This window comes from Camelus ferus, chromosome 19 (assembly GCF_009834535.1).
Source record: "Camelus ferus isolate YT-003-E chromosome 19, BCGSAC_Cfer_1.0, whole genome shotgun sequence".
NCBI classification, from domain to species: Eukaryota; Metazoa; Chordata; class Mammalia; order Artiodactyla; family Camelidae; genus Camelus; species Camelus ferus.
Window position 1 is genome coordinate 8359681 of NC_045714.1, and position 113232 is coordinate 8472912.

At 44.4% G+C, this 113232-nt stretch overlaps 1 protein-coding gene across 6 annotated transcripts; it reads right to left on the reverse strand.

The window, feature by feature from the left end:
• Positions 1–1927: 1927 nt before the first annotated feature.
• On the reverse strand, positions 1928–106175 carry BCAS1 (breast carcinoma amplified sequence 1). Of its 6 annotated transcripts, XM_032461404.1 has the most exons (14): positions 106155–106175; positions 87296–87442; positions 74944–75022; positions 62521–63077; positions 61868–61909; positions 44597–44743; positions 43374–43418; positions 40876–41010; positions 34261–34437; positions 26715–26756; positions 19094–19264; positions 11276–11341; positions 5850–6098; positions 1928–2943 (listed from the first exon to the last, which is right to left on the reverse strand). In XM_032461404.1, exons 1-14 carry the CDS (start codon positions 106158–106160, stop codon positions 2869–2871), a joined length of 1938 nt encoding a protein of 645 aa, XP_032317295.1. In that variant the 5' UTR covers positions 106161–106175; the 3' UTR covers positions 1928–2868. The 6 variants fall into 6 exon arrangements, with proteins under 6 accessions (XP_032317295.1, XP_032317296.1, XP_032317297.1 ...); XM_032461405.1 differs by lacking the exons at positions 61868–61909; positions 106155–106175 and adding an exon at positions 77275–77351 and having other exon boundaries at positions 87296–87426; XM_032461406.1 differs by lacking the exons at positions 40876–41010; positions 61868–61909; positions 106155–106175 and adding an exon at positions 77275–77351 and having other exon boundaries at positions 87296–87433.
• Positions 106176–113232: the final 7057 nt, after the last annotated feature.

A 113232-nucleotide genomic window follows, 5' to 3' on the forward strand; every position in this document is an offset into this window, starting at 1 on the left:
CTGGGCCCACTTTGGGGGAGGAGCATTTGTTCTTTTCACACTAGCTTGGCAGAAGGCATGGATGTTAGTATTTACTGTAAACGCATCAGGAAGCAGCGCTCCACCCAAAAACAAACCAACCTCACAAAATCCAAAAACACAGTTTTAACTCACTTCTTAAGCCACAGCTGGCTTTAGAATCCTCCTAATAAGCCATTTTTGAGTTTTTTTCTGGCTAAAATGTTCTTGTCTTAAAAAAACAATTTTTTTTTTTTAAAGGTTGCTCTCTTTTGGCCAAGAGGATAGGAAACCAGTTACAGAAACTGTTCGCATGCTTTGCAGCAAGATTCTCAGCAGAGAACTTCTTTTGAAAAATTAAAAAAAAAAATTTTCCGGGGCGGTAGGGGATGAGAGGGCTCCTCCTGTGTCAGTGACTCAGTCCTGCCCTGGGGACATTTCTCATCGGGGCCAAAAGCCCCTGTGTCCAGTGAGGTGAAACTTGCAAATCACACTGTCACCTTTCTCACTAGACTGGTATGCCTGGGAGCTCGAAGGCCGTACCAGGCAACCCCCCTGGTGCTTAGAGACAAAGTAACCAGCTGCCTGGTTTCCTTGAATCATCCCATGTTCTATGATGGTACTGGTGGAGGGAAAGTCACCCCCAGCCAAGGGCTTCCCCAAAGGGTTTTTTTTTTCCCGTTTTGAGCCCAATTAAGCACTCAGACATGAAGAAGCATGCGGTCGTTCTCAACTGGGTGAGTCATGGACACTGAGGAATCTCCAGGTTTGGACAGGAGGTCTGAAGATGCTAACCCAGCTGCCAGGAAAAGGTCTCTCGTCTCTATTTGGAACTCAGCATTCAGCCAGTGCAAGCTGGGAGCCATGAGACTCAGGAGCAAAGGGCCCCCGAAGTCTGTTTTATAGAGATACCTTTTTTGTCCCCAACACATTTTCCAAGTGCCTTTTTGCCCAAGCCCTGGTTTTATTTGCCTAAGGGACAGACTTGTCAGGAGAGGAAGGTCGATGTTAGTTCTAATCACTGGGATGGACTGTACGTGTGATGGATTTGCACGAGCCAGTGTGTGCGTGCGGGTCTGTGTCAGCTACACGCATCTATTTGTATGTGTATGAATGTGAATGTGTGCGTGCATTGATCTAGTCCTGTATGTAAGTCAGCCTGTGTTTGTAAGTATGAACGTATGCACGTGTGGCTATAAATCCAAGTCTGGATGTGTATGTGTGTATCTGTGGTGGACACTGCCGATGCCCTCAACTTCTAGCTGTTAAGGAAGCCCAGCTTCTCAGCTCAATGGGAGCAGCTTGCCTGTCCCAGCCCCTCCCAGGGTGGCCCACGACTCACCAACAAGGGTACAAAGGCTGGCCCCCTTGCCCATACATAGAACCAACTTTATGGTGCAGTTCATGCTCTAGGGCCCCCTAGGGAGATCACGATGGAAACTTGACTCCAGTTGAGACCAATCCCTGCCCTGTCCGTCTCTTCCTCCCTCTACCCGGGAGCCCGCCTTCAGAAGATCATGTGCATCTGAATCCCTGTCTCAGGCTCTGCCCTAGGCAGCACAGCCTAAGGCAGTATTTATATCTATGTGCACGTGTGCATATATGCAAATATCCATGTGCACACATTTGTATGTGCATGTTCTACAAGGAAATCTAGGAGGATCTGGGAAAGAAGACAAGATGGTGGGAGATCACTGATTTTACACTGTGGATGATGAAGGCATCTCAGACAGAATACGAGAGACCTGCTTTAAAAGTTGAAAATTAAAAGATCCTTTAGATGTAAATGTATTTTTTTTTATTAAACCAAAAAAGAAAGATACAGTATACATGATATCAGTCAATCAGATGGCTACTCTGAATTACATTTTAATCGACTCATGGTCCTATTTACTCCTCTGTACAAGTATTAAAACAAAAAACTCAGGTATTTGAATAATCTTCTGTAAATTTTTATTATTAACTGGGGTTACGGGGAGGGTTTTATCAGAGCACATCATGAGAACATTAGGAAATTACAGACAGACTTGAGATAAGTGTCAGACAGAACAGATGAAGCAAGCCCCTCCGCCATCTGAGAAACATTAATAATGTAAGATTGCAGAGACCAAATCTTTGTTAGGGATACAGGATGCAGGATTAAAAATGGAGACCTCGGCGCCCCCTAGTGTTGCAAAGTAAACTGGCCACTTCATTTGTTTTGTTTTGTTTTTTTGAAGTTGTAATCATCGCCCTTGTCACTGAGCCTCAAAAAAGCAACTGTTTTCCCAAATCATTTCAAGTCCTCCCCAGTCACCCTCTTCCCTCCCGTCAGTAACGTTCAAGGACCCTATCTGAAAAACAGCTCTTACTCATTCCTTTCTCGTTCCCCACACATTCCATTCCAGGAAATTGGCAACCTCCCAACACAGAGCCCACGTCCTCCCTCCTTTAAACATGAACTTAAACAAACGGGGTTTTCGTCTCTCCTCTTGAAGCTCTGAGGATGAGCACGGATTTACTACAAAGCTTAATTCCTTCCAGAAGGCATTTTCCTTCTGCAACTTACTTGTCACTGTCATTTTTCATAACTTTACCAGAATGCCTTCCTCCGCCCTCTTCCCCAAACCCTGCTTGGCAACCGCCAACTCTTCTGACCCGGCTATAGTTAACCTGCTAAACCATCTTTACAGTTATGTACCAAGAAAAGACTGGACCAGAGACGTAAATTATACACCTTAATATACAACAGCTCAGGCTTAATTTGTAGGCAGAATTTCATTGGATGGCTGTCAGAAGAAAAACTATGTACATGGAATGGGGCCAGGGAGGAGGTGGAGTAGGGAGAAGGCATCTTGGTGGCAGAACTTGGTGGGAACCGTGGTGATTTGTTTACTTGGATTTGCCAACTGGTCCGATGGAGACGGGGTCTGTTTGCACTTGAGCATCCGACATCCGCTTTGGGCCCTGGAGAAAAATATGAAAGAAGGTGCATTGTAGTGAAGATCTGTAATAGCAGCAGCAACAATGGCCATTTATTTAGCGTTCACTCTGTGCTAAATCAATACACCTTATTCACAGTGGCGGATGGGAGAGTGGTCTCCAATGAGATGCCTGAGTTCAGTGCCCAGTTCCACGACGTCCTAGCTTTGTGAAATCTTGGACAGAAGACTGAACTCTTTGCGCTCCAGTTTCTCCATTTAGAATAGGGGGTGATAGCATTTGTCTCAGAGGGTTGTTCCACGCTGAAGTGAGTTCTCACTGGTAATGCCCTTAGGATGGCGCCTGGGGTGTAGAAGACCTTCCCAGGTAGAGCCCACATCAGTCACCCTCTCTAGTCACTTTCTAACCACATTGCCCTGTTTAACTTTCTTACAGAACGTATCTTTCTCAGAAATGACCTCATTGTCTCTGCTGTTTGTCTAACATCTGTCTGCACGAAAGCCCCGTGGATTCTGTCTGTTGCATCCTCCGTGCCTCACGAGGGCCTGGAACGTCGTAGACGCTCTTTCGCATCGACTGAATGCGGCTGAATACACTCCATGAGCCAAGTGCCATCTCTGCTGTTGTTATTATTAGTGTTATTTCTCTTTCTGTGAAGTAATTTACATACAGTAAAGTCAGCCCTTTCTGTGTGCAGCTCTGTGAGCTTCGACTAACACAAATAGTCATGTAACTACCACCAAAATCAAGATACCGAGCAGTTTAATCACCTCCAAAATCCCCCTTGTGCCGCTCTGTAGTCAACACCTCCCCCCTCCCCCGGGCCCTGGAAACTGCTGACCTGCTCTCCATCCCTAGAATTAGTTCTGCCTTTTCCAGGATGTCAGCTCAATGGAATCAAAGAGCACAGCAACTCTGAGTCTAGCTTCTTTCACGTAGCAGGATGGAGCTGAGAGTCACCCATGTCGCATGTGTCAGGGGTACTATCATTGTGGGCCCTGACTCACAGTACAGTTTATATAGTAGAGTATAACATGGGACAGTATAGCATAGCAAAAATAGTCTTCAGAGGTTATAAACAAGGGTCCAACGCTCCCTTGCTTACCACCCTTTCACAGCTTCCCAATTTACGGAGGATTTCGTCAGCATTCTTTGCTCAGCCTGCACAGCCTGCATGAGCTGCCCCCTCCAGCATCACTCCCTTTATTACCCACCTGGCTCACCACCTCCCAGCGACTGGGGCTTCCTTTCTCGTCCTCAAACACGCTAAGCTCATCCCCACCCCAGGGCCCTGGCACATGCTGTTCTCCCCTGGAATAAAGAGCGCCCCTCTCTTCCTGCTTGGAACCAATCATCATTGCTGTCTCATTTCAAATTATTAGCTCCTTAGAAACAGAGGATCCATCAATTCCAAGGAGCACACATACCCCCTCCCCGTACCCAGCATGACTCTATCACATTGCCATGTTTCTCCCCCTTCCACGACTTCCCACACTTAACATTTCTGTTTTCTAATTTATCAGCTTTCTAGTTCCACCCTTCCCCACTAGAACATGAGCTTCAAATTGAGGTTTTGCACACATCCTCAAGGGCACAAAGACTAGATAGAAATAGATGACACTCATCACAAAACTTTAAACTTTGGGCCTGAGATTCAGCATTTCTATAGTTCTTTATTCTTTTTTCATTATTTATTTTAATGGAGGTAGTAGGGATTGAACTCAGGACCTCCTGCATGCTAAGCATGTGCTCTCCTGCTGAGCTACAAACCCCCCCCCCATTCCAGATTCTGCATTTCTAATGCTCCCTAGGGATGCTTCTGGAGACCAAACCTGGACCAGGGGAACCAGAGCTTCACCTACCTCTATCTATTAGAGGTCACCAATGCCTACGGATAGTCAGAGAAGGAAAGACTTACAAATGAGCAAATAGGTTTAGGACACTTTCCTTCATGTAACTATCTCACCTTTGTTGCAACATGAAGGTTAACCCCAGTGCACTGGCCCCACAGCTGAAGTCAGTATTACCTCCCTGCCTGGCCCTCCTGGCTCCACCCACACTCACACGGGGGCTCGCAATGACTCCACTTGTCTTTCCTCCTAGTTCACGCTTGAACATCTTGCTTATTATTTGGGTAATGAGTCTTCAGACTCTCCTGGCCAGAATTTCCATTATCCCAGACATAATGAAATGTGTACTAGTGTCATATTTTGCTCCATCTATTCGCCCATCAACAAACACTGCTTGGGTGTCGACTGTGATCTAGCCACCACGCTGAGGAGGACAGCACGTCTGCCCGGGACACGTAGGGTCACTGGCCTCCCACAGCTACCAGTCTCGGAGAGGAGACAGAACAGACACAAGTAAAGAACCCAAAGCTGAACTCATTATTTAATGTCTGGCATCCACTCACCCTTCTGGGCTTTTGGAAGAAAGGAGCTAAGTTTTAGCCTCGTCCCTATACCCAACACCCAGGGCCAGGCTCAGAACAGTTACCCGGGTGTAAACTCCTCAAGGTTCCCTTTGGCCACAGACAAACATCGCTGTTTCTCATCATTACCTGTTCCATGGCCTGGAACACACCTGCCTTCAGACCGCCCCTCGCCGCCCCCCTGGACAGGTTAATCTGAGGCCCTACCATATAGGCAACCTCCTCTGAGAAGCCCTCCCCACACTCCCCTCAAACCCAACGCCAGGCCGTCCTCCCACCCAGGCTCGCTCCCCGGCCGGCCTCTCCCTTCCCGCGCGCGCAGCCCCTCAGCCCCGCACCTGCCACGGAACAGCGACGCCCGCCCGCGGCCGCCTGGCCCCCCGCCCCGCGCCGGGCGCCCGGCAGGTGCTCGCCGAGTATCCGTCTGGCAAACGCCCCCCCACACCCGCCCCCACCCCGGCCCCAGAGCCCAGGGAGAAGACGCGAACCGCCCACCCACCAGGCCTTTGAAGAAGCCCCCGAGGGACTGCCGCCGCTTCTCCGGTCTCTTCTGGGACTTGTCCCCGTTCTGCAGCGAGTTGGCCTCCGCCGCGGCCGGCTCGGCACTCGGGGCCGGCTCTCTGGCTTCCTGCTTGCTGGGCTCGGCAGCCGCCTTCTTGTCCTTGGAGGAGCCGTCTTTGCCCTTCTGGGCCGCGGCCGCCGGTTCCGGCTCGGGCGGCGCGGCGGCCTTCTCCGGGGACTCGGATGTCTACGGCGAGTTCAAACAGAGCGCATGTTTAGTGACTGCAAGACGGTGCTCACTAGCAGCTGAATAAATACGTTAGAACAGAGAAGTTCAGAGGTTGGATGGTGTCTACGTTTTCATGAGCCGTGCGTGAGACGGTAAAAAATAAGGAGAATGTGTAAAATACTTTTTACTGTCGGAGGTCACGGTAGGGGACACATTTATCTGAAAATTCATTCATTCATTCATGCTTTCCCAGGAGGCATTGTTTAAGACTTCTTGAACTAGAACCTGGATTTTCCTTGGAGAGCCACCCTTCATTCATTCCCTGTAGTTTCACGCCTGGACAAAGGCATGTGACTCAGGCCTGGCCAATCAGAGCACGACATGTGACTGGGCTGCTGTGATTGGCTTAGGCTGGCCAAACTCACATAAAACTGAGTGAATCTCAGAGCTTTGCTAAAACCACCAAGAGAGAGGTCTGTTCCCTTCCCTTTGGACTTGAAGCTATGAAGATGGAATCCTAGGGCTTGCAGAACCACCACCATTTCCAGGAAAAATCTGCTTGAAAAAGAAGCCATGTGACACAGAGGAAAGCAGAGCTGAGAGATGGAGAGAAGAAGAGAAAGAGCCCATGGAGGGATGGCATGATATATGATCCTGGATCCTGGATCTAGCTGTTCCTGAAGCCCTTTTTCACATGCGTCAGCTTTGAGAGGATTTCTCCCACTGGCAGCCACATGTGACTCTTCTTGGGGATGCCTATTCTTGTCTTCATGATTATGCCCATCTTAATTTCTGGTGTGAAAGTGTCCTTTCATTTCATAAAACAGTGGTAAAAGAAGATAATTGTTTGATTTTTAGTTTTGAACATACATCTTTTCATGCTAAAGTGAAATGTTTGCAATCCTACTTGGATCCTAGGATTTGGACGAATGGGGGCTATAGAATCCAAAATTCTAGAAACTACCAGGTATATTGCAGACAACCAAAAACCTGTTAGGAAGTAAGAGCCTTCTTCCCCATAATTTACATGAATCGAAATGGCTATGGGGGCCAGGCAGATAAAATAAAAACACGAAACAGGTTAGGGGTAAGAATGTGGTGACCTTATTTCCCCAGTTGTGCAAGCAACATAAGGCCAAAGAAATACTCCTCTAGTGTGAAAAACAGTTCAAGCAATGCTGGGTTTGATGCTGGGGAGACAATTTGGAGTAGGGGGGGATTATGGTGAATTGAATGTCACATGCCTTGTTTAAAGGGGCAGCAGTGGCTCAGACCCACCAAAATATCAGAGGTAGGACTACAGCCCCTGTTCTGTCAGATCCTCTATTTTTTTTCCCCAATGGACACTTGCATTTGAATTACTTTAAATTCAAAATATGTCGATTTTAAAATACTGACATCAAAAGTTTGCAAGCCCTGTTCACAGCAAACCACCACAGCACAAGTACCCCTGTGGGCTACATTTGGCCCAGTGGATATATATTTATATTTTATGATTCATAAAAGTTACATATTATCCCCAGGTCACAAAGTTCTATGACAAAGTGGCAGTTCTGAGTGAGAGGGCAGCAAGCAGAGAACTGTCCTTTCACATCAGTGGATCAAACACATCCCTTAGAAATGAGTGAGAAGATAGTGAAAACCCCCCCCAGTCCTGAAGGCCTCCCCAGGCTGCAGCTCCCAGGAGGGCAGAGTTCCTTGGAGAATGAAGCATCAGACATCCAGTGCACCCCCAAGAAGTGGTCACATCCTGAATATTTCCATCCGATCCCGACTGTCAAAGTTGTAGCAAGTGCTAAGACACAGATGCCAAGTACGGCAGACAGATACTCGTCTTAGAAGGATACAGAAACTCCCACCACGCTGCTCTGCAGGAAGGCCGGAAACCAGCAGCCCCTGTTCAAACACCCTGGTAACTTTTTGTTGTGTGGAAGATTTTAAGACACAGTGAGCAGCTAAGAGCTTAGTGTCTGGAGTCAAAGAAACAGTGTGTGGTTCTGGTTTCATTTCAGCCTTGCTGTGTGACCTGGAATAAATTGAGCTCTCAGCTTCCTGTTCTGTATGGGAGGAACAACAACAACAACAAATCATACCTCACGGCGTTGTGAGGATTAAATTAGCAATAATGGAAAGCCCACTGGACATGGTGTCGGATGCCAACATTTAGGGACCAACTACTTCGGTCTGTCTAGGAGTGAGGGGGTTCCAGGATATGGAACTTATAGTTTTAAAACCAGGCAAAGTCCAGGGAAAACTGAGATGAGCTGGTTGTCCTGGCTTACCACTACCGGCGGTGACTGAGAGACCGTGGGTCCAAGTGCCGGGCACAGGTGAAGCTCTCAAGAAATATCCTGGGGCATCGAGTCCCCCTGCCCCTCTCTAACCTCGTCTCCCACCCGTTTCCCTTCTGCTCTTTCTGTTCCAGCCACATGGCCCTTTTCTTCCTTGAACAAGCTTGTTCTCAAATCAGAGCCTCCTATTTGCTGCACTTCTGCTTCAGGACTGCTTCTTCCCTCTCAAGTCTCGGATCCCAGGCCCCTCCTTGGAGATGCAGTCCCTGATTGGATGGTCTAAAGAAGCCTGGGTCCCTTCTTGGGGAACACTGATGAATTTTCTTTGTATTTACAGTCATCTCGGGGATTCCCCTGCTCACTTGAAAACGTTCTGTCTGACTCTCTCTGATGGAAGGAAGCATAAGAGCCCCAAACCCCTGTCTCTTCCACTGCTGTATCCTTCGCGCCTAGCCCGACATATAGTAAGTCTCCATCAAAATGGGTTGAATGAATGGCCTGCAACTCGTCTTCCAAATGTCGCCAAAATATTTCCCTAGACATTTCTCTTAGGTGCAAAGTGGGAAGTCCCCACAAACCAATGGTGCTCATTGGACATTGATTTCTTTTGAGGGGAGATTTCAATGGATCATGTCCATTTACCACATTGTCACTCCATCCCTATTAGGCTTAAGTTTTCTTTTTAAGGCTTAGAGGCTAACTTCTGAAAACCATACATGGCTGGCTCCTTATCTTCAGAGTAAGCCAAGAGTCTAAACTGTGTATGAAATGCAGATGACTTAGAACCTGTGCTTGATCCTGCCTCAAAATTTACGACAAAAATTATTCCCATGTGAATCACTGGAGTGTATCCTCTCCTAGAACCCAATGATGCTGGCAGGAAGCTGGACAAGGTCATGGGAACAACCCATTTGATTCAGACACTAGAAGCCAATCAGGCTGGGAATTCCTTGGGCTTTTTTTTCATAGAAACATTGACTAAGGCTCTTATAACTCTGACAGGGCAAATCTAAAACGAGATGAGACTGTCTGCTCCCACCCCTCAAAATTAAACTAAGCCTTGTCATCTCCCAGTGGTACACACCAATCTTCTCATGACTGGATCCAAGGCCCTGGAAAACAGAATTCTCAAAACATCCCTTGATGAGTGTAGATAGAATGACATTTCCAGCTCATTCAGATTTCCACTGACTTCATTCAGATCTTGAATCACCAAAATGATTGGTAAAACTGTTTCACTGTCAGATTCCAGACAAAATGTACAAACACATTTAAGTGTCTCATGGTAAATGAAGTAAGTTTATCATGTTTCCAAGGGAGTTACCTTTGGGATTATTTGTTCCAAAATGGCCTATAATATGGGTTTGGGGGCCAGGTATAGCAGTCAGTTAAAAGAGAAAAATGAAAATAATTTGAATGCAATTAAAAGCAATATATTCCATGTTGAAGTACATAGGATAGACCAATTATTATGGAAACAGAAATATAAATTATTTAGTCATTGCTGGTATGTGTGTGTGTGAGATAAACAACATTACAGGGTGGTAAATCCTTAGCAGCAGCATAATAATAATAGTCATAAAACAACAGCAACAGGTCTGGCTTTATATGTCAAAGCCCTAACCCCCAGTGAAGGTACGTGGAGTAAGAAAGTAATTGAGGTTAATTGAGGTCATGTGGATGGAGCCCCGATCTAATAGGATTAGTGTCTTTGTAAGAAGAGACACCAAAGAGCTTGCTCATTCTCCTTTCTATGGTATTTTGTTATGGCAGCTCATGGTGACTAACACAGCAACTAACAATTATTTATTGAGCCTTTTGTACCAGAAATGTTCTAAGTGCTTTACATGTAGAGATTCACCTAAATATGACAGCTCTATGAGGCAGGACTTCTCCTGGCTCCATTATACAGATGAGGAAACTGAGGCACGGAGAGACTGGTAATTTGCCTTTGGTCACCCAGCTGAAAAACAGCTGTGCCAGGATTCAAACCCAGGTAGTTTGAGTCTGCAACCCAGTCTCTTAACCACCTCTCTGTACTGCCAAAATTAGTAGAAGAATATTTGATGACATTTTTGCAGAGGTATATTTTCAAGCTAAGAAAGAGTACTAGCTGAGATGTCGCCTTCCTGGGCTTGTCTGGAGTGGTTCACTTCCGACCCTTCCCTACTTGGACAGCACACTGTGTTGTGTGCTACTTATGTGTAACAAACCAAGTGGTACATAAATTGAAAAAAAAAAAAAAGAAAGAGTGCAGATTATAAAATAGAGTGTTGAACATGAGATGATCCCATTGGGGAAAAAGGAATACATATAGTTATAAAAACATCATAGCTGTTTCCTTAGGATAGAGAAAGTAACAGAAATGAACCATATGAGATCCCATGTCTTTCACTCACCAATTCCAGAAATGGCTCCTACTCTGTACCAGGCACCATGCAAGGTGCTAGAAAAATAGAAGAGGCCCCTTCCTTGCTCCACACATGCTCCAGATATGGGCAGGAAGCGGGAGGGGAGACAGGTAACTAATGGGCAAATGATTTATTTCAATGAGTAATAAGTACCATGAAGTAGAACAGGATGCAGTGATGCTGAGTGGAAAGGGAAGGGCTCTTTGAGGAGGTGATATTTGGGCCAAGCCTTGAAGGCTGGGAAGGAACTGTCACATGGAGAAGAAGGGAGAGCATGTGTGAAAGCTTTGCAGTAAGAAACAGCCGAGGAACTCTAGTTCGTTCATGCGTGTGTCTGCAGAGCCCAAGATGGTGCCTGATATACAGTAGGTGCTCAGCTTAGAGATGGCAAATGAGTTGGCCGTGATTGAGGACTGCATTGGAAATGAGGATGGATAGAATCAAGAGCATGCCAACTAAACCCACCACCAAACCGAGTTTCCAGAACACTTACTTGGTAGCTGGAGTCTTTCCCATTTATTTCTTCCGAGTGGGTGGTCCCTCCATCCCCTTTCACTGACTAAAACAGCAAACAGACAATGGCCTCTCAGCTACCAGAAGCACAGCAACGTGGCGAACGCAACAGAAGTTCTGCAATGGATGACCTCAGTCATTCATTGTTGAGAGTCGAGGGCAAGGCAAATGGGAGACTGACTAGAAACATATTACTCATGAGACATACACTCTCCATGCGGTCTGTAACCAGAGTCTGATTAAATTCAAGTGTTGGCCTCTAAAAATAACAACAGTAAAAGTCTTAAATCCTGGAATTAAGTAATTCTGGGATAAATAAATGATGATGAAAATACTAATGTTGGAACCAGAAGGTGGTTGAACATATTGAATGAATGAATAAATAAACAATTAAGCCATTGGAAGTGTTATCTACTGGTAACACTTAAGTGGTGAGTGCTTTGTTGTCGTGTTACCCACCACCCACCCTCACCTCCTGTAGAGAGACGGGTTATGTTGAACATTCTATTTTCCAACCTTTAGCGGCCCCTGTGGCCAGTGGCATCAGTGACAGGGCTGAATGGGGTTGAACTCACAGCTTTGGCTCCTTCAACCAACAGTCAAAGCTAATGGTTCTAAAAGTGTGTACCGGGACCAGCAGCTTAGGCATCACTTGGGAACTTGACAGTAATACAAACTCTTGAGAACTACACCAGATCTCTGGAGTCAAAAACTCTCAGGGGTGGGGCCCAGCAATCTGTGTTTTAACCAGCCCTCCAGGTGATTCTGAGGCACGCTTCAGACAAATGCCGACCAATATTGGGGTCTGTAGGTTCAGCTGCGGATTTAGTAATGCTTCTCTATGCTTGATGCTTGATAAGAGACCTAAGAAATTTGGCGATTAATCGTTCAGTTCTTATCAACAGTTCAGACTGTGTTCTAATTCCTGCATATTTTCTCAGTGCTTATGGTCTCCTGCTCCTGGCTATGGAGGGAAGGGATTGTAGGAAGTGAGCGTTAAGCTCTGTGGGGCAAAGAGGAAGACTTCAGATTCCACGGTTATTTTCTTGGCTATTCTGCTTGTAGACAGCAAGAATCCATAACACTTGCACTAAGAACAGTTAAAAACATCAAAGGCACTCAAAACTTTTTTGGCTGATTAATATCACATGCCCCCGCAATCTTAAATTAGCAGAGGTAATGAAAATTATTATTTATGAAGACTAAGTTTTAGTGGAGTGCTTACCAAGTGCCCAGAAGTGTACAAAATGAGATAACAACATGTGTTAGTCCATCTATTTATCATGCCAGAATCTTGAGATAGAGGAACAATTTTATTTCTCTTATTTCACAGGCAAGAAAATGGAAGCTCTGAGAAACTAGCACGAGTCATGAAACTAGCAGGTTAGGGAGCCATGATTTGTCACTATGGCAACGAGTCCGTATTCTGCACTCTTAACCACCCCCTGATAGTACCCCTAGAAGGTAGGAGGTACCAGTCAGCGAATAGATATTTACTGAGCACCTACTACGAAGCTGCCTAATTAGGAAAAATGATCAGGGCTTGGATAAGATGAAGGTTGAAAATCTCAAATATGGATGTTTGTGGGACATGCCTGTCATCAGGGCACAAATGTGCTCATCTTTACTGCTTGTTCTCCAGTTCAGAAGTCCTGACTAGGACTGTCAGTGCTTTAACACAGTATGAGAATTCCTAAGTCCCCCGTACCCCTAGAGCAACCTTTGCAGAGCTAGCCATAGGTTAGAACCTCAATACGTACTTCTCCACTGGTCAGGACTGGAAGAAGTCTTTCCTCAGCCCGAACTCCTGGTGTCCAGAAGTTCCACACACTTTTCTTAGCAGATATCATTGCCATGGCCTTCACCAAGCTGTTCAACCCAAAGGCAAATGTGGATCTGTAGGTACGACTGTGCTCAGACGGAAAGTGGTTTTTGCCTTCCTCTGGGTCTTCTGTCCTGTTGTACAAGGCTCATTTTGCTTGAGAACATTTAGAAAAATAAATGGACTCTCTTGGTGATTCTCTCTCTCGCCACAGTCAGGTCTCTTAGCTCTTACCCAAAAGTTTTGTCATCTCAGGGTTTCACTGGGCTTCCAGAAACTCAGGCTGTGTTGTAATCGTCCCTCCTACTCAGACACACTCCGGTAAAGTGTCCTTTAGGTCCTGTCCTTGTGAGCTGGCTATTAGGGAATGTCGAATAGCGAAAAACAGCCAGCCAACCAACCAGACGAAACGGCTTTTCAGGCAAACCGAATGCTTTTCAGGTGGCATGTTACTCCCCCTAAGGGAGAGAGGTTTTTAATTTCCCTTTAATTGTTTCAATTTGGTATCATGAGGTAAGTCTGCCAGACTGAGGTTTAAATTGACCTTCTTCTTTCCTCCTTTCCCTGCTAGGAGGAGGTGAATCTGGATTGAGTCAGAAGGCTCTCTCAACAGCAGTGGACCTAGGCTACCCTCCTAAAAGCAGACCCTCCTGATGCCGGACATCACTGCAAAGAGGTTCCAACTCTTAAAAAAATAAATAAATAAAGGAGAATGCCTCAACCCTCTCCATGATTTTTCTCTGTTGTTCATTTTGAGGCATATAAAGCTACATTTATACAAAGGTGACTGCTGAGTTTAGTCTAAGGGTCTTATTAAGCCCACCTGAGGTGTCTTCAGCAGCTGTTATTGACAATTCCTTCCTTCCTCCCTTCTTTCCTTGTTCCTTCTCTCCTTTGTTTTCTTTCTTTTAAAAAAAATGTTTTCTTCTTTGTTTTCTATCCCTCCTCTTTCCTCTTTGCAGAGCCCTCCTTCAGGGACAAATTAAGATAGTTCATGTTGGGCTTTGTATTCGAAGGACCATAAGCACAGAAGCTTATTTTTTCCAGCTGTCAAAAATAACAGAGTTGCTGTTGAAAGAGACTAAAATTCTTTCAGAGACTATTTAGTCCTTTAAAGAACAGTTTGAAGACTATTAAGTAATTTCAGAGATTTCCCAGTGTGATACTGAGCAACTTTCCTTACAGAGTTTATTTTCATTCATGAGAATCAAAGACGAAGCATCTTAGGGCGTCCAGCCTGCAGGGCTGAGATGGGATCTTAGTTGTGAATCCAAGCCTTGCATATTAATGAAGTCACTTCTAAATTTCTTTCATTGTGTCAGGCATTCCTATAGCTTGATACTCTGAAGGGTGTTTGAACCACCTCCCATATGTATCACGTAGATAACTCAAAATTCTGGTGGAAGTGTTTGTTTGGTGGCCAGTTCACCTTTCTTTGAAAGAAATGCAAATGTATTTTGATAGAGATTTAATCCAACTGAAGTCAAGATTTAAAAGAAGAATTGGGATGACATTTTAGTTTACTCTGAAGACCTCAGCACGATTATTTACCAGATTAGCCTTATTACAACAAATCCAAGGAACTGGACCTGCTAGAAATTCCCAGGATAAACAAAGGCTTTGGGTCCAACCTTCGTGCTTTTCCAAGATACTCGCTTGAAATGGAATCGGATGATTCAGACAAAATTACACAGCCTACGTAAATCTCATTTTAGTGACAGGCATATTCAGAAAACTCGCGCCCAAGCGCTATGTGAGTCATGCGTTAATTCTTCTTTCTTTTGCCTTGCTGTAATTTCAGGTAAGTGCAATTTTAGGTAAGCCCAATACATAAAAATGATGCTTCCACGGAAAAGGTTAATAAGAGAATCACAAACACGGAGCTATGGTTGTTCTCTGTTTACTCTCAAAGAACACAGCTGGCAATAATGTGCAGAAAGCGGTAATAACATATGAGTTCAAGGGTGAGCTTCAGCACCACTGAAAACCTGAGTCAGAATTCTGGCTCTGCCCTTTACCGGCTCTGTGACCTCGGGCGGGTCACTGAGACACTCCGAGTCTTCCTGAGCTCATCTGCACAGTGGGGCAGTAAGAGTGTTCGTTTCACAGGGTTTTTATCTTCATAAATGAGTTACTGCCGGCCATGTGCTTAGCACAGGGCTGGCTGCATCATTTGCATGCAATAAACAAATGGGAGCCATTATTATTATTATTATTACTATCAATAGCTGAGACATGTGCCAAATGACTACCGAATCCCCTTTTGGGGTGGGAAGGAATACAAGTCGCTGGTGAAGACAGGAATTGCCCAAACAAATGCTACTTTCAGAAACCTCTCCTCAAAGAACAACTCAGTATTCATATTTAGTACTCAGGGAAGAATCTGAGATCAAAAACTTTGGCTAGAAGACTCTTGGTTTTTGTTTTATAATGAACCTTACAACCCACCTTCTTTTTTCCTCTAGACAGTGCATTTCTGCAGATTTTCTTAGACTTATAGATTGAATGTAATCAACAAAAACCCTCTGATTTCACAGCTCTCTCATTTGGGTTTTAAATTTGCCCAACATGAAAGCTCACCGTCTTTCTTACCTAAACCGGAGAAGGTTATTTCAACAAAGACTTTCTTACAAAACTATGGTCTAAAGAAAGAGACAGGAGGAGGATTCAGTGAAACAATGTGTGTGACAATAGTTTGGAGGAGGAAAGCACTTTTCAAGTGTAAGGTGTTATTAACACTGACAATTTATAAATCTTCATCTCTGCTTTTCCATCTACCACCTTTCTGGTTTCATCTGCCTACCTGGTTTGCGGAAACATGAATACAGTTCTCTACCCACTCACTTTGTAAAAATATACTAGTGCTTCAACTATCCAATTTCTTGACATACAGTTGAATTAATACATATAAGAATCTTTTTCTATTTAGGGCATGACAGATGTCTTCGTTATTCCTTGTGATTATTCCGAAAGTCTGCAGGAGCACACGGAATTTTTGTGAAGTGCTGTACCTACATGTGTCCCGTGTGATGTTAAGATTTATAGGACCCGACTTCCTTTTCCCTGAAATATAATTATTTGAAAAATGATATTCATTCTATTTTGAATTCTTACGAAAGGTTAACTTTTGGAAAGAGAAAGCTCTCTTTAGAAATGAACTGGGCAATGTATTTATTAAAAAAAACCAAAAAAACCCACTCAACCAAGAGGTCCTTTGCCCTGGGAGAGTCAAATATGTTATCTGAAAGAAATTTAAGGGAGGGGAAGGCTAAAAAGTAAGAAATCAATGATCAGATGAATGGAAACACTGATGACAAAAACAGGGGTGACTCATTTGCAACTAAGTTTTCTCTTCAATTAAATCAATTACTTTAAAAAACTATATTTTGCCAAAAATATCTAAAATTATTTTAAAACTTTCACTTACTCAATTATAATGCTCAGGCACATACTCAAAGAAAATTTTTTTTAATCCCATAGTGATGGGGCAGATGCCGTCTCTATTTTCAAGCACTTAGAGCAGTTTTTTTTTTTTTTAACCTCTGCATAAATCCAAAGACTAATAAATTAGTTTGGAAGCCATGAAATGTTACCTGAAAGTATTTCCTGGAAATAACTGCTGAAGCTGACTTCCAGGAGTCTACAGGATGGGGATAGTAACACATGTGCACAAAATCAGTGTACAAGGATGTTCATGCAGGTTAGTGAGGCAGCTGGGGTCACGTGTGGAAGACACATGGTGTGCGCTCACTGAATGTGGCAGAGGCTTAAAAATAAATCCCTGTTTTCCTAATTAGGCTTTGTTCTCCATGAGGACAGGGCTCACATCTATTTATGCTCCCTGTAGTATTTCTAGTGCCTGGAATATTGTGGGTGCTTAATAATTAATTATTGATTGAATAAGTGAATAAATGAAATGTGAAAAGTTGGAAACAAACCAAATGTCCATCAACAGAGCAATGGTTAATCAGAATGTGATCAATCCAGACAATGTGATTCAGTGAAGTTGTTACAAAGAGTGAGGTGGCACTACATCAGGGGCTGCAAACTCAAATACCCACAGGGATAGGACCAGTAATGTAAATGAGGGAGGTGGGTTCAGTGTGATACCGGGGAGTGGCGGGGATTGTGGTGAACTGGAAAACCCACGTGCTTCGTGCATTTGAATTAATCACAATGGTAATATAATATTCTAATGAAAACAAAACAGAATGTCAGACAAGAATAATTAGGATTATCTGGAATTTTAGGGGAAACCCCAACAAGCATGGAAGCCTGGGGGTTTAAACCTGAAAAGGAAGCAATAATATTCAAGCTCCCAGGCCTAACCCTTTTAATGGGCAACTAGAAAATAAGACCAATGGACATTTGGGGAAAATGTGTCCTTTTTTTAATCCCTATAGCTGTCCCAGGGAAAATCAATTCCAAAGGACTCTTGTTTCCAATTTGTTCCCCCTAAGAGTTCAGACTCACACAGTTTCTCCTGCTAGAAAATATCCCCCAGTTGCATACAATGGGTAACTCTGGAGGATGAACTGAAGCATGGAACCTCATTCGAATTTCAGGATTTGTTTTGAATGTATGCAGAGGGTGGTTTGGAGGTCTTTCACGCTTTACTTGGAGTCTCTTATATTTCCCCCTTTTTTAAATGAAGAAGTCTCATGTTGAGTACTTGGAAGAGAAAGTCATTCTGTTTGCTTTTTTTTTTTTTTGTATCCCTCAACTCCATCCAGAAATGAGAAAGCTGGATCATCCTCAATGTTATGATGAGCTATTTGGGGATCCCATTTGTAATTCAGATGGGTTGCCAGAAACAGGCCAAATGTTCTTTTCTTTCCCGACGTTGTGTAAAAATGGATTTTTCAAAAATCTCAAACCTTGATGCCCACGTTCAGGGCCAAACTGCAGAGTAAATGGCCAGGAATACAGACGGGGCTCCAGCCATACGGGTCGCCCACCACTTCTTACTCCAACAAGAATCCGACAGCAAAGGAAAAGGATTCCTGGCAACAATTTCTAAGAGAGTGATTTCTAACACGCCTTCTCTCCCACTGGCAAGGTTTTGTTCTGTTTTGTTTTGTGGACTAGAAAGAATTCCTTAACAGGTTGAGCTTGTGAAATGAGAGAGTTGCTTTCTCAAAGGATTATATTCCCAAATATTCCTGAAAATAAAGGCCCATGATGATGAAATTCTTGTTTTTCGTTAAGAGAGAATTAAACCAATGATCTTTTACTTGGGTTTTTGGTTTTTTGTCTTCCAACCAATCTGGGTCTTATTGCATAATATTATTTAAGTTCCTGGATGTTTAGATATTCAATGCATGTGACTCTTCATAGACACGGAAAGATGTCTGCCCACTTTCTATTCAGAAGATTAAACGCATGACAAATCCACCAACAAAATTATACATACTCACTATTAGAGAATTACATTGTCATTTCCTTCCTGGAATTATCTATAAACCAGCTTTGCCCAAATTTCTGCCACTCATATGTTCATAATCTTTCCAACATCAATATATAACTTGAACTATTTATCACTTAATCCTTTAAAAATGCCTTATGTTCTTTATGTAAATAAACATTTTCAAAGGAAACTGCATATCATTACACAACGAGAAAAGCAGTCTCATTTGCCATAAATGGAAGAAAACTTAAAAAAAAATAATTACAACTGAAAGTAAACAATGATATTAACTTCCTGGTGGATGCTGTTGTCTGCTGGAGCTCAGGACCCAAAGCCAGCTCCTTCTTTGTTAAAGAGGTGGTCAGTGGAGGTGAGAGAGGTTAAGGAATATGAGCCTCTGTGATCGAATCACAGGGAAGAAAGGAGATTTTCTCACTGCCCAACTCCTACTCCGTTCCTATTCCATTGACACCACCTAGAAGCACGTCTCGCCACCTGTGACGTGGGTACTGTGGTCTCGGAGGCTCAGTTCGTATTTCAGTTTCCCTGCCCCGGAGGCAAGGGCTTACCATTTGTCTGAGAAACGCCATCAGGGAGGGTCTCTGCGGTTTGCGTTCTTCTCTCTTGGGTGTCACTTCCGCGGGTTCAGGTGCGCTATCTCCCTCCTCGCTGAGATCCACTGTGTGTAAGGCTGCGTCTACCTCCTCGGACTTTACCTCTACTGCTGATTCACACACCACCTGGATTATTTTGCCAGGTAACAAGACAGTGAAAAGAAAAAAAAAAACACCCCCAAAACATGCTTTATAAAGTCAGGTCCTGGTTGCCCCTTGTTACACAGCAGCTACAGGCTGGAGTCTTATGGCCATTTCTCCGCGGGCACAGTCTTTGAAGAGAAACACTCACATCATATCACGTGCTCTCCGAATACGCTGGCATGGACGTGGCAGCATGCCTGCCCGACGAAGGTACAAGGCTTAGACCTTAGGTCAGGGCGGCCCTTCAGAGCATCCTCAGCACCACTTCCAATCTAAGAGACCCACCTGTTTGGTCTGCCATTCAGGTGAACACACCTGGCCTGTGTAAAAACCGGGAGCAATCATTTCCTTGAGGGTCCAACCTTAGAGATGGGGGCCGTGACGCCGTCCAGTCCTCACCCTGGCTCCCCTGGGGATGCTGGAGAAACTGTGCTCTTTGCAGAAAGGATAGTGTGAAAGCAATGGGCTCGACTTCCTCGTGAACTCATGTCCCACCTCTCCCCAGCCCAGTCACTTGCTCTTGTTCCTTAACTGAAGTTCCTGCTTTCAGAAACAAGATAAACTTGGCAAGAAAACTATTGCTAAGTTCCTTAAGGCCCCCAGCGAGATCCTGAGTGAGCTCAGCGCCCTGACTGTCCGAAGGGATGGGCCAGCACTGGTGAGGGGTGGTTAGACGGGAGGTCCGCTTCACCTGCGCTCTGATTCCAAATTTTGTTCATTTGCGTCACCTCCCTCCCTGTGTGCTGTGCCCAGTCACGTCTGAGACAGCTTTTGTATCTGCGTTGGTCCCTGAAACACGACAGAGTTAACTGGCTTGGAGAGAGTTTCATAATTTTCTTTTTGTTTCCTCAGGCAAGGTTGGCGAACTACTACCAAATTCATCCCAGAGCCTGTTTCAGGATGGCGCCCGAGCTAAGAATAGATTCTACATTTTTACAGGGTTGTAAAATTGTTTTAAAAGATGAAAAATAGGCAACAGAGACTATATGTAGCCGGCAAAGTCTGAAACATTTACTACCCAGGCCCTTTACACGAACGTTTGCCGTCCCTGCCTCAGAGGGACGTGCTCTAGAGCCAAAGGCATCTTGGCATTTGTTTTGGCCGATGCCAGACCCACAGCTTCCTTGGAATCTCATTCTGTGGGGGAAGGGAACTTAGTCATTTCCAAAAACACAGAGTGATTGTAGAGAAATCATTTCCCTTTCCTTCATGCAGAATATACTATTGGTTTGCACATAATCCAGTTGATCTGAATTGAGAAGGACCCTTCATCTTGACCCCATCAGCTCAAGCAGGAAGATGGCCATCAACACATCAGCAGACAGGAACATCCTGAAACACGGCAATTAAATCATAGCATCCTCTCCCCACCTTCCATTTCTTAAGATATTGACACAACTTCCAGCATTTCCCCTTTGTCATCAAAGGTCTAGGTTGGGGAGTTATAAATTCAAAAGTAACCAGGATACAAAGCAAAGGGAGTGATACCAGCGAGGTCTGACCAGGTGTAACACAAGGCGGAGTGGTGGGGACTATGGCAAACAAAAGTCAAATTGCCCCCATCTAAAGACGTTCAAAGAACAAAGGCACCGGACTGGCCAAACAAAACACGCTTGTGAGGAGGCTTCTGCTGCCGGGCTGCCCATCTCTGACCCAGGCGTGCCTTTAGGAAACCAGGCAGAGACTGGCACCAAATAAGAAACTGGACTGGTGGTCCAACGTGGTCATGGGCTTCCCCATCTAGGCCCGATTTAATGCAACTGCATTTCTGAAAAATAAGCTTCAGCCACGAGAGTCCTGGAGTGAGTCTGAAACGTAGGCAGCCTGGCACAGGGGTTGCGAGTTCACTTTCTAGTGCCAGCCTGCCTGGGCCTAAATCTTAACTCTGCCCCTGAAAGGGGCTCTAAGCCAACGTCTCTACTCAACAGCTCTGTTCCCTCGTTTCCTCATTTTTCAAAGGGGAGAGTACACACATCAGAAAGTTGTTCTGAGAATTAAATCAGGCAATGCGTGTACAGTTCTTAGAACAGTGCCTGACACTTAACAGGCACTCAGTTAATACCAGTGGTTCTTACGCTAATTGAGAGCCATTTACACCATGGCCATGAATTATCTGGAATCACCCACCATGCACATGTCCACTATTTGGAGATGTTATTAATAAATATCTCTTACTATGTCAGATGCTGTGCAAGGCATTTTTAATAATTACTTCAGTAAATAGTTACTACTTACTCAAGACAGTTCAGAGTAAATAACATTATCCCTATCCGACAGATGAAGAATCTGAATGATTGAATGACTTGAAGCAAAGTCACACCACAGGTAAGAGCCATTTCAATGAGAGTGGAGTTGTTTACCAGTAACTGAATATCTAATCATGACTTAACAAGTAACAATAAGGAATAACAAGTTCGAAAGTAGGAAGTTATGGGCTTGGCTCAGTGGCTCCACAATATTTCCAAGAAGCTGGGCTCTTTCTATCCTTTGGCTCTGCCATCCTTGTCAGGCTGGATTTTCATCCTTTTATTTGCTATCTCATGGATCTAGAGTAGCTGCCACAGCTCCAGGCATCACATCTTTAACCCAATGTCCTAAGAAGGAAGGAAGGTCACAGCAAAGTACCTGCTCCAACTGAACTTCTGTATTTTGATTCTCTACCTCAGGGTACATTTCATCGGCCAAACGTAGGTCACATCCTTACCCCTAGACTAATTATTGGTGAAAAAAAAGGGATTATTGGTTTAGACAAATCACAGTCAAATACTTCAGGGCTGTGGTAGTTGCCAACCTTACATAAGATCAGGGGGAAAAGGGTGGAGGAATGGGAAATGGCCTTTAGTTAAGTAATGAACAGAGTCTGACTCACTGACTCTGTGTTCAGAATTATTCTGTCTTTGAAGCAGCAAGTTCTTTTTTTGTGTGTGCAAGGTCCTGAAGGGACAATTACTCATATGATAAAACGACTGTATGGTAATAACTCCGTAAATCAACTTTATTTGAGCACCAATGGTTTTATTGCTGGGCCTTTTCAAACGTCAGGAGGTGTCAACTTCTAAATTCTAGCCCAGCGTTCATTCTTCAAAACACAACTATTTTTGTAGGCCAAAAAAATAAAAAATAAAAAATGGAGGGGGGGGGGGAACTTCTAGAGACTCTCATTAGCTTTGAAGTCAGGCCAAGAAGTTGGCTTTCAGCAGCCAATGGAAAAAATCCACCGACATCCAGTGTGGAAATCTAGAAAGATTTGAGCTAAGTGAGGATCTGATTTGCATATACAGACATGAGAATTTGATTTTTATTTGGATAGTTTTCTGATTTCCTTCCAGGCCAGAGCTTTGGAAAAAGTTGTTCCTTATTCAGAATATGTGACTGCATCTGCACATTTTAATTTTGGGTATGAGGGGCATAATGAAAATCCAATTTCAGCGCTGTATTTTGGAACTAAATCTCCTTTGCTTGATGTCAGTAGGAGATATTGTATGTTGCATAAAGATGGCTAGGATGATTAACACAGACAATACACATTTCAGCAAAAGGTGTCACTTTTTTGCCTCTAATATGATACCATACTTATTCTTGAAATTTGGTTTATACAGTTCTTACTAGAACTGTGAGTTTTTCAAACAGATTTATAGCAAAATAGATTTCCTCCACTTCAACGACATCCATGACATGATCATATTGATATTAAAATTTTTTATTTTAGAATCTTTTTAAGATTCTTTTTGATTTGATTTATAACATGATTACTTGATTGCAAAGACAGCGTAGAGATTTTATATTCCTACCCAGTGACTCATCCACATTCTTCCTCATTCACAGCCCCCTAGTATTGCTTTGGGGGAAAAAAAATCTTCCCTAACTTTAAGACTACGTGATTTGGATGAAGTTGGTTGAGCGGATGTAAGCCAATCACCATGGTCTCGCTCTTTGGCCAAATGAGTTCAGGGATGGGAGTATGTGGCAGAAAGTACTATTTTCCCAATTATTCACTCTGTGTGTCTTCCTCTGGAGAATGGAGCATGAGTGGATGTGATGTAACCCTCGACTGAGTGGCTGTTTTTGAAGCCATTCCCTGGCCCACCCACGGTACTGTTTTCTCTGTGTCACTCCAGCTGCACATCCTTGTTGAAGGGGCTGCTTTTTCCATCTAGATCTTAGCAAGAAGAGGCCATGAGGATTACCCACAAGCCAACTTACAGCTTATATGCAGCATGAGTCAGGGGGGACAAAGAATCTTTGCTGTTGGAAACCGCTGGAATGTGGGGCTTGGTTGTTACTGCAGCGCAACCTGGTGAATGCTGACTAATGGAGCACGTGAAAACACTTAAGTCAATGAAAAAGAACAAATTCCAGGACACGTAGGGCTGCTGCTGGACCAGTCTTGCCTTTACTCGGCCCTGGGTTACGTGAAGTTGGGAAGCTGAGAGTGTAGCCAGGCCAGGAAGTCTGAGCCAAGGGAGAGCCCTGAATACAGATTCATCCGAAACCAATTCTACTTCCCGTTGATGAGCACCAGAAATTCCATTTTTTTAAAAATCCAGGTTGACTTGGGTTTTCTTTCACTTGCAACTGAGAAGTTTCTCACTAACAGAGAGAAACAGCAGAGACACCTGTTTTCTTTGATCTTATAGGTGGCACGGAAGGAAAGCTGTTTCCCCCCATTAGTTAGAACACTAACTAAATTAACCAGTGGACCAAACGTTTTCAGATTACAACAAAAGGACTCAATATTTCCTGTGGTCAGGATAGAGAGATTTTATTTCTGGTAGGACCAGAAGCTCACTCTAGGAAACGTGCCTAAACTTCCATGGGCTTACCTTATTTTTCTTTCCCTGAAAAATTTTGAAAAACGTTGAAATCCCTCTATCCTTTGCTCTGCACTGGCTGACAGACTGGTTTTAGAGACTTGTGGTAGGGAAATTTAACATCACACTTTAGCCAGAAGCAGTTGCACGTGAAAGGACTCTTGTAATATGATTAATGACTCTGAATGGTCCTGTCCTGAAGGTCTAGAGTACTGTCCATTGTTTTGACAAATGCCATCTCTCTTATCTGGGAAAAAGAAAATTAAACTAATTGTTTTCCCCACACCTTCACTCCACGTGGTCGCTGAGTGAGGTGTGTAACTTCCTGAGGAGATACAGTCACCGATCACAAGGAGGCACACACCTCCTGTCACAACTCCTGTGCACGGACATCACCGCAGGGGCGGCAAACCTCTCCTGCAAAGGGCTCTGCAGCTACTCAGCTCTGCCCCTGTAGCCGCAGAGCAGCCACCGACCGCGTACAAAGGAAGGGGAGTGTCTGTGTTATGATAAAACTGTATTCATAAACACTGAAATTTGAATTTTGCATAATTTTCACAAATCACAAAATTTTTTCTTTTGATTTTTTTTTTCAATGATTCAAAATAAAAGAACCATTCTTAGCTCATGGGCCATGCAAACACGGGTGATGGGCTGGATTTGGCCCGTGAGCCATAGTTTACCAACCCCTGCATAACTGAATTCTTCCTGCGTTTCAGGCGCTGAAGTACGCACGTTATGGGCATCATTCAAGGAATTCTCACAAGGATCCTAAGGGGTAGGTAATATTATTATGGCCATTTAAGAGATGAGTAAACTGAGGTCCAAGAGGGAGCACAGCCTGGGGGTCATGGGGCCAAGATCACAGCTTTTGAGCCTCGTTCTTTCCAACTCATAGTCAGTTAGGAGCCGAAACGTTGAAACTTAAAAACAGAAATGTTATTTGGAGGGCTAGGCAATGTAAAGCAATTTCTTAAATGCTTCTGTATTTTCTTGACAAAATATTTTGCTTTCACTTGCATCTCATCCAATTTTGTGTTATCTTTTGGTAGCAATCATTTAACTCTGACTCATGTTATATTTCTGTTTCAAATTTTATACTAGAAAATGACATGTTTTCTGTTTGCCTGCTAGAGATCACCTCTGCATTTTTGCACACGAGCTGCAAGAGACATGGGGTCCCTCAGAGAGACAACTACACAAAAAACTTCTGAAAAGAAGTTGTTCTTCAAAAAACTCGGAACCTCAAAACTGACAGATGCTTCAGATTTAACCTGAGGCTCTGACATTTAAAATTCCTGGGAAAAAGACTCATGGAGTCCCTCCTTGGTGGGTTGCTGAAATAGAGACTTAGACTCTCTAGAAAATAGCCAGTAAGTTTATGAGAATTTTCTGGAATTACAAGAGACCAGAGCTTTGTGAGCTACTAAGTTTGGCTCAAAAAAGAGAGAGAGAGAAGAAAAAAAGAAAGAGAGAGAGAAGGAAGGAAAGGAAGAAAGGAGAGAGGGAGAAAGAGAGGAAGGGAGGGAAGGAAGGAAAGAAGAAAGTAGGAAGAGAGGAAGGAGGGAAGGAGGAAGGAGGGAGGGAGGAAGGGAGAGGAGGAAAGAGAAACAACAGTAACAACAAAGCAGATTTCAAAGCTCCTTCTCCCACCGAGAATGACCACACAGCCATTCTAATTTTTATGCCACATCACAGACAATGTTTCTGGAACATATTTGGGTTTTCCATTTCTGCTCAGTTCCAGCAATTAAATACAAGTGGAAACACAAGCGCTACCCATGGCAAGCGAACAAGAGGCACCTAGGAAGAGCCAACATATTTTGCTTTGGCAAAATGGTAACCATCAGTTTCTATCTTAAGGAGCCATGGACTTCCTCATCCCGCTTATAACATTTTCCAAAGACCGTGCTTCGTTCAGAGCAGGAAGCGGCTGTTGTGGGTCTGAAACTCACGAGGCCAATTGATTCATCTCCCCAGAAGATGTTCTGGAATGACACATTTTGGTGGTCTCATAGGGAACCATCTCCTTCAGACGTGAGCGCACTGTCTTGAAAGTTTTGACCATCACTCTTGGGAATTAAAGGCCAAAAAGAGTGAGGTTCAACCTAGGTCTGTCAGCTGTCGACCCACACAGTCGGCTCTCTGGCCCGAGACCAGCAGTCTCCCAGCATCTACTGCAGCAACATGCTCCCATGCCTGATGCGCCCACCTGTCCTGGGTACCACCCACAGTTAGTGGAGAATCTGGGTTGCCATGGAAAGAAAGGCAAAAGAGCGATCAAAGTGGAATAGAGCAGAGGGCGCAGCATGATTGTCCCTTAAGGACGTGAAGGTGATTTTACGTCTAGTAGACTCCTTCAGCCCTTAAACGGTAACAAATGTTAAAAATTTGCGCGCTCTGGTTTTGCATTTAGTTTGCGTCGACTCAACGAGCCTTACAAATACCCATCCAAAGTTACCCCGCGATGGTCCCTAATCACGCAAAAGGGTGGAAGAGTCTGTAGGGGACGGATCACTCTTGGAGCATGCAGGGACCCAGGACCCCAGAGCTGGCACGCCCCAGGCCCATCATGCCAGAGATGAGGATGGACTCATTCCGTCATTTAGCGCGTAACTTACGTTCTCCTCTGCACCTGTGGGGACTGAATCCTCTTTAACTGACTAAAGGGAAGATAAAAAAAAAAAAAAAAAGTAAGAGTCAGGATGTTACCAAAACCAGGGCTAACAGCTTTCTGGTGCAATTCTTGGATATTGCTTTTGTATACTTTGTTCCAAGAAGAATTTGAAGGAGGTTTACACAAATATAAGAGCGTAGCAAGATAATACAAATTATGTATTTTCAAAAGCAATAAAGGAAAAATAAACATACAGATGCAGCCAGGAGACCAGTGGAGTGAGGAGAGCGGCTGCTACAGAAAACACAAACCACAGTCTTGGCTGTGGGCGAGGAACATGTTGTGTGGTAGCTGATGAAGAGAGGAAAGGATGTCAGTCACTCGATATAGTCACAGTTAGGTAAAGACACGTGAGCTGCTCAGGAAAATTCTGGTAATAAATTCAGGGAAACTCATCCCCTGGTCCTCATAGAGCAAGCAGGCACAGATGTAAGAATCAGGGACCTCAGCCTTATCCTGACAGGAGGAAGGTGGCCAGCATCCAAAGCTGCTTCTTACATCAGCCTTCAGTGTGGGCCAGTGTCATCACGCCCAAGTGCAATTTGGTTAAAATACTTCCACGGAGGGCCAGAGGGCTGGGCTCCAGCACATCCAGCTTCAAACACTGTTGTTCCCTGAAGTCATTCTGGCATCTACCATCCGGCCCTCAAAGAGAAGAGGAGTTACCCAAATTCTGTCAAAAGCCAAGGTCACAATCATGATACCAGTTAGCCAAGCTCCAACTTGGGAGGTCATCTTTGCATATTTCCTGCAGTTGTTCTGAAACTTTTCGGGGTGGGCGGCGTTTACAGGCCACTTTGAGACTCCCCTGACAGAGCTGGACTCTCTTCCCAGAAAAGTAAACATAAGATATTTTGCAAATAATTCCAGGGTGTTCATAGACCCTTGCATTTCTTCTCTTGGATTCCAGGATAAGGACTCATCTCCATCGGTTTTGTTCCATGTCCTGCCTTGATTTTTACCTTTAAAACGTGCAGTGAGGTGGGGAGGAGGGAACTCACAGTTACAAATGTATCTTCTCCATTTGGCAGTCTTGTTTCCTTCAGTGTCTGGCACGTGGAAGAGACAATCTGCTCAGAATCCAAGTCCAGAGCACCCTGGACTGGGCGGTCAGGTTCAAAGTCACTGTTTTAGCTGTGCAATCTTGGGCAAGTCAATTGTACCTCTCTGTGCCTCAGTTCACTGACTCAAAAGTGGGCTATTCGACTGTCTACCAAACATAGGGTTGTTCTACAGAATAAAGATAATAAAGCATGTGATGGGAAAGTCACGGCTGAAGCAGAGCTGAGACGCACCTCCGTCTGGTGGCTGGGGTCGGGCCACACATCTCCTCCTGGTATGTACAGGAAGACCTCAGTTTCCAGGGGAGTTGAGTTAGAGACTCTGGAAGGTGTGTGTATGCTGGGGAGGAACAACTTGAACCATGTTTGTAAAGAGGGTTTAGTTGTACGTAGTCTTTTCTAGAAGTCAAGGTATATGGATGGAGCAGAAATAAAGATTTTAAGAAATGGACAACAGAAAGAATTCACCGATGGAAGGAGGACTCCAGGTGGACCGGCTACCTGCAGGGTCAGTTCTGGGTAGGATGCTGTGAGAGCAACTCAGGCCCGATCAGCTCCCCTGGAGTTGGCAGAAGGGGGCCATGTGGATGCTGAGAGGGCGTCTGGTTAAGTGGTGTCCCTCTGTGCCCCACGCAGCTGCCCCTCTGTGCCCCACGCAGCTGCCCCCGGAGCTGGGCATAACACAGGCTGCTTTCTCCTCCCTGCTTTGTAAGTGGCAGGTGGGCTCTGGCGGGCTTGTGAGGACATCAGTGATGTGTCGGGCCAGGTGGCAGGGATCTTCTCCTTGGTGGCTCTGGTGGCAGTGGTGTGGTCTGGCAGTGATCACCCACAGGGACATGTGGGGGCCTGGACTAATTCGTGACCATTTTTCTTAGCTTCCTAGAACTTTGAGTGGGATGAACATTGGTGCGGATTTTTGTTCATCAGTCTATGAAAACCGCTGATGTTAGTTTTGTATATGTAAAGCACTCAGCACAGGGGGGCCCGCACAGAGCATGTGTTCAATTAATGGTAGCAGTTTCTGTGAATGCTGGGGAGCAGCGCCTTAAGCTATGCCTATGAGGCCTGTTTATGACTTTTCTTGACTCATTCCACGTTGCTCTCGTAATTTCCTTACGTCTGGCCCAGACAGAGTTTGCCCCTGGATCCGTTATGAGCAGCATTTTTAACATTGCTCTTCGGTTATGTTCGGTTCCGGAAGCAGAATGGGCACAGGAGGACGCGGATCTCAGTTCCATCCTGATGAGCCGCTCCCTAGAGGACAGCAGCACACTGACCTCTGTAAAACAAAAATTCTGGGGCATCCTAGCTTCAGTCCATTGTGCCAGCGTTTTGAGATCTTGATCGTTTATATTGGGGATCACATTAACGAGCGAACCCAGCTTGCAACCTTGATAAGGCTGCCTCGCAGGTCACTGACCAAACAGACTCTGAATGAGGAGGCCCGAGGCCAGATTCCAGAGAGCTGCGCAAAGACGGCTCCTTGCATGTGGCTTTGACCCTTTACTATTCTTTGTTGGCCTGCGTCTCCCCATCCCGTGAATGTGCACTCGATGCACTTCCGCAGAACTGAAAAAAAGCAGCAGGACTAACAAAGGTGATAATGGAAACCACCTGGACTCCAGGGCTGTATGCTAAGCAGTGGGTTAGTTTTTAACAATAGTGCTCCGTGTCTTCAAAACGGAAGCAGTTCTCCCCTCATTTCTAGGCCTCTGCTCCAACATCTATTAACTTCTCTTTTTTTTTTTTTTAATGGAGGTACCAGGGATGGAAGCCAGGACTTGTGCATGCTAAGCATGCGCTCTAGCACTGAGCTAGACCCACTCCTGCTAAACATTCTCTCTTACTCTAAAACCATAGATTTCGAAGACTGAAGTGTGTCTCTATTCTCCTTCCAAGCTGACTGTGTCCTGGATCACACAGTACAGCATCCTGCGTCTCACATTTAATGTGTATTTGTAACTGGCTTGGCTTCCATGTTCAACACACAATGACAGACGAAGTGGCCTCGGACAACTGCTTCCTTTTCTCCTCATCCTTTCCGCACAGAAGAACGCCTACGAGCTGAGGAACCAGCCACCCCAGATTCCAATTCCTCATTGCCCCTGCCGAGGGGTACGCGGTGATGGCTAACCTCTGGAGAGGAGAGAGGGCTGCCTCTTCCATGTCGGGAATGGGGTCCTGAAGGGAATTTCAAAGACGGGAAGGAAAATCGGACGGTGCTGCTGACAGAGCAGCTCACTTCAAAGTGAATGAGAGAGAATGATTCTCAAGTGCAAGGTCGACGTCTGCAGACCCAAAGGCATTTCTGAGGTTCTCAGGCCCTGCAGTCAGAGGAACGTGATGCGGCGCGGCGGCCGGTCAGGAGAAACACAGAGCGTGGGATTCTCATTCAGATCTCAAACCCAGAAACACTTTGATCTGTCTCGGTGAACTGTACATCTGGCTGTTATCTGGTGAGTCTAAAAACTGTCCGGTCTCATTAACAACAGCAACAAAGACCCAGTTTGAAACCTAAAGGATCTTGTTTGGACATTTACATTGCTGAGAATAAAGCCGCGCAGTTATCATATAAACGTCACTGACAAGAGCGCCTCTCCAGTCAATTCTTAAAGGAATGCTGCTTTAACATGCTGTCACCTGGGAGCACTTAAGCCAGCAGGCACCCTGCTGCTAGCAGGTCTCCTGGAAGCACCATTTGGATCATGTGACCGCTGTTCCGCGTTCACTGATTGCACGGTGGACCTAAGACCTTTTCTATCAAGCCCAGATATTTCAGCCCACCTTCCAGGTGCCTCCATAATCGTCCAGCCATACGCCAGACTTTCTTAACCGAGATCCCTGTGGATTCAGGGATCAAACACAGGATTCGGGTTTTGAAACAAATAACCCAGCTGAGTCAGAGGAATTTTTCATTTATTTTCCTACTCAGTTCTTCCTGGCTTCAGGGCTCGCATTATTTTTCTACTTCATCATTTGTCTCCCCCAAAGGAAAGCAGGAAAAGCACCATTTTAAAGATGCTCCAAACGTTATCATTTACTAATTGTGTGCACGCACATACGTGTACACATGCACATGTGCATGCATTCGTATGTATCTTGTTCCTCCAAATGGATTTCAGTCTTTTGATGTAGCAAGTAAGTCTTATACTTGTTTTGTACCATGGGTGCTGTTGGTACCAGAAGTCACACATGGATATTTAGATCATAACCAGCCATGTCATACTTGAAGAAATGATGTTAACACCGTTCATTGAGCACTTACTATGTCTCAGACGCTTTCTATGTAAATTATTGGATTCTCATAACAACACTGTGAGATAAACATGGTCCCTACTTTACAGATAAGAAGATAAAGGCTCTAAGTGGTCAAATAATGTGTCTGAAGTTACAAAGCCCCATCTTTCTGATTCTGGCTATTAATGCAAACTTGCCACACACACGATTTTTTTTCAGATCATCTATTCTAATCGTTTCGCTCAACAAATGAGGAGAAAGAAACCCACAGTAAGTTACTTTTGTAAGGTCACACAGCAAATGGTATCTCAATTAACCCAGAAAAACAAACGGCATAGTTTGCCCGAGTAACTGGATTTAAACTCTTTTTTGTCAAGCACAACAGAATTCAAAATTAATTTTCTCAAAGGTTATTTCTGTTATTTTTTGTTTACAATAAGAACCACTTCAGCCATCAAGACGAAGTCAAAATACCGTACAATTTCATATTGACAGCCTTTTAGGGGAAACATTAATTTCTGATGTTCATAATTGCAGACTTACAAACGTCAAAATTTGCTTGTTGAAAAGTTTCTCAATTAAAAGAGAAGAAAGAGAGCTTAGGGTCAGTTAGCGGAAATGTCAGAATTTTCAAGGGTTTCTCTTTGTTTCTCAAAATTTTTATAAGGATGGTGTTATAAGCAAAGCTTATTCTAATTTAAAGAAAAGAGCACAAAGACTGTCATTTTGTCTCCTACTGGGAGTAAGTGCCTCCAGGAGAATGTAAGTTATAAGAAGGCAGCAGTCCGTTCACTGACATTTCCTCAAAGCCTAGCACTTGGGGGACACACGCACCCCTTAGTACGAAGGAAGCGACTTACAATATTGCTAAATGAGTGACTCTCCCCATGTCACTTCTTTACAGAGCTTTTTCTTCTGATTGGGTGGAAGAAGGAAAGACAAGCTTTATAGGTGATGTGGTTTTCAGTTTCTCTTAACTTCATTATTTTTATGATCATCGAAAGAAATAAAGGCAGAGAATGGTGAAAAAAAAAAAAACAAAACAAAACTGAGAGACCGGAATAAACGAACTTCTGTCATCAGAGAGAGGAATGCCATGTGGTCCTGACTTTCCTTTTCAATGGGAATAGCTGGAATTTCAAAGAAACCAATATATCCTTTATCGACCATGAGATAAGATAAAATATTTGAGGTTTAGAAGCTTAAAAGCTTCCCCCAAGTGGATGGCACAGAAAGATGAAGTGGACGGGTTAATGCCTCAACCATCCTGGGCACACAGCAAATAAACGACGTTGGAGGAGAGATTTGCCCACGGGCCGCTGTTGTGGGAGCCCCAGTGTCCGGGGCTTCCCAGCATTACTTAATTTAACCCTCACTTCATTTCCATGACATAGGTACGATTATTATTTGCATCTCACAGATGAGGAAACTGAGGCTCATCCAGGTGGACTGGGACTCAAAGTGGGACCTGTCTGACTCCAGACTCTTAACCCTTATATCAGTGTTCCTCAAACTTCCGTCGTTTGCTGACCTCCTGTATCATTTTTGGTGCACTGTACGCACTACTGGCATCCATTACTGTGTTGACGCTGAGGCCAAGCTGCTCCCAGGAAATGACTGAGCACAGAGGGTGCTAGACGGTTCTTTGTGCCCCATGCAGAACCCTCGCAGTGGGCAAGCCGTGCTCTGCGATTCCCCACCGGCTCAGCATCACCCTCAGTCTGAGGTTTTTCAGACCCTCTCTTCTTTCCCTCTCTCCCTTCACAGGTGTCAGGCCCTCAGTGTGGTCTGCAGCCTCTCTCCCCCTGCTCCTGCCCCCTCTTTACCCTCCACAGTCGGTTTCCTCCAATAAATCTCCTGCACATCACTTCTGTCTTAGCTCCTGCCTTCTGAGAACACCAACTGACCATTATTTACTTACTGTCAGTACCATTAATTATATAACACTTTCCTTTTAACTGGATTCCTTTTTAAACTAAAGACATGCGGTCTCTCTCACCGTGAGCAAAATACATATATTAAATCTTGAGTTCTTTGTGCCAGTTCTATTTTTCCCAATACACTTACATCTGTATATGATTATTTAAGTAAAAATATTTGAATGTGAGTCACTTAAGTCATCTCCTTTGCCACCAGTACATGCATGTAACTTACTTAGAAACTGTTCCCTTCATTACATTGCCAATAAAATATTTTTTTGAAAAAACAAAAGGGTGGGGAAGGAGGATTAGAACAGAATGCCAAATGACATCATCCAAAGTTTTCATGAAGTTTTGGAGTTTGTGTTCTGGGCAGAACCTACAAGGAAGATTTCTGGACAATACAAAACAAACAGGAAAAAGTTTTAGCAACCCAGCTGGATTCTGGACATGAGAATAAACTAACACCACGGTGGCATGGATTTTATCACCTTCCTCACATTGTGTGCCAAGTGGCACGGATGCTTTGTCGAACTGGCTAAATTAGATTTTTTCCTTTCTATGGATTACACCCCTGCCACCCCCAACTCCATCCTTGACTTCTCGCTCATCTTTTGACTACATTTAAAATGGCTCTGAACGTGTGTGGCAGCTGGGGTTTGTTCAGCAAGGATGATCAAGGAATAGCTCTCAGAATTACTCAGCCCCGCACACCCCGTTTCCTTGCTTGGCAACTTAATTCTACAGGAGGAAAAAAATCAGGCAGTGGTTTGAGTTTTCCTATCACACAGCACACTGTGTGCTTGCCCTGATGGTGACCTGGCTGACACCTTGGTTTTCCAAAAGGAGAGAGAGACCTAGTGATTATCTCTGGCCAGGGGAGGAGAGAGAGAACCCAGAGTTGTTTCATCTCGCCAGGAGGAGAGAGCTCAGAAAAAACCAAGAGGAAACCAGAGTAATCCACCATTTTAGAAAGAAAACGAAATCACAAAATACCACGACCCCTCTGTGATGAACCAGAGTAATTCCAAGAACGAAAAATTTACTTGTTCCATTTCCTTTTCTTTCCCACGAAACACATGTTTATCACAAGACAGGCATTTCATTTTTTTCCCAGGAGTGAGTTTAAAGTCTTCAACTCAGCGGCAAGCTGAGTCATTCTGGAGGAGAAGAAGCTCCACGCGCTGCTGAGTACACTGGTTGGTCCAACAGAAACCATTTCTCAAGTCATCCTAATCCCAAGGACTCTCCAAATCTTGAAGATAGGACTTACCTTTTTCCAGAACAGTTTGCCCAGAGGCAGAGAGGTGGGCCCGCCCTTCTCCTTGGCTCCTTCCTTTGCTGCTTCAGTGGATGTAGAATTCTTGGCTGCCCCTTGGGGCTCCTGGGGCGTAACATGGGCTTGGTCTGACTTGATGTCGGCTGGAGTGGTGGGTGACTTTTCGGCATCCTAGAGGAGTTTAAAATTATTTTCAATGATCTCAGGCTGTCAAAAGCAAAAGGTCTCTTTTATACACATGGGCTGGGGTCATGCCTGTTAACTGTCTTCTTCACAATTGTCTGTCTTTTCCAAATATTCCACATGGACGTGGATTTGTGTTAAAATCTTGGAAAAAGTCAAGTTATTTTCCTTTTACAAGAAATACATAATTAGAACCATGACGTATTATGTTTATGGAAGTAACGCGTTAGGAATCAAGGTGATTGTAAGAGGCACTTGCTGTTAGAAGGTTAGTTGGTGTTGAGCCCATCAGTTGGCAAATGGTTTTGATCATGTTCACGGCAGAAAAAAACATTCTGAGCACACACTTCCCATACTTGCGTATTTATTCATATGATAAAGATGCACTGTTTTACTCATCCAAATTTGAAATTAAAGACGGGTGACAATAAATATACTTTAAAAGAGAGGTGTCTAAGATTTCCTCCCAAGCTCCACTTTAGAGATCCCTGACCCAGTCTGCAGCGTTTGTGTAAGGAACTCACTGAAGAAGTCTGAGTTTGAAGACCACCCGCAACCCCTGTTTCTGCACTTTTAGATGCAACGCCCACGTCTAAAGTAGATGCGACTGAGTGGATTGTAATGGACAGAAAACTGCAAATGCTCTTCATTCTGTCCTTTCTCTTTCTCTCTCCCACCTTCTCTCTCCCGGCCCCAATCTCCCCTTCCCCTCTGAGCAGACATGCTGAGGTCCAATTCTGGGACACGGGACCTTCTCAGCTCCCAAGTCATGGGACAAAGGAAGAGTTCAGAGAATTGCAGCCTCTATTTATCTCGACAGGAGGGAACACTGCATTAAAAATTTTAACGCTGGGCTCATCTGACCTAACTCCTTCATCTTCAGCATCTTCGTTTGAATGATTCCTGCTCCGGGGACTTGGGACACAAACCCTTAAATTCCCAGGGGTGTCAGATCTTTGACTACATTTTCTGATTAAAAAGAAAAAAAAGATCTGGCAGCACAAACAGGGTGTGGAAAAACAGTACTCTTGACCTTGGAAAGAGTCTTAGCGACCACCTAGTCCAATGCCCACGTTTTCACAGATGGGGCGATGGAGGCCCACGACCTGATCTGCCCGACACGGATATGGGGCACAGTCTGGCCTCGGATCTGACCTCTGGCTCCTCCCTGGCGCTCTTTCCACACAGCACAATGCCTCTCCAAAGGGTGTTCACCAATGATGTGAATTTTGCTGTCTGATGCAAGACGCAGTATCTTCCACACTGACTTTTTTGATACCAAGAGGGAGTCATTAATTGAGCAGATTCTATGTTTGAATCTGGAGACAAAGGGCCGATGTCTAGAAATTACTTTTGTGACAGGTGATCCTGGAATAATCCCAGTTACATTTAAAAATGGATAAAATCACATAATGCTGGGGTTTAAAATAAACTCTACCTTGTAGCAACAGTGAAATCAAAATGGCTGAGCTCATACGGTCCTGCATTTATGCATGTCCCAAATGCTCTCGGACACCTGGTGCTGTCTGAGCTCTGAACGGCAATTACACGAGCGAGGGCTGGTGGCAAGGAAGTGCCCTCCACCAACTAGCTTGCTCACTTTTTCAGAAAATACGAGGAACGTATTATTATTTATTCACATACTCATAAAAAATGCATGGAGTGTCTTCTAAGACCTGGGATGTGTACTAGGTGCTGGGGTTATGTGTCCTCATGGAGAGCAAGACACTAAACAAATAATTCCACAAATGAATGTAAAATTTCAACTATGATAAGTGCCATGGTGGGGGAGGGGAGGATTCGGTGCTTTAAAAAACAAACAAACAAACAAAAAAGGCTGAACCAGAGAATCAGATCCGTCATGACAATTAGGGAAGGCTTGACCGAGAAAGGGGGTGCCTGTGCCAATGATCTAAAGGGTGAGCAGAGGTGAACTGGAGACGGAAGGAAGCACACCCCATGCACAGGGAACAGGATGCTCTCAGAGCCCTCGGCGAGCATCAGAGGGACGTGAAGGAAGTAGAAACGGCAGGAGTAGCCTGAGCTGGTCCCCAGCGTCAGCTCCCCTGCTGCTTTCCTGGGAGAATCCCCAGGTGCGAGACCAACGACCTGGGGGTGGAGCTGACCTCACTTCCACCTCTCAGAAAGGGTCCTTGTTGGCTTCAGTAAATCATGGATCCAGCTAACGTCACTGCAGCAGGCGCTCCATCGCTTCCTGACCCCACGCTGCTCTGATTTAAATTCTGTTGCTTTGCTTTCTGCACTTTAGATGCTGTGTTATCCGTCCAGCTCACGGCTGCCGCTTCCTCGGTGCTCAGTTTACTCAGCCAGAGCCACAGGGGGCTACAAAAAAACAAAGGCTGGCTCTGGAGTTCTAGAACCCTTCCAGGACAGGTCCAGTTTACTCACTCCATCACACACCTCTGGTTTGGCTGGTGTCACTGCTTCCTCTGGTTCCCCTCGGCCTCCTCTCTCTCTCAGCCCCCTGAAGCTGGGACCATGGTCCCAGGGGGACTAGGCACAGAGATTTCCGACTTTTAACTGTGACTGAATAATAACAATAAAAGGGACCCGTGCCAGGCAATGTTCCAGGCAACTGAACGTTCTAACAACAGTCCTATGAGGAAGGAACTAATTGTTACGTCCATTTTATAGTTAGGAACATCTTGATCCCAGGTGGTTAAATAACTTGCTTGTGATCACAGTCATAAGGGGCAGAGTTGACCTCTGAAGCCAGGCAGTCCAGGTGCCCAAGCTGAACCCTCAACAGCTACTCTCTCTCTACTGCCTCTAACACACCAAGGTACCCCACTCCATGGGCTGTACTCCCCATCGGGGATGGACCGTCTACACCACGCATGCTCAGCCAGGGCAATATTAGCTCCAAGCAGGGGGAGAGTTGGAGGTGATGTTGCCTTGCTCTTGGGTGATGTGTTTTAGAAAAGTTTTAGATATTAATATACTCTCGGACCCTACTAAGGGCCATGGCACATAAACAGATAAACAGTATACATGTTGTACTAAAATTCCATGGGGGGAAGGGCAATTAGGGATAAAAAAGCTTCCTGGTGGAGAGATGAGAATGAGAAAAAGACTGAGAAACACATCTATACTGCTCAGTTTCTCTGGGAAATGGCCAATTCTCTGCCCTGGGAAGATACCCTGAGATCCTTGAAAAACATCACAAGGGCAGGACTCTATCAGACGTATAATAATATCACTCTAATATATCTGTGTAATTGTTTGTTGACTATGCTTCTCCCTGGCCAGGCTGTGGGCTCTGTGAAGGTTCAGGGCTGTGACGCCTTGATCACCGTTACTTCCCTACCTCCCATCGGATTCAGTGTCTGGCATTGAGTAAATAACAAATTAACTGCATGCGAGGGACCACAGAGAGGTGCCCACACAGCATCCTGCCACGCCGTGTTCCCGCCCGCCACCCGCTCCTTACTGGTGGAGTCATAGACCACCGTGAGTCATCTCTCCCCCCGCCCACTCATCTCCTCACTTTCCAAAGAAGTGCTCCGAATGGCGTTCTGCCAGCATCAGCTGAATTACTCCTCTTTGCCTGCGTTCGGGAGGAGACTACAGAAATTCTCTCCGTGTTTTTTGGAAACAATCCCCTGAGTGGGGTGGCCAGACCGAGCAAATAACAGGGAGAAAATACGGTGTCCTGTTAAATCTGAATTTCAGATCGACAAAGAATCATTTTTTTTTTTTTTGCATAAGTAGGTCTCATATATTGTCTGGGACATACTTATAGTTATACTAAAAAAAATTTGCTGTTTATTGGAAATTTGAATTTAAGTGGGTACCTCTATTTTATCAGGCAACCCTACCCATGAGATTCTAATGTATTAGATTAGGGGACTACATATCAGATAACCCTTACATTCTTCCACAATAAGTTCTCATCTTGTGTTTATGTCTGGGTGTGGGAGAGGAGAGGGAGGTGTTAGTAAGATACAAATGTTATACCAAGAACCAAAAAAACAATGAATGTGCGGCAGAAGCTTATGAATCACATGAGGCAGCTGCTAAGATTTTAGCTGCCTCACAAGAGAGGGCAGGCACTGAGCAAGCCTGAGTGGGGAGAGGCACATTTCCGGGCATGGAAGACATTCTAAAACAACGTCCTGCCTTGTGTGCACGTGGTCAGGTCCACTGTTTGGAGGACGGGTGAAAAAGTGTTACTCTGAGGCATCGCATGTGATTAAGCCAAGAACCAAAAAAAAAAGATTCAAATTCAGCAAAGAAATGCTGCTGATTGCCTTATGATTTATAACAATAAACATTTCATTTATTAATTCCAGACTCCTCCACTCTTTTAAACTAAGAAAATTCTTTTTATAGGGGGGAAAGTTGACATATAAAGAAATGAACCTTGGAGTTAACCAGAATTGATAACCATTGTGGTTGGTTTTTTGGGGTTTTGGGGGTTTTTTTGGGGGGGGTTTGAGCAAAACTAGAAGATAATGCTTGGATGTCAGTCTCTTCTGTCCCAGGTTACACTGAAATCAAGGTGGATGTCTCACACCTCCCATAACAAGGTTCATCGATAGAATCTGTCTGGTCAGTTTTAATGGCCCTATTTTCCTATCTTTTTTGGGTGACAGAACAATCAGTCCAGGAAAAGAAAAACACTGTCCCAGGCATGAAGGTAAAAGCCAATGAGATCTACCAAACTGATGTATAAATGAGAATTAAGAACATCTGAGAATTGTCCTCTTAACTTTGATGTTAGGGGAAAAAAAAAAGACTTGAATATACATCAAGGCAAAACCTCAGGTCTGTTTTACAGAAATCCCAGAAGGGGTTGCTACTTCTATGTCTTCTATGCCCAGTAGTTCCAGAACCTTCCCCTACCCCAAAATGCAACTCAGTGGGAGGATGTGAGGCCAAGGATTTGGAGAAGCCCCAGGAATACTGAACTTGGGTGGTCCACTTGTGGGAGGGGCAGAGATTCTGGAGACGTGACACTTTGCAGTGCATGCAATGAATATCATCATGAGACACACATCTGCAAGGTGGGGGGAACCTGCACACGTCTTGGGCATTCAAGGCCCCCTGCTCACAGAAACCCCATATGGAATTCAGCTAGGTTCCTTTGTACCAGATCTGTGACACGTGTCATTAGCAGTTACCAAACTGTCTCCCACGTACAGTGGTGCCACTTTCTAATGTTCCCTCCCCCACTGCAACGTCTCCCATCCACCTCCTCCTCTCTTTACAGACCAGAATAACTCTGTATGGAAACTGAAGGGTGGCTTCATAACACAGTTTGTTTATCAAATGCAGATTCAGCCACGAGAGCTTTCTATGGAGCGTTTATTTGCATACACAATCCTGGGACTATCACAGCCAGCTGGGGAAGTTCTTTTTAATAAGTTCATTCAACTTAGCGGAGAATGGTGGATATTTCAGGCACATTCAGAAGCATGCTAGCCCATTTCTGGGATCCGTTTAATGGATGGTTTTAGACAAACACTGGCATTTTCTTAGACATTAGAATAGTGAAATCTCCCAAACCGACTTCTCTGCTGCCTTTACTTTCCAAGAACATGGGAGACCTTGCTCTGCCTTCCCTCATTGTTTGATTCTGTCTGGGATTCCGTCTGGGTTCAGCATAAGTTTAGTTAACACAGGGAAGAGGCGGAACAGACCACAGAAAGGCAAAATTGTTATGCTGCGGTTAGCAGAGTATTTCCCAAAGTGTAGAAAGCATACCATTGCTGGTATCAGAGATGGCTTCAGGCTGTGCTGAGATAGCATATTAAATAATATTAAAATCAGGAAAATACTTTTCCCTTTTCAATTCTCATCATTCTAGGGCCATTCGGCGGAGAATCTGAGTCGGGTACTGGTGTATCTGTAACGCGTCTCTACCTCTGGCTAATTGCCCTTTAATAAGGCTGGAAAAGGGCAACGGACTCAGAGCTTTAAAATGAACGAGGTAGCTAGAATATAATCTCTTTTTAAAATTATCCTTATAATGGGAGCTTCCTCTTACGAAAAATGTTGCTGGTTTTCCAAGGGTGATGTAACATGAAGTTTCTTTTAAAGATACCTTCAAATAGAAAGTGAGTCGACTTCAATATAAAAGTACCCAGTCAGTAACCGTACACCTGTCAGAAATGATGCAGGTGGTATGCAAGCTTTCGACATTTGGGAGACACTGGGTTAGAAGGATAACCCCCGAACCCTGGTCCACACTGGGAAAATAGTCTGAGATGTTTATAACTGAGAACTGAAAGAAAAATCACTGAAACTTGATTCACATCATATTTAATTCCCCTCTAATGACGCCCACCACCCAAGGCTCCGTCTTCACTGAAGGGGAGCTGGGTGGAGGCAGGAAGGCACATGTGTCCAGTGGTGAAGACCAGGGTTCTTTTTTTCCCCCTCCTAGTTTGACAAGATACAGACCTTATGCCTAAAGAATTTCCTAAAGGCGAGCCCTAGCCGGGGGCTATGCAGGTGCTTTTTCTTGGCGCCTTTAGCCTGGCTCTCCGCCGTCTTCTGCCCAGCTTGTCCGTCACAGACACTTTCTGCTTTGGATGCCTTTCGGGCAACAGCAGTCACAGCTTAGAACTTTTGTTTTTAAACAAAATCCATTTCTCGGTTGTTTTTAAGTGCAGTAATCCACTTCGACAGTTAGCTGCAGGTATGTTACCCCTGTCTCCCCATCACGAGACATCATGGGGATGTGCATCTTTTTCAAACTTTCAAAGATGATTTATTACAGAGCATATTCACCATCTATTTCAGGTACACATTGACTTTCGACACAGCAACCTATTTAAATGACCCAGATTAATGCCACTCCATGTGCTAAAGACAATGAAAGATATTTAAGCTTTGTCTAGAGGACTTGAAGCCAGGTGACAATTTTAAAAATAAAAAAGATACTGCAGTCCCTACCTGACAGTTTTTAAAATCTAGATACCATTGTCACATGAAAAAGAAAAAAAAAATACTTGAAGACAAGCAATTTATTTTTGCATCCTGGAGTCAAGGCCAGCACTGCAGCTGAGTGACTTCCACTCTCAAATTGATCTCTTTTTCAGTATTGGAAACTTTAAGGAAGCAGTATCACCCACAAAAATTTCAACTGACTTCCAGACGGGCAGCTGTCCCAGGCAAAAGATGTCCTCAGTGTGAGCCATTCCACTGAGCCAAAGTGGGGGGAGATTGGAATAGAAACAGCCCAGTTACAACCATTGAGAATTGCTGACTCAAGGCACAAGTGTGCTAAAAAGTGCCCAGGGCCAAGTGAGAAGATGGACAAAGCACGAATCCAAGTACTTCAGTAGAAAAGATGTCAAAAGGGCAAGGCATGGGAACCAGGTTGGTAGAAAGAGGTCTGTTTGTGGGTGTCACGGACAACCTACTTTCACAAAACCATCTTTTGAGATCCAGTTCCACTAGCGTTGGGCCCACAGCACTCTGGGCGGGGCCACGAGATTGCAGCACTAGGTGCGTTCAGCTGGGACCACATTCTGGGTCGGGGAAGAGTCTTGGTGCATGAGCAGCTGGAGAGAGTGAGGGCATCGGGTCACTTGGGAAGCCACACAACACACCCACACGCCCCGCTGCTTGGGGCCTGCTGTGCTGACTATGGGACTTCAAACAATGCGAGACACAGAACGGAAAGAGAAACACTGGGACCCAACCATTCACTGAACTTGACCCTGGCTGCCTTGTAGCAAATAAGTAATTTTATAGGAAAACGCATGTGTATGCCTCAGATATAGACTTTTTTCCATGGAGGGAGAAAATTCTAGAGGAAGCAGTCAACACAATACTAATGTAATCACAGTGTTCAATCTGTCCTGCAGTGACTGTGGGAACAGGGATCCCCTACATCTGAGCAGAGCTCCCCGGTTTACCAGGCACTGTCACGACCTTCATTCAGTCTTGGGGAGATAGACTTTTTATCGCCTCACTTTTACAGACATGGGAATGTGGGTCCAGACCGGTTAGGATCACACAGCTATCAAGTAGCGGTACTGAAGCTCTAACACAGAATCTGTCTTCTCTGACAAATTCTAGGATCCTTCTCACAACTCAGCCTCTTCAGATCTGGGTAGCAGATGCCCCGGGCTGGCCAAGCCATTTGTTTGGTCCCAGTGTCTTTCAAAGCCCTTTCAGTTATCAAGAGAAGGACACAAGACACTTATCTGTCACCAAGTTAAACTTTCCTCATGATTCCCGTGAAACTTAAGCCATGTGTTCTACTAGAGATGATCGGCTCTGTCAAGTATAAAGGAAAAACATCTCCAGAAAGTAGCCATTCCAAACAAAATTTATGTTGAGGGGAACTGGCTGAGTTTCTAGGATGACAGTGAAAAAGTGCCCGCTCTCGAGGGCATCCTAACTCCTCTAAACGTTCCTACATTTGGCAAGTGTCGACTGGTGACTGTTTCGTTTCACCAAACAACTGCCACTGCAGTGAGATTAGTTTTTTTTTCAAATTACACGAAAAACAAAGTAAGACTCATTTTTTTAAAAACCAAAAATAGAGCAGCTTACGTCTACTTTAAACTGAGTCTCACCATTTTCTCATTTCCAGAGGCTAATTTTTACTCTATTCCCTGGGTCTCTCCACACACAGCTAAAAAAGACTAAAATGATATACAATGATTGGTATTCTGTTCTTGTTCTATACAAGAAATTGGCTTTTGTGACATTCTTTAGCCAGAATTGGTACATTTCCAGCTTCCCATCAAAATTTTCATTGAAACACAATTAATGTAAATGGAACGTTTTAAAGACAGTCTAACAGCACTACGAAATCGCTAAATATGTAAACATGTGTATACATCTATACACATGCATAAGATTCAAACAATAAAGAAGCACACATAAATCCAAATCCAACTCTATACACAAACCCAAACATAAACACGCTACAAGCTACTCACCGTGTCTTCCAGATCTTTCTTTGTTTCAGCTTTGCTGGGTGAAACCTTAAAAGTTTGAAAAAAAAAACAAGTGTTAAAAGCCATAGCTCTTTAGGGTGATTTTATTTCATAAATACATAATTTTTTAGGGTAGCCCAGTCCACGCTACAGGTAAGGAATGTAATCACTGAGTACTTTTCGTTTAGCAGAAACTCTCGGACTTCTGGGTCACCCCTAAGTATACATAAGTTAACAAAATTAATATTTTATAACAAAATGCATCCGATCTTACACATCCACCAAGAGCTTGGCCCCACTCAAAACTGTCTCCTGGAGGGCCACAGACTTTATTTTTTCCTTTTTTTAAAACTTACCCTTTTTTTCCCCCATCTTTTTCTTCTTTTTGGTTATTTTTTAAAATTTTGGTTTCATTTTTTGGTGTGGGAGCTATTTAGGTTTATTTATTCATTTTTTCATGGAGGGACTGGGGATTGAATCCAGGCCCTCATGCATGCTAAGCACGCGCCCCACCACTGAGCTAGACCCTTCCAGCTACAGTCTTCCCAACAATTCTACCACTAAAACAAACAAATGCACAAGCCTTTGGTGTTGGTGGCACATTCTGTTGATGTTTCCTGTCTTGCCTTTTGAAGTCAGTCTTGGTCTTTGGAAATAGCCCAAACACTTTGAGCTATCTGTTTAATTATGCATTCACTCATTCAGCCCTTTATTGAGTGTCTGGCATGTGCCAAGCCGTGGGCTCTGAAGACACACAGATGAGCAGGCAATGCAAGACATGGGTCCCCGCCTCCACCCAACTTAAAAGGGAGCTGTAGGTGTAACAGGACAGGAAGAGACTTCTACAGTTTGATTTGCCATTTGAGTGGCAAAACTGCTTGGATAGGTCCTCATCTCAGGGAATTATTTTCCAATTATTTGTAGGATCAACAACTGGAGGACATCCAATGGCAGCAGCGCTCCATTACAACACAGCTCATGTCATACAGTTAGGGCACCCGCTGTTCATACCGCAGTTCCCAGCACCAAAGACTCCCTCACTGAAAGCCAACTCCCTTACGAAGCACATCTTGTCCCTGTTCTGCAGTGTCCCAGCTGCATCATGGTGACACCCCATGTAGAACGAAGACATTCAAGTGCGCATCATTCTTAGAATTAACAAAACTTTCAAGCAATAGAATAAAATAGAATTTTAAGGAACAGAATGGAGAAAGGAAACTGCTTACCAGGGTTTTAAAGAAGCTCATGATGGAATTATTATTCTCTGTCTGGGGGTCTTCCTTTGCAGTCTCCAGTTCTTCAGGGTCCCCAGGGACAGAGCAACTCACAGTTGTGATTTCCTGTCCTTCCCTCCTCCTGCCGTCAGCTATGTCCTAGGAGGAAGACAGAGTTTTCACAGTTGCGACTTGTTGAATGTGTGGACTCCCAAAGTAATATTTTTGCTTCGCGCCCCTTTCTCCCTTCCCGCCTAATTCCAGCCATACTTCTTCTGCCCACGGCCGTGTAGAACAATCAGGAGCTTATGAGCATCCCTCTCCCTTCCCCTCCCCCTCTTTCTAACATATTCAGCATTTGCTGTTAGCTGGAGGGACATTGTTTGGAGCCAGAGGCTCACAAACACAGCAGTGCGTGTTGCATTCCAGACAAAAACTCTTTTCTCCCAGCTCTGCAAAGAGGTTGTGTATGATGCCAATATTTTGTGGTCTTCTCGTCTAATCATTTGTGTATTATCCTCAGAGATGCTTCTATCTGATTTCCCACAATCCCCACAGTGATGAATTGTATCAACGAAAAAAAAAAGTACTGATGTTTTAAAATAATATTTCCGTTTTCAGGATGTGAGAGTTTACGAATGCAAGGGGTGTGATTCAGGGACTGGTTTTCTCCTCTAGCTCACTCAGGAGGGTAGGATGCATTCTGAACGCTCTCCTTTTTTCATCTCCACTCCTGTGACCCTGGCCCAAGCCAGGTGCCCATAAGCCCATCCTTTCTTCAGGCTTGGGCTCAAGTTTACTTCCTCCACTGAAGTCCTTCTGGGTCCCAGCAGCCACGGGACCTGTTCCCTTCTCTGAGTTTCTATACCACCACTCCCTGCACACTCACGTGGCACATGGGGTTACCTTAAAGCCAAGGACCAGGCCAGAAGAGTCTGCATTAAAAATGGGGCTTTTGGGGAAAGGAGATAAAAATACATAAACACATTCTGGTGAATATTTTAAAAGGTAGTAATAACGCCAGTATTCCGCAGGGTTTCGCTCAGCCCTGGTACTCTCTCTAAATGGAGCAGAGCTTCTTGTGAAACGCCTCATAAAGGGCTGGAACTTCACAAACCAAAAGCAGAGAAAAGCCATGGTCTTAACAAGCTTTTAAGTAAGTTCTGAGGATCTAATATACAGCATGGTGACTATAGTTAGTAATACTGTACTAGATGCTTGAAAGTTTCTAGGAGAGTAGACCTTAAATGTCTTCACCACAAGAAAGAAATAGAAATTATGTGAGGACGAAGGAGTTATTAACTAAACCTACTGTGGTAATCTTTGCAATATATACACGTATCAAATCATCAAGTTGTACACTTTAAACTTACATGATATTATATTTCAATTATATATCAATAAATATAGAAAAAACAATACCACTTATAATTGCACAAAAAATGAAATACAAAACAGGTATAGGACTTATATGCAGAAAACTTTACAATACTGAAGAAAGAAATTATAAACGATATAAATAAAGAGAGACATACAATGTTCATGGACTGGAAGACTCCACACCACAAAGATGTCAATCCTCCTAAGTTGATATACAGGGTTAGTGCAATTCTTATCAAAATCCTAGCAGGATATTTAGAGATAGATGAGATTATTCTAAGATTTAAAGGTCAAAGGAATTAGAATATCTGAAACAATTTTGAAAAGAAAGAATAAAGTGGGAGGAACCAGCCTACCTGATTTCAAGCCTTGTTATACAGCTATAGTATGCAAGGCTGTGTGGTATTGGTGGGTGGAGGCACAGACACATATTTGAATGGACAGAATGGAGAACCCAGAAATAGACCCACACAAATGTGCCCAACTGATTTTTGACAAAGATGCGAAAGCAATTCAATAGAGGAAAGATCATCTTTGCAATAAACAGTGCTGGAATAATTTTACATTGAAAAAAAAAAAAGAACTTCAGTCTAAGTCTTATGCCTTATACAAAAATTAACTCAAAATGATCAACGACTAAAATACAAATGTAAAGTATAAAACTTTAAGAAAAAAATAAGAGAAAATTTCTAGAATTGATGACAAAGAGTTTTTAAACTTGACATCAAAAGCATAATCCATAAAAGGAAAAAATGATAAATTGGTCCCATCCAAATTGAAAGCTTTTGCTTTGTGAAAGATCCTTTTAAAAAGGATGAAAAAAAAGCTAGAAAGGGGGAGAAAGTATTTGAAAACCACTTATCTGACAAAGGACTAGAATCTAGAATATATAAAGAACTCTCAAAACTCAACAGTTAAAAAAAACTCAAGCAATCCAATCAGAGAATGGCAAAGATATGAAGAGACATCTCACTGAAGATACAGATGGCAAATAAGCATGTAAAAGATGTTTAGTTTCATTAGCCACCAGGGAAATGCAAAGTAAAACCACAACAAGATACCACCACACACCTATCAGAATGGGGAAAGTAAAAAACAGTGACAATTTCAAATGCTGGCAAGGATGCAAAGAAACCAGATCACTCACACACTGCTGATGGGAATATAAAGTGCTACAGCCAATCTGGAAAAGTTTAGCAGTTTCTTAAATAACTAAACATGCAAGTATAATTTAACCCAGCAACTGCACGCCTGGATTTTTTTTTTCTACAGAAATGAAGACTTATATTCACAACCCAATACATTCATGTTCATAAAAACTTTGTTTGTAATAGCCCCAAACTGGAAACAGCCAAATGTTTTTCAATGGTTGAATATTTAAACAAAATGTGTTACATCCACAGCATGGAATACTACTCAGCCATAAAAAGGAATGAAGGAAAAATATCTATTGATAGACTCAATGACCTGGGTGGAACTCCAGGGGATTATGCTGAAGGAAAAAAGCCTGTCCAAAAAAGACATATATTGTGTGACTCCATTCATATAACATTCTTGAAATGATCTACTTACGAAAATGGAGAAGAGATGTCAGAAGTTAAGAAAGGGGTGGAGGAGGGAGGAAAGTGGAGGTGCCTATCAAAGAGCAACGTGAGGTGGTGTCGCCATGATGGAAAGGTTCTCTTATGCATTATATCCAGGTCCGCATCCTGGTGGTGATGTTGTATTGTAGTTTTGCAAGATGTTACCATTGGGGGATGCTGGATAAAGGAATTTCTTTGTATTACTTCTTACAACTGCATATGAACCTACAATAATTTCAAGATTTAAAAGTTTATAGAAAGTATTACAGGGTAGTACTGAAAAAGGAAGAATGAAGAACAATTAAAAAGTCTCCACTCACAGCAGCACTGTATACAATAGCCAAGATGTGGAAGGAACCTAAATGTCCATCGACGTATGACTGGATAAAAAAAACTGTGGTATATTTATGCAATGGAATACTACTCAGCTATGACAAATAATAAAATAATGCCATTTGCAGCAACATGGATGGACCTAGGGATAGTCATTCTAAGTGAAGTAAGCCAGAAAGAGAAAGAAAAATACCATATGATAGCACTCATCTGTGGAATCTTAAAAACAAAAGACAAAAAAGACACTATGAACTCGTCTACAAAACAGAAACACACTCGTAGACATAGTAAACAATCTTACAGTTACTGGGGAAAGGACATGGGAAGGGATAAATTTGGGAGTTTGAGATTTACAAATGTTAGCCACTATATACAAAAATAGATCTTAAAAAAAGTTTCTTCTGTATAGCACAGGGAACTATGCTCAATATCTTGTAATAACCTTTAATGAAAATGAAAAAAAAGATCCAAAGTAGGAAAAAAAAAAGTCTTCACAATTTTGGAACAGGTAAATAAAGCAGCATGGGGTATGAACATATGAAGTTTACCTAGGACCATGTGACAGAATATTCTGCAGCCATGGATTCTTTGAGGGATGTATAACGAGAAGAAAAATGTCCCCAGTAAAGATAAAAATGACCAGACTCTAGATGTCAGGCCAAGGCTAAACTCCTTAAAAAGATCTCATTTAATTCTTATAACTGATCCTGTGAAGTGTGGACTATTTGTCATTCCATTTTCACTGATGAATAAATTGATGCATAAAAAAATAAATAACTTGCCTTTGGTCAGAGAGTGAAACTCGGATTTGGCCCCAATAATTTCAGAGGCGAAAGGCCTTTAAGCACCATGCTGCATGGCCTCGGCCATCTCCTTCCCTTTAGGTGTTTATTCAGATATCTTCCCATCAAGAGCTTTCCTATTTTAATTTTCCTTGGCTCCTTTCCTCTTCCCTGCTACTTATTTCCCCCAACTTTTATCATCATCCACATATAACACATTTTAACCAAAGACGTGTGAGAATTCAGTGTAAGATAAAGATGACACCTCAAACCTACTGGAATGAAGGAGGACTTTTTAATACAGATGTAAGGATGACTGGGTGGCCATCTGAAAAAAAATTACTTTAGTGTTGAAATCCCATACCAGGATAAAATCTAAATGGATAAAAGTACTAGAAGAACACATGGGAAAAAAAAAACTTTTATAATTTTGGATTGAGAAGGCTTTTGTAATTTTGACTCAAAATCCAGAAGGCATGAAAGATTGAAAGTTGAAAAAACCAAATGTTGGAAACCATTTGGGAGGGAGGCTGGGATGAGAAGCATTCACCCTTATACGTTACTGACTGAAGTGTCAATGACTTCCGTCCTGATGGAGGGCGGAAATTTTGGCATCGTCAACTAAAATTTTAAAAAGAAAATATTCTTTCACCCAGCAATTCCACTTCTCTAAGAGTTGATCTTAAATCTCAATTCACATCAGTGTGGAATAACAAATATACTAGCTTATTCATTGCGATGAGGTCATAGCAAATGTTTGGAAACCATCCCAATGTCGTTAATAGGGTCCTGGTTAAATAAATCATGGTACATCCATTCAATGGAAAACCATGCAAGTATTACAAATGAGGAAGCTGTACAGATATAGAAAGTGGTGTTAACTGAAAAAAACTTCATAGTATAGAACAGAATGTATATTATATTACCATTTGCTTAAAAAGAGGAATGCGAATCTACGCTTGTCTTTTGCTTGTATACGCTCAAAGAAACCTTAAAAAGATTCATTTAAAAATATGAACAGTGGCGTGGGGGTACAGCTCAGTGGTAGAGTGCACGCTTAGCATGCACAAGGTCCTGGGTTCAATCCCCAGTACCTCCAATAAATAAATGAAGAAATAAAAATAAGGAAAAAAAATACAAACAGTAGTTATCTGTTGGAGGTGGCACTGATAGACAATAATACCTTTTTTCTAATTTCTTACTTTGAGCCATGTGAATGTATTACCTATTAAAGTTAAAATTAACACAAAATGTGGGTGACTAATTCCAAATGTTCAAAAACATCCAGAGAGCCAAACTCAATACAGTTGGGAAGCTGATTCCAGTGCGGGGCCACTAGTTTGTGGCCTGTGCATTAAATAGTGGCTTATTCCTCCTTAACTACAAATACTTCTTTGTTATTCTCCTCAGGCCCCCAGATCGTTCTCAGCAAACAAAAATTTTAGACAGAAACACAGACATTTCCCAGGAAATATCTGGAAACTTGTCTTTAAGCAAACAGGTGTCCGTGGTATCAGCTTATTTCTCATCTGTGCGGAAGAAGCCCATATATTTTTTCCCCTTTCTGTTGGCTTCAAAGGGCAAACAGACAGGAACACCAGTTAAGTGATCACAATTTGTCATGGTGAAAAATTGTGCCGTCTTTTAAGTTGATTGTCTATAATCAAGCCCACATGCAACTTCTGGCACCTTCCTTCAAGTGTAAATTGCATTTGGATTTCATCCTCCTTTAAGCAAGGTCTATCTGCAACATCTAGGTGAAAATATACGTGAAGGCAGGATGACCCAGGCTAAAGAGAAGCCTTGTCTGGAACGACTTGTGATGAATGTCTGCCCCATCTAGATTCCCCATCGGCTGTGCATCACTGGTTTCATTTTGAGTATCTGTACCAACAATCAGTGCCTAACGTGAGGTTTAACACAGGAAAATCTGTCTCAGAAACGTTGACCAGTACAGAAACCCATGACTCCACTCTTTCCCATCTGTTAGAAATTCGAGCCACATGCTGTCCGGGATAAAAGGGAAAGCTATGCTTCCTCTCCCACTCGGTTGCCCCAGCAGCACAAAGGACATCATTTACTCAGCAACAGTGGTCTCCAGACAAATGTTAAGTCTTTACTTTTTTGCTAAAAGCACAGTCACCTGCATCCACCCATTGTTAGATTTAGCATGAAAAATCAGATTTGGTGAATTCTTAAAGGTAAATTTATCCTCCCGTTTTCCTAGAAGGGAAAGCAAATTAATTAATCAAGCAGGAAGGAACTTCAAGATCCAAGTCTACTAAAAATGGTTTGTGGAATGTCAACATTTCTGAAGCAGTCTGAAAAAAAATTTTTTTTTAACTTTGTTTTGCTACAAAGCTGAAAACCACTGAAGGAGGCTCTATCTCCATAGCCAATTTTGTATTTTTACTTTTCCCACTATTTCTGCTCAATTCACATCAACGGATAAAAATGCACTCACATCTTTTAAGCTCCTGCCAAGAAGAGGGAAAGAACTCAAGTAGCACAACTGTGAGAAATGCCAATAATGAAAGGACTTCGAAAACTGCCCATCCACGAGGAAACTTCTCCTTCCAAAATACACATTAGCAACACGTGTTAAAAGTCAGTGTTATTTCGGAACAAGGAACTGCCACGCAAGCTCTGGACTGCACAGTTCCAGAATTATTTTAAGTGAAAATAACCTCTTATTAAACCTCTTGTTACTACTGGAGTTTCTAACGCAACTCAGGATGCTCAAGCTTCACAGCGCCATCTAGCGGAGGGACCAGGAACGACCTCGGTTGCAGTACTTTCCTTACAGCCCGGAAGCACCCTGTTCTTGCTCCATTTATATAAAAAAAAGAGAAAATCTAGATGAGCAAAGGGTAAAAATATAAAACGCAACCATTATCCCATTACAGGAAATAACTACTACTAAAAATTTGCAATTTTCCCTTCCACACCCCTCTTTGGGTGGAAGGATGAATACCAGTGGGCAGGCAAGGAAAACATGATTTTTACCCAAAAGGGATCTTTCTGTATATACTATTTTGAAACCCACTTTTTAATTTAACATTATATGCTATTATGACCGTCCTCACATGTCAATCATTCTATTTCTATGCCGTCCTTGTTTATGATGCCCTGTGTGAGGGGTTCCTGAATCAGTACAAAAGCCCTCCAAATAGGTCTTCAGATCTTCCTAACTTTTCTCTTACAGACAATGCAGGACTTGAAAAAAAAAATACCCTTGTGGGTAAAATATTGCCCATTATCTCAATAAATTCCTAGCTGTCAAAGTGCTCATTCAAATTTCTTAAGACTTTAAAGTTGTGAACCACTTAAGTGCCACGGCTGAGAGAAACTTCCTAGTGATCCAGGCAACTGAGTAAGATCTTATCAGACGCTTCAGAGGGCAATAAAAGTAACCTAAAATACTGAAACATGAAATCTAGCTTTTCATTGTCTTTGGGCATGTTTTCTAAGAGGGGGAATCTGCATGACACAGATCTAAAAATGCTCCACTCACCCAATTTTCCCACCTCGTTTTTTAACTTAAAAAATTTTATAAATTTTTTCTCTCATTATTTATTTATTTAATGTTATTTTTTTAAACTTTGTTGGTGGGGGGGGGAAGGTAATTAGGTTTGTTTATTCATTTTAATGGAGGTACTGGGGATTGAACCCACAACCTCATGCATGCTGGGTACAGCACTCTACCACTGAGCTATACCCTTCCCCCTTTTTTCTCTCATTTTTTAAAACTGAAGTATAGTTGATTTACAATGTTGTATTAGTTTCTGGTGTATAGCATAGTGATTCAGAGAGAGAGAGAGAGAGATACACATTCTTTTTTATATTCTTTTTCATTACAGGTTACCACCAGCCATTGAATATAGTTCCCTGTGCCATACAGTAGGACCTTTGTTGTTTATCCGTACATAGTAGTTTCCATCTGCCAGTCCCAAATTCCCAATTTATCCCTACTCCTTCCCTCCGCCTCCCGCCCCCAAACCCCAAAGTTTGTTTTTCTGTGTCTCCTCCTCTTTTGGGGAGGAGAAAGGCAACAGTGTCCATTTTAGCTGCTTCTAATGGAATGAAGCGAGGCTGGACCAGCTGTCCAGTGTGATGCTCTTGATTCTTGTTTACAGATCATAAGCTCACCACCTGTTTTAACAGTCAATAGACATAACCTCAGGGTATTAAAAACTCATCCTACACTTAGGTAGCAGAAGTCTAATACAGCAGCTTTACATGGTAGAGCCTCATGAATCTATGATATTGATCGATGCAGAGATGTTATATTTTTAAGATTAAATAAACCAGTTGTTCATTGTAGTCACAGGTGAAGAGTGCAAAGAAATCTATCAGAAAAAGCAATTCACATTTTCTTCCTATAAATAACGGTTTTCCATTTTCTCTCTCAGCAACTCCTCTGCTTGCGGGGTGAGTGAATTTGTCGACTTGATTTCCAATGGCAAGTGAAATGTGGGTAGAGAATTAAGCAATAAAATGTTCTTTTCTCGCTGCTTCTTTTTTTTTTTTTTTTTTTGGCAGCAGTAATTACTCTGGGGTATTGCTAAGGACACATGAGTTAGCACTCTCTTACGTAAAGTCCACTATGGATGATGGAAAACAGAAAAATCCATTTGTTGTGGGCAGAGAGAGGGTGGAGAGTGATTCCCAGGTCCCATCAGCAAAAAAGGATCTGTGGTGGATTCTTCTGGTCTATGATCAGTTCCAGCATGTAAACCTCCAGACTGACAATGACATTTTACATTTATTAGAGGAAAAATATCCAACATTATATAAAAAAAACCACTTCAAAATACAAAAGCAAATAACCCACAGCCTAGAACAAGTTTCTCATCTGTTTAACAAACACTTCCTATTAGTGAGAAAACTGTTTTGAATACTGCCAAAATTAGGCTGCAGATTTTCTAAGAAATGTTTGGACTAATGTAGAAAAAGAAGAAAGGAAAGTCACACCCCTTTTCCTGAGTTTTTAGATTAAATCAGACTCCTTCCTTATTCTGCCCACTCCCCTATTCTAATGATCAGCCTTCTCTCTAAATTCTGTGTATTTCATATGCAGCCCTTTTAATACACTGGAACTGTTCATTTATTTATTTCCTTGTTTATTATTGGTCCCTCCACTGGTACATGGTTCTATCCATCCTGAAATCATTCTGGCACAAAAAAAAGCACTCAGATGTTTGTTGAATGAATAAACGAAAAATATTGGTGCCTCTTACTTATTGTTTAACACCAGCCGACAAATTGACTCTCAGGCTGGATTTACAGTTTATTAACCAGATGGTCACCTAAATTGCTTCAAACTGCCTTATGTGCTATGAAGGATGAAAAGCGGTCTCTGATGACAATATTTTATTTTACTCTCAACTCTACCACCAGAAAATAACAAGACAAGTGTTATAATGAAGGACAACTCACATGTTGGCAACTGTTGGGAATAATAGGGAGGGGTGGGGACTTGGATGAACTGGAGAGAGAATGCCCCATCTCGAGGGGCAGTCACAACTCCCACCCCACCTGGGGACATAGGATGAAACTTCTCACTTTTCAGAAATGTCTGGAATACGGAATTCTATTTAAATCTCATAATTTGAAAATACTGTCAACTTTGTCAATTTCAAAATGTTATCAATTAATTAAAATATTATTTAAAACACTGGGTGGGTCATATAAAACCAATCTGTGGCTTGATGCATCCTACAAGAAGTCGTTTTCCAACTTTGGTCTACATGTCTAACTCAGCATTTCCTAGAAGAACTATTCCTTGGAAGATACACCCAACTGGTTAGACGGCTAATAGTTCTATGGATAATTAAGTCTGAGAAACACTCAGTTAAACAAAGTCAAGCTGGTGTGCTTGCTGCAGGACTTCTCAGAGCCTTTAGCAGGCTGACATCCATTGTGAATCTTCAGGAAGGAGTATAAAGCAAGTACGATTTTCAAAAACTCTTTGATGATGGGGCCCTAATTCTAGGCTGATCTTATTGGACAGATGAGTCCACAAAACATTAGTTTGCGACATATGAGCTTCAGAAATTTAAAAAAGATATAAGATGTTTCAAAAGATTTTAAGTGCTCCCTCTTTTGAATTTATAGGCACAGTGGCTAAGTTGCTGGTGATGAATTCCAGTTCTGCTTCTTTCTAGCCACATGATTGTATGAGAGTTACTTCACCTCTCTGTGAGTTAGTCAGTGCTCCATAAATTAGGGCTGTTATTATAACCTTGGAAGGAGAGAATCAGACTGAATAACACCAAAGGGAAAGTAAACTCAAAAATCTATTTTGCAAATTCACTGCAGAACACAATTCACTTGATATTCAACCATGATGAGTAACACCAGAATATACTAAAGACTGAGTTAAAAATACCAAATAAGTGGTAGAGATATATGATTCTGCATAGTTTATCTAAGTGGAAGCATCTAGAACATACATAGGTTTTGAAATCATTGTTTATTTAAAGTTGTGTTAGGCAGAGCTGATCACGAGATTGCAATAATATATTCTAACGTTCTCTGAAAAATCGTAACATGATGTGTACCATTAGTATTCTTGGAAGATTCATCTAACAAACATTACTGCATGCCAAGGTGTGCCGGGCAGTGTGCACTGGGAACAGCCAGTTGCATAAGAAACAGTCACATCCCTCAAGATCGCTGTCTCCAGACATGAAAAGGGCGATGACGGTAGAAAAGAGCTTTTCAAACTTCAGATTGTGACTATTAGTGAATCGGAACATAATTTAATGGGTCCCAACCAGCATTTAAAAACCATCAAACAAAACAGACTAGAAAGATTACAGAGCACCAGCCTGTGTGCTTAAGAATCGTACTATTTTGTGAATTCTTTGTTTCGTGTACGTGCACATGTATCAGGCCAGGATGTAACATCTGTTTCTCACTGTGGGTCACAGTCAAGTTAAAGAGCTAGTTTGACGAGTCTATTTAAATAAATTACCATAAGGGGATACCACACCAGCCTCCTCTAGCTCCAACCACTTAATGATTTCCTAACATAAAGCTGATAGACAATAATATGTCTGGTTTCTATCTGTGGCAAGTCATCTTTGCTGGAAGAGCCTGCTTTCTATTGTAGAAGCTTTCTAAACCCTCCAGGCAGACACGTGACTCAGTTTCACCAATGGGTGAATCTTAGGCAACTCCTTTTTCACTTCATGGGACATAATGACCATCTGTATGCACTGCTTGGAACTATGGCAGCCTCCTTAAAACCACAAAGTCAGTATTATGTAATAGCTGTACATGGAGTATGACCTTTAAAAATTGTGAATCACTATGTTGTACACCTACACCTTACATAATGTTGTACATCAACTAGACCACACACACACACACAAAATGAAAAGCAAAAGAAAAACCACAAGGGACCAAGCCCGTGAACCAAGTCGATCAGTTCACGGAGGGCAGTGGAGACTGACGCATCTGGGGGCTGTAAAGACGCCGCACCACACTGAACCCCCCTGCTTCTAGAGTTCTTATTATGTACAAGAAATAGTACATTCTCCTCATTAACTAAGACATATTGATTGAGCATTTTTTTTGTTTGTTTGTTTTGTTGTTGTTTTTTACTTGCAGCCAAAGGCACCCTAGATGATACACTACCCAAATTCCATCATGCTGGAAAGCCATTTGATGTTTCATAGTCTTTATTTCTAAGCTTCTGACAATTTAGAAAATGGACTGTTTCATTTAGCATCATTACCACTGACAGCCCGTGCCTCCTCTCCCCTTGTAGTAGCCCCAGGGCAGGCAGGAGCTTCCCCTTGTGGATAAAAACACAAGGTTTTGAAATGACTGAGTGTGATGGATCTTGATTCCAGTTCTGCCACTAGTGCAGCTGTGTGGCCCTGAGCAAGTAACTTAACTTCTCTGAGCTCTGGTTTCACCATCTGTTAAATGGCAATAAAAATGTCTACCCTGTCGGGTTGTTATAAGAATCAAAGCAGATAAGGTATGCAGAATGCTTCCTACACAGCCCAGGAAGAGCGAATTATTCAAAACTGGGGCAACTATTATTTGCCTCTCCCACAAGGCTAGTAAGTGGTCGAGTCTGAGTTAATTCTTGTGTCACTCAGGCTCCTAACATTTGCACGTTACCTCCGCCACTGCCAACGTTTTATATCAAATGTTTCTTAGTGCTAATTTATAAAGTTCCTAAAAATTATAGTGTTAAAGCTGAAAACCTTGCTTACTCCCTAACTTGAATAATTTAAGATGGGTTTTTCCTCTGCACTGACACAGTCTTTGGGTGGATGGTTCTCTTTACCTGTTGAAATACCATGGCCTGCGGCTGGAAGTCAACAAAATGAAATTTTAAAAAACCATGGCTTATAATTCGCTTGACTTTCTAATGTTGGAATTAAGTGATTCTTTTCTTTTTTTCCTCTTTGATTTGAGATTCACTTGATATTCCCCGTTTTGCACATACTAACATTTTTGCATAGCAGTTCTTCACATTAACATTACTCAATTTGGCATCGTTGCAACCTCACTGCAGTTTCAAATAATTAGTAAAAACATAATATTAAGCATGGAAAGCATGGGCGTTGGAGACAGACAATTCTTTCTGAGCTGTGTAATCTGGAGTGAGTGACTTAGTTTCTCTAAAGCTTTGACTTTTTCATCTGTAAAATGGCAAAGATATAAAAATGCCCTTCTAAGCTCTGATGTTTCCATGCGATGATTCCTTCAAAGTGGTTTTATCACAGAATTTCATTTAACATATAGGATAGGATACAAGAAATAAAATACTGCAGGGATTCATGTCATGAGAAACCCCTCAGGAGAGGGGACATCTGGTCAGCTTCACGGGGAACTTGGCACTTGAATGTGAAGTAAATTTTTGAGCAACAGAGACAGAAAGAGCTACAGGCAGAGAAAATACTTTGAAGCAGACAGCACCTAAATAGGTCATGTGTTGGCCCTTCTGACTGGGCAAATTTAAAGGAATAGGGGAAAATACAGTTAGAAACACAGACATCGGAAAGTTTGTAGAGATCCTTGAATGTCAGACTAAGAAACTGGGGCTTGTGGGCACCGGCATTTTAATTTATATTGTTTCTAAAACAATTTCACAACTCCTGCACTTTTTTTCTTAAACCCAAATTAGGACTTAATGCCTTTGGTTACATAGTATTCAAATTAGATTCTATTGTGCTGTCTCTGCAAGTTCTAGTTGAGGGTTATAGAAGGGAAAGGTAAAAAGAATAAAATGTGGAGTAATAGGGAGAAAGCCATTCTGCTGATAATTGTTACATCTTATTTTTCTCAAGATGCAATATCTCTGTGTTAATTACTTTACATGACTTATCTCACTTAACTTTCACAAGTGTAAATAAACATGAAAATGTGCTTGATACTATTATCATCTCCATTTTAAGGACAAAGAAACGGAGACTCAGAGAGGTTAAGTAACTTGCCCAAGGTCACACAGCCAGTAGGTGACAGAGGCAGAGTTGAAACCTCGGCGACCTGACTGCCAGGTTTATGTTTTAATTCACTACTTTATACCACATAGAAAAGGACTCTTGGGACCTTGGGTCTTTGATTGCAATTCTACCACTAAAGAGCAGTGGTAGGACGGAGTTGCCCTGAACCAAGACGAGAAAAGCCTGTGGATTAAACAAGTAGGTATTTCGTTGTCACTGGACGTGAATGAAGAGTTCGGTGGTGGACATATCGCGGTTGAGCCGCTCAGGGAACACTCACATGGAGATGTGGAGATCCAAGCAGACGTGGAGAAGCGGCAGCTAGATCCTGAAGTCTGGGCTTCAGGGGCAGATCTGGGCTACAGGCATCAGGTTGGGACTTGTCAGCAGAGAGCTCTATGTAAACCCCTGGGGCTGGGAGAGCGCCAAGGGAGTCAGTGTAGTTAAAGAAGAAGACACCCAAGAACTGGACTCTGGGGGAGACCAGCGTCTAGAGGATAAGACTCAGCAGAAGAGACTGAGGAAGAGCAGCCAGGAAGCGGGGAGCACCCGGAAACCAAGTGAGGACGATGTTTCAGGAAGGAAGACGTGCAGGGCTGTGTCAGCCTTGACTGGCAAGCCGCATAAAGGTGGAAAGGTATCCAGTTTGGCAGCTGAGGCGAAGGGTGGCGGGAAGGTGCCACATCATGGCAACTTTGACAAGAGCAGTTTGTATGGAAGACAAAAAGCCTGGATGGAGTGTGTGCAAGAGGGAAAAGGAGAGAAAATCCCTGTTTCTCTTAATATCTGGAGCCTGAATGAATTTGAGGATTAATGCACTTACCACAACCTCCCTAAAACATGTGTCTCTTACTAGATCATATGATCTTTGAAGAATTAGGACCATTTAGTCTTTAAATGCCCTGCACAAAGTTATTTAAATAACAATTGCAGAATTTAATTAAACTTTTAAAGAAAATGAATATTCTTGTTTAAATCTCCTGAATCCATGCTTGGCAACACTTTAAGCACCTCCTCCTGCCCCTAACACAAAGACGCTTCTGGAATTACCAGTGACAACAGAAATTTCGTGTGGTTTTTTTAAACCAATAAAGCTCCAATTTTCATTATGTGATCAATTTGCAGGGGTGGGGGCGAATGAATCTCTTAAATGCATATCTTACAGTTCTGGTTCAGTTGTTGAAGGGGAGAGAAAAATTAAAGAGAAAACCCCACCCCTGCCAGCACGTTGCTTTGAGTGAATCACAGCTCAGTGAAACCTTTCAGGCATATAATTTATCTTTTCTTTGGCCCATGCAGTAAATGCTTCACTTGTTCATGAATTCTGGCCTTGTTTTAATTATGCCTATGTTCTGAATGTAGTTTTATGAGGCACAAAAATAAGATTGTCGTTCTGAAGACACAGAAGATTTGTGTGTTTCCCCCAGAATGCAATGGTGGCATCCTTCTCCCAGTTCACAGCTCTGTGGGCTTGTGGTTGGAATTCCAATCCAGCAAGGAACACGCAGGGGAACCGGGGGGAAGGGTTTGCGTGCGTGGGTGGGAGGGCAGGGACGGCCAACATGGCTGAGCCCAAGGCATCATTTTACCCTAAGGATTCTGAATCAATACATTGAGGCCATGCATGCACAATGCAGCGCTCCGACCAAGAAAGCCATTGATTGAGAAGTTTCATTCCTGTTACTTTCTGAGAGCTGGGTTCTCTCATTACACTTCCAGAATGACTGATTTCCGCCCCCCACAAATACAGACTGTACAGCCAGGGATCAGATCAGAAATCTTAACAAACAGAAGGCTATTTTGTTGTTGTTGTTTTTAAAAATCTTTGCAGATACATGTATTTGAATATCCACAGGTTCACAGACTGAAGGAGAAATGAGTGGCTATTTCATAACTTTTCCACTTCTTATAAGCATAGAGTTCAAAGTTGTCATCCATATTTCAAATTCCAAAGATATTGTATCAACAACAAATGGAAATCTGTCATGTAACAAACACAGATGCAAATTTCATGTGTGAATCTAAGGAAACGAATTCACTTATTCCAAAAGGAAGATAAGCTACAATTTTTAGATCTTCTGAGAGTTACTATAACTTCAAAATTATCACCCAACGGCTTGGTTATACTATGTACCTGCCATGTTCCCAACACACACCTCAAACTCTGAATCAAATCTCATTTTGGAACTTACTCCATTCCAGCTGAGGTGTGGTCCCTAAGAGCCTTCAATGAAAAAATAAAAAAGCTGAGTTGATAAAGCACAATTGTAAAACTCTGGTGCACTTGTCTTAGAATAGGAATAGATTGACTGCATTAAGGTTTTATATGGTTATACGTTCAAGGGTCGGTTATCAGATGCTGAACTGGTTTACTTAAACAGAACAGGGATTTGGATGCGTCACGAGATACCAGTTCAGAGATAGGTAAAGCTCAGTTCTTCACTCTCTTCCTATAAATAGCTCAGTTTTTCTAAATTCAGGCAGTGGGCTGGCTTTAGGTGCCCACGTAGATGAAACATGTGACATTCAAAAACTCAGAACCTTCAGATGACTTCAGGAGCTCGTGACCAACAATGAGGATGCAACAAGAGTGTCCCCACGCAAAGTGAAGTGGTAAAGAGTTTCTCAGATACTCATGAGTGTTGAGGATCAGTCTGTTGTCCCCAGGATACGGACCTTTCGGGCTCCAGGTTTATACATTTGATGGGAGGTTCCCTGGGCCAGCGAGGCTTTCTCCTCATCCTCCCCAGCAGAGCCCTTGCATCATAACCGTGAATTTTTGGTATCTCTTCTCTGGCTGGACCACAAACTCCCTGAGGATAGGGACCCTGTCCTGTCCACCATGGTGGCCTTGCCTCGCCGGTGCAGGGCAGTGTCACACTCAGTGAAGATTTGATGCCTGAATACATTTGAAGACTCACTTTGAATTATACAGAAAGCTATTCAGTTGGCTTCTGAACTGGTTGGTGCCTTTGGAGAAGGGGGCATTGAAAGGGCATTTTTTCTTTTTTTTTAACTTTTGAAAGAAAATTTAAAAATCAGCTCTTGGAGAAAAAGTTTACAGTAACAACAAGGATGCTGATGGCATGAGCCTAAACACATCAGCCTTATCTTTTCCCCAATTCTAACTGTCCAGAGTTTTCAGCTGGTGTCTAATATTTACAGTGTAATTCTTGATACCACCCTGGATGAATTAAAACCATAGATTGGTGGTGGCTCAGTGGTACAGCGCGTGCTTGGGACGCCGGAGACCCTGGGTTCAATCCCCACTGCTTCCGTTAAAGGCAGGGAAAAAAAAAAAGGCAAAAAAATTAAACCACAGATTAATGTGACAGTCATTTTCCTGAAGGAAAATAGTATGTGGACAGTGCTTAGAACAGAGCCTGGCACATTGTAAATGCGAAATAAATGACAGCCAGTGTTATTATTAGCAACCTGGCAGGGAAGCTAGTTGTCATTAAGACAAATATATGGACACCCACGATACACCACCATGTAATAAAAAACAGACCATCTAACTTTTCCCCGGGTCTAACCTCAACTAGAGGCACTTTTATTCCCAAGTTCTGAAAAATACTGTTGTTTAAAAGACCATCAACTAAAGAAAGAAGTGCCTTAAAGTACAATGTATCTACTTGTACTCCCTTCTTCATTTAAGGAGTTCTTTTCAACCACCCCAAACACAAACTCTCAAGGTTAAGAGCAAATGCTCTTTTTAAGATCAAAAGAACTTGCCTTTCTTTGTTCAGGAAAGAAAGCAACCAGTTCAGATGCCTCCTTAAAAAAAAAAGAAAATCCAGTTTTTACAAAGGATTACTCCAGCTCGTTGGAAAATAATTAGTACACAAAAGAGTCTTCTTCCCAGAGCCGTAAAACCTGTTGATTTCAGCGCACACTTTAGTGAAAAAGACAGTTGAAGATCAATCCAAGCTATTAAAAGTAAGAAATGAAATGCATTCCAATACAAGCCTATAAACATCCTATCCGGGAAGCAGGCTACTGAGACGGGGACAGGTATTTAAGTCTTTGAGGAACCGTTTTTACTAATGCCTTTCCCTCCAGACTCCATTGATCATAAACGCAAACTGTCCACCTCTGCCTTTGATGAATGGAAGGATGAATTCATCTGTGTGTAACTCCCCTCCTCTCTTCTTTTACACTAAACAGATGCCACAGCTGTTACTGTTCCTCCAGCAGATGTTTCTGCCCACGGAAACATGGGCAGGCACCGCGCTACAATGTGCTGTTTGTTCTAGAGGGATCCATGGCTTGAGACCCTGTCGGGACCCCCTGGTGACTAGAGAGCCACACGTGTGCAACAGTGTTCCCCCACGAGGCCCCCTGAGCTGGCGTTAAGAGCAAAATGGATCGTCCCTGTCAGCACTTACCCCCTCTGCAGGGACATCGCTCGACTGCGTCGATGATCCAGGAGTTTCGCGCGCCTGGTCCTGATGCTGCGCGCACTTGGCTTCCTGCTGGCTGTCGACTGGCGTCTGTTCCCGTTCCTTGTCCAGTTTGAAGAGTTTGTCAAAGAAGCTGGGGTCCTTCGGCTTGGAGGGGGCTGCTCCCCCTGACTCAGGTCCCCAAGTGGCAGAGAGGCCGAGCTGAGCGGCCGGGGTCGGCCCGGGGGTTTTATCTGGGTCGCGCCCCGGTGCAGCTGCGCCCGGAAGCGCGCCGGGCTCACTCAGGTCTTTGTTCCTCGGGGCTTGACTGGAGCTGACATCAAGCTTCACTGACCCAGTGGATGAATCCGTGGCTTGGTCTCCGGCACGTCCTGGTACAGGCCGAGAGAGCGTCAAGAAAAAACGAGATCTAGCAGCTGGTGCCTGGGGTTTGGCCTCCTTCCCGAGACTCTTCCCGCTGGCATCCGCAGCAGTGCTTATCTCCGTTGTGGTGGGGGAAGCAGTGGCTGCATGATCCTCCCGGACACTTGCTCCCAAATCGACTGTAAACACAAACATAAACAGCGGTCATTCAACCAGCGAGGAAATTCAAGCATGGCTGATGGACTCCGAACGTCTCATACACAGAGGCGGTGGTGCAGACTGGGGTTCTGCTGTCCTCGGGTCCCGGGCCTCTGCAGAGCAGAAGTCAGTCACCGAGTGGCTTCTGGCCCTGTTCTCGGGAGAGAGAAGGGAGGTCAGTGAGGAGGAAAGCCGAGTTACTGGAAAGCACACAGCAGGTGCTATACTAGACCTAGGGACACAGTCACCATCTTCTTTTATCTCCACCGCCATCCTGTGAGAAGCAAATTATCATGATGAAAGCTGGGGGGCAGGGCTGCAGTTGCCGGGTTAGGAGAATAAGGTTTTCCAGCCTCGGGGTTACTGACAGGCCGGGCCGGTTCATTCCTGTGCGTTGTGGGCCCTTTAGCTGCGCCCTTGGCCTCTACCCGCCAGATGCCAGTAGCACCCCCTAGTGTGACAACCAGAAATATCTCTGGATGTCGCCAAATGTCTCCTGGGGGCAAAGCTCATTCACTCTTGAGAACCACTGAGCAAGATTATCTTTTTGAATCTGAGTTACTTAACTTTGCTGTGCCTCAATTTTCTGGTAAAATGAAGCAAATAGAACCTATCCCATAATTTTGTTATGAAGATTCCATGACTTAATATTCTTAAATATTCTCAAAGCACACCGAACAATGCCTAGACTATAGTAAGTGCTCATTAAATGTCACGAACGTTAGTTATTATCATTATTCGTGAGTGAGAAAACGGACAGCCAGAGAGGTTGATATACCTTCCCAGCAAACAGTCTAGTTATGGGCAGAAATCTGACTCCAAAGTTCATGCTCTGTCTTACCATAGACCTATGTTACATATTGAGAACACTGGAAGATTTTAAAAAGGAATACCAGAAAGTTTCCATTTTGAAGGCTGGAAGAGCAGATGTCTACACAGGAAGGCAGATTAGATCTCGGGCTGCGGGAAGGCAGAGGGGTAGGGTCAGCTGTGCAAGACTGTGCGTGGGAAAGCAGGCTCTGCCTCCTCCAGGGAGGGGCGCTGTTTCCAGAATCCCCGTTTCTGTTTTGGACTCTGCATGGAGGTGATTGAACTGCCTCCTTTTCTCTGTCCCTTTTATAAAGCAGTGCGATAGGGAAAATATACCACAAAATTTGAAATCACAGTTAAAGATCTAGATTCTCTACTGATAAGCTGTGTGACCCTGGGCAAGTCACGAAAAATCTTTACATGTCCTCGGACGTAAAATAGGAATAATATAAGCTCCCTTGCAGGGTGGCGAAAACGCGTGCAAAGGATCAGGAGCGCTGACTTTTCCACAGCAGGTGCTTAATAACTGACAGATACTGTGATGGTGTAGTTTGTAGCCAACCGCTTCTTAGTATCTATTTGCAGGAAGAGAGAGAAAGAAGAGAACAGAGGTTTCTTTCCGTCTTCTCGTATTGCCCAGATGAAGTGAGAAAGACACACATACCCCCATTAGCAGTTACCTTGGCCAGACTCTGGTATCTCACAGTGTCTAGAGTCAAGAACAAACAAAACAGGAAAGAGAGAGAGAGGGACAGAGCACTGGATTCTTGTGCAGAATGGTGGGCTCCTCATTAAGCACCAAGGAGCAGAGCAGAAATGGTACAGAAGTCCAGTGACAAGCCCTGGGCTTCCTCATAAACTCAGACCTTAAGGAAATCATCCTGTATGAACACTGGTTTTATCTTCCGGCTCTTCCTAGCCGTTTTCTCTGTGGTCCTGGAATTCATAACTGTGGTAAATATCACACTTGGAAGGGAAGGGAAGGGAAGGGAAGGGAGAGTATGGGAATAAGGGAGTGATGGATGGATGCGTCAGGATGCCAAGTGAGCAAGTCAGGCAGTTGAAGTGTCAGCGAGAATATAAATGAATGGTGGGGACTCTCCATGCCAGGGGAAGAGGAAACAGTTGACAAAAAAGGGAGCGACTAAGATTCAAAACAAGGAAGGGCTTTTCAAAATGCCAAGAACATCAACTGGTCTCTTTTAGCCTTTTGCCTCTCTTGCTTACTCTCTGGCTGGGAACCAAAGGAGCTAATGGTGAGTAAAAGTGTTACGCTCAGAGAAAAGTCTCTAGGGAAAAAAAAAAAAAAAAAAACCTTTCCATGGACAGACTTTTAAAAGTGCCAATCTATTGCTTTAATAAATGATCTATTCCTTACAGTCAGGTATACAGACTAGACTTCAGTGCATTTAGAGTTACAGCAGATGCAGACCAAAGCTCTTGATGTCAGAGAATGGGTAAGGTGTTTTTGATAACCTGGAAGAACGAGGACTTTTTAGATAGGACAGCCCATAACAGTGAAGCCCGCAAACTTGGGTGAGTGTACCTCCAAGTCCCTTGCCTGGAACTTCTATGTCTCTTGCTAAAATGCTCACCTCCTAGGTAGACACATGCCCTAAGCTAGACTGAAAAATAAACCCAATGACTTTTGCTGACCTGCGAGTACAGAGTTACAATCTTTGTGCTTGGGCTGGCAAACCCGTAGGGGGCACACCTGGAGGTGGTGGCCTTGGCTAGCACGTTCAGGAGTGCTTGCCTGAGAACCAACACAGAGGAAAGCAGAGCCAAGAGATCTGTGGGGCACATGTCCAGTGATCGCATTTGGACACCTGGATGCAGCTGCCCCTGAAGCTGGATTACCATTACCTAGCCAGCAAATCGTTTTCTTTTTCTTTTCTTTTCTTTTTTTTCACATAACCCATACTTAGTGACTTGGAGAGAACTTCAGGGAATTGGTCAGGATTTATTTCACTTCTTAATTAAGAGCAATCAATCTTCTCTTTGGAAAGTTGTCTCCAGGCCTTTCAGATATGTTTGGGAGACATTTAATATGGGAGGAAGGAGGGGAAAGAAAATGAAATGAGAGAAAGTGAGTTCTTAGAAGCTCACTTTCCACAGAAACAAAAAACATTTCCTCAGGAAAAGTGAAGGAAAAAAAAATCTACTTGGGAAAAGATATTACAGTCACTTGAGATCTTAGATAAACATTACAAAACAAATAAAGTATGTCACGAAACAGTAACTTACACACACACAAATCCAATCTGTATGGATGAGAAGGAAGAAAACCTATTGGAGTTACAGGTTTTCTACTCTTGCAAAGACAGGCATGATTCACATGCCTTCCTCACATTATTACAGAAAAAGCAAAAAGTTCCTTCCTTAGATTATCAGAACTAAGCTTTCCGTTTCTATGAAAAATCTTGGGAGAAGCCCATCTGGAATCTGGTTTCAATAAAAAGTTTTCTTATAAAGCAGACAAACAGATGACAAAGAGATTTCACTCTTCATAAGGAAAAATGTATGAGTTTAAGGAAGATAAAAAGAAATCAAGAATGCAAATGGCAGCTCTCAAATGTTCAGGAGAGTTGAAAATTTTGATCTCCTTAGTGTAGAAAAGATAGTTTTGTAGTGTGTGTGTGTGTGTGTGTGCGCATGTTTTAAGAAAGTTGTTTTATCTAGACGTGATGGAAAACTTATTTCCAGTGGCCTCTTGGTGTCACTGTTAAGAGCTTAGACTGTGGATCAAAGGGACCTGGGTTTTAACTCTAAAATATTAAATATGTGACCTGGACAAGTTACTTTATATCCCCATGCCTCAATTTTCTCATAAAACAGACAAAAAAAAAAAAAGTGCCCTCTTCATAGGGTGATTGTGAGGATTAAATGAAATAGTTTCTACGAGGCATTTCACATAGGCTAGCATGTGATGAGTTTTTTAAAATATTAGTTATTTTTGTTATATTTATATATTGTTACTCTAATTACTATTTAATTTCCAAAATATAAGTCATAAGGAAAGGAATTATTCCAATGGTTTAACCTGTGAACTTGGGTGCTCTGGAAAGACTTTTTAAAATAGTAATGATGTAAATTAATTTATCTTCAAAAATCTAAGAACCTGGGCCTGAGAAGTTTCAAGAATGTTTTTTCCAAGCACCAAGTATTCTTAGTAAAGACAAACTGCTTTGTCAGAATTCTACTGCACATTTAAAACACACGCACACACACAAGGTTTGTATTACACTATTCAGAACTTCTGAGGAAGAACTGTCTTTTTTCTTTTCATGTGTCAAAGCTAAAATTTTTACTTGGTACAACTGTAAACATAATAGCTAACATTCACTGAATGTTTTCCAGGTGCCAGGCATTATAATAAACGCCATACATAACAAGAAATATTTTATTTATGTATTACAGCAAATCTACAAGATAGGTATGACCATCGTTCCTATTTTACAGGTGGGGAAACTGAGGCTTCAAGAGTAAAGTTACTTTGCTAACATCATCCTGTTCGTGACTGGTGGAGTCAGGATTAGAACACACGTTTGCTTGATTCCAAAGCTCAAATTCCTGACAGTGTGTTGTCGTAGAAGCAAGCGCAGAAGAGGGAGGGAGATGAATGAAACAATTTGGTTAAAAGAATTAGTGGATTTTTCAAGAAAAAAATATGCACAAGGGGGACAATAAGCCCTGTGCTTTCTCTTATCTGGGAACACTGGTGTGCGATTTTTGTTTGTTTGTTTTAAATAAAAATTAGATCATATCCTTCCTCCACATGAAACTATCCAAAGAGGGCTTCACTACAAGTAAAATCAAGTTCCAAGCTCTGCCTTGTCCACACCCGCCAGAACCTCAGCTCGCACCGTGTGCTCCCTCTCACCTCTCCGCGCCCCAGCCTTGTTCCCACCTGAAGCCCTTGGCACCGGACCTTTCCACATGGGAATGCTTCCCCTAAGATTGTCCCTCGTTATCTTTCAGGCCCCAGGTCACACCTTTCTAGACCCTTCTCTCTAAAGTAACCCCTCCCACTCATCCGCATTCACTCTGTAGAGTTTGCAGAGCACGTCTTGGTCTCTGAAATGATCTCATTAATTCATCGTTTACTTGTTTCTTCCCCATTAGAATGTACGCACTGGGTGGACAGACTTGGTCTGTTTTGATTACAGCTGCATTCCCGGTGCCTCCAGCAGTGCTTGGCACATCCTAGGATTAAGGCAGGGAACAGGTAAGGCAGCGAGCAGAGCCAGGGGCAGACCAAGCGCTCAGCAACCATGATGTTCACAGCAGCCAAAACAGCCATGTGTGTAATCGTGGTGGTGGCAGAGATGGAGTTCTTTCCTTTGGAGAATTCCATTACCCAAATCTTCAGAGTTCTTACAGGTAAAGAGGGAAGCAGAGAGAGGCTGAGACCTGAGACCTGGGACCCTTTACCGGAGTGCTTGCACCTGGACAAACATCTCCAGCAACAGAATACAAAGAAACTATAAGGGACTAAAAGTAAAAATTACTGCACACACACACGGTTGGGGCCATTGTGAACAATATAATACAAAAAAGGCCACAAAGCAACTGCCACCTCTGAGGTGCCAGGAGCTAAAGCAGGGCACTGCGCGTGATTCTGGCACAGGGCACCTCCGAGGGGGCGGGCAGGCCACCCAAGCTCCGCCTCCTGCCCAAACCAGCTCCTGCTGTTAAGTTAAGGAATCAGCTCGCCCTGCGCATCTCGGGAACAAGTAAGGGCACCTGTTACTTGTGTTCGCTCCCTCGTGCTGCAGCCCCAGCCTCAGTGAAGCCTTGCTCCTTACCGATTTCTACTGATTAAAAAGTCCAAGGACCCAGGTCGGTAACATCGTTATAATTTCATTCACAAATGAAGTGTCTACTGACGATTCCCCACTCAGACACCCCTTCCTCTGTGACACCATCATGTATGCCAATGTGGTGATCCGTCAGGATAAAGGTTAAATGAAGAGGAAAGACAATGCACCCCAACTGCAAAGGGAAACTGCAAATCTTGCAAAAGGCGGAGGGTGCGGAGAGTCATGTAAAAATCACACACGTGGCTACTGTCGGGTGAGGATCTGGCAGACTTAAAGCAGTGCGCCAAAGGAGAAGGGAAAATAGAAGGGAAGGTAGGTGACGACACTCCAAGTTCTTCAAAGGAGAACTGCATCTGAGTATCAAAGGATTACGACGGTCCCTTGGGAAAACTGATGAAGGCCTCAAAATGTTTTGCAAAAATGACCCTGTCATTCGCGGTCAGCCTGCAGGAGTCAAATGACACTTCAAACAACTGTGGCTTTCTGTGTTGTGTAAATGCACTTGTTGTTTTAAAGGTCTTGAAACAAGGATTCATGCGGCAGATACTCACGGCTTGGAGGAAGATGTTAGATTTGAAAATTTCACTGAATGATCAGATTTCATGCTTTCCATTTCAAAATTAAAAAGCCAGGATGTCTTCTTCAAGAAACTCTAGCATAAATAAAAGAAAGGAATAGGGTTGGGGGCAGGAGGGAAGAATTCTTGGCTATTGGTTGGATACAACACATCTGAACATTGGTGATGAAAATGCTGGGTTCAAATTATGTGGGCCAAAGGTAACTGCCCACCCCTTGCTCTCGAGAGAGCATCCTCTAAAGTCAGCCATGAGTGTCGGTCACTGTGGGGCAAGACTGCCCTGGTGAGGCTCATGCTTTCCCCTCTCCTCTTTACTCACACATTTCCTATCATTCATATGCCTACAAAAGTCTGGAACAAAGATAATTCAAATGCAGAGCCAGACTTTGCGCCAACATGAGTAAATATTGTCACTCAAAGACACTTCAGATGCTTGATTTTTTTTTTCTCAGTTTGCTCATACACATTTAACATGTGTTTACTTCCCATATGATCAATCTCTCAACTCTTTTCTTTCCTTGTCTCCACCCTGCACCCTAACTGCAGGATGACCAACATCTGCAAACCAGTGTGGTTTATCAAACTCCGTCCCTGCTCATACAAATATGTACAAGTATCCCAGATACATGCACAAGGGGGTTGCACTTGTCCTTGTTGGTTTTTATAAACATAGGGTTATATTAGACACAGTTTGTGATTGTTTTGTATATCATTGTCATGGATTGAATGTTTGTGGCCCCCCTCCAAAATTCATATGCTGAAATCCTGACCTCCCACTGCGATGGCATTAGGAGGCGGAGCCTTTGGGAGGTAATTAGCTCATGAGGGTGGGGCTCTCATGAATGGGATTAGTGCCCTTATAAAGAAGGTCCCAAAGACCCCTCTCGCCCCCTCTACCACGTGGGGGCACAGTGAAAAGACTGCAGACTGTGAACCAGGAAAAGGGCCCTCACCAGACGAGGAATCTGCTGGCCCCTTGATGTTGGACTTCTCGCCCTCCAGAACTGCGAGAAATAACACAGGGTGTTTAAGCCATCCAGTCTATGGTATTTCTGTTAGAGCAGCCCAAACAGACTAAGACAACCACAGTTCTCCCTCCCAGTCAATACATCCAAAGCTATCTTATCTCTTTAATAGCTGCAAAATACTCCTTAGTATGGAGATACCAAAAGACACTGAAGCCACTGCCTGATCAGTGAATGTTCTGATAGTTTCCGCACCACTTTTTCTATTTCCACTACAAACAATGCTGTGGAAAATTTCCATGATCAAAACTCCTAAGCTAGTGCTTTGTTTCTATAGAATAGAGGCCCAGATGTGGAGCTGCTGCACCCAAATTAATGTACATTTAATTTTTAAAAACAGACACTGCCAGGTCACCTTCCCCAAAGAGTCTCCAAAGACTCACATTTCCAGAGGAAATGTGATGAGTGTCTCCCATCCACAAGGGTGGAAGGGATGCGAAGCAGCCAGAACATTGATCACAAATATAATATTAAGCACCTTTTAAGTGGTTAAACAAAAATTTACCAGGGAAAATCATACATCATTCTATTAGTGACCTCAGCTGTTAGGACACAAAGAGTAGGCTTTGGAGATAGCAGTTGGGGACAGGTTGGCGGGTGGGGGGGGCGGGTGGGGGGCAGGTGGGATTCAGGCCCACAGAACACTGCTAACAAGTGACAGTGACTAGCCTGAGGCCCTGGGGCACTGAGAGGGGCTAGCCAGAAAGTACTGTGAGACAAGGCGCTCTGGCGGAGAAGGCTGGGGAAAAGCAGTCAAATCAAGAAGACGTTACATTCCCCAGGGCAGAGCTACAAATGACCAGTGAGCACATAACAAGACGCTCAGCATCATCCGTCATTAGGGAAAGGCAATCAGAACCACAGCAGGGTACCACCTCACAGCCACGAGGATGCCCGTAATCAAGACAGGCAATAACCAGCGTCGGTGAGGATGCGCAGAAATCAGAACCCTCGTACATTGCCGGTGGGACATAAAATGGCGCAGTTGCTTTGGAAAGCCGTTTAGCAGTTCCTCAGAAAGTTAAACATGGCGTTACTAGGTGACCCAGCAATTCCATTCCTAGGTCCACAGCCAAGAGAACGAAAACATGTTCATACAAACACTTGTACACACAGGCTCGGAGCAGCATTGTTCACAACAGCCAAAAGGTGGAAACAACTCAGATGTCTATCAGCCGATGAATGGATAAACAAAATGTGGGGCATCCATACAATGGAGGCTTATTTAGCCCAATCAGACACTGAAGTACCCCTACCAGCCACAACACAGGAGACCCCTGAAAACATCACGCTAAGCGGAAGCATCCAGATACAAAATGCCACATACTGTACGAAGCTCTTCATATAAAATGCCCAGAACAGGCAAATCCACAGAGACGGAAAGTAGATTAGTGGTTGCCAGGGGCTGGGGGAGGGGAAATAGAGACGAACTGCTCGAGGAACCTCTCTGTGCCGTGATAAAAAATGTCCTGGGATCGATAGCGGGGATGGCTGCACCGCCTTGCTGATGTACTAGAAAGCACTGAATTGTACACTTTAAAAGGGTGAATTTTATGGTTTGTGAATTATATCTCAGTCTTGAAAATGAAGACATTTTATAAACAAACCCCCACACAGTGGGTGATGGGGTCGGGGGGTGAACACCCAACCCCGAGCAGAGAGTCCACAGGGAAGACAGACGGCTGGATTTCAAGCCAATGAAAAGATGTTCAGTCTCATGAACAGCAAAATACAAGCAAAATGAAATTACAGCAGGACTTGGCATTCCCCCTACAAAACTGGTGAAAAGGGAGACATTCAGGAACAAGCAGGGGAGAGAATGTGAGAAAGGACAGCCACACCTATTGTTGGTGGGAGTGTAATTTGGCCGTCTCTTTGGAGGAGAACTCAGTACTATATATCCATATTTAAAAAGTCACAAGTTCTGTGAGCTTTAATTTCTGCTTCTAGAATGCTACCCTATAAATATAAATGCACAGAGGCACGAAGTTACATATAACACACACTATCTGCTGGACTATTGTCGTGGTGGCAAAATGTCAGAGACAAGCTAATTGCTTATCAGTAGGGACCTGTTGAGACCTGGTCAAATGAACGATCGCTCGTCCATACAATGCAATACTCCCCGGGCATTGACATGAGAGGCAGGAAGAGGCTGGTGACATTTTCTCCTCCTGTGGTTGCCAATCCTGGCTGTGTATCGGAATCCTCTAGGAGCTTTTACCAGTTCAGATCCCTGGGCCTCAACCTCAGGGTCTCCTAGACAGAGGCTACAGGAGGGGACCTGGGCATCTAAGTTTTTAATAAGCCACCCAGGTAAGATATTGGGATATAATATAATGAGAAATACATATTTGGTCTTCATCCCTGTTTCTGGGACACAGCTTTAAAACTTAACTTTACGAGCCACGGGGATGACTTTTGTTTTTCGTAACAAGCCAGCCCCTTTTTAACCACATCTGAGTTTCTATTAATGAGGTGACTTCTGAAAAGCCCTAAGGGTGGGGGCCCTGGTTGCCAGGAGGACAAGTCATATGATTAAAGGTTGGGACTTTCAGCCTCAGCCCCCATCTCTGGGGTGGGGAGAGGGTGGGAGTCTTGAGTTTCATCTCCAGTGGCCAGTGACTTAATTAAGGTGCCTACCTAGTCAAGGATCCACAAAAGTCCCTAAAGGACAGGGTTCAGAGAGCTTCTGGGTTGGTGACCACGTGGAGGTCCTGGGAGGGTGGTGTGTCCTGAGAGGGCACGGAAGCTCCACTGCCCCCAGGATCCGCCCAGCCTCCCACCCCCACAGCTCTCCCCGGGAACCTCTCCCATCTGCCTGCTGCTGAGTTACATCCACTTATAATAAACTGGTAATCTAGTAAGTACACTGTTTTCCTAGTTCTGTGAGCCATTCTAGCAAGTAACTGAACCTGAACAGGAGGTCATGGGAACCTCTGATTTGTAACCACACAGGACAGAGGTTGTGGGTAACCTGGGGACTCCCCATGTGCAACTGGCAACTGAGGTAGGAGGGAGTCCGGTGGGACTGAGCCCTTAACCTGTGGGAACTGATGCTAACTCTTGGTGGATGATGTCAGAACCGAACTGAATTATAGGACACCCAGCTGGGGTCACAGAACTACTTGGTGTGGAAAACCCACACATCTGCTGTCAGATGTGGTGTGAGCAGCAGAGCGCAGAGAGGGGAAACAGAGCAGGTGTTTTTTTCTTATACTAGGAAAATTTAAAGCCTCCAGAACCGATGATATGATTCATCACCTCACTGTTCAGAAGAAACTGAAGACCAGAAACTTACATGTAAATGACAGCAACCATAACCACCATGTAATCATGACTGCTAACAAATACAGAGCACCCACTCTGTGCCAGGCACTGAAATATGCTTTCATTGTATTTGATTCCTATACTGTAGGTACTATTATCATCCCACTTCACAGACAAGGAGGCTGAGGTTCAGAGAAGTTAAGTAACTGGCTTAAGGTCACACAGCTGGTAGGTGGCAAAACCAGCAGTCTGATTCAGAGTTCCTATCCTCAACCACTAGGTTATACTACCTCTTCTTATGTAATTTATAGGTATCCTTCACATAGTAGAACTTAGTCACTTTTGATGCTTCTAATTTACAGCCTTCTACTCCAGGATAAAAATCAAATAGGTAAGTACATTGTCCAGTTTTAACACTGCCCTAATGCAGAGAAAATTCTGTTGTCTTCAATACTTTACTTGGTTTGTTTTTTTTTTTTGTTTTTTGTTTTTTGGATTCTTAAGTGCTGGGTAATACATAGAACGCTTTGTGAATGATTTCCTTGAGTCCTCTCAGCAAATCTGTGATGCAGCTGTTCATATCCCCATTTTAGAGATGGGAAAACTGAGGCTTAGAAAACCAAATGACCTGCTCCAGATCACACAGCTAGTATGTTGCAGAGCAGGGATTTCAACCTTGGTCTGTTAGACTCCAAAGAGGCCAGCCTTAGTTTTTACTTTATTGCTTTTAACTTATCTGTCGTAATCCTCGGCTTTCCAAACATACATACACAAGAGAGGTAAGTATTGTGAAGAGTTGAATTGCACTCCCCCTGCCCCAGAAGATAAAGTCCTAATCCCCCAGTTCTTGTGACCTTGTTCGGAAATAGAATTTTGCAGATGACCACATTAAGGTGGGGGCGGTTGGGGTGTGCCCAATCGCACGTGACTATGTCCTTATAAAAGGGGGAAGTTTGGACACAGCGACAGACATGCATAGAAGGAAGATGCTGGGAAGACACAGTGAGAGCACCACTTAGAAGACGAGGAATCCGTGAGGCTCCCTGCAGCTGGGGCAGAGGCAGGGAACAGAGCCTTCCGCCTGGTTCTAGAAGACGCCAACCCAGCCGACACCTTCATTTCTGACTTCTGCCCCCTACCATGGTGAGACAATAAATTTCTGTTGCTTATGTCACCCGATTTATGACACTGTGTTTGCAGCCCCAGGAAGCACACCGGTGTCTTTCACATGCGCCTGTGGCTTCACCTTTTCGATTTTGTTTCACCATCAACAGAATCAGCAGCCCCTTCCCTTCCCCTACCCCTCACCCCCCAGGAGAAGCAGTCCCGGCATTACACTGACCTTCATCATACTGTTGAACAGGGTGGGGCTGTGAGACCACCAGCATCCCGTTTTGATGACACTCGCTCTCAGGCATCACCTGGAAGAGAACGCGGGGCAGTGTTAAGCGAGTCTTTTGAGAAAAATCAGATGAACTCAAGGAAGAACCTCAAGGCCACAAGGGCGTCTCACAAAATCAAACTTAATTTCAAGGCTGCACTTCCAGAAACTACCTCGCTTTCTGTCACGCCTCAGAGAAACTAAATAACCTGCTCCAAGGACCGGATTCCTGTGTTGATGAGAGCTTTCCATGGTCGATGTCTCATTTCAGTAAGCCCCCAGCACAGGGAGGACGGACCCCCTCACACAGCTGGGACGCACGGGCGAACTGGGGCACTGGTCTGACCTGCCGGGATCAAGAACTTGCAGATTTCAAACCCTGCGAGGTTCCCTGCGAGGTTCCTTGCGCTCACTGTCCTGCAGCAGGCCTGTTCTGTTGTTTATTGCAGCCATCAAAAAAGAGTGACTGTATATATAAACAAAATATATACATATGTAAAATGTATACATACACAAAAATGTATACATATACTCGCAGACACAGACTGGCAAGGAAAGAAAAAAGGAATGCATGTTACATAATGTCATTTTAAAAATAAAATAAATGGTACCCTGGGTAGTTGGCATCAATTGGATATTGATTATATGCTAAGTGCTTTGTTTATCCTGTCTTATTTTGCTAATATGATTAGTAGTGTAATACATATTAATAAATTCGGAGAGAAAAAAAAAACTGAAAGACTAAATACCAACCTCCCGATGATGGGAAACTCCTGGGGCGATACGGACGCCTTCTCCTTTCTTTACATTTTTGTAAGAGTTTTGTTTAAAATAAGCCTGTCTTCTTGAATTTATCATTAGCCCTACCAGGAAGTCATAAAATCTAAATATCAAACCCATGTGATCATTTGGCTCTGAGGTCACACTGGCACCCCTGGGGTAGCACTTGGTGTGCAAATTTGATTTCTTTGGCTCACAGAGGGTTTTTTTTTTAGTACTTTGGAATCAGTTGCCAATATTTAAAAATCAAGTTTCATTATCACTGTTTTCCAGCTCCTAATGAAAAACAAGGCCCTGGGACCACGCTGAGGGTGCGGTCGGCCAGAGCCAGCCGTCTTCAAATGCGCTTCACGCTCCTGCCTTGCTCATTTCTGTTACTCCCTGGCCCCTGGAGGCCAGAGGCTCCCAGGCCCGGAATCATTCGGGGAGCCTGAGAAACTGCTGGTGGCTGGGCCCACACCCAGAGGTGTGTTTTAGTTGGTCTCAAGTGGGGCTGGGCATCAGAAGTTTTCAAAATTTCCCAGGGAATTTTAACACACAGTCGGGTTTGAGACCAACTTTGAGTTTTCAGCCCATGTCTCCAAACCCGGCCTTCCATCCTGAGCAGGAATGCCCTAACTTCTGACCGATATTCATGCATAGGGATGATCTCCTCCTACAATTATTTCCATCTTCACCTGGGCTCCAGGGCTGAAATGGAATTGACTGCCGAAGCACTGATGGTGGAAACTTAGGTTTTCTGCGACTTGCCTGTAGACCTATGATCTCAGGGGAAACACTTGGGTGTCCCTGGCCTCGGCTCCCCAGAGCGGTCTTCTACAGGGGGGATTTGCAAACAAGTTCTCGGCCCTGGCTGAATGTACAACAGCTGAGGAGCTTTGAAAATCCAGATGCCTGCCCTCGCTCCCACACATGATTCCGAGTTCATTGGTCTAGGGTGCCACACCAGCCTCGCAATTTATTTTGAAGCCTCCCAGATGAGTCTATTGTTCAGCCATGGTTGTAAGTCACTGATAGAAAACTGGGTTTCTCATCCTCTCCACTGTTGATCCTTTGGGCTGGGTCATTCTTTGTTGTGGGAATGTCCTGTGCGTTGTAGGGTGTCCATCCTCATCCCTGGCTCTAGTAACTAGATGCCAGTCGCACTACCCGAGTTGTGACAACCAAGAAGCATCTCCAGACACTGCCCAGGGTTCCCTGGTGGCGAGGCAAAATCACCCACAGTTGAGAACCACTGGTTCAGACCCACCTGACAACAGGTATCAAATTGTCCCCATAGGAATCAGTCACCATGGGGGTGCTTAGAGACACAGGATCCACAGGCTCCCAGCCCAAGAGCCTGCACTTTTAACAAGCTCCTTGATGGGTTCTGGAGGTTGGACCACAACTGAACAAGCCATGGGAAAGCAGCGAGGCATCACTCACGTCTGTGTGATGAGCCCTGTCGTTTATCCCGCCGTCATCCCAGACTCCACATACTAGTAGCGAATGACCCAGTGGGAACTACGCTACCTTGTGAGTGTCTGTTTCCGACTCATTCTCTTGGTCCTCAAGTCTTTGGGGAACACTCATTTGGTTACCCATTGTCCCTGCAATAGAGAAAAAGAGGGAGAGACACAGAAAATTTAAAACCCAAGACAAACAAAAGTCTCACTCCAAACTAACGTGTAGAGATCTGTCGTGTTACTATGGGTGTGTTACCACAAGCCCAAGGCAGACCGATAGCTTATAGTTGTTTTGGGAAATGAGAGGAGGTTTGAGGCTCATATATTCAACAGAATTAAAGTCAAATGCAGCCTCGACTTTTAACTGCATTTCATTTTTGGGGGGATATTATCATCATGGAAAGTATATTCGGTGCAGATAACATTTTCTCCCTTTTTGGCCAATCACAGCTATGATACCGAGGAGGTTTTAGAACGAGGACAGTTAAAATAATACATGTAATTTTTAGTATTCTCTGACCCACAAACTAAATTAGGTCCCCTGTTAAAACCTCTCATAGCACTGGCGTTTTTTTCTGTTTGCTTTGTTTTGTTTTTCATAGTACTTAGCACTACTTGTAATTACATATTTATTTGGCTATATTTTCATTCATTTATTGATTCCACAGATACTGAAGATGCAAAAAATATTGAAAACCAATTCTGCATCTTATGCTGTGCTAGGCAGTAGGGTCAAAGTTGTGAATTTAAAAAGATAAGGCCCCCTGACTTCAAGGAGGTGCATTCTGGTGGGTTGACAGGCAATGAATAAATAGACAATAAATCCACAAATCAGGCCATTTTTGATAGTTCAAGGCAGCATGGTGCAGTGGTTACAGGCACAGACCAGGAGCAAAACAACCTGGCTTGAACCCTCTCTCTGCCCCTCACTGCTGTGTGTCCTTGGATGTGTGTCCTTAGCCTCTCTGTGCCTTACAGGATGGCTACATGGCCACAATGAGTTAGTTCTTATAAAGTGGTTACAACAATGTCTGGCTCTTAATAAGCAATCTATGAGTGTTTGTTAAATAAAACACGTAGGATTCAATGTTATAAATAAAAGGAAATTGGTAGCATAACAAGTGGGGGGCCGTGGTGGAAGGCAGGAGGTGGCAGCACTAGATAAGATGGTTCTGGGATGAAGTAATTGATCCAGAGCAAAACAGAATATTGAAATTCTGTCTCCCTTTCCCAATAGATTGTAAGCACCATGAAGGCAGGAACTGTCTGTCTTTACCCATCGTAATATCTCCTATTCTCAGCGCTGCATCTGCATTAATTAGATGCGACATTATTACTTATTAGTTGAGTGGAGGGAACAATCGTTTGTAACAACCCCTGACCCGGCAGGCACTGAACTAGGCACTTCCCCACATCATCACTAAACCCTCTCAAGGGCCTCGCTGTAACAGTAAAGAGGACAGTAAACATTTATTCAGCCTGTTCTCAGCTCCAAGCCCTGTCTTCCAAGCGCGTTTCCAGTCTGGTCACTGGTAGCCCTACGGCGCCTTGTGTAACAGGTGTCACCATCATCTCATTTTAGACGGGAGGGAGGAAGCTGAGTCACAAGGAGGTTAAATTTCTTTCCAAAGGTCAACCGCTAATGACGGCAGAAGCAAGATTCAAACACAGGCTGCCTGTGCTCCCAACCACTGGAATGTTCCACATACTGTGGTCTCCCAAACTCACCCAGGTCACACATCCAGAAAACAGCCGAGTGAGGATCTGACCCAGCGTACGTCTGGCTCCAGAGGTGGGGGCTCTTTTAGGCACGTCAAGCTGCCTTACTACCCAAAAGCTTTTCTCACACACATTCCCAGGTAGCCCCTCTCTAAAGACCTGGCCGCTGGCCCTTCTGCCCTGGTGGCTCTCAGAAGAACAGCCAGGGCTTTTGATTTCTGGCTGAAAGCAGCCGGTGCATCTCCAAGGATTCCCACGGGCCTCTGGCTCATGGTATGAGTTTTTGTGACCTGGTAACAGATTCGAGTGATCAGAAATTATGGAGGCCAGGAAAGGGTCACAGATCTCACCACCTGCTTTCTCAGGGGAACTTGGCAGATAGCAGAATCTGGGGATTTTATACATGTGCTAATTGAAACATGTAACAAAGCTGAACAGTGCGAAAGCGTACAGGACACTAGTTGTGTTGCAATATTTTCTATTTATAAAATCCAGGATATGCACACTATCACTTCATGTACAAATGGGACATTAGGAATACAATATTAAATAGTCAAGACTGGGGTCAGCAAATGACAGCTGTGGGACAAATTCAGCCTGTGGCCTGTTTTAGGATGGCGGGGGCTAATGGGTTTCACATTTATAAGTGGTTGGGGAAAAGAATCCAAAGAATCATAGATTGTGACACATGAAAATGATATGAAATTCAAATTTTGGTGTCCATAAATAAAATTTTATGGGAAGACATCCACGTCCATTCATTTATGTACTATCTACGTGTGGCGGCTTTCACGCGCAGGGGCGGAGTTCAGTAGGTGCAACAGAGACCAGATGGCCTTCAGAGCCTGAGACATTTACTGTCTGGCCCTTTCCAGGAAGTTTATCCATCCTGCCTAAGATCACCCCAGATAACATATACCCATTTTGCAAATAAGGAGACTGAAGCAGCTGAGAGATTAAGTGATGCCCGAAGGAAGACTAACCAGGATTTGAACCTATGTGTATAAAAATAATAACCACAACAATTCTAATAACCATAAAATATAATAATATTAACAACAAACTTGGTGAGAAACTGTTCTTTAAGCATTACTTGCAGTAAGCTGATTTATTCCTTACAGCAAATCAACAAGGCATCACCATTCCAATTTTACAGATGAGAAAACTGAGAATTGTAGGTTAAATGCCTCGCCCAAGGCCACCTGCAAAAATGTATACACACTGGAAGATGCCTCCAGCTAAATCCAACTTCTTATAAAATTAAAAATTATTTACCAATGGGGTTTACAGATTTTTAAAGTTCCTATTATTCAATTTACATTTAATCCAATTTGGGGGCCACTTTCAATACAAATATTTGAGGCTGTGAAAAATCCTTGGACTGGGAGAGGTGTCATGTGTGCAGGCAAGAGAGAAACTTTTCCAACCCACAGAGTTCGAATTCCTTTATCCAGATCATTGCATGTTTTAAGAAGCCCCTTGGCAAATTCGAGGCCAAATGGACTGAAAGAAGGAAAATCCATTTGCATGCCTCTTGCAGGGACAACTTGGATTCAGATAATAATTGCTTTCCACCAGCAGTTATAACATACGTGTTGTGAAATTGCTCCTGCCCTTCCTTCAAGTTTTGTGAAGAGCCAGATTTCTGTGTCAGAAACAAATGGTTACTGCCACCTATTGGTCAACATCAGTATTGGCAGAAATGAAAGTATTCAGCCTACAGGGGGAGGTCAAATGTCTGGGGCGGGGGGGTCCAAGGGAATGCTTTTACGTTTAGCAATTAAACCTTCTGTCAAAAGTTGGCAAGAGAGTGGCAAGTCCTTCCTCTAATGCCCCCAAGATGGAACAACTAATAAGACAATGATAGTGATCAAATCTGACTTGTATGCAGGGTGCCCCCTGTGCCAGCCCAGTGCTGAGAAATCTAGGAAGAGAGCGGGGTGGCATACAGGACAAGAATGTGGGCTCTGGAGACAGAGCACCAAGCTGGAATTCCCCGCTTGGCCACAAACTGAATGAGTGACCCCGGGCAAGTTGCTGAGCCTCGCTGGGCCTCAGTTTCCTCTTCTGTAAAATGGGGACAATAAGAGCCACTGAAGAGGTTGTTGTGAGAGTTAAAGGAGTTCATACAGGGAAGGTGCCCCAAGCAGGGCGTGGCACACAGTGAGTATCCTGCAGGTGCTCAGAAGGACCGTCATGATCCGCATGGGCATTTTCCGTCAGTCTCCCCCGAAGTGCCTGATACAATCAACTCAAGAACTTGGCAGCACTTCGGATTCTCACTGTCGTCGAACCAAACACGGGGCCTTGGGTCTGTATTTTTAGCAGATGCACACAGGTGAGTCTCAGGATCAGGCATGCATGGGAAACACCGTGGTGGCAGCATGTGTCCAGGTCATCCTGGGCGTGACGCATTCTGGGATGCAGGACTTTCCTGTTAAGCTGGTAAAGTCCCGGGCAAACCAGGATGAGTGATCACCCCGGAAGCCAGCTCAGGGACTCTGTGAGGCAAGGACTCTTTTTACTCCACTTAACAGATGGCAAAACTGAGGCTCCAAGTGGTCCAGACCATAATCCCTGTCTGTGATGAAGTTTTCTCTAGTCTCCAACAAAGGAGAAACATAAATCAGATGACAAGTTTTTCAAGAAAAACATTCTTTGAAAGAGCTAGGTCTTATTTAAAAAAGAAGAAAAGAAGTTTAAAGGTGATGTCAAAATGCCCTTTTTTAATGAACCAGCGGTTTTAGCTGTTTTGTTTTTATGACCTTATCTGACATTAAACACAAGCCTCCAGACAGCAGAGCGGTTTTGTTTTTGAAATTGGACTCGTGTCTGAAGGCCTAGTGTCGGGGTAAGTTTTTGGCTGGGGGTCATCCGCCTGAGAAAATCCCTTTATTTCTTCACTTCCCAGCCATGTTCTTGAGCCCAGTCTTCAAATTAGGTTACACACCAGAACCACCAGTGGAGAGTTAGGTCCCGGTGCCCAGGCCCCAGCCAGACTGATTCCATCAGGTTCTCCGGGGTGGGGCCCGGGCACTGGAATATTTTCAAGATCTCTAAGTGACTTCCATGACAGCTGAGGCTGAGAGGCGTGGATTTGGATATTCTGGAGCAGTGAGCATCTCCAGGCCGGGGGCTCTCCCGGACACCGGCCACCCTGAGACACTGACCCAGGATCTAGACCCTCAGATGGCGCAGGACCTCGGTCTTCAAAGCCCACAAATCACAGTCAGCCTCGAGCATCTGAAAACACTCCCAGCCCTTTCAAAGCGCTCCTTTCGGGACCCTCTGTTTTGTCAACCGGCATATCAAGACGCCGGGAGGTTTGGTTCCAGTTATTCAGAACTATATATTTATATTTCATATTTTAGATCTTGTCCCATTTCTTGATGAGTCACATTATTACATGAAAATGTTCTCTTTAGAAATGTGCTTCTCTTTGCTTCTTACAGTAATTCAAGGGTGGTATCCCCAGGGGACATTTGGAAATGGCATTTATGATGGCCATGACTCAGGGTGGGGGATGCTACTGGCATCCCGTGGGCAGAGACCAGAGACGCTGCTAAGCACCCTCCAGTGCACAGGATAGCCCCACAGCAGAGAACCATCTGGGCCCGATGTCACTAGGGTGGACGCTGAGGGACTCTGGACTTAGGGACTGTTTTCTTGCGCTGATGGCCAGTGTCGCCCGCATTTCTGAAGCGTGGGTAGAGAACCAGTCCATGGTGGTGACACAGAGTCAACCCTCCCACCCGGGCGGGTGTCCTGGCTCACACCGGCTGTGTGCAGAAGCCTCAGCTCCTGGTCTGTAAAGGCTGGGGTGGAGAAAGGACCATCAAGTCTACCCTCCCAGCCTCCCGTGAAGGTGAAAGGAAAGAGTCCGGGCAGTGTTTGGCCCAGTGGCTGGTACAAAGCGGTGGAGGAGTAAAGATCAGCTACTGTAAGTGGTAAATTAAATGTGCCATTCTTTAACCATGGTAATACCTAATATTTCTACAGGGCCTTCTCAGTACTGGGCGTTGCTCTAAATGCTTTTCTATATCCCATCACATTACAGCCTCCCAAGAGCCTTATGAGGCAGGTATTCTTTTCAACTTTTTTTTTTTAAGCAGGACCAGGGATTGAACCCAGGCTCTTGTGCATGCTAAGCATGCGCTCTGCTACTGAGCTATACCCTCCCCCTCGGGTATTCTCATGGTCCCCATTTTACAGATGCAGCACTGAGCCCAGGGAGCCTAAGCTCCTGGCCTAGGAGCACGCTGTGGGCTGAGCTACGGCCCCCCTCCAAACCCCGTGAGACTGTATTTAGAGACACGACTTGTTAGGAAGTAGGTAAGATTAAAGGAAGTCATAAGGGTGGGGCCCTAACCTCACAGAATTAGCATCCTTATAGGAGGAGACACCCAGGAACTTGCTTTCCTTCTCTCCCTACCGAATGAGGACACAGAGGAAGGACAGAGGGGTGAGGACTGCAAGCCAGGAAGAGAACTTTCATCAAAACCAGAATTGGTTAGGAGCTTGATCTTGGACTTCCCGGCTCCCAGAACCATGAGAAAATAAGTATCTCCTGTTGTAGCCTCCCAGCCCACGGCATGTTTTTGTTACAGCAGCCTGAGCTGACTAATACAGATCATCTGCTAGTAAGTGAGTGGGGGCCTCAGGACTTAACCCTCAGCATCCTGGCTCCAGAGCTCAAACTCTTAGCTTTATACTTTCTTACCTTTACTGTCTCCTCTGCCATAGAAGTTATTCTGTGGTTTGTTAAGTATTTGTATATAACATAATATAACATAGAATATAAAATATTGATTGCGTGTCTGTCTTTGCAATGTGAGAAATTAAAATCATAACTAGTCAAGGAAGGTAGCTAGATCTAAAGTGAGGAATAAAGAGTTGAAAAATCATCAGTAATCTTTGTAAAGATTTTGCCAAGGGCTCAGCAGTAGTCAGATGAGAAAATGTGACTGGTGTTCATGTGGCCCCATTTGACTTAATCAGTCAATTCATTAATTTAAAATTTTTTATTGAATAACTTTGACATGTGACACTGCATAAGTTTAAGGTGTAACAGGCGTTGCTTTGATCCATTTATATATTGTAATATGATTGCCAATGTAGCAAGTTATGCCTTACACAGTTAATACAATAGAATTGTCTATAATCATTATATGAGGTGACATTATCTGGCTTATTTACTACTCATTGCAAGTTTGTACCTTTAAACACCACTCTTATCCCCCCCACCCCTCCCACCACCTCCTATGTTGCCTCATTTAATATTTTAATTTTTCTAAATTAACTTTTTTGGGGGGAGAGGTAATTAGGTTTATCCATCTATTCATTTAATGGAGGTACTAGGGCTTGAACCCAGGACCTTGTGCACGCTAGGCATGAGCTCTACCACTGAGCTATACCCTCCCCCATCACCTCATTTTCGTCACAGGTTAACAGTACGCCCACCTCTGGGAACAGATCAAACACCAAGCATGTTACAAGGTGCCCTGGAGAAAGCATTTCTGCAGCTGCCTCGCCCGCCGGCAGCTACATGACTGCTGAATGGAAGGAGGAGGTCCCCGAAGGGTGGAATGGTGACAGAATTAGTCACTGAATAAACAGAAACACCTTTGATCAATGCAATGGAATGTTGTCGGCAAACCGTGGCCCCTTCTCGCCCCATTGAGGGCGGTGCCCGCACGGCCAGGTGTGGTTTCTGGTTCCCTGATGGAAGGCTGAATGATACCGTGGCCATGTCCTGACACCCTGATATTTTCTGTCTCAGCCCCATGTTTGCTTCATTTACAACTCAGCCACACTGTGAATTTGTTCATGAGTGTTTACTAGGTTTTTGCCTGTGTTCCTACCTGGACTATAACCTAGGCACGCCCAGCAGAACGAGCCCTCTGCCCCCAACTCCCAAGGCAAGGTCAACACGAGGAAAGAGAACAGACCTGCTCTGCCGGGTCCCGTGGCCCTGCGTCTCCCCATGGGCCGCTCTGTGCAGTGGTGCCTGCTGCCTCCTGCACAAGGGGGCACATGAGGACTGAAACCCATCCCTCACTGTGCCCCCAAGCCCTGTGCTCTGTTCCCTGGTCTGGGTCTGTGAGGGCCCAGGGGAAGGGGCTTCTCTATCAAAGTCGTGCTGAGTGTTTTAGGAACATTTGGTAACCGATGTCTTGCCATTGGAACCCTGAATTGTCTTTGCATCCATTTTATGGATTGCTGTTCCCCGAAGGGTTAGAGCTCACTATCTTACTCTGAGTGTTGTACTGAACATCGTTAAGCTAATAAGGCTAGCAGGTAGCAGCAACTGCAGGCTTACTGTGAGCCTGGCAGGGCCCGAGGTAGCGGAAGGCAGGAGAGGCGTCCGGGTGCAAAATGCACGGAGGCCTCCCTCTCCCGGTTGGACAGGCGCAGAACGGGCCTCCCCGCGCTTCGCTCTGAAGGTGCCTGGCTTGCTTCACCCTGGGGCCAGGCACCTTACTTCCACTGTCTCCGTTCTCCCTCATGGCAGCCCATGACTCCCCCATTGCACAGATGAAAAAACTGAGGCTAGGTGGTGCCACCCCTCCTCCCTAGTAAACTCCTTCTCCTGCTTGCACAGGGCAAGCCCTCAATTCACACCTGGTGATTAAATGGTTGCAGGAGAGTAAAGTAACCCTGATCAGAGGGAAAGCCTCGGAGAGGCAGAGCTAAGGCGGTACCTGCTTCCACATGCCTCAGGCACTCGAATCCTGGCCCAGCTCTGGGCAGCAATAGAAGCTGGGGACACCATGACACTCAACAAACATTTAACACGCCAGCGGCACAGGTGAGCCTGCGTGGGGTGGCGGCGCTGACTCCCCTGGGCCTTTTGCAGCCTCTCTCCCAACCCTCTCTGCATTCCCTGTCATCGGAAACCAGCCGGGAGGGGCTCTTCCCAGCCCATCGCTCTCCTGAAGCACCTGCCTTTTCCCCCAAAAGACAATCTTCCCAAATTTCAGAACCCTTTGGAAAAAAATTCCACCTTGATTTGGGACCCCTTAAACTGAAAACTATGTTAGCCCACCTCTCTCTTGGTTTTTATTTAGGGAGAGCACGGATCTCTGCACCCTGGCTTCAAGGCAGTGCAATCCCAGCAGGGGCGATGAGGGTGGAGCTAGGCGCCCCCTGGTGCCAAATTTAAGGGGGCACCGGAAAACTCAGCCTTCAAGGGAAGTAATATATTTTAACACAATAATTTTAAATAACCAAAATTAATGCTGGGTCTGAGCTGCTCTTTAATGAGCACGTTATTGTGTTCATGGTGGATGTTTTGGCCTTCATTTTAAAATCTTAAAATAGCGCCTGAAAATATAATTTATCTTGCTGACTAAGCTTCTTTGTGTCTCTTAAATTCTGCGCCCGAGGTCACTGTCTCACTCATCTCAGTGACGTCCTGTCCTGGACGGAATTCCAGTTCTACAACTTCCTTTCTATGAGATCTGGAAGGAGTCCCTCTCACCCCCCAACCCTCCCCCACCAGCCTTATTTTCCTAACTATCACCCGGAGATGATGATAACAACAAAAATAGCAGCTAAAATCTATTAAGCACACAGGCATTCCCGTGCATCAGTCCCCTCAGCCCTACTGGACGTCACTTTGATCTCAGTACTATTATGATGCCCACTTTACAGATAAGGAAACTGAGGCCCAGAGAGTCAAGTCACCAGTCTCGGGGCACCCAGACACCCCATGGTGCAGCCGAGGCATCTGACAGTCATTCAGTCAGGCTCTGGACCACCCCCATCCTCTTAACACGTGATTCTTGAAGGCAGGAATCCGCGTTTCTCAAGGCAATGCAAATTCTAGAGCCTTGTTGCTGGCATCTGAATCCTCCCTCAAGGAGTCATCTTGAATGTTAAATAAGACAATTTCTGCAAAGAGCCAGACTCACAAAAGGCACTCTCAGAGTCCTTCCCCTTGTCTCCATTACTTCCTAGACAATGCCCCTAGACACAAAGCTGACTTTACTCAGGGAGGGGGGCGCTTCTTGTCCTGATGGTGGTCTCCAAATTGCATAGCACACCCCTCCAAATGCTGACTTTTTCCCAAGTTTTACACTTGAAATGACACTCAATGGTTCCGTGCAAATAGGAGCTACTTCTGGTGCTTTGTCACTGAGACGGCCAGCACCATCATTTAATCCTTGTGTGACCCTTGTAGGTAAGGCTATCTTTGGGTCCATTTCACAGATAGTGAAACTGAGGCTCTCATTTGACCAACGCTGCAGTGAATCACCGGCAGAGCCGGAGTCAGACTCAGCCCTCTCTGTCCCCTGGCTTACACATTTCACTGCCTGCCACAAACAACAAACCCTCAAGCCATGCTTAAAGGATCTGGAAGCAGTTACCTGTTGAACCCCCGGTGGGAGTGTCTTCAGGCCCCCGGAGTCACCTGGAGCTGCTTCTGCTCGGAGTGCCGTGTCTCCAGCTGGGCTGCGCAGTGCCAGGCTGCCAACTGAGCGCGGCTCCCTGCCCTTTGCTTCCTCGTCCGGAACCTGAATACACAGAGCAGGGCAAACACAAGTCTGGGTGGGGCCCTCCTCTCCCCTGACAGCCCTGTAGAAGCAGGTTTTCTTCCTGGATTCAGGAGCCGTCCTCACCTCTCCAGTAAAAACCAGGTACCTGGCTTCTCTTGTGCTAATGCCTCCCTGGCACTGCAAGCATCCTGTCTGGTTACCTTCATCCACCCACCACAGCCACTCGAGCAGACCTGGGCAGCTAATCCCCTTCCCCAGTGACCAGGGGTCATGGGCGGGGCCGGGAAAACATGTTCTGTAAGGTTCTGCAGTTCTGTCTGCCTTTCACCTTCATTTTTTTCCGGAACACCACCTAACCACCACCACCTAATCGGAAGGAAATAGCATCTCACCCCTGCCCCACCCCTAGTCATGCAAACATCATGCCCAAAGGGCTTTGGATACTGGAAAGCAGGTAACTGAAGGGTGGCTTATTGCTCTGGAGACAGAGCATGGCATTGGAAAGAGCATTCTTTTCCTCTGCAGGCTAGAAATTAAAGACAGGCTATTGAATTGATTTAATTCCAGTGAGGATATTTATTAAGGTGTCTTAGAAAGACGTATGCAAACATAAATAAAAAAGAAAACAAAAGAAGATAGAAAAATAAGAGTGGGTACATCGAATGGGACCAGGACCACAAATAAATGTGCATGTTGATTTATGAACTTGTTATAAAGGCTTCACAGATGTGGCTTCGGGCTTCCTAATAGCTAATGCAAAAAGGGAAACATGATAAATTGTATTATTCATTGATCTTGAGAAAACATTCAAGACAAATACAAACCAGCAATTATTGTGGCTTTATTCATTAATATGTGCATCCACATGCCCATCACAAATACTCATTAAGTACCAGGCTATATATAGGCCTGGGTTTAGAGAAGTGAGGAAAAGAGGCCCTGTCCCCACCCTACCTGGGCTCATTATAAACACAGAGTCCTACAAACAAACGGAGAATCACAGGGCGGGAGCCTCATTATGAAACAAGAGCTGAGGTTGCTAAGAGAGAGAAACAGGGAGAGCTAGAGAAGAACCCTTCCAGAAAGCCACATGTAAGGGACAAAAATACTCCTTAAATAAATGCTGCATTTACAATTGGATGCACCATAATTAGGTCTATAAACTCAATTCCAGCTCGGCGCTGCACCTTTAAGTCTGGAATGTAATAAACCCAATTGCTAAGCAGCTGCCAGGCGCGCACGCAGAGCCAGCACGAGTGCAGAGGCGGTCTGGACTGGACGGCCAAGGGCTTGGGCTCGGCCCAGCGCTCAGACTGGGATCCTGACCAGCTGCGGAGCGGGAGCCACTGCCCACCCCCGCCTCCGTCTCTGACGCCCCTCCGGGCTGCCAGCGTGTTTGTGTTTCTGTCGTGCTCATTTTCGTATCCCTGATCCTGCAGAACGAACCAGACAGCCCTTTGCCTGCATTTTACTCTTTGCAAAGCATTTCACCCCCATCCATCTCAGTTGCGTCCACACCGTGATTAGGAATTTTGCACCCATTTTACAAATGAAACACACGAGGCTTAGGGCTGCACTGACTTGGGCCATGAAGGAATATCATTCTGGCACTTGGCGGCATGTGTGGCATGTCATGGACTCTCCTCCAGTGTCAACTGAGTAGAAGCGTCGGCTGGGCTGGGCTGTGTGATTGGCAGGACCCAGTGCAAAAGGGAAATGCACAGCCCCTCGTTCTAAAAGCAGGAACGAGTCCAGTTAGAGGTCCTAAAATAGAGCGTCTTCCTCTCTTCCGCGGTCTCTCTCTACTCACTATATATTTTATTTGCTATTCTAAGTCACTCTAAGTAAAGAAAAATGAACATTTTAAATGATTAGCTTGAATCTTGCCATTCATTTTTCTATTGTGCAATCCCGATTTTACACGCAAGGAGCTCACGTGCAGAATCCCCCAAATCACACAGGTCCTATTTCTTTTTTAGTAAAACCGAGTAAGCCACACAGACTCGGTTGCTTTGATTTCGCTTCTAGACACACACATCCCCCCGACACGCTCCACTTCCAGTGTACCGACGAGGAAGGAAGGTTCGAAAGGCAGAGAAGCTCCCGGCTGCTCCGTCTTTCCTTTTCTAAGTCATCTTTGTCACACATTGGTTCTCACAGGGAGGTAACATGAGTAAGAAAGGGTACAACAGGGTTCTTCTGCTGTTCATGTTTCTTAGAATGCATTACCTTCCTTCTGCGTCTGAGACGATTTCTGATTTGAATGGAAACTGTGGCTTCTCAGGGCCACCAGTGTGGCTACGAACTCAGCTGTAGATGTAACATGCTTATCTGGTACCGCACCTGAGGCTCACTGAACACCCACCCATCAGCGTGCACTGCAGCCCTCCGCCCGCCGGGTACCATGATGCTGTGTGAGTGCAGCAACGCACAGTGGGCGTGTGTATTGCACATACTTCCTCGGCTCACGTACATGCTTCCTTTCTCATCAGATTTTTTTTAAGACTCCTTTTTTAGGTTCTGAGCAAAACTGAGAGGAAGGTAAGGGGCTCCCCCATATACCACCTGGTCCCACACACGCATGGCCTTCCCCATGATCAACATGCCCCACCAGAGTGGTACATTTGTTACGATCGATGAACCTATGTGGACCCATCACATTACCCCAAATCCATAGTTTTGATTAATGATCACTCTTTTTGTTTGTTTGTTTGTTTGTTTTGTGTGTGTTTTAATATATATATTTTTATTGAATTACAGTCAGTTTACAATGTGTGTCAATTTATGGTGTACAGCACAATGCTTCAGTCATATAGGAACATACATATATTCGTTTTCATATTCTTTTTCGTCATAAGTTACTACAAGATATTGAATATAGTTCCCTGTGCTATACAGTATAAACTTGTTGTTTATCTATCTTAGTTAGTATCTGCATATCTCAAACTCCCAATTTATCCCTTCCCACCCTCCTTCCCTAGCTGGTAACCATAAGTTTGTTTTCTATGTCTGTGAGTCTGTTTCTGTTTTGTAAATAAGTTTGTCTTTCTTTTTTTTAGATTCCACATATGAGTGATATCCTATGGTATTTTTCCTTCTCTTTCTGGCTTACTTCACTTAGAGTGGCTTCATTCACTAGAATGACGATCTCTAGGTCCATCCATGTTACTGCAAATGGCAGTATTTTATTATTTTTATGGCTGAGTAGTATTCCATTGTATAAATACACCACAGCTTCTTTATCCAGTCATCCATCAGTGTACGTTTAGGCTGTTTCCATGTCTGGGCTGTTGTACATAGTGCAGCTATGAACATCGGGGTGCATCAGATCACTCTCAACATTATACATTCTATGAGTTTGGACAAATGTATGATGACATGTATCTGCCACTGTAGTATCATACAGAACAATGTCCCTGTCCTACAGATCTTCTGTGCTCTGCCTAGTCATCCGTCCTTCCTCCAAACCCCTGGAAACCAGTAACACTTTTAATTCTCCATAGTTTTGCTTTTTCCATGTCATATAGCTGGGATCATACAGTTTGTAGCCTTTTCAGACTGGCTTCTTTCCCTTAAGAATTTAAGTTTCACTCAAGTGCCACTTCACTGGCATTTAAGTTTCCTCCATGTCTTTTCATGACTTGCTACCTCATCTCTTTTTAGCGCTGAGTAATATTCCACTGTCCGGATACACCTGTTTATTTATCCATTTATCTACTGAAGGACTTCTGGGTTACTTCCAAGTTGGGGCAATTATAGATAAATCTGCTTGCTGTAAATATCCGTGTCCAGGTGTCTGTGTGGACTTAACTCTTTAATTCCTTTGGGTAAATACCAAGGAATTCACATGCTAAATCATATGGTAAAAGTATGCTTAGTTCCATAAGAAACTGCCAAACTCTTACAAAGTGGCCATCACCTTCTGTACTCCCACCAGCAATGTATGAGAGCTTCCGTGGCTCCACATGCTCACCAGCATTTGACGTCATCAGTGTCCTAGTCTGACTATTCTAACAGGTTCTCCCATCAGATTTCACTTCCACAACACGAGTTCAAGGATAAAATTGTTAAAAAAAAAAAAAAAAGATAAAATTGTTAAGAATTTCAAGATGGTGACCACAGAGTATTTTTTTAATTGAAGTATACTTGATTTGCAGTGTTTCAGGTGTTTAGCAAAGTGATTCAGTTATATATATATACATGTATTTCTTTTTCAGATTCCTTTCCATTATAGGTTATTACAAGATACTGAATTCAGTTCCCTGTGCTATAAGTAGGTCCCTATTGTTCATCTGTTTGATATACAGTAGTGTGTATCTGTTAATCCCAAACTCCTAATCCATCCCTCCCCACCGACCACAGAGTATTGAGTCAAGTAGCAGAGAATCCTCAGAAATACAGACTTCTTGGTGGAAGAACTCACTTCTCACTGTCCACACGGCAGGCGCTGCCCCCGGCTGTGCATACTTTACGTGGTGTTCACAATGATGTCTCCCACCTGGTTCTCCCCTTAATCTTCTTTCTTGACGATCTCCACCCCTCTTCAAATATTGACAAACTCATGGAGTTGTCAGCTCCTGTAATCAAACTGCCTTCCTGGAATCTGGCCTGGAGCTCGTCCCTGTGCCCGAGAGTCATCGGAAAGCTGGAATCTGAAGTCTCTCTGCACCTTCCAGGCCTTTCCTTCCTCCTACAGGCAGGCCTCTCGTGGACCCTGAGCCGACTTCAGCGGTGGTTTTGATCACTGAGCCAGAGAGGGCATGACCCAGACGTCACAGCGTGGTCACGCATACCCGCCTGCTTCAGCTGACACAGAAAATCTAATATGCCCACTGTCTTTTCATTTGTCTTTACTTCATTTTTCAGATCACTTTCTTGTGCAGTATCCCATGTGTTCCTTAGTATAATCCTAGGACATAAGAAGTATCTACTTGGGTGAGGAGGAAACAGAGATTCAGAGAAGACAAATGTCTTGCTCCAAATCAAACCACGAATTGACACTGGAGCCAGTAAAAGGCTAACCCCAGGGCCCAGCCTTGATTAGAAACCCAAGCTCTGGAGTTTGAAAAAGAATCTTGGCTTCAGCAGCTGATCAGCTGTGTGACCTTGAGCAGGTGGCTTGCCCTTCCTGTGCTTCAGTTTTCTCATCTGCAAAATGGGGGTCCTGGCAGCACCCAAGTCATAGAGCTGTTGTGGGAATTAAATGAGATGATTCAGAGAAAATATTTCACCGAGAGCCTGGCACAAAGTATGGTTCTGGGTTTGGAAAGAAAGGGACTATGTTAGCTTTTCTATGACAGCACTGATGGGAAAGGAGATCTTGACTTTAAGGATCCTGGTCTTGATCTGAGGACCAGATTTAGAGCATGGACAGGGTCAGGGGGCTGACTCAGCCTAACCCACCTGATTTCGCAGACGAGGCTCCAACACCGGCTTTGTGGTGGTGTCCGCATCCCCTGCTTCCTCAGAACCTACCTACAGGGACATGAAGGCCATGGGTGGAACCACAGCCTTGGAGGGGCCACCTGAGAAGGCGCAGAAATCCACACGGGCTGGCTGGAAGTCAAACACCACGCTGGAGTCCCACAGCTTTAGTCACTGGGTTCTTTCTCCTCATCACTAGAATCAGTGGCTTCCTGCTGAGCCCTGTTCTTGGCGGTGGCTGGAGGAGAGAGCTCTATTTTCTGCCATTTTCTCGCTTGTTCCACGCCTGCATTACTGTGAACATACGGTAAAATAAAACTGTCCAAATATTGCACTGTTATCAATGGGCTCTGCTTCAGAGACCTCAGTCAGAAAGCTGTTTTAAATTAGAAGCATCGGTAAATCCTTCTGCAGATAGAGTTGGAAATAATGGTATTATGAGGTGCTAATAATTTCCCCTCAACATGTGAATCCTCACGGGGTTTTCCTTCTCACAGTGAATGAAATAAGAGGCAGAAAATACAGACCCGAGGCCAGGCGAGGGTTGGCTTTGTTTTCTTTTCCTTCCTTCAGGAAGACGGATGGAGTTTTCCTGAGCAGCAGGGTCAGAAAACCACCTCAGTTCTCCCGCTCTGCATTAGAGCAAGCATGAGCTACGAGACAGACACACGCCAACTAGAGACTTCTTTATGTGGAGGCTTCCAGAAGAGAGAAAAGGGTTCTGCGTCAGAGAGTCACAGGCAGCTACTGTATCCACTACGGCCGTGTGGGTGTAAGATGCATTTGTAGCCCCATCGCTGGGTGCCCCTCAGTCTTCAGTCTAAGGTGATGGGCGTGGATACTTCTATGTCAATTATTTCACCTTATTGATATTAACCCTTCGGATTCAAAGTGATTTGAAGGCATAGCTTCTACAGATTCCTTTCCCCTTCCTGGTCAGTGAGCTTAATCCCATCACTGAGGGGCAAGTGTGTAAACCTCCAGGGAAAGTCCTCCACTTTCCCAGGATACGTCCCACAAGAGCCCAGGGTGAATCACACATGGACCTGCTCATCACATTTGCAAACGACAAGTGGATCAGATTCTCAGCGAGGGAGGAGCAGAGAGCCCAGAGCCGGCTGCCCTCACTTGGGACAGGCTGATGCGTGGATCCCACCCGTTCTTATGCCGTTAACTTAGGACTGGTCCAACGTGGTGGTCATCCACACTGGATGGCTGGATAGAGCCTGAAGAAAGTGTTCTGAGGGTCGCTTTACAGAGGCTGTGGAGTCAGATGAGGGGGATGGGGTTTCTAACCCCAGCTCTGGCACTGACTAGCCACGTGGCTGCAGTGCCCCAGATGCTGCGGTGCCCACCCAGGGCTCCCTCCAGGACCGAGTGCTCGTCCCCAGCCTTCGGGAGGATCGGCTGTGGATAGCTCTTCTCTCTGGAACTTGCCCTGCTGCAGATTACGCACCTTCCCTGGGCAGTCAGCATCTGATGAGAGGTTGACATGAAGACCTGGTCACCTTGCTTCAGTGCGGACAGCCCTGAAAGGTGGACTCAGCTCCAGAGCTCCCTGTCAGGAGGCCTGAGGCCTTGGTGAGACTGTGAGACAGTGTCCACCTTCTCCCTGCACCCAGTCCTGCCCCTTTCATGCCCCCACAGGACTGGTTTACGAAGGCACGCCCTCATAAACTCCAGACGGGCAAATCTCCATCTCAGTCTTCTTCCCATGGAATCAGTCTATGCTAATGACCTCAGGAAAGTTGATTTTTTAAATTGAAATGCACACGAGGAAAAGTAGAATAAATAATTCAAAAGGTTATTCAAACAAATGAAAACAAACAACAACACAAAACGTGGCGCTATGACTCCAACTCTCCTAGGCTGCCGCCCGAAAGCTATGCGCTTCCTTGTAGATAACTTAAGACAGTGATTCTCGGAGTGTGGTCCAGGAACCTGTGGACGTCTCTGACCCTATCAGGTGGTCCGTGAGGTCCTGCAGTCTTCATAATGTGGCTAAGATGCTATCTGCCTTTCTCTTGCTCATCCTCTCACAGGTACAGAGAGAATAAAAAGTTCATTACATGGTTGCAGATTTCACATTAACCTTAAGAAAAACTCACTTGTCAAGTTTTGGTGTAGTATCATAGGACACTACCACAACTATTTGAAAAGGCTGTTAAAATAAAATACTTCTCCCTTTTCCAACTACAGAGCTGTCGGGGGACTGGGTTTTCTTCATACACTTTAACCAAAACAACATACGGAAACGTATCAAATGTAGTGCTGACAAGAGAATTCAGTTGTCTTCTCTTAAGGCAGAAATTCAAAATATTTGCAAAAATGTAAAACCATACCAATTATCTTTGCCTTTTGGTTCCTGTTTTAGAACAAACTAAATAGTTTTGTTGGAAGCCATTGGAAAAAGAGTTTTTTTTCACAAAAATGTTATTTCCATTCACATGTAATGGGTTTCTTATTATGATTTAAAAATGAATTTATAAATAAATACTTTTAAAAGTTTTAGTTTTAATTTCTGATGTGATCAACTTCAGTAGCTCTAATCCCCATAAATAAAAGCATTTGGGGGTCCTCAATAATTTTTAATGGTTTGAAAGTTTTCTAGAGAACAATGCTTCAAAAGCTGTTCCTTCCCCCCCCCCCCCCCCATTACAGAAGGAATAGGTGCCTATTATAGAATATGTAGGGAGCAAACAGATAAAGGAATAACAGCCTATAATCCTATTACTGAGCATTCCTCTCTTTTGGTATTTCTCTCCTTCCATATTAATATCACACTTGTATTATTCATTCTGAAATACTATTTTGAAGCTAAGACCTTTTTTTTTTAAAATCATTGTATATTCTGCCAAAAGGGTCATTTAAAATAGGGTTGGGAGTTTCTCTGAATGGCTGTGCCCCAGATAAATTAACCACTGGCCGTGCTGTACATTTGGGTGTTTGACATATGCTGCTATTATAAACACGGCAGAGAAGGACATCCTCGCAGCACTATTACTGAAGTCATTTCCTAGATTTTTCTCTTAGAAACATTTCCCAGATGCTGAGCATGGGATCAAAGGGTAGTCATGTTTTAAAGGCATTTGATACACATGGCCAGGTTCCTCTGAACTAAATGGCCTTTCGCGAGGCCAGGCACCAGGTCTCCATCAGTCATGACGATATTCTGCATTTCCACAGATGGACAGATGGACGAATGAATGTGTAAGAGGGACAGGTTCTTTGAATCCAGGTAAAACTGGGCATTAGCAGATGGAAATTTTATTTTGTATTTGCTTAGTGGAGAAAAAAAAAGATGATTTCTCATCGGTATTCCGTCTTGTAATTTTCTCCCCCTTGGTGACCATGAGGTTGAGAACCTTGTCGCGTGTTTACTGAACATGTCAAAGCGACTGACTCTTGACAGCGGTATTTTTATCCGCCTGGACTCAGCCTCCCTACAGTGCCCACTGCTCAGCCACGGCAAAGGCGGGAACACGTGGCATGAGGGCTGCGATCTTAGTGACCACTCTTCCCTGATGTTAGACAGAAAAGCGTTTTGTTAAAAGCAGGAGCTGATGCAATAATCAGGGAACCTCATATGAAAATCCCCCGCTCTAACTCGAGAGCGCCTGGAAATATTTTCTCATCGCTGTGGACTGGCGCTGGGTATTGGCTGCACCTTTTAAAGAGACAAGCTCTTTGTTCAAGTTCCAGTTCACCTTGGTGCCCACGTCTCTCCCCACCACCCTTCCCCAGCCCCACCTCTCTCCCCCTCTCTCTCTGGTCCCAGCATCATTTGTCACTTACCCTCACCTTTGTGCCGCCATTTTTCTTAGGGTCAATTGAAAAGAACCATGAACTGTTTCTTATGCACAAGTTTCTATCAAAAGAAGAGCAGGAGACCCCACTGTCTCCATGAAAATGTGTAAGTATCCTTGTGAAAGTGAGATGACATATATTTTTGCCTATGATACACATTTAATGTGATTTAATATGCTATATATTTGATGCAATGCATTTACTATGATATATAACATATTATGTATTATATAAATATAGCTGCATATATATAATACACAAAGTGTGTTTGAAAAAGCAGATACGACTTTTTCATCCAATACATAGCTATTAAAAAAAAAACTCTGAAAAAATGGCTAGGCATCAAACTCTTTTTAGATGGAGAGTTTATACCAATGCATGTACCATGGCTCTCTCTGAACCTGGAGACACTTGAGTTGGTGAGTGTCCATCCATCTTCCTGTTGCATTTAGGTGGAAACTTTAAGCTGAGCTTGGTGAGTGTTTTTCCTTCCCTCGCTCGGGAGAAGGAGATTTCCCATTTCACTCCATGCAGTGTTTAGACATCTGGGTTATCTTGGCCTCTCCAGAGAGCCGGGGCTGAGAAAATGGGGGAAGCCATCTCTTAGGAGCTATAATGTACACGGCTGGGACAGATTACAACAGTCACAGGGAAAAAAAAAACACACAAGGTTTTCCTGGGTGGATTTAAACATTAGCCCTATGGCCAAATGTGTATTTGCTCCCTCCTCCGGCAGGGTTTTCCAAACTCTGCAGTTACTCACTTTTGCTTTTTGCCATACCTCCTATGCCACCCACACTATCACTCACATATTTCCTTTCAATTGACTCGCAATTCTATTTAATGTGTTTAAAAAGAAAATTGGATAGGACTACCATAAAAGGAATTAAAAGGTAACATTAAAAAATAAACCTGCAACAAATATCAAGAAAGATCTTACATTCTAGTACATTCTAGCTAGATTGTGTCGCCTAAGATTCACACCTGAGTCCAGTTCACTGTTAAAAGATGTTACAGAAATTCCAGCATCAAACTGAGATTTCCTTCTTGACATGATTAGAAGTAGTTATTCATAACTGAAAGAAAGCGGCACAGGGAATGGCTTCCTCACTTGCTTACTTGGGGAGGTAACGCCATTTAAAGCTCATTTGATTAACAATGTGAAACATTGTTTTCTCTATCACCACTGGTAAGCATTCTGTAACTTGTGAAACACTATCCCAGTGTGCTATTAATCATTTATTAATTGAAATTGAAAGTATTTGTATTGCCACTTGAGTTACCTCTGCCTACCAAACCACTGTGTCTGCCTATGAGGGACTGAGCAATTACGGCACGTGTCATTTTTTTCAAACCCCGACACAACTCTCTGAGACCGTCTTCCGTACTACTTTTCAATCATTCCTGCTCCCTGCTTTAGATGAGGAAAGGGAGGCTTAGAGAAGTTAAATTTAGCCAAGTTTTCTCACAATAAGAAGCAATAGAGTTGAAATCCAAACCCAGATCTGATACTCCCCTAAGAGCTGGGAATTACTTCCAATCAATCACCACCTTCACTACAGTTTTGCCCCCTCTCACCCCACCCCCACCTCTGCAACTTAAGAAACAGTGGTGTTCCAGTGGCTCTCCCCTGCCACAGAGATGGGACAGAAAAATCCCTAGAAGAGTTATTTTTTTCTTTAGGAACAAGGGCAGACGTGGTTTCAGATCTCAGGATTGATCATGGGTGTGACCCACATTGAACTATGTTCTTGTCCAAGTGAAATCTGTTTAAAATTAGCAACTAGACCACCTTGAAGGAGAACAAGTGTCTTAAAATAAGACAACTTGCATCCTGGCACAGGGGAAGGGTGGCCTGGACCTTCTCCAACAGGAATGGGTTTACAGAATTCTACGGATCAATTACAGTTGGAGAAGATTTGATCTCTTTGAAGTCCAGAAGACAGAAGCTTTTGCCATTCCTTAATCAGCTACCTCCTAAAGGCATTGCTCCATCTGTCCACTCATCCATCCATTCAACCATCCACTTAACCATCCATTCACCTACCTACCCACCCATCCATCCAAATACCCAACCATCCATTCACCCAGTTATCCACCCAGCCAGCCAGCCATCATCCATCCATTCAGCCAGCTGGCCATTCATCCATCCATTTATCCATCCTCCTTTTTTTTTTCAACACTTATTAAGCACTTAACACACACCAGGCTTTGTACTAAGCGTTAAGATTACAAGAGGATACAAAGATACAAAATGTATAGTTCTGTCTGGGCCACAGACTAACAGGGAGAAACGTGTATAAACTGAAAAAAAAAAAAAAGTGTTCAAACAGACGTCTGCAAAGGGGGAATATGAGACTGAGGAGGAACCATCCTATCTCAGCCTTGGATGGGGAGAAACCCTTCCTGAAGGAAGCATCTTATACATGAGTTGAATAAGAAAGTGGCATTCTTCAGGTAAAAACCAGGGTCAGGCAGGGTGGAGAAAGTTGCCTCCAGCACAGAGGGCTGCACGTGCAAAGGCCCAGCACACACAGTGCTTCTAGTAGTGAAGTGCTGGCACAGAGGCCCCAGATTTCAGGTTCTGAGGGGACCACCCAGTCTCAGTTGCCCTTCCTGGATATTCAGGTGCCTGCTTGGACTCTCCCTGCCTAAGGACTTGGATTTTCATTTGCGTTTGCTTTCTGATGTTGGCTGAATCATGGTCAATATTGTCTCAGTTTGCTTGGCACCAGGATTAAATGCTAGAATATTACTCAGAGAAACTAACCTTTAGTATTCAGCCCAGCGTACCGACCGGATCCCTGCCGAACAAGAGAACGGGCGCTTCTCCAGCTTATTTCTCTGGCACAGGGCTGCCTGCTGGTAGCATTGGTAGAATTATTTTGTCTGCACACGAATGGCATGGAGGTTCTCTCGAATCTCTGAGGTTAAACCATTACCGGGCTAGCTTTTTTTTGCATCTTCTTGGCATCCCCATTGAGGCCACGATCCTCCCCAAGCTGTTTGATGGTGAGGCTGAGGGTTGAAAACCAGTATCTCTTTCCTTCACCCTTCTGCAAAGAACACAACTTTACGAGGGAGTACACATCTCTCAGTCTGTGGGCAACTCAGAGTTGTCACTTTGAAAGTACCATGGTCCCTGACATTGATTTTATTTGCAAACTTAAGAAAAAGTGGGTTTGGAACTGGAAAGGCTCTGTGATCTTGGGCAAGTTACTTAACTTTCCTGGGCTTCAGTTTTCTCCAGTCAGAACGAGATGATGCCAGCACCCACCTCATGAAGTTTTTATGAGGATTGAACAAGTTAATATTTGAAGCACTCAGAACAGTTCCTGGCACAGGGTAAGCACAGAAATGTTTGTTAAGTGCAATAAAGAATGGTATGCGGTACGGGACAGGTGTTTCCAGCGACGGTGCAGGCGTGGCGCAGATTTGGGTGCCACCTCCCAGCTGTGTAGCCGTGGGCAGGTTACTTAATGTCTCTGGTACTCAGTTTATTTGCTGCTAAAATGGGGATAATATTGTTCCTCCCTCTGAGGATTATGCAGCGTTGAAGTGCTCTTGGCACAGCGCTGGCAAAAAATAAATGGTGGTTGTTTTGTTCAGTGATACTACTATTCGTCAACTTAAGCCCCAAGTGAGATGGCCAAGTAAAGAACTACAAAAGCAGATTTGCAGAGGCAAGCGAACACCGTGCCCCAGCAATTCCAACCTCTTACCCGTCTCCTGCATGTTTCTGAGTGTCTCCATGGACAGGGGTCTCTGCAGGGGGCAGAAGGACCTGGATTCATCCAGACAACAGTCCTGGGATGCAGGGAAGATTGGCTTTATAGTTTAACCATGGATTCTGAGTCCTGGTGACTCGCCCAAGCACTCAGTGGCAAGGATGGCATTTGAGCTCATGTCTGCATCCTGCCCAGCCCTTGGTGAGCCCCGGGCAGCCCTGGAACCAGGCAGCCCTGGGTTTGAGTCCTGTCTTTGCCATCTACCAGCTGTGTGACCGAGGGCGTGTCATTTCACGCCTGCCACCCTCAAACTCCTCATCTCTAAATATGAACAACAGTAGCTCCTCTAAGGGCAGATGGTGGAGAGCAAGTGAACCTGGGCGTGGAGAGCACGCAGCTCGTGCCTGGGGCACCGTGAGCGCTTCATCGATGTCGCAATACTTAATTTACTGTCACCATCATTACTGCTCTTGTGCTTCAGCACATTCTCAGTGCTGCCCTAAGTTTCCAAAAGAAGAGAGAGAAGAGGATTTTTGAAAACCAGGACCTGCAGTTTCCCCATCCTCTCATGTCACCTGTGATAACACATTTATGGCTGCTGATTTCCTGGGAACGTGTTTTTCTCGCCCAAGTTACAGTGTGTAAACTTTCATAAGAGGACACTGCCTTGTTTGAAAGCCAAGAATAGCTGTTTGGAGATCATGTGCTGCAAAGATCTTCTCAAGTAATTCCACACCCTCACCACCACGTTGGTTTTCTGGAGAGCAGTTTTAGAGTCTTAACAATTTCTCCTCCTAAAGGGAAAGTATGTCAGTCACTGGACCCTCCCCCGTGGGTTTTCTCCTCCTGTGACTTCGGAATCGTAGGTTCACGGCTAGAATCCAAGAGAGCCCTCCACTGGTGTATCAGTTCGGGTCAGAAGGGAATAGATGGCATGCTCAAATGAGGACAATTTAAGGGAGATTCATCTGCTGAGAGGTTCATTCCCAAGGTGCAGGTGGGGCTTAGCTGAAGAACAAGGACAGCATGGTACCAAGGGGTCCAGCAGTGGGCCCAGAAAGAAAGGGAGCGGGAGAAAGCTGGTTACTTTAAGAAGAACAGAGACTTTCTGTCCAAGGACACAGCCCGCCTGAGGTCGCCTCACTCATCTCATTTTCCCTAACTTCCTGCCTGGTATCCCCCATTGGCCAAACACAACCAGAAGCCCGGGGCACAGCACTACATCAATTGTATGTTGATACCGTCCGCCCAGACTGGCCTTGGGAGGCAGAGCGCAGGTAGAGGTGGGTGGGAAGTGGGTCAGGAGAGGCAGACAGAGAAATGCCCCAGGAGGAGCCTGGCTAGTGAGCTGCCTGGACTGGAAGGCACAGGAGAAGCTGGTCCTGGAAGACCAACTGGATCACCGACCGACTGCTAGGCTGGTGACGCAAGGTACCCGCTAAAGCTGTGTTAAGGCTTTTAAAACAAGAATGTCGTGCTGCATTTCAATCCGAGAACTACCACGTCTGTCTCAGGGATGTATATTTCAAAGCCCAGATAACAGAATGATTGACTGAAGTAAAAGAGATCTTCTGGTTTGCCTCTGGATTCACATTTCCTCCACTCCCTCTGTAAACAGACAATTCTTTTATTTGCACACACACAGCCTGCAAAACACACTGAGGACGCCCCTCGCACCTGACAGCTCACGGGAGTGGGTTATTCCGTGGTCTGTGCTCCTTTGTTCCTACCTGTTGGATTTTACATTTAGCCGGTCTCAGTGATGTTTCTCCCCAAACCTGCTTACACCAGTGGTACTTGTAAGTGATCACTGAAGTAAATAATGAGTAATTCAGTAAACTAGCAGGATCAAAATAAACAGGGTCGTTGCTTCAGTGAAAAGTAAGTTAAATTACTTTGGGGGAAGAAAAACTCAGCAAAGGATAAAAGGCGACTGCAGTCAAATTAGTTGTGAACAAGGCAACAATGAATGCGAGGGGGGAAGACAAGAACCTGGAAGGATCTATTTGTGATTTATGGTTAGCAATCTCATCATTTCCCCTGGTCCTCAATTCAAGCTAATAGCCAGGCTTTTTATATTCTTGCCTTGAGGGATTTTTTTCAAGAAGGGCAGAAGCTTCTGCTCCGAAGTCATTGGCTAAAGCCTTGGTAATTCCCTGGAATCGCCAACATCCCTTTCCTTTCATCCAAAACTTTTCTCATTCCCCTCCCCCTCTTGAACCTCAGAGTCATTTGGAAAAATTTCTTCCTTCGTCTCAACATCACCAAGGATTACTTCCCTTCTGACCATTTCTGTTTTATACCAAAATTCTTGAGGGAACTGAAATTTCCCTGGATGCCTTTGAGAAAGAGCAGCCCCCCTCTCTGCTCCCCTGGAACCCTCTTCACTTGCCATGCTCTGCTTGAGGCTTTTTCTTTCCATGCCCACCTTTCCACTAGACAGCGAGCCCCATGGGGTTTGGGGATATGTCTCAGGCACCTTGCCCTCCCCACCCTCCCACCCCCCACAGCTCAGCATCCTCAGGAACAGCATAAATGCTTGTGGAATTATCTGGAAAGTTTTTGAACTTTGGCAGAGACACAAAGGATGCTGCCTTCACAGGTAATGACATGTTACCCCAGCTCTTTAAACTTGAAGAAGCTTTGGGGGCTAAGCTTGCTGAAGATCAAGTCTGAATAAATTGGCAAAGCTAGAAAAGATCAAAACGCTGTTAGGTCAGAGAAGTTGGTACCCTGACGTTTGTTCAGATTTTTCTCATGACTTACTTCTCCTCTTTGCCTGAAGGAGTCACATATCTGTACGGAATACTCTCAGCCACAAGTAGCAGGATGTCCACCAAGAAGTGGTTTAAAACGTTAAGTACACGTATTTGTTACTTAAGAAGTACACAGATTTGCAGCCCCAAGGATGATCTGTGCTTTAATGTCATCGAGGAAAGTACGACTTGCCATTTTCCCATTGAACTATCCTTGAAATGATTTTTTTGTTTTGTTTTGGGGGGGATGGGCTATAATTAGGCTCGTTTGTTTATTTAATGGAGGTGCTGGGGATTGAACCCAGGACCTTGCGCATGCTGGGCGTGTGCCCTCCCACTGAGCCATACCCTCCCCCTTGAACTATCCTTGAAACATTGACTTTCATTCTTGGGCTATTGCACTGCATTGCTCTAGATATCACATCCTGGCACAGGAGCTTCCAAAGCAGGATATGGCATCGTCTTTGTGTGGCTCTTTTGGATACAGGGAGAAAATTATTTCCAAGACCCCCCTCACCTGCAGGCAAATCACTGGCAAGTCGTAACGTGTTGCCATATGTGGTGATTGGCTTGAAGCCAGCGTGGCTCGCTCCCTAGGGCTGGCTGCATGGCTGTCTGGAAAAATAAACAGGGTTTTGTTTGCAAAGAAGTGGGGGAACCAACAGTGTCTGCTGAAAGTTATTTGTTGCCATGGCTCATCTTAAATACTGAAATATTCACTTTTAATGGAGGAGTTTTGAAATCATGAAGTCCCTTAAGAAATCAGCCAAACTGTCTGTAATTAGTGTTTGTGCTTCCCTGAGACGTGTTTATTTGTGTCTCAAGCTCAAAGAGAGAGATTTCTAAACATTCAAAGGATAATGTTTAGGTTTTGGGGGGAGATGGAGGTGCATAGAGGGTCAGAGAAGGGAGGCCGGGGCTGGTGGTTGGAAATAGGGTAGACAGAAGGTGATCTCAATTCCAAGGAAGAGACAAGACCTGTTTTGGGAGGTTGCTGTTTTGTCATTGCCAGAGACCAGGCACACCCTTGCTCTCGTGTTCCATGGAGGGCAGCTGCTGGATGCCTATGGAATTCAGCTTCTGAGGGCGGAGGTTCTAAAAGTAGCAAAGAGGGTTAAGACCCTGAGCCTGGGGTCAGGGGCAACGTCTGGCAAGAGGAGCATCTTTGAGCCCACTTGAAGCATCTGGGTTGTGCAGATGGAAGAAAAGCAGGTCAGGATGGAGGTAATGAGCAGAAACAGCACTTGTAACTTCAAAGGGGATCCCTTGAGGCGCTGAAGTCCCAGCTCCCCATTCGGAGAATAGAGATTATAAAGTAAGTATCTCTTAGGTAGGACTGAACAATACAATATGTTTAAGTGCCTCGCATGGTGTCTGGCACAGAATAAAGTTCATAAATTATTATTATTATTTTCTAATTATATTGTATGATTATAGAAAAAAAGAAGAGACCCCAACCGGGACTAAGATTGAATTTCTCAGCCATCAAGCTAGTGATGGTTTTCAGCTGGATTTATTGGATAAAGAAGAAAAGCAGAGATGTGACAGTTCTTGAATCTGAATGCAGTGGAGCCAATTCTCATTCATCACATTAGGGAATCGATTGAGTCCCTTTGGAAATCATGCTCTCTTAGGACACAGACCTTCCCGTTCCACCGCGAATAGTGCCACTGCTGAAGTGGTCACATTTCATCCAGCCGGTTCTGTCATCCGTGCACCAAATCAGGCACATTCTGCAGTAGACTGCCTGACTCTCAATCTTCCATCTACCTGATCTATCTGGTGCTCACATGTGATGTGCACTACAGCATTATCTCATTTTATCCTCCCAAAACCCTGTGGGTGAGAACACAGGCTTTCACTTTGCTGATGGTCACTTACAACTGAGACATACATTTTTCTGTGGTGCACACACACACACACACCTGGAAAAAAATGCTCATACTTACTCTATGTGGCACATTCTACTTCAACTATGTTCTACTGCATTCTGCCCCGGTCCACTTAAAAAAAATATTTCTTGTGAGCCACGATACTGATTTTATGAATCATCAATAGAACGAATTCTTTTCCTGGGTTCACAGGCTAGAAGTTCAGAGAAGTTGAGGCAGATTACAGAAAAGGCCTGGAGAAACCCAGCCAATCAGTCAGACTGATACCCGAGCATCCACCACGATGCCTTCCACAGCGCGTCTCCCTTACGACAGCCAGCGAGAGCCCAGCGTGCGTGGTGACGGACAGCAGTCCAGCCCCGCCCTCCTGTCTGCTAGCTCAGTGGTTTTTCAGCCCTGGCTCTACCCTGAAGTTATCCAAGCTGCCCTCCCAGGGATTAAGGCTCCATAAATCCTGGGTGGGCCTGGGCAGAGGTGCTTTGCATTATTTAAAGGCTACTTGGGTAATTTTAATGCACATCCAGGGTAGGAATTGCTGTAGTGGGGAGCCCTATCAGGCTCTCACTTCTTCCCGTTTTGGTGGAGGCTCAGATCGCAGCTTTGTTAGTTTGCTGGGACATTTATAACCAGAGAAGATGAAATAACGTGTACAAGCAGAAACACAAAGCGTGTGATTAAAGCAAACGTGTGTGCAAAACAGTGTTCTCTCAATTGCAGTATTGTTTTCCTCTTTCCTCTGCAAGTATGTAATTCTACTGCACAACTGGCTGGGGGGAGAGAAAAATGGAGTGTGCCTTCCTGATTTTGACTGGAACCATCCACTCTCCCTCAACCTTCCCTCGAGGAGAAAAGAACAAAACCCCCCACTGAACGGGATTTGCAGCTTGAATCCGAATCTGCTTGAATAACTCCAGCTTTTCTGTTTGTGTAGAATTACTTCAACGCTCTGGGTCATAAGGTCCTCTTCTAAATTGAAAAGCTGCTTTATTTTTATATTTATGGCATAAAAGGCCCAAAGAATACAGTCAAATTGAATTTCCTCCTCCTGAGGAGACTGAAGAATTTATGAATTCTAAGCGGTTTTTCCGTATGAACAATTCAGTCTTGAAGCAAGAAAACTGACCTTCATGAAGCGTGGAGGAGACCCTCTTCAATTAGGTGGAGTCCATTTCCGTCTCAGGAAGCAGCGTTAAGAATTCATGTCTTGTTTGTTTTCTGATATGGGAAAAAGGATGCACTTTAACAGCATAAACTCCCAAGCCACATATTTAGAAAATAAACAAGAATGACAACCTCTTACCAATTTCAAAACTTGAAAGTGCCCTTCTACCTATTAAGTTGTGGAAAGACTTTAGAGAATCCATGAAAATGACTTTCTCTAAAGCCTCAGTGTGTCCAGCTGTTAAATGGGTGGCAAGTCCCTCTTCCACAGAAAGATCTATATCCTCAAAGAAAATGATGAAATGGACTAGCCTGGAGATCATGGCTCTTCATTTTTAAAAGATACAATGTAGTGCCTCATTAGAGCAATGATTATAGCTCATTTTAATAGCTGGCACTGATTGGATACGTGCTATGAGTGGGGCATCTTGTCAAATTCTGAATTATCCCATTTAATCCCCATAATAACTATATCAAATGGGAAATGATATTAACCCCACTGTTTAGATGACAAAACCAGGGTTCAGTGAGGTTAATAACCTGCCCCACATCACATGACCTGCAGATACCATGCCAAGAGAAGAATGGAGGTCCCAAGGCAACTGAGGACCTTGCCACTTCTCCCTAAAACATGGTGGGGTACCACTGGTGGAGATCAAGATGCTTTTAGGCTTTACACAAATGAATTCCGTGTATTCCAGATGACTGAATCAAACAACAGATTTATCAAGTGATGTCATGCACATGCTTTGACAGATCGCACTTTGAACAAAATAAATGGATTACAGGAAAAATGTTGAGTAAATAATCACCCAGGTAGCACACGTCAAGAATTTTAGTAGCTTAAAGAATTTTAATAGTTTATTTAAATGGCTAGAAAATGATTTTTTAAACGGTGGAAGAGAGAATGTGGTGGGCCTTTGATTATATTTTTTAATGAGTTAGTATGTCTAGAATCATAGTCCCCAAATGTAACCGGAGCCCCCAATTGTCCAGGAATAGGGGTTTATTCACAATTCTGCTTTTCCCACAGGACACCGTCTGGTACTTACCCTAGATGTGGGCAATTTACCCTAAGCAAACGCTGCTACAAGTGTGATATGGCTGAAGGAGCCCAGTGACCTTGCTGATCTGTCATCAAGTTGCTGTGTGACCTTAGGGAAATCACCAAACCTCTCTGTGCCCCCAGGGTGTTGTTTTCTTTTTATACAACAAAAGGGATGGACAAGTTTGGATCTGAAGCATATTCCAGGACTACATTTCTGGGAGGGGGGAGTTAATTAACCTAAAGCGTATCTATTGGGCACTTCCCCCAGCTGTTTTTTTGTAGAGGGTAGCATAGCACAGAGATTTCAAGCAGGCAACTGCGAAGGCAGGTTACCTGGTTTGAATTCCATCTCCACCACTTTTGGCTGTGCGACTTTAAGCAAGCTGTTTAAATTCCCTGCACCGCAGTTTCCGGTAGAGAGCCCGGGAGCAGCAGGGCTCCTGCACATAAATTGCCGAGGTGTGGCTGCCAGGCACGTTGCCAGTGTTAGCTACCATTTCTGTTATTTCTCTGGGCCAGGGACCGTTTAGGTGAGAATTAGGGGACTGTTCTCAACCACGCAGATCATGTTTATGCCCTAAATAAATAAAGGCGAGGAGGATAGTGGTTAGTGTCTTGCATCCTATTGTGTCTACCAAGATTAATGTGCCAGGAGCTGTTTTCCAACAGGGCGTTCAGACACCTTTTTGCACTTCCTGAGATCACCAGCAGGTGGTGGAGTTGGATTGTATTTTAGATGGTCAGGGCCCGGGGCTCCTTCAGCTGGGGGTTTTGTTAAACAATAAATACTTAACTTTTCTTCCCCCTTTATCAATACCTGGAATCATTAGCATTTGGAATAAATAACGGCTATCTTTGTCACTTAACACTATGACGTAACATAAAGTTCTGCTACTTAAGAGCACTGGTTCTCGAAATCTCAGCATCATTAGTACCACCTAGGGCACTTGATAGTCATGCAAATTCTCCAGCTGCAGCTCTGCAGGGCTGAGTCAGAAACTCGGGCCTGGGTAGGGGGCGGTTAGCCGCGCCCAGCGATCTGTGATCTGCATGCTTTTGGATAGGAGACCTCCCTGCCAGGGCAATCCCTAGAACAGCCAGGTCTCAGGTTGGACTCCAGTTGCACACGTAGGTAAAGGGGGCACGAGCCGAGTCCAGGGACCAGCGGTTTTGAACATGGGGGTTTGTTAGAAATGCAGTCTCAGGACCCGCCCAGACAAGCTGGACCAGGGTATGCTTTGTAACCAGATCCCCAAGATTCTGCACAATCGCTTTCTCTTTCTCCTTTTCACCTCCTACCCGTCGCCTGCCCTTGGCTATCCCTTTTCAGCAACAGTTCTGACTGTGAACCCCCAGAGTGCTGGCTGCCAAGGCGGGAAAGGACCAAAGAATGGAGGAGAAAAGACCTCTCCACTTCGTGTCCAGAAAGAACTTGTTAAGAATGGTGTTCCTCACCTGGAACTGAAATGCTCTCTGATTCTGCTGGCAGGGAGCCGGGGCGGTGGTGACTGCAGCGGGCAGCCGACAGTTTCTGCCCGTGTCTCACACTGGGAATCTTGAGCCACAATGTGTGTCAGAACCTTCTGGGGACTTTGTTGAGCACAGTCTCTGATTCAGGAGGTCTGGCGTGGGCCTGAGAAGTTTTAACAAGTTCCCGGTTGCTGGAGGCTGATGGTCCAGGAGCTACACTTTGAGAACCACCGACACATACTTTAGATTCTAAATCATCCTCGTGATGCTGAGGTGTGAGACTCAAGCTGCTCACAAGTGAAAACCGGTGACGTACAAAAAGAGCGGTGGACAGCGAGAAGGATGCGGGTGATCATGTAGGGTGACCTCGACTTGGGTTTCCAGACGCTGCCCCGCTGCCACCTTCTCTGTGAAGCCTTCGGACATGGATACTTCAGCCCCAAAGGGTCCTTCCCTCCTCGTGGCCTGCAGCTCAGGGCACACGCTGTCCTGTGTTGTATGTTTAGCTCCTCGGAAAGAGCAGACCCTTCCCCTGGCCCCAGGGGAATGAACTGTGATGGTTCTAAACTCTGTTTCTTCTCTGGCAATGACAGGTTGTCGCAGATCAGAGCCCCAAGGAGCAACAGGTGGCACAGTCAAAAGACAGTGGTTTAGGAGGGGTTTGCTTCAAATAGGACATTTATAGAGTTGTGAACAGATGGGGACTCCAAGGGATAGCGAAGCGATGAAGACCAGCAGCAATGGAGCTGCTACCTTCCTTAGGCGGAAGGGATCGGACGAACATCACAGAATTTAGGAGAGAATCAAGTCGGGGGGACCCTCTTGAGAGGACAAAAGTCCACAGCCAGCCTGAGGTCACGCCCAGAGAAGACACCTGGGGAACTGTCCCCGTCCCCATCACTGTGTTTTCCCCCTCCGATCTTCTGCTGCGGTGCCCCCTTGGCTGCACCAGTCAGGGAACACGGGAGCCCTGTGGCCCTCACAGGTAGTGCTTACGGGGCTCCGTAGGCTGTAGACACAGAGGATACAAAGCTGAGGGAAGCTGAAGACGTCCAGCTGACTGGGCTGGGGGTGGGCAGGAGGCCCAGCCTGGCCAGTGAGCTGTGCGGGAAGCTCTGCTGGGCGCTCCCGGGGCAGACCTTCCTCCCTGACTGTCACAGGAAGGAGGCCCTTCCCCTTCCTTTCGGCTTGGGATGCTGTTGAGAGGATGTGCGCTTTGGACTTCTGCAGCCGACCTGTGGCTATGAGGGGGATGCCAGGAGACGGGAAAGAATGCAGGAGGGGAGGTCGGCAAGGCGCAGAAGAGGCCGGGTAGACGAGGCGGGGTCGTGCGTGAATGTCTGCTGCTTCCACCCACGTGGGACTAACCTCTCCATCCTCTCCGCCTGCCGGCCTCAGTCTGCTCCACATTGTAGCATCGACGATGCTGCATCCAGCCTCACATCTGTTTCCCCACCTTGACTGTGAACACCTTTACTGTAGGAAAATCTACGTAAAAATCTTGAGTTACAGTGAAATTATTTTTTGATGGCTAATTCTGTTTCTCCGCCCATGTCTCCTCTCTGGGACTGAACCACGTGGGCCACGATTTAATGTGGTTTCATTGTGCTGTTTCCATCATCATCAGTACAGACAGTAAGAATCCAATCTATGGTTGACTCCCTGTGATGCAGACTGTACCATGGGGTGAAAGAATTTGGCCTCTGTGTCATGTAGACCTGGGGCCAAGTCCTGGGAACCTTGCTGACTACCTGGGTCCTTACTTGACTTCTCTGAGCAAAATTAGGATAATAATACTGCTCCTCCCACAGTTAACGTGAGGATTAACTGTGTGTGGTACGTTTGTAGCACAAAAACCCACTGATGGCCCTTCATAAATACTTCCCTTTTTCTCTCCCTCCCTTTCTCTTTTCATTAAGGACATAACAAAGCCCTAAGATGAATCTTAGAGATTACATAACAAATAAAATTAAAAGCCCAAATGCCAAGTGAAGTCTCACCCAAAAATACAGAAGTGATGAATGTGAAATTTGCACCAAGCTTCAAGCCGAGTGAGTTGAGAGCCAATGTCCCGTCAGACACTGTGGCATGAATCACTTGGATAAGCTTAAAACGTTAGAGTAAGCAGATTTTTTTTTGCAAATTCCAGGCAGGCGACTCCTACAGAACCAGGATCAGCACCGGACAGCCGTTGAGCTTTCCTTCGACCTTTGGATGCTGGTTGACACTCTGTTTTCCTCCTGCCGGTGTGGAGCTGCGAGGCCAGCGAGGACTTCCTGAGGATGGATGTGCTCCGGCTGGAGGGCACATCCCCAGGCGGGGTCACTGAGAGCTTCTGAGTCATCGTTTTTCTCCAGGTCACCGAGGGCATGGGTGGTGAAGCGCCCCAGCCTGTAACTGGTCTAGATTGCTCAGGTGAAGAAGCACACCTGTCATCAGTGCCCAGAGGCTGGGGTGGAGGTGCCAGCTGGCTGGGGCCCTGCAGGCAACACCAAGGGGATGCTCCAGTGAGGCAAGGATCACCAGGTGCATCAAAGGAGAAACAGCTACCATTTACTGAAGATCAATTATGCGTCAAGCATCGCACTAGGTACTGCCTTTTGCAAATAAGGAAACTGAGTCTCAAAGAGGTTCCATAACTTCCCCAAGAGCACACCAGTAGGACGGGATGGCACCAGGGAGCAAGTCTAGACCTACCACCAAACTCAAGTTGCTTCCACAACGTGATGCTGAACACTGGCCGGGAAGATGGCAAAAGTATGGCTTAGACGGCCTGTCAGGCTGGCGAAGTAGAACTTCCAAGCAAGAGCCAGGCTGTGCCTTTAATGTTCGTGAAACCTCGGGACTGGCTTCCTCTCTCTGAGCCCTTACATCACCTGAAAATTGGGATGGCATTCTCTTTGCGTGGCAAAACAGCTAATAAAAACTGTAAAGTTCTTTGCCTCTTCCAGAGGCCTCTAGTAGAAGCCTTCCGACCCATCACTAATAAACAGACTGAGACAGTTTTGTGCCCTACAGAGAAGGAGCAGGGCTTTCAAGGAGGCCCAGGAGGATCTTTAGAGGCCAGCAACGAGATTTTTCTAATGACGACTTGAGGTTGTTGATAAAGCAAAACCTCTTTATGTTTTACCTCTGGCGGCCCATGCAATTATTTAGTTCTTTCTCCTCCTTTTGAACCGCGTATACACAACTCCATCACCTGTTCCTGCGGATCTTAATGGTAGCGGTGCTCGGAAGAACCAGAGAAGAGGGTTGTAAGCCAGACTCAGAGTGAGCACCGTCCTGCACAGGGGAAGACACACCGAGACAACAAGATGGCACAATTATTTGAAACCCGTAGGCCAGGACCCTTGTGACAGCAGAAGTCTCCAATTTTAGCTTTCCATTTTTAATATTAAGTTTATTTATAATATCCTTAAGCGATAGAACTAATAAACAAAGATAATGACAGCTAATAGTAGCTGAAGTGCTCACTATGTGCTTGTGACTGTTCTGTTTTACTTGTGTTGTATCATCAGGTCCAACCTTGGGAGACAGGTCGATTATTTTCCTCCTTTTTGCAGGCGAGGAAATGGAGACAGAGGAAGTATATTTTCTGAAGTTATGCAGCTTGTAGGCAGATGGTCCAAACCCTCCGTTCACCAGTTCCTAGCCACGTGGCTCTGGCCAAGTAGCTTATCTACTTTAAGCTTTATTAGGTCCTTCACAAGATTGGGATTAATGATAACAGTATCTAAATAAGGGTGGTGGTGAAGGTTCAAGGAGATACTGCAGTTACTGAGTGCAGAGAGTCCCTTCCTGACACACAGTCAACACCCAACATACGTTACTGCTGTTTTTAAATGATTATTATTATCATGATGTTGCCCTATGTGTTAGAAGGCTGTTGTCTTAAAAAAAAAAAAAAAAAGAAGGCTGTTGTCTTACTTCAGAGGTGAGTGCTTTTTATATAAAATGTAAATATAATTATGTGTCCATGGGATAAGGGATAAAAGGGATGCTATTTTAAGTTATATGTTTGTATTGTTTTCTTTCCCCCAGTGAATTAAAAATGTTCACTGAGTTGAATGTCCAGCCGTGGGAACTCCCGGAGTATGCAGGTGGCAGCCAGGACTGCAATCACCTTGGAGAGTAACTTGACAAGATCTAATCAAGATGAGGATGTGCATCCCGGTCCTAGCAGATCTGTGGTGCCCGGAGGAGCCCTCACACAGGTGCGCAAGGAGTGTGCACAGCAGGATGATATGAAATGGTACAAAAGTGGAAACAAACTGAAGGTCCAGCGACAAGATGATGGGTAAACAAATTGGGATAAAGTCATCCAACGGAATCTCATACCAAAGTGGAAATAAATGAACTGATGCTCAAATGAACTGTAGCAGCAACGCAAAAGCTCAAAAGCATAATGTTGAATAAAAAGCAAATTACGGAAAGATACATGTAGGTTGAAATCTACAAACAATACCATATATTGATATGAATATGTTTATCTACAGTAATCGTATCAAACATGTTTGGAAAT

Excerpts from the sequence above, each read along its gene's own strand:
- BCAS1 (XM_032461404.1), bottom strand. Across the intron at positions 75,023-87,295 it reads TCCCACCGGGGGTTCAACAG|GTGATGCCTGAGAGCGAGTG; the intron begins GTAACTGCTTCC and ends GTTCTCTTCCAG. Across the intron at positions 11,342-19,093 it reads TGGCGTTTCTCAGACAAATG|TCAGTGAAAGGGGATGGAGG; the intron begins GTAAGCCCTTGC and ends TTGCTGTTTTAG.